This window comes from Prionailurus bengalensis, chromosome D2, assembly GCF_016509475.1.
Source record: "Prionailurus bengalensis isolate Pbe53 chromosome D2, Fcat_Pben_1.1_paternal_pri, whole genome shotgun sequence".
NCBI classification, from domain to species: domain Eukaryota; kingdom Metazoa; phylum Chordata; class Mammalia; order Carnivora; family Felidae; genus Prionailurus; species Prionailurus bengalensis.
This window is the reverse complement of record NC_057351.1, coordinates 74,738,365-74,882,543: the sequence shown is the minus strand read 5'-3', so window position 1 is coordinate 74,882,543 and position 144,179 is coordinate 74,738,365. Positions and strand designations below refer to the sequence as shown.

The following is a 144,179-nucleotide window of genomic DNA, read 5'->3' as shown; positions in this document are numbered from 1 at the left end:
CTTCATTTTCCCTGAGGCCCCCAAGCATAGAAGGGTAGGTCTGGGAGAGGGTGCCAAGCTCCAAGAATGAGCCCATGGCTCCACCTTCCCACCAAAGTCTTCCCAGGGCCGTCGGTGCTTCTGACAGCCACTCGTGCTGGGGGCAGGTGTATTCCTGCCAACTGAGCAGCATCTTGCTGATAAAACCCAGTGATCTGCATTTAACAACAACAAGGCCCTGCCATGTGTCTTTCCCCCGGGGCTGCCCATCTGTCGGCCCTGGGAGATACTCTTCGTGCAGCTGGAAGCTTCCCCACCATTGAATCAGGAGAGAGCTGAGGCCCCCAGAGCCAAGCCCAGCATACAGGCCAGCAAATCTCTGTGCTTAGCCTACGCCAGCTCCTGGCCACCTTCCAGGCTCTCCATGACATCGCCAGATGGTGGTTAACGAAGGGTGAAAAGCTCCTGGGGAAGGCCTGGGCACAGAGCAGTGTGGGAAGTCCAGCCAAACAGAAGGCACCCTGACCCTGGCCATGGGGAGGGCTCCAGGTGTGGCCTGCCTTGGGCCAACCAGCTTTTATTCCTGACCCCTTTCCAGCTGCCTTTCCTTTTCTTTCCTTGTCACTGTCTCCAGGGACCTGCCAGTTGGATGCTTATACGTTGCAAAGGACAAGCAAAGGCAAGGTGTTAGTGGGTGTGTGAGGTCTTATAGGCTCAGGCCAGCGTGTTCTGGGAGGGCAACTGCTTTGTGGCCTGCCTACCTGCAGATGTCCTAGCAGACTGAGCCCTTCCTTTTCCCTGGAGTGAAGGATTGGGCATCACACATCTGGGATCTCTGTGGTTCATCGTGCATCCCGCCGAGCTACAGGCTGGTCTGTTCAGGTGAAACAGTTTGACCTAACTATCAGAGCTGTGACTGATGTTCACTTCATCCCCTAATGTTCTCAAGCATCACTCTAGAGAGGCCAGTTCACTAGTTCTGTCCCCACCTGGGCCTCTGTCTTCTTCTCCCTTCTGGAACCCCCAGAGAGCCAAGTGGGTGAGGCCAGATGGGAGAACAGGGCTGGGTCAGGACAGATCCAGTTCCACATAATGGAGAGAATATTGTTATAAAATAATCCACGCTGACTCCACGATGCCTGTCTCCCTAGCGGGAGCATGTGGCATACTTCCTTCCCCTGGGTGTGAGGAGGGAATGTGGGACGGAGGAAGGAGGACACCGCAGGACATGGTGTGCTGTTATGACAATGTGCCATGGTGCATCTGCCAGGAGGTTCTGGACTATTTGTCGGTGGGAGCTGGAGAAAGCTGCGGTGCTGTGCACGATAAAGCAGTGGGTCTTTTTGAGGTTGCAGGGGAGCAGGTAATGAAGAAGATGCCCAAGCAGCCTGGTAGGCGCTGGCTGGTAAAATGGCTGAGGTTCTTGAGAGTAGGCATAGCCAAGATTTAATTTTAAGCTTGTTTCGCGGATCCAGGTGCCCTTCCTCTTTCCAAATCACCAGTGCAAACTGCTGCCTTCTCAAGGCCCGGGGTAGGTCTGTGCCCCGTGGTTGGACAGGGTCATGTGAACACAAAGAACCAGCCAGGGAACACAGAGCAAAACCCAGGAGTTCAGAGGAGGCAAGGGAGGAGAACTGGAGGGGTCAAGGGCATGTAGCGCTTTGGGGAGGGGTGTGAGAGGAGGTCTGAGGCAATGTGGTCTGGATCGTAGGGTACAGAGAGACCCCAGGGGACACCTATCCACTCTAGAAAAGTGCATTGAGCCCATGAGCCCAAGGTGGGTGGACGACAGCTCTGCTTGGCTGCACGTTGGCCCATTTTCCTGGCAGGTTACCAGCCAGTCCCGGTGTCTACATCTCCCTGGCTTTTAAAGCAAAGATGGGAGTCTGCAGCCCAGGTGTCGGTAAGGGGGGCAGAGCTTTAAAAGGGCACCAGTCATTCCTTTGAGCAAGGGAAAGAGCTGGGCATTGGAATGTTTCTCTTATTCCGTTTATTTTGTCTCAGCGATGGGGAGTGAATGGAATTAAAAACCTAAAGAAGCTTAGAACTTTAAGACAGTGGGGATAGGCCCAACCTGACCCAGGATCCCTGGGTCCTTGACCCAGAGGTGGAAATGGTTTTGGAGAAGGTCTTCCCCAGGCCTTCCCCTAGCCCTGCTTAGCCATGCTCAGGCAGAGGTGTGGTGGCAGGGAGGGACGCTGGCCCCAGAGGTTCTTACCTGCTGTGGGTTTGGTGTTTTCTGGCTGGTGAAGGTCTTGCTTGGCTAAAGAAGAGCTAGAGAAGGTGGAGCATGAAGCCCAGATGCGCCCTATTAGTTCTGGCTGGAGAGGGAGCCAGCCTGTTGGGGAGCCCAGAAGGCAGCAGTGTTTGTTGCCAGGCTCCCATCCGGGCCACTGGAGAGGCGGGCATTAGCACAAACCACACCGAGTGAGGCATGGAGCAGGTTGCATTCTACAAAGAGGGTTGCACCAACAGGCACCCCACCCCACGCTCTTCTTACAGTGTGGCATTGACCTCCATCATGCAGGGAAGCAGGTGTTCCCTGAAACTGGGAAGATACTGGTGACTGCCTCCACCAATGAAGTGTGGTAAGTGACTTACAAGGCCAGGTCATAAAGGGTAATCTAGCTTCTGCTGGGACATGCACTTGTGGGGCCCTGAGCCCCCAGCTAAGAGGTTTTAGTTACACCAAAGACCCCACGCTGGAGAGAGCATGTGGCGAGACCATATAGAGATAGAGAGCAGCTCAAGGAGCCCACGCTGCCACAGTAACCCCGTGGAGCATCAGACCTGAGAGGGAGTGAGCCTTCAGGTGACCCCAGCCCCATCATTCGTGTCTTCCCCACCGGACGCTGAATGGAGCACATGAACCCCCTGCTGAGCCCTGGTAACACTCCAGCTTCATGGGCAAAAGAAACACGTTGCTGTTTTAAGCCACAGAGTTTTAGGCTGGTTGTTATGCAGCCACAACTGACTGATACAGGGTGGAAGGAGGATATTACCACATATTAAGTGGCCATTTTGCCCAATATTTCACAGGCATGACTCAACTAATTCCTACAACAGAAAGGTAAACACCTCTGCTGGCCCTTCTTTAGAGATGCAGACACTGGGAATCGTAGAGATAACAGACGCTGGGAGTCATAGGCACTCAGTAGCTCCACCAGGGACACATGCCTGTGGGTGACAGGGTCAGGACTGGAACCCAGAGCTGACCTGGAGCCAATGCTGTTTCCCATGGTGACACCTCTCTGTTCTGGAATTCTTGCCCCAGCTCTGTTGTGAGCTGACTGACCAGCCTGGGACAAGCCCTGGCCCTCGTCTATGCCACAGCAGACTCCCCATCTTGTACCTGTGGCCTTACCCGACCTGTGCCTTTGGACACCTGAGGCTGGACCCTATGGACCTACAAACTTAGGCCTTTTGAGGCCAGTGGAGCTGGACACATAGACACAATGAGGGCTGGCTCCCCAGCAACAGTGGCAACAAGAGAAAAGTGTGCTCTGGAGCACAGAGCTTTTTGTAAAGGAGCTAAGAAATATTCTCTTTCTTTAAACATTTTTTTTTAACATTCATTTTTGAGAGACAGAGAGCACGAGTGGGGGAGGAGCAGAGAGAGAGAGAGAGGAAGACACAGAATCTGAAGCAGGCTCCTGGCTCTGAGCTGTCAGCACAGAGCCCAATGCAGGGCTTGAACCCATGAACTGCAAAATCATGACCTGAACCGAAGTTGTATACTGAGCCACCCAGGCGCCCCAGAAATATTCTCTTTCTATGCTTAGCATTTACCCTGTGCAGAGCACTGCTCCAAGGCTTTTTACAAGTAGTTACTCTTTAATCATCAGAGCAGTTCTATGAGGTGGGCACCTGGTTGTACAGATAAGGAAACTGAGACACAGGGAGGTTACTGAATTTGCCCAGAGTTACATGGCTCATGAAGGCTGGAACTGGCATTTGAACCTATCAGTTTGGCACAAGCATCCCATGTGGAGGGACATTAAAACAATTCTATTCTCAGACTGGTCCAAGCAGATTCTACATTGCGTTTTCTTTCTTCTTCACATCCATATTCCTTGATCTGAATCTCTTGGAGAGAGAAAACAGGAAGACACAGGCTGGCACTATGAAGGGGAAATGGGGAGCTCTGGGCTTCTCTCTGCCCCCCAGGATGCATTCAGTCAAGTAGTCTGCTCCTGCACAATGTGGAGACAGAGGTCTGAAATGTCCCTGAAGAGATACTCCCATCTGAGCAGGCTCAGAGTCTCCGCAGTGCCTGTTGCCATGGCAAACAGCCATATAGAGAGCCAGGCAGATCATTCCAGAACCCCCGCCCCACCGGTTACCCTCTGACCCAGCAAAGTGAATGGTCTATGCTTTGAAGATGCTGCATCTCTAACAGGAATCTGAGCTCAATGTTTGGCCTCACCTTGGAGGCCATGTTCCTGCTTTGGACCCGGAAGTAGCTTTCCTCCCACCCCACTGTTCTGGGGGGAATAAAGATAGTGCAGTGTTCCGATGCTCACAACCCCTCAGCCCTAGAAAAGCACAGTTACTCTCCACACTGATGAGACTGAATCCTTGCATTTAAGCTGTCACCGAATGCTGATCTTGAGCTAGGCCTTGCATGTCCCCATATCAAACACTCAGGAGCGATTCACTAGTCAGTGACTGAGGTTGGGTTATTGTTTAGTTGGGTTAAGTAGAATATCTCCCCTTTTTGGGCTCCTGGGTGGATAGAATGAGGTACAGTATATCAAGGACTTAGCACAGTGCCTGGCCCCAGAGAGAGGCAAAATGCATGCTTATTCCTGTTCCTTTTTCTGTCCTGTCCCCCTGCTACCCAGTACATCATCTTCTGTCCTCTCTTTCCCTGGAAAGTACACCAGAAACATGAAAGAAAGCCTAGAGGGCTTCCTGGAGGTGATATTCCTATACCCAAAACAGGATGTATATATGTTCTAATAAAATAATGGCCCCTATTTTTACAGTATCTACTGTGTGCCATGCACCGTCTATATGCTGTCTCACTTGGTTCTTATTGCAATCGTTTGAGGTTTCATTATCCCTACTTTTCAGATGAGGAAATTCAGATGAGATGCAGAGAAATTAAGTAACTTACCCAAGACCACACAGGTTATTTGAACCTGCGAAGTCTGGTACCAGAGTGTGGGTATTTAACCCCCACGCAATCCTTTCTTGTGTCATATTTGTGTTTGTATTTGCATCGGGACTCTTTCCAGCTGCCCTTCATACCCCTCTTCCTGCTCTGGCTCCTCTGAGCAGCTAGACCTACCTCCCTGAGGGATGGGGAATCTCTTGCCTCTGTCCCCTTTTGGATTCTCTATGCCTTCAGTAAGGCAATGACCATTTGTTCAACCACTGGACTGCACCTTCCAGTCCACTGAATGACTATGGAAAGAGAAGAAGCTCAAGTGTGAGACTGACTGGGGCCATAGCCATACTGGTTGGCAGGCTCATGGAAAAGGAAAAGGTCCCAGGAATGGGGCTAGAGTGGTCCTGGCAAGGCCAACTCAATGGTCACCATCCAGGGTCTAATGGCAAGCTCTGGGAAGTCTGGGAAGCAAGCTCCAGCTTTGAGAGACAGGGCTGGAAAATTCTGGCAGTGTTGGGTCTCCAACCTGAGCTCCCTCCAGACAGGGGAATCAGAGCTGGGCTCCTGGTCTGTGGGGCAACAAAGTGCTGGGCAGGGAAACTGAGGCAGGAACCTTATCCTCCATGTTGGGCCAGTCCAGGGGTTCACATGCAAGGTGCTGACTCCCAGTATGACCTGGCCATGCAACCTTAGGCCTGTGGGTAGTAGGACTCCATTCAAGCCCCATGGGATGGCATTACTAAGGCTGTTGAGACATTTGCTGCCTGTTAGGATGGTCCCAGACCTGAGTAGTGCTGGGTCTGCAAGTGGGCATGGGCATTCCAGCTCAAGGAGGTGGGAAGGAAAATCAGGTGAGTAGAGGTGAAGGTTGCACCTCTTAGCACCCCACCTCTCCTACCATAGGGTCCTGCATGCAGAGTGCTCAGAGTCCTCAGACCCTCAGAGTTTGCTCTCCAAGGGCCTTAGGATTGGTGTCACCTAGGGCTTAGGAGGGAAGGACATGACAATCTGATTATAGAATTTTATACTAAGGTGTTAATGACTACTTGTTTTTTTTAAAGGGTCTGAGGACCTCACAGAGGCCCCTTCTTAGTGTGATGTGGGGGTGGTGGTGTCGACTAAGCTAGGGGGATGCCATATATGCCAGTAGCCTGATTAAAGCCTACCTGTCTCCCCACACAGCCCCCTTCTCTGTTCTTTACAGATGTCCCAGGTCCTTGACTCTCCCCTCCTCACTCCCGTTTTGACCCCCCCATGTTCTCATTCTTTCCTTTCCTTCACTTAGCCACAGTGAGAACCAGTCCCCCATCTTGTCTCTGGCACCCTGCCTGGGAAGCGACTTCTGGCATTTGCCCTCTGCCCCAAGGACCAGTAAGAGATGTCTCATCTCTGGTCCATGGTACCAATCAGCTGCATCCAACATGTCCAGCCTCCCCTGCTGGACCTCTGTGGAATAGAGGGACAGAGCAGGAAGTGATAAAGACCGTGGGGTCCTTTGGGAGTCAGGAAGACTCCCCTTCCTCCCAACTGAACCCTCCTTCTGAGGGAAAGGCAGAGGCCCCTCTTGGTAGTACAGAGTGAGCCCCACGGGTAGGCCGCTCTGCTCCCTGAAGCCAGGAACCCGCATCATCTCCTTGGTGCTTGTCCTGGAGTCCTGGCAAATTCACACACTGTGCCCTGGCTTTCCCAAATGGAGAGGTCAGCCACAAAAAAAAAAAAAAAAAAGCCATGGGTGAGAGATCGGGGAGGCCATTCCTCTGGCTCCCACATATGGGTTTATTATTCCCAAACTGCAGCACTGGGGTCAGCCGTGCTGGCCTCTGCCTGCAGCTGTGGCCGCCTATCTCCACTCCAACAGCTTCCTTCCACCTAATGACTGCTGGCCACCTGCACAGGGAGATAGATGGCTGCTGTCACCCCAGCAGGTGTGCAATGCAGAGACACAGACGGTGGGCCACAAGGGCAAAGGTGGCCGTTGCAGATGGGTTGGGAGCTGGTTTGGGGCTTCGGGAAGGACGGAGGCTCCAGATTGCAGCCTTTTGTGAAAGGCAGTCACCATTCCGGCCTCCTTCCCTTTTTCCTCTTCCCCTCTGTCCTGGAAGCCAGCCACCTTTCCCTGTCAGGACCATCGAACTGGTGGTGCCTGGGCACCATGGGCTGTCCCTGCCTCCAGGGATGAGAGGGGAGGCTTCCCGGTGTCATGTGACCCAAGTGCTGGCTCTGGATTTCTGTCTTTATCCTGATGTCATCATTATGGCCTCCACACTGGCTGTTACCAGGAGAGGAGGAGGAAGAGGAAGAGAAAGAAGAGGGGGGGAGGAGGAGGAGGAGGAAAACGAAGAGGAGGAGGAGGAAAATGGGGGTGGGGTGGGAGTGGGAGGGGAAGGAGGAGGAAGAGGAAGAGGAGGAGGGGTCATTGACTCCCATGGGGCACTGTGGTGGGAGAAACTCCCTCTCACTGAGCTGTGGAACTTGAGTGACTTACCCGTTCAGCTTGTCTGGGACCAAGTGGGTTCTGGGGGGTGGGACTTTGAGTTTTAAAACTATGAAGTTCCTGGCAAGCTGAGATGAGTCAGGTACCCTGCGTGGAAAGCCATGGGTGGATGGGGCTGGAGGCAGTGCCCTGCTACCCTGGAAAGAAAGTGCCTGCTTTCCCTGCTCCCCCGACCCTCTCCAAGAATGCAGCTTTTCGGTCACCTGGCCATGTGAACTATGGCTTCCTGGGGGATGAGGTCTTGCCTTCATCTGCCTCCATACCTGTTGTGTCTCTGGCGAACTCCATTTTCTAAGAACTAGTGCACTGGGAACCTTGGCTGTGCCCTGAGAATGAGATTGGCCCGTTTCACTGGCACCTTCCTATCCCTGGGTGGTGGCCCAGAGCATGTCTCTGAGAACCTAAGGTTCAAACCAGAGAAGCAGTTGCATTGTCAAAGCCAAGGGTAAGGGTGGGAAGTGAGGGAGTCAAGAACTTCTGAGAACATGAGACAAAGCCAGGGTCAGGGCTGTGTTTGAGACACCTGTTGATGACTGTTTGTAAAAGTCACCATCACATCCCCAAAACATCAGAGTGTCTATGGCAGAGGTGCCAGTACGAAGGGAAGGGAGGAGCTGGGTGAGTGATGCCTCTGACCCTGACTTTGCAGAGGATGCAGCAGGGTGGCTGGGCTGGGCTCTGGGAGGTGGTCGGCTCGGGTGGCCTGACGTGGCCTTTGTCCCTAAGAATCAGCTTCCTGCACACCTGAAGCTGGAATGAAGATTTCCACCTCCCTGGCCTGGAACCCTTCTGCACTTGCCCTCTGCTGGCTGTTCTGGATGACTCAGCCCCTCTGCCCACCCCTGAATTAGCCTGCCTGGTCATTCCATCACAGGTAACACGGAGAAGAAAGCCCGAGACCTCAGGCGGAGATGTTACCAGGCACACAAATGAGCTTCAACTTTAGTCATTTAAAAAACAAAAAAACAAAAAAACAAAAACCAAAAGAGCGGATTTCCGGTTTGCCTCTGCAAAGAGGAAGTTCTCTTTAACTTCTCAAATCTTTCAGGCCCCAGTGCTGACTGTTCTTCCTCTTAGGCACCTGCAGCCTCAGCCCCGGCTGGAAGTGTCCCTTTATGCAGTCAGCACCAACCACGTTCAACTTCTTAATAGCTGATTCCAGCCAACCTTCTCCTCTCCCCATTTCCAACCCCAAGAATGTTGCAGAGATTAATTAGAAAGAAGCTATCTGCAAGAAGGCAACCGCATGACAAGTCTCTTGAGAATGGGGCCCCTGTCTAATTCAGCTACTCATTCTATAAATACATATTGAATGTGCCGGGCACTCTTCCAGGGAAGAGAGTAGAGCGGTTATGGGCACAAGGCTCTGGAGCAAGACTGCCTGGGTTCTTCCCTCGGCTCCACCAGTTACAAGTCGTATGACCTTGGACAAGTTAATTAACCTCCCCAAGTCCTAGGCGTAATAATATTGCCTACCTCATCAGGTTTTAAGGATTAAAAGATATATGCACATTTCTGAGAACAAGGGATGAAAACATATCTCTGCACAAAACTTGTACACAAATGTTCCTAACAGGCAAAAAGTAGAAACAACCTAAATGTCCATCAACCAATGAATGGATAGAATCTGGTACATCTGTACAGCAGATTATTCAATAAAAAGCAATGAAGTACTGACCCCTGCTCCAATGAGACTGAGCCTTGAGAACATTATGCTGAGTGACAGAAGCCAGTATTATATGGAAGCACCACATATTATAGGATTCCATTTATATGAAATGTTCAGAAAAGGGAAACCTATAGAGGCTGAGAGGAGATAAGCAGTCGCCTGGGCAGGAGGAGGAGGGGAGAATACAGAGTGATTGTTAGTGGGTACAGGGTTTTATTTTGGGGGTAATGGAAATGTTCTAAAATTGACCATGGTGATGGTTGCACAACTCTGTGAATATGCCAACAGCCACCGAATTGCATTTAAATGGGCGAATTGTGTGGTATGTGAGTCACATCTCCATGAAGCTGTTTTTCAAATGTCTTCGAACAATGGCTGGCACATATTAAGCACTATGCATTAGCTAGTGTTATCTGGCGCTAGGAAAATAGGAATGAAAAAGATGAGCAGATTCTCTGCTCCACCCAGCTTGTGCTCCTAGAACTCACTTCTCTAGCTCATGCATTGTCAAACGCAGGGCTGGCACACAACCGACGTTTGCTATCATTAGCCTGTGTGTGCCCTGTAAAGTGTGGCCATCTTGCTTTCTGTGAAGGTGTGACTTCTTTTTTTTTTTTTTAAGTTTGTTTCTTTATTTTGAGAGACAGAGAGAGAGAGCATCCATGGGGTAGGGGCAGAGAGAGAGTGGGAGGGAGAATTCCAAGCAGGCTCCACGCTGACATAGCACAGAGCCTGTCATGGGGCTCAAACTCAGGAACCACAATCATCACCACAACTGAAATCAAGAGTCAGATGCTTAACTGACTGAGCCACCCAGGCACCCCGAAGGTGTGACTTTTGATGTCTGGCTAGCGCTATCTGCCCATCCCTTCTTGTCCCTTAACAAAGCTCACCCTCTCATGGACCACAGGACTGACCCACCGGTTCTGCTTCTGAATTTTCTCAACTCCTGACCTGGCTTTGTCCTCTTCTGTAAAGCAAGCGGGAACTCAGTGTCTCCTACAGCCTTTGCTATTCAACATGTGGCTTCAGGGCCAGCGGTGTCTGCAACACTATGGAACTTGTAAGAAATGCACAAAATCCCGGGCACTGCCCCTGAACTACTGAATCAGAACCTGTGTTTTGACAGGATCCCCAAGTGATTCATTTATAAATTGAAAGGTTGAGAAGAAACCCTTAAGCCCCTTCTTGGCTGTAAAGCTTTAGGATTCTGTGGGAAGGCATCTAGTAACAACAGCCAGAATACGTGGAGCCCTTACTCTGTGCCAGGGCCTCACACAAGTCCATCTCATTATCCACACAAGCTCAAAACTGGGGTAATCATGATGCTATCTTCCAGGAGAGCGAGCTGAGGCTGCCTCAGAAAAGCTGGGCCTTTCCGCTCAGGTCACCTAGCTAATTGGGGACAGAGCTGGATCCCAAATCGGGTGGGCCTGACTTCAACCATGCCGCGTTGCCTCAGGGGTCCAGGCGATGCTTCAGAGAGGAGTTGACATTAGAATTTTACATTGCCAGATGATGAGGAGTTTGCCAGGCAGTGAGTGGGAGACAGACGTTCCAGGGGAAAAAAAGAGTGAGGGCGGTGGTCCAGGGCTGGGAGAAAGTTTGGCAAGTCTAGAGAATGGCCTGAAGTGTGGTTTTGATAAAATCAGTGATAATTTGGCAAGAGCTGGTTTCTGCTGAGCACAGCATGGGAGGAGGGGGAGATAGTCAGGTTACCTAAATTATCAGCAAGTTTAGATAAAAATCTAATGACATTTTAATGTGTTTTCTGAAGGTGCTATTTACTGAGGTGAAATGTATTATACTGAGCAAGCATATGTTGTTCATTGTGCTAGAGAAAGATCATTCCTGTGGATTGAATTTGCCTTTTATAATTTACCTGGCATTACTTTAAAAAGGGTCAGCTTTGCCGTAGCCATGTAAAGTATCTTGGGAGTTACGGACAGTTGGGAGTTATGGGAGTTACGAGTCTCTCCTCGGACAGAAGGACCATTACCAAGAAATGTTATACTTGCTAGAATTCTTCCCGCGTTTGTCGATCCACACATGGTTCTGAAGTTGTCCTCAAGGGGTCTCCACATCACTGGGCAAAGCATCACAGAGTCATAGCAGTGAGGCCACAAGTCATGTCCTAAGATTGTAGCCATGGTGAAAACCCTCAAAATCAAATCTCAGGAGCATTCATTGGAATGGACATTTTTAAGCTCATCTTTAAAGTTCTTGTTAGAGTCTATGCCCCAGTGACAAATCATTTGGTAAAAACAAAAGAAAGAAAAGGTAACACATTCTTCTCTTTAACTTGGATTTTCCTCTACTGAGGAAGTATCTAAATCAGTTAGGAAGTACTGAACTGCAAGGAACAGAAACCGCAAGGAAACATGGTCTAAATAGCAGAGATGTAGCAGGCGGCTCTGAGTTGGACAGCTCCAAAGGCTTGCTAAGAGATGGCTTCGCAATGATATCTTGGCCTTAGGCTCTTCCCTATACGTCTGTCTCAGAATATTGGTTTGTCCTCTTGTTGGCTTCCCTCACGATTCCAAGATGGTAACAGCAGTTCCAAAAATCTAGTAACATAAAAAAGGGAAGCATCACCTTATGGGTTTCTTTTAAAAAGGATTGAAGCCTTTCTAGAAAGCCCCTCACCAGACTTCTCACATTTCATTGGCCATAACTGTGTTATATGCTCTTTGCTATATCAATCACCAACAAACTACAGTTGGCTGAGATCAGTGGATATTTGTCCCCTGGGGGTGCAGAGGAGCACTTGTCTGGGCTGGGCAAGGGTGAAGTCCTGAGAAAGAAAGAAAGAAAGAAAGAAAGAAAGAAAGAAAGAAAGAAAGCTCCACCAGTAGGAAAGAATACCAGAAGGCATGGTTTGGGGTAGGTAATCATTAGGATTTTCTATTAATTTCTTATTCATGGCAATGGAAAACTCTTGAAATTCTGAAATCAGGGGGTGTGATAGTCAATTATTGGTACAAAAGTGCTGTTTAACAACCACCACAGAATTCTGGATGCCTCAAAAAATAATCAACTGGGCTGCTGTCTCATCTGGACTGTGCTTGGCTGGGGTAGCTTCTCTGTATCTGACCCTCACCCTCCTCCTGTGGCCAGCAGACTAGGCATGTTCTTCTCGTGGAGGTGGCAGGGGTATGAGAGTCCAAGCCCCAGTGAGTAAGCCTGTTCAAGCCTCTACTTACCTCCTGTCTGCTAATGCCCTATTGATCAAAGCAGGTCACAGGGCCAAGCTGGACCTCAAGGGGCTTGACCCATTTAGTGGGAGGTACTGCAGAATCAGACAGCTGAGGGCCTGGATACAGGAAGGGGACAAATGCAATCTATTATAGGGGGGACAAAATAGTAAGTCAAAATAAAAACAAAATATTAAGTCAAAAAGAAAACAAAGGGTGACTTTAACAGTATTTTTGCTTTTAAACTGCACTTTAAAAATTCAAAGACCTTTTTTTTTTCAGAACATAAAGGAATTTGGAAATGTTCAGGTCAATAGAAACATTAAAACATTGGGACCCTGGGTGGCTCAGTCGGTTAAGCATCCGACTGTTGATTTCAGCTCAGGTCATGATCTCACAGTTTGTGAGTTCCAGCCCTGCCTCTGGCTCTGCACTGACAGCCTGGAGCCTGCTTAGGATTCCCTCTCTCTCCCTCTCTCTCTGCCCCTCCCCTGCTTGCGCGCTCTCTCTCTCTCAAAATGAGTAAACTTTTAAAAAACATTAATAAGCTGTGTGTGTGTGTGTGTAGATTGCAAAGAGTTTCAAAAAGCAGATTTTTCTAGCTCTGAACACCACCGTATCTGTGGTTGTATTAACCCCATACATCAGAGTATTCATTTCCACTGGTAACTACACTCATTGCCCCATCCTTCTCTTAAAAAGCAATACCTATGGTCTATACTGAGGAAATAAGTGAAGACCATATAAGTGAGAAAAAACAAGGCTTTTACTGAGAGCAGAAACTCAAAAGCAGGCAGGGGAGTGGGGAAGGTTTATAGTGAGGGAAAAGGAGGATTTCAAGATTGTCCTGATGGGAGATTGTTGAGGAGGCTGGAGGTGGGTAACTGGAAATGGGACATTTTGTGTCATTGGTCCTGAGTTGGAAGCAGGGGCAAAAAATAGTGAAGCTGGCTGGCAGTGACAGTCCTAGCCTTTCTGATGGGACTGCTGCACAGGCAGGTTGCTGCAGAGGTTAAGGTCAGAGTTCTATCAGCCACGGTCTGGCCATTGTCTATTTGTGTATTAGTTTTCTAGGACTGATGAGACAGAAAGCCCCAGGGGCTCCTCAGCATGGTGGAAAGAGCCCTTCACTCTGGACTCCAAACTTTTCTGTCCCCCTCCAGACATCAGTGCCACCAGCACGCCCAGAGACACACACAGCTCTCACCTCACCAACCTGGCCACAGGGGCACCTCCACGGTCCCAGAATAGAGTGTGTGCCTCATGCCATGCCTGCTTTACATCTGTCCATCCAGGTCAGGCTCAAGAGTCCCACCCCTGCACCTCCCCATAGCTTTTCCCCTCTTTTCCCCCAGACAGAATGAATTGTTCCTGCCTTTGGGTCACGCAAACGATTTGAGTGAATATTTATTAAGATGAGGATTGATCACCTTGTGTGAAAAGGCATTTGTTACCAGTTTGTCTCCTCCCCTATGCTGTGAATACGTTGAAGGAAAGCTTTCAGCTTTCTCTGTGCCTAGTAAAGGGCTTTGCAGAGAGAAGGCTTACAACAAAGTCTTTTTGGGAAGACAACTGTCTTTTTGGGGGAGAGAAAAGGGCATAGTTCGAGTTGACAGATAAAAGGCAAGACAGTTAAATTTGAATTTCAGAGAAACAATAATTTTTTAAATATAAGTATGTTCCAAATATTGCCTTATAAGGAGATCCAGAAATAACGTATGAGACATACTTATACTAAAAACAAAAAAAAAACAAAAAAAACCCCTACTCATTGTCTGTCAGAAACACAAATTCAATTGTGCCTACTGCATTCTTGTTTGCTAAATATAGCAACCCAGACCACAGGGTAACGCCTAGTGAAACTGCAAAATGGTTTGACCCTGAGGCCAAGAGGAAATCTCCCCAGTCCACTCTTCCCTTCTCTGTGAGGCCAGAACTCTGCCCCTGGAGTTGAGGAGGCTTTGCTGCTATTGTACCCACTGATAAAACCCCAAATGGCTGGCTCCTTCCCCAAAGATCAGAAACCAGGCTGCTCATTTCCGGGAAAATGCTTCGAAGATTCCTAGAGGAGAAGCAATGCGTGGAAATGGTAGTGGAAAGACAGGAGGAAGGAGCCTTAATGGTCCTTAATGGACAAGAAGTTAATTTTTTGAGCCATAGTCATTTCCTTCGTGTTGGAAAACAGGAGTTAATTGTGAACACAGATGAGGAAGTGCTTCTTTGCATGGGGAAGTCTTCTGTGATGAAGCATGGTATCCAGAGGAGCTCTGCGTAGTCACGAGAGAGGAAAAGACAGATGCTGGTCCATGCTGTGCCCCAACTCTCCTTCTGGGCCCCACTTCATCCATAGAAATTGCAGGGAGGATGTGCGCGGCAGGTTGAGTGGTGACCCACAAAACCTGCCAGTGTGATCTTACTTGGCAAGGGGGTCTTTGCAGATGTAACTAAGGACTTTGAGATGAGAAGATCATCCTGAATTATCTGGGTAGGCCTCCAAATCCAGTGACAGATGTCCTGATAAAGAACACACAGAGGAGAAGAGAGACATACAGAGGAAAAGGCAAAGGCAGAGCCAGGTGACACGAACCCAGGAATGCTGACACCACCAGAAGGTAGGCAGAGTCACAGAGGATTCGCCCCGAGGCCTCCAGGGGCAGTGTGACCTTGATTTTGGACTTCTAGCCTCCAGAATTGTGAGAGACTAAGTGTCTGTTGTTTTAAGTCCTCAAGTTTGTGGTATTTGTTAAGATAGCTGCAGGAGTAGAGTCCTTAAAGCCCAGTGCCAGGCTGGGAGCGGGAGTTAAGGATGTCCCCCCAGGGGGCCACACATTGCCGCTAATACGAAGCCTCTCTTGGTTTCTTATGAGAAAATGGCCTACAATCCTACAGAGTTCCAATTTTATGTAAGACCAAGCCCTATTTACCAGATACTTTATACTAGCTACTCAGTTGTCATAAATATTGAGTATAAGGCAATGTTTTAAATTGGGAGTAGTATGTGGAAAATCTCACTTGCACATTTTTAACATCAAATTTAATTAATGTGTATATGGGGAATCCACAGAAACATGAGATTCTCCTCATGTTTGTTTTTGACAAAGAATATCAGTGGTCTCTAAGTAGAGGGGCTCAACACCATCCACTGAGTTGTAGGAAAAATAGTAGAACTTTAGGTCCAAAAAATAAGAAAGCAGTTTCCCAGTTTTCATATGTTGAAACCCTAACCCCAATGTGACTATATTTGGAGATAAGGCCTTTAAAGAGGTGATTAAGGTTAAATGAGGTCATGACATGGGGTCATAATCTAACAGAATTGGTGGTCTTATAAGAAGAGAGAGAGGGGTGCCGGGTAGCTCAGTTGGTTGAGCATCCAGGTCATGATTTCCCAGTTCGTGAGTTCGAGCCCCACCTCGGGATCACTGCTGTCATCAGCCTGTCAGCACAGAGCCCACTTCAGATCCTATATCCCCCTCTTTGCCCCTCCTTCACTTGTACTCTCCACCCCCCCCAAAAAAAAGATAAAAAAAAAAAAAGAAGATCAAGAGAGGGATCTCTTGTAAGCCCATATTGAGAAGGCGACCATGTGTAAGCCAGAAAGAGAGCTCTCACCAGAACCTGATCATGCTGGCACCCTGATGGCAGACTGCTGGCCTCTAGAACTTTAAGAAATAAATTTCTGTTGTTTAGGCCCCCAGTGTATGGTATTCTTACGGCAGTCTGAGGTGACTGATACAGGGATATGCTATCAAAAACATTTGGGGACCCCTGAAGTACATAATATCGTTTTTATATATTCCTTCTCTAATTCTTACCAAATTATTTTCCTGGAAAGTGCAAATGGCTCAGAGAGGTTGACTGTGGCAGCAGCGATGGCTCCAATTTGTCCTTGCTTTCCTGTGGGTGGTCTCCTCCTATACAGATTTTGGCCTTGGCCTTGTGACTTGCTTTGGCCAATACAATAATAGGTATTATATCATAAGCAGAGGCTTGGAAATTGCTTGTGAGTTGTAGGTTGCTCCCTCTCTTACTGTGTGACCTTCTAGCACTTAGTGAACAAAGCTACCATAGTCTCGAGTGGCTGAGAGACCATGAGGAGAGTGACTACAGACATCCCCTCTGAGGCCTGGGGCCTGTGTGTGGGACCACCCTGGACCACCAAGCTCTAACCAGCTGACCCTGAGTAGAAGAACTTCCCAGATAACCCACAGAGTCATGAAAAAGTTGAAAGGTTTGTCATTGGAAGTCTCTAAGTTTTGGGGTGGTTTGTTACATGGCAGAAGCCAAGTGATACATGGGGTAGGCAGATTATAGGGTCTTTCACCCAGTTTAGATGAGTTGCAGCCCAAAATATGGATGGTCACCATATGAGATGATTTTCTTTTTCTTTTTTAAAATCTTTATTTATTTTTGAGAGAGAGAGACAGCATGTGAGCAGGGGAGGAGCAGAGAGAGAGAGAGAGAGACAGAATGCAAAGTAGGCTCCAGGCTCTGAGCTGTCAGCACAGATGTGGGGCTCGAACTCACAAACTGTGAGATCATGACCTGAGCTGAAGTGGGACGCTCAACCCACTGAGCCACCCGGGTGCCCTGAGATGATTTTCAAAAGTCTTTCCAGCTTTGTTATTTGTCTTTGCACATATTAGCACATATCAGACGCTCAAAGACAGTTGTTGAGTGAAGAAGATGGGTCATAGCAAACACACATCAAACATTCCCTACATATGCTTACATGGATTATTTTGCTTAATCCTTCCCCCCAAATATGCAGTAGGTACTACGATTACCATGCCCATTTGAAGATGGAGCAACCAAGGCTTAGGGAGGTTAAGTAACTTGCCCAAGACCAGACAACTGAAGGCAGCCGAATTGGGATCTGATCTCCCGTATCTCTGCCTTCACAGTACCCACGTAGGTCCTAGGCGACACCACAAATTCTAAACTGCCCATCCTTCTGTACTGGATGAATTCCGACGGAAGCTGGAAACAGAATTATGTTGCATTTGGTACACACATCCTGCTTCTGCAGCCGTACAGTGGTGGATGGAGTCTGATCGTCTTAGTTCTCATGATGGTACTTCTGTGGGCCTGGTGGCCTGTGCCTGATTGAGAAGAGGTCACCCATGGAGGTTGTTAGGAGTAAGTGACATACAGCACAGGAGCTAGCAGCTTCTGGTGCCACTACCTGGGAGGAGAGCCAGGGTGCCCTTGCAGCTCGGGCTCACTGAGAACTAAGTGATGCCAACTGCCTTCCCTGGGACCCAGGTGGTGCCCATTATGCAGAGATAGAGCCAACTCCGTGGAAGGTCAGTGCCAGGCAGAAAGAACGGCTTTCTCTACTGGAGGTCTGTGTGAGGCCTTCGGTCTGTCCATCCTCCTGCCTTCATTCTTGGACAGAAAACCACAGATTGAGTCACCCTGGTCAGAGCTGTGTACAAGCTGCTGGTGGGGGTGCTTGGGCTTTGTTAGAGGCAGTTTTCCCTTTGAGGGGAGAGGGTCTGGCAGCTTCTGGGCAAGGGCTATAAGAGTATAAGAGTGGTGAGAGTTTTACATGAGGTTGTTCTTTTAGTCCTTAGAGGGGGTGCTTTCCTGGTTCCCTGTGCCTCTCCACCCTGTTATTCTCCATTATGGTAAACCGTTTACTGTGATTATTTTGTTTGCTTATTCACTTGCTTAAAATTTTTTTTTAATGTTTTATTTATTTTTGAGAGAGAGAGAGCGCGAGCAGGCCAGGAGCAGAGAGAGAGAGGGAGACACAGAATCTGAAGCAGGCTCCAGGCTCTGCGTTGTCAGCACAGAACCCTACGCAAGGCTTGAACTCATGAACTGTGAGATCATGAGCTGAGCCAAAGTTGGACGCTTAACCGACTGAGCCACCCAGGAGCCCCTTCACTTGCATTTTTCTCCTCTCTTCCCCATTGGACATGTATCTCCATGAAGGTAGAGACCTTGTCTTTTTCTTTATGGCATCCCCAGCATAATGTCATGTACATTTAGTTGCACAATAAAAATGTGTTTAGTGAACTCCGCAAGGCAGACATTATTAATCTTACGTAATAAAACAGAAAACTAAAGGTCAGAATTGTTGGGTAACTTGCTTAAGATAACACAAGTAGTGAATCATGGGAACCAAATTCTAACCTGGGTTCTACTGACTTTGAAGCCTGTGAAGTTTCTCTAAAACACGAGGCAGGTACCACAGGTGGTGAGAGACGATAGTGCACAAATGCATTTAAATAATATTGAATCATGATGCAAAAGTCATTTCCTTTCCACTTATCCTTCAGTCCTGATTATCTCAAAAAAATTATTTTTTCTAAAAAAAAAAGTAGGACTCAAGCTTAGAGCAAGACTGTCAGCATGAAGTTTGGCTGTGAGAGGTGGAAGGTTTGAAAAGATTGGATGAACAAGGTAAGGTATGTTTCTCTTTCATGTAAATGAAGCATAGGCAAATAGCCCAGAGTTGGAAAGGCAGTTCTGTGATAGTCAGGAACCCAGACTTCTTCCACTCTGTTGTTCTGGTACCTTGGTCATGTAGAGTATACTTTATAACCCAAGATAGTTGCTGCAGCCCCAGCCATTGTGTCCACCTTGTAGCCATCGGGAGAAAGGGAAGACCCTGCCACTTTCATTAAGGGCCACTTCCCAGAAGTCATGTGTAACAGTTCACTTTATATTCCTTGGCCCACCGGAGAATTTTATTTCCACTGCTGTGTTAGGAGCCTGGCTTTCACAAGGTTCGTGGGCTCATTGCATTTGGCAGAGCCTCCAAGACTGGAAGCTTTGATCAGAAAATCAAGAAGTGCTCGAATGTGGGACGGGCTGTAAAGTAGGACTTGCCTTATGGCTCTGGGCCCAAGGCTGATGAGGACAGGGAGTCAGTCTGCATGGGGCTGTGCGAGGGAGGGCTGTGCGAGGCAATTTCCTTTCCTCCCCAGGGTGCGGGGTGGAGGGAGGGAGGGGATGCTCCTTTGTGTTGCTCCTCTCATTGTCCTACTGAACCCAACAAAGGGGAAAGGTTGCGAAAGAATCCTTTCGCACTAGGGTGCCCGCAGGAGGGGGAGCCTGGCACTCCATCCTGATCAGATAGCTCTCAGGCCCTGGACATGCTGGTCTCCAGATGGGCCTCACTGAGCAGGGAAAGAGAGGGCTGGAGAGAGATGGAAGGGTGAAGGCGGACCCTACTGATGTGTGCTCTGAACACCCACGTGTGTGAGTTTCTCAGGAGTCCAGGGGACATGGTGGGAGGTGGCTGCCGCCGGGCAAAAGAACCCAAGCAGCAAGAGGCTGTGGGTATCAATGCCAGAGGGGGCAGCTTGAGGTGTGTGGTAGAGTGGAACCAGATTGCTCACTCGGGGAACAGGCGAGCGGAAGACACCTTGGAATCGGGAGAACTCCTGCCTGCACCCACACGTGCTAGTGTCTACAAGCCACCCCCAGGGAGGATCAGCCAGGCGAGTGGAGAGGACTGCAATGTGCCAGCCACATCAGGAGACCTCTGTCCTCTCCCCTGAGTTGCTGAGTCCCAGCCCCTAACCCCAGACAAGCTGGAGAAGGGAAGGATTTTCTCAAAGGCAAAGCAAGCCTCCCCTTCACTCCTAAGTATGAGGAGGAGGGAAAAGCAGACTGCCTTGTCCTCACTCTAGTCCCTAGACCCCGAGCCCAGTTGTGATGGGGAAGAGGTGACCTTGGAATCAGACAGGAAATTAGCATGCTAAACCAGACTGGGCTGTTTTAATAAGCTCTGCAATATGCCCAAGATCCTGGGGAAGGGTACTCCACAGAGGCTGATTGATTCTTTTACTCACCATACGCACTTACCACCCATTGACATTGTGCTAGCCACTGTCAGATGCATAGGTCCCTGCACTTGTTCAGTGGCGAGGGAGACAGATGATGGAAAATAAACTCATGCTTCCAGGGTGGGCTACAGAGGACTGGGAAGGAGATGGAGGGAGGTAGTTACCTTTCTGAGGAGGCGATCTTGAGCAAGGGCTCAAATGAGCAAGGGAGGGGCTTGTGGGACTGTGGGGGCTAAGATCTGAGTTTTCTCCCGATTTCCTACTGGAGGAGGCCTAGCCAGCCTGCTGGGGTCTCCCCGTGCGCCATGCATGTCAAAGCTGGTGATGATTAGGATCTCAGATTCCCAAATCCAACCCTGGGATTTTGATCCGGTTGTATGGGAGATGGGCCAGAACCTTTCCAAAGGTTTATCTGATTCTGATCATCTCAAGGTCTGAGAACCAGACAGCTCAATGATCCCATTTGCTACTCACCATGCACCTGCTGACTTGAAAAGGGAGCTGGAACCATTAAGAATTGAGAGCTTTCACTGTGTATCAGGAATGCTGCTAAGCACTTTGCATTATCTTTAATATGTATATATGTATAATATTTGCGAGACCACTGAAGTAGGTACTATTATTCTACCCATTTTGTAGATGAGGAAACTGAGGCTCAGAGATGTTAAGTCACTTGCTTGAGATCACAAGATGGCATGTGGGAGTGCGAGGTTCTGACCCTGGCATGAAACTATGGCTGTGCCTTCACCCTTCAGAGATGAGGTAAACACTCACCATGACAGCAACCAGCCACACAAGGCAGTAATTTCAAGTGACACATAGGAGTGGACCAAGCACAGCTTAAGATTTCGGAGGTGACAAAGAAGGCAGTGAGGTCTTGGGGCGCCTGGGTGACTCAGTTGGTTAAGCTGCCGACTTTGGCTCAGGTCATGATCTCATGGTTTGTGAATTCGAGCCCCATGTCGGGCTCTGGGCTGACAGCTCAGAGCCTGGAGCCTGCTTCCGTTTCTGTGTCTCACTCTCTCTCTGCCTCTCCCCTGTTCGAGCTCTCTCTCTGTCTCTCTCAAAAAAAAAATGAATAAACATTAAAAAAATTTAAAGAAGGCACTGAGGTCTGGATATTGAGGAATAAGGGCTTGGACAGTTTCCAGTGGGGGGCTAAGGCTTGGGAAGGAGGAACAAGCAGAAAGCGGTGCCTGCAATGCAGAGCGTGGACAGTCACCCAGAGAGAAGCAGAGATCAGACACCACATGGGCCCTGGATGGGAAAGTGGAGACAGTACTGGCCTTGGTTCCTTATGGCAATTTGGACCTTCATCCTAGCGCAGAGGGTGATAAATGGAGCCTGGGGGCTAGAGTTTGCCTGGAAACAAATCTCAAGCAGTGGAAAACTAGAGGTTTCATGGTCAACATATCTAAAAATAGTAACTCAGTGCAAAACTGAAATAGAAAAAGTTGTCTACCTGCGTCTCTGTGACTTTCCCACTGACTGGCACTCAGGAACCTGTGTCCCTCTGCCCTCCTCCCTTGCTGTGCCTCCCATTGTTTGCATGATGCTTGGATGTACTTTTTCTGTCTCCAGAATCCAGGAGATCTCAGTAGCCTCATGATAAATGCTTCTGTTGATTCAGATAGTTGAGTGGTTTTTGATCCCTGCAATCAACATATCCCTGTCTAGAATAGAAATGATGAACCTGATGTCTGGTACAGGCCAGTTGAGATATGGGTGTGGGATCATGCAGGGTGACCTCTGCTAGGAAGCTGGAAATTAAGAGATGGAATCTGAGCATATTGAAGATAATGCCAGCTGCTGTGACAGATAAACCCTGAGACCTTAGTGGCTTAGCACAGTAGTTTATTGCTTGTTGACACCATGGTGTGTGCATGTTCCTGATCAGACAACCTTTATCCGGGAACCTGGATCCCTCCATGTTGTGGCTCCTCCCTCCCATAATACTTCTCCTGTGCTCACCCATGACTGTGCTGAGCCTGTGGGGAAGCACCCCTGCCCACATGTGACAAAGATCCCTTCTACTCACTTGCCACCGAAGAGAATGAGTAGTCACTCACATGATCTCACCAAAATGCAAGGGGGCTGATGCTCTAGCAAACAGTATGGCAGTTCCTCAAAAAGTTAAACGTAGAGGGGTGCCTGGGTGGCTCAGTTGGTTAAGCTTCTGACTCTTGGTTTCAGCTAAGGTCATGATCTACTGGTTCATTAGTTCGAGCCCTGTGTCAGGCTCTGCATTGACAGTACAGAGCCTGCTTGAGATTCTCTCTCTCTCTCTCTCTCTCTCTCTCTCTCTCTCTGTGTGTGTCTCTCTCTCCTCTCTCTTCCCCTCATGCAGTCTCTCTCTCTCAAAAAATAAAAATAAAAAAATAATTAAATTGAAAAGTTAAACATAGAATTACCAAATGACCCAACAATCCTACCCCTAGGTATGTACCCAAAAGAACTGAAAACAGATGTTGAGATAAATACGTGTGCATGAGTGTTCTCAGCATTATTATTCACAAAAGCCAAAAAATGGAAACAGCCCAAATGTCCATCAACAGATGAATGGATAAGCAAATTGTATGGATATCCACACAGTAGAATATTCAGTCACAAAAAGGAACGAAGTGTTGTTATGTGCTGCAACATGGGTGAACCCAGAAAACTTATGCTAGGTGAAAGAAGGCAAATGCAAAAGGTCACATAATGAACAATTTCTTTTTTTATAAGACATATCCAGAGTAGGTAAATCTATGTTTGTTTTTGTTTTGTTCTTTTTTTTTTTTTTTTTTTTTGAGAGAGTTGTGGGGAGGGGCAGAGGGAGAGAGACAGAAAGAGACTGAGAATCTTAAGCAGGCTCCACACTCAGCATGGAGCCCGACAGGGCACTGGAACCCACCATCCTGGGATCAGGACCTGAACCAAAATTAAGAGTCGGATCCAACTGACTGAGCCACCCAGACACCCCAGAACAGGTAAATCTATAGAGATAGAAAACAAATTGGTGGTTACCAGAGGTTGAGGAGAGGGAAGAATGGGTAGTTATTGCTTAATAAGTATGGAATTTTCTTTGGGGATGATGAAATGTTTTGGAACTTGATATAGGGGTTGGCTGCACAACATTGTGAATGTATGAAGTGATGCTGAATGGTACATTCCAAAATGTTAATTTTATGTTGTGTGAATTTCACGTCAATAAAAAAAAATGCAAGGGGGCTGGGAAGTGTCATCCCTGGTAGGGCAGCGGCTGCTTCCTAGGGATAACTCCACACTCCTGAAGGGGGTCATGTGTCCTTGGTGACCAGCTAAGCATCTGTGTGCATCTTTCTTCATCCTCCCTCCAGAACACACTTATCTCCTCCCCAAGGGGAGATAATCCAAAGACCTCCCAGGACACTGTATCCAGCTTAAAGCTGAGGATGTCCTGTCCTCTGTTGATTTCAGACGTGGCTTCCCTTGCTCTGGTGACATACAAACTAGAAGGACAAGTTATCTGAATCCCTCACCTTCGCACCCAACACCCAGAGGTAGAGCAGAAACAGCACGACTACAATACAAACTTGTGTTCTGAAAGGGGAAGACAGGCAGACAGAGCAGCCGCTGGCCCCTGACAATTGTGAGCTCTGGCTGGGCAGGCACCGAGGAGGTGGGACCATGGGTGGAGAATTTCCCTTGTTAGACCCCATTCTAATTTCTGGGAGGAGTTCCCTGGCCCATTGTTCTTTATGGCCCTGACTCCATCCTCTGGGAGATTTTGCCTTGATCATTATCTCCTGGGCCACATCTAAAATGAATGTTGGAAGTTTGCTCTACTTAGCGACTGTGCAGCTTGCACAAACTGACTTCCTGCCTGTGCAATCTCAGGGCCCCAAGGGTTGTTTAATGCTTGAACAGTCAAAATATTTGCTAGTTTGGGTTTGTCATTTCTTTGGTAATAAAACACCTAAAAATGGGAGGCTTCTTACTAGACACACAAAAAAGTGCATTGTGTATGATTTTAGTTATATGATATTCAAGAACAAGCAAAATGAACCCATGATGCCCCTTGTTTTTGATCGGAATCCATGTACAAGAAGACTCAGAGAGGCTAATTGGCTTGCCTAAAGTCACACAGCCACACGAGCAGAGGCAGCGCTAGAACACAGGTCTCCAAATTTACAGCCCAGAAAGCTTGGCTTGGCTCTCACAGGGAGTGAACAGACACAACAGTTTCCAAATGTGGATTTTTCTTTTGGTACTTTTAATTAGCATATATGAAATACACTGCCAATCTAATTTAATTATAATTAGGTAACCAGAAGGCTGATTATGTTGTAAATTTAGATTAAAGAGCTGTTGTTTTCAATTAGGTTTGATTGTAAAGTGCTTTGACACTCTTCTTGGCCTCACGGAAAGTTCATTATATAACTTCCCAGTTTCTCACTTGGATTTTTCCCACAGGTCTGGGGTGGTAGTAACTGAACTAAAGTTCCCAGGACAACCCCAGTCTGGTGCAGATTTGGACCTGGTACCTACCCATTGGTGGCAAGGGCCGCCAGATGCTACTGGGCTGTTGGATCAGGGTACTTTCAGCTGCCTGTAATAAAGAATCCAACTGGAAAAGCCCAAACCTCAAGGGGACTTAAAGTCACACACAATAAGACACACGCAGGTATGCAGGCCCAGGGTTTGTTAATTTGCTTTCAAAACATCCTTAAGGACTCAACTCCTTAAGGATTTCATCTCCCTGCTCTACCAACTTAAACATGTTGGCTTCTGTTCTCAAGCTTGTTGCTAGATGCTTATGGGATGGTTGCTGCAGCCCCAAGCTTTCTTATGCCCCCAGAGGGGGACATTCCTTCCTTGTGTCCCTTGAGCCTCCAGCAGACTTCTCATGGCTCCTTGGTCAGGACTGCAGCACAGACCCGTTCCTAAGTCACCATCCCTAACGAGTCACCATGATTGACTTGAGCAAATCAAGTAGAGTCTTTCCAGGAGCCCGTGATTGCCTGATACCCACCAGCAAATTAGGAGAGGCCGTGGGGAAGGGCAGTGGCTGTTGGCTAGGCTACCAAAGGTCCTTGCCTGAGGCCAGTGTGGCCACACCCTACAGAAATGGCTAAGCTCAGCTCGGGTTCTTGACTCTCCAGCAGATACCTGCTCTCTCTATTCCTCGGGGCTAAGCTTTGGCATTGTTTGTAGATGGTGTTGGCCATATAAGGCATGGCTAAGCAAGAACAAGGATGAAAAAGAGAAGACATTTTAGAAGATCATGTAAGCCAACTAGAAGATGAGACAGAAGTGCACATAGCTGTGGGAGTGGCTAAACCACCCCAGTTGTCTCTGGGGAATATCGGGAGCTCTGCCTTGGAAAGAGGGTATCAGAGAGAATGGGTTTGACCCTCAGCACCTCAGGTAATGTTCCCAGCAGTCCTCTGAAGTATTATCTGACCCAGACTCAACTGTTCTCCCACACCAGGCTGCCTGGAGAAGTGACCATCCTCTTGCTGGCAGATCACCTGAGGCTCTGAATTCCCTCTGCTGCCATGCATGGCCCACCTATGGACAGTGGAGTGTGGTGGACATGTAGGTAGGTCCTGAGGTCAGACTCCTCATGTTCACACTCCAGCTCCTTTCACCTCCAACGCTGGGAGTTTTTTCAAGCTCTCTTAGCCTCAGCTTCTTCATCTGTAAAAACTCTACTTTATGGGGTTCTTGTGAGGATTGAATGAGATAATCCATAGAAAATTCTTAGCACAGAGTCTAGCAGATAGTCAACAGGCAATGGATATTTGCTATTGTTCTCACTACCATCTGTAATTCATGGTATTCTGGGCCAAGTGGAAGAGCTGGCTAATGCTCTGGCCATCACGACCCCCAAAATCCTTTTCAGCATTGGTTTGAAGGGTAGCTCTGAGCACAGAGCAGAAAAAGCAGCCCATGCTGGAAGCAAAAAGCCCCTGGTATGGACCTGGCACATAGTAGGTACACAATAACTATTAGTCACCCTCCCTGCCTTAAAATTATACAATCAGCTCAATGGCCTTCCTATTCTCTCCTGTCAAGCCTTTGGAGTGATGCTTAAACTGTCACCTTGGAGACAATGTGCTCCAGGAGACAGGTTTCCATTTTGAATCTCTGATGACTACACAGGCCGCCTTCATTTTTTAAAAAAACATCTTCAAAATGTTGGGGCAACTGAATGCCTGAAAGTTGAACAATGGATCCCCATAGTAATGACATTGCACTCTCAGAAAGCTAAATATATTATAAAGTCCTTGATCATAATTGTCCTTTTTGACAGTCCTTAACAGTGTTTTGTTACCTTTTGAAATGAATTTTGTTCTTTTATTTTGCAATTAAACACATGAGTAACTGGCTGAAGTCCAGTGAATGGCCGAAAGAGATTAGAGTCTCTGCAGCACTTGTAATGGTTTCCATCTGTGTCCAAACAGGATTAACTTTACAGCTTTTTAAAAATCACTGGTATCAGTTCATCCAGTTTTCCATTCTCCCGTTTTTATGAAACAATAAGGCAAAAACATGCAATTTTCAAAAACATATACTGTTGACCACATAATAAAAGGGAGCCTCCAAAACTGACCTGTTGGCTGGCAGGATGCATCACTGTTTCAAAGCTGGAAATGTTTGGGTTTAGAGGATGAAGGGCAATTTGGGGTGTGAAGTATGAAAGTGCTGATTAACGTGTGAAAAAAAATGGAGTTGAGACCCATTTATATCTGCCCCTTCTTAAATATGACAAGATAGATACTAACTCCTACCAGATGACCAATGTGGCCTCTGAAAGGTCCTGGCTTCTGCCCATGGCTAAGCCACTGAGAATGCTGGCCTCATGATCATGAAGCATCTTGGTCCAACCACCTGGAATGCCAGTGAGCATTGCCCAGATTGACTGGCCATGAAGAACCAGGTGTTTCGTGCTCACTGCTGCCAACCACAGACATGCCCATGGCACCTGCCGGTGCTGGCTGATGGCGAAGGGCCAGTCCTCAATTTCAACCACAGGAGGGGCCTCACTTGCAGGCCACAGCTGAACTGTGTTGGGCCCAGGTGTTGCCTTCCCCTAAGACTCCATTGGGATTGGACGCACTGGATCTTTCAAAGCTGTGTCATCACTCAACATGCAAACAATGACTTTTAATAAACTTCTGAATTCTCATCTCCAGAGTTCTCTGTAACTTTCTCCCCTGACACAGTCCTTCACCCCACTCCTCCTACACAACCCTTTCACTGCTGCATGATCAGCACATTCTTTCATGTATTTTTCCTTCAAATTTTTCCTCCAAGTCTTTGCTTTAACCCAAACTTAGCTGTTGTCTGAGCACAGCATCTTTGTGGCCTGTCTAGGAGACACATGTTTCTCATACCCTGAGGTATTTCTCTGATAGGGAGGTGGTGTTGGCATCCTCCTTGTTCCTTCCCTCCCCCTTGTAAGCTCCAATGAGGCATACACCATTGGAGTTTCCCACCCCATCCTCACAGAGCAACCATCTCCTGGTTATTAGCACCCCTCACTTTTGTTTCTGGATGACCCTTATCTCTACATCAATTCCTGCCATCATTCCCTTGAGGGAAACTTCAACATGCATGTGGGTGGTCCTTCCAGTCCTCTGAACTCTTCCATCCCTGGCTCTCCCATCAGGCCCAATTCTAATATTTGCAGCAGGAGCACAAATGGAGGCTCATCTGTATGTCCCAGTATTTAAATGTTACACATCCAGCTAACCAACTGTTAAATAACACATATCCTATTTCCTTTCCTTGATACAAAAAAAGGTACATGTAAAGTTATGGTAAAATATCAAGGATGATTGAATTGAACTACTTTTGTATATGTCTGCGCACTCTTTCCACGAGCCTATTATTTGGGTAAGTAATGAAATAAAGTCATACATAATTCATAAATTATATTTATTCCCTAAAAGTTAATTTTCTTGCCTTCATTTAAGTAAATTACTAATTATGTTGTTATAATCAAGACTTTCACATAATTTGTGTTCTATTGAGAGTAATGACTAATTAGACAACCTTCTGGGGACATTGTGGTTGTTAAGGTGTTTTTCATCGATTTCAAAGTGGAGAAACTATGTTTGGCTGAGGTTGAAGCAGCTGGGACTTGTCAATTAAATTCTTAAAGTAATACTTGGATTGGAAGGGAACCATGAGTTTCATATATCACATTCATATCATGATAGATCATGAGTTTAACATACAACATTTTGATGGGGTTAGGTTGTATATTATCAATTATATATCACATTATCACAGAAAATGGCATAAAATATATTAATTTCATTACATAAATTGCTAATCATCAATATCACAAATTTTTATTGTCTCTCGAAAGAAATATCAAGATCGATACAGTATTTTAAAGTGTTTTCCTTCCAAATTCTTCAATGTTGACAACAACATGTTATTAATTTGTTAAAATTTTTCTCCAGATTACATTTTGAGATGTAATGGCCCAAAATAGTCTCTATAGAAATTAGTTTGGGGAAATATTGTATGAATTTCCTTCATAGTCATGCAAAGTTTTTGTTTCCTTTAAAAATAAAAAAAAATGTTTTAAAAAATGAAGTAGACAAACTTAACTCTGGTTTTCTTTTGTCAGCCACAGTTCATACCAAATAGCTGTGGGATAGTGCAAGTACCCTTTCTTCTAAAGACTACACTCAGATCTGAGAATCTTCCATTGTCTCACTTAACTCTTCAAGTGCATCTCATCTATCTTGTCTAAATTATATCAAATTGCTTTAACACAGCAAGTAACTCCAAGACTGTGAATTAGAACATGAAAATGGACAGCTCGCACAAGTGGGAAATGTTACTTTGTTATGCAAGAATCTATTGCAAGTGGAAAGGATTTCAGAAGTTAATTAATTTGTCTTCCCTTTCAGTTAAGTGTTTCTGTCATTCAAATGGTCTCTGCATTTTGATATATCTCTGTCTCATGTGTAGGTGGTGGACACCACCCAAAAGCCTTCATGGCATCCAGGAGAGGTCACTTGTTTTGAGGACAGGGGGTACAGAGAATGTTTGCCAACTCAAACATTCTACCTTTGGGTTATGACCTATCCTGCTGGTTTCTTAATTAAAGACAGACATCCTTGTAATAGCTCTTCGACTTCATGGAGACTTCTCATTCATAAACAACTTTACCTTCTCTCTAGCCATCTGCCCCATCTGTCTTTATTTTCTTACCCAGCTTGGAGTCCGTAGCTGATTCATCATTTCCATTGCTCACCCAACTCTCCTTCCATTGCATGCATCTGATAAAACCCCAGTTATGGATGACCATGATCGTCTATCTAGGTCTGTGTCAGAGTGGCTGAGTTATCCTTAAAACCTTTCCTTCTCTCACTTTCCCGATTTAGTGCATCGAGTCCTGTCCAGCCTAACTCCAAAATCAATCTGCAGTCCACCACCTATTTCTACGCCCACTGCCATCCCCCTAGTCCAAGCCATCATCATCTCTTGCCCTAAGTATTGGTCTCTTTTTTTTTTTTTTACTCTTTCCTTTCCTAAAGGCCACTCACCTCAGGGCAGTTAGACATCCTTATAAAAACATAAAGCATACCACAGCACTTCCTCACTCCTTTTCCATTCAAGCAGATATACAATCCTCAACAGGACTTATAAGGACTTGTATAACCGGGCTATTTCCTACCTTTCCTCCAGGGATATTCCATATCCCTTTTCCTCTCCTTCACTCTACACGAGTCTCATTACTTTCTTTGGGTTCCTGGATTATGTCAAACACCTTTTCCCCTGCTGAATCTTCTGCCCAGAGTGTTCTCTCCCTAAATTGCTGATGGATGAACTTCTACCTTTCTCTCAACTTAGCAGAAATATGCTTTTTCAGAAAAATCCTCCTTGGTCACCCAAAGTAAAATACTTTTCTGTTGTGCCCTCTCACGGCATCTAGTATTTTCCTTCATGATGCCTTGTCATGCTTTGGCTTATGTGGTTAATTGTTTAATACTTGGCAGTGCAGTGGAATGGAAATACGAGAGGCAGAAACTCTTTTTGCCTGTTTACTCTCCGAGCCCCAGCATGTGCCTGGATACAGATACACTTGTGAGTGACTGAGTGAAAGGGATCGGCCTGCAATAAGGTGCTGATAGGAAGAACTTTTTTTCTACAGTCTCCTTCAGCCTAAAGTCATTTCCTTCAGCTTCTAAATTCACCACAGGGAGAATCTGCATCATTATCTGCTTCCCTGCTAGGATGGAATTTAGCATTCAGATGTTAAGATGTAAAAGGAAGGAACAAAATCCAACATGGAAAGAAATTTCGAATAAAGAATACTCCCCCGAGTGGCTACACATCTTCACATCAGCAGCAATCTCTGTGCAACGAATAAGGCTTGAGTTATTTATATGTCTCTAATCCTCTTGCCTTCTAATCAAGATCATTCCAGTAGCTTTGCATTTAGACTTCCAATTGCATTATACGTTTACAAGCCACTTCTCTGTCAAATGCTGTATTGATCCATTATAATCTCCTAGGATAAAAAAAAGTATTCATTCGGAGTGACTGGGTGGCTCAGTCAGTTAAGCGTCAGGTCACGATCTCAAGGCTCGGGAGTTTGAGCCCAGTGTTGGGCTCTGTGCTGACAGCTCAGAGCCTGGAACCTGTTTCAGATTCTGTGTTCCTCTCTCGCTCTGCCCTTCCGCCACTCATGCTCTGTCTCTCGCTTTCAAGAATAAACATTAAAAAAAAATTAAAACAAGACACAAAAAACAAAGTATTCATTCTTCTTTATCCTAATATAGTTTATCTCTATCAAAGTAATGTTTTTAAGTTTTCCATGCTAATGCCTTCATGAAATTAATAGTAAGTTTGAAATAAAACAGCAATTAAATCATTTATATGTTGTATGTTGTCTACAACATCTTCTCTGATTCAATTAGTTCTTACTTGACTGTTAGAAGATGCATGTACAGTCTGTGGATTTTTTCACATAACTTTTCTTGTCTTCTTTCCTTTTCTTGTTCACCTCTGAGCAATGTCATCCTTTACTAACAATGCAAGAACTAAGATAAAAAGATGTAAAAATGGCAATGATAAACTTTGCTTTCTCTTAGGGAAGAATGTATCTCACTATATAGATCATGTTTTAAGAGCTGATTAAAGGGAAAAGAACAGTTGATATGAATAAGCTTTCAGGCAGACTTCAGCTAGTCATGCATTTATGCATTCAAAAATATTGAACAATCACAACGAACTATTCCATGGGAAAGGTGACATGAAGTACTTAAAGACTGCGCCCACCCCCTCCAAGTTTTAACTATGTATTTTTTAGTTCTTTTTAAAATGTTTTAAAGGTTTATTTAGTCGAAAGAAAAAGGGAGAAAGAGAGAGAGAGAGACAGAGAGCAAGAGAGAGCAGGGGAGGGGCAGAGAGAGAGAGAGGGAGACACAGAATCCGAAGCAGGCTCCAGGCTCTGAGCTGTCAGCACAGAGCCTGATACAGGGCTCGAACTCATGGACTACAAGATCATGACCTGAGCTGCAGTCAGATGCTTAACCGACTGAGCCACCCAGGTGCCCCGAGTTTTAACTATTTTAGACAATTAGCCATATATTTATCTAATCCGTATATACACAATTTTGCATAAATATATTGATTAGGTAGGTGCTAATGAAGGGGAGGGAGTGGAGAGTTTGTGATGAAGTTATGTAACGGATAGGCTCGAGGAGATTAGGTACTTGTGCCTTTAAGGGGCACTGTTGCATAGCCAGCACTTATTTAAACCTCCCAACCCCAGGTTTTGTTCTTGTATCTATTCCTCACTTTTCAGCTGATGTACTGAAGGAGAAGCTGATACCACTCTGGGCTCCAGGGGTGGGCCTTATTTGCCAGGAATAAATCCATACCCTTTCCAGTAAATGGCTCTGGAATATGTGTAAATGTCATGTGAATCAGTTCAGGAACGAGCCAATGAGGCACTGAGAGGATGTTTGCCGAGGGCTTCTGGGGAAGGACCTGCTTGCTTATAATAGACAGCTATCAGAAGTTTCAGCCGCCTTCTTCTTGCCATTGGTGTCCATGTATACGAGGCCTGGGGCTGTGACAGCCATTATGCCAGCAGCCTGAGGATGAAGCTTGTGAAAGAGGAGATCAGGACAAGGAGCATGACAGAGAACAGAGCTGGAGCCGGTGCTGAACCACACCTCACTTTGCCCTGCTTCGACTTTGTCAGTTTGTTAGCCAATGAATAGCCTTCGTTTTTATGCAATTTTTACTGAGATTTGTGTTTCTGGGAGCCAAAATGAACATTTAGTGTATAGAATTCCAATTTATACTTTCTTCATGTTGTTTTGTTTATTTTTTAAAACTTGCAGGTTCGGAATTTTTTTCTGATTATAAAAATAATACACGCTCATTGTAGAGAATAGAAAACATTGAAGGTTAAAAGAAGATTAAATCCATCCATAAGCCTGTTATCCCTAGATAACTGCTATTAGTATTTTGAATTAGTCTTCTCTTTATGTGTACAAACTTATGATGCAGGCTGGCGGGTCCAAGGACCCAGAGCAGGTCCCACAAGACCAGCCAAGAGTGTCCCTGGCTTTGCACTGGATGGAATCAGATGCAAGCTGAGTGGAAGAGCAGAGTTTGTTGAGGACATAGAGAGACAGCAGATACAGACACGGCATCTAGGAGACACAGAAAGGAAAAGGAACATGAACCTCATCTTTGCTCAGGGGTTTGGAGTTTTTACTGAGGGCGGTGGTCTGGTGTACATGTCCCATCAGGCATCCAAGAACCTGTTTGAACAAGGACGAGTGCTCAGGTGTCCTCTGTAGTGACTTATGCCCTGGAGCCAGGGGCTTCGTGTCAAGGTGTTTGGAGTCAGTGGTCTTGGAGAATGTTCATGATGGCCCCGCTCAATCACTCTTCAGATATTATCTATTGTGTTGGAAGGATCCAAAGAAATCATCAACTCCTTGACCTTCACATGGAGAACATACATCAAAGCATGTGTAAGGCAGGGGTGCAGGTTCTAGCAAGAATAGAAACAGGAAAAGGAGCAAAGGAAAAAAATACATATATATACGTTTATCCTGATTTAATGAAACTCATAGCATAGTGGGAAATAGAAACAAACAAGCCAACCTAAAGATCAAACAATAGATTGATACCTGGAACTATGGAAGGTTGTAGTAATTATTAACCTGGGTTATAACTCTCCAGTGTCAGGTCAGTGGTTGCTAGTAATGCTATTCCCTATCTCCATATCCTAGAACAAATCATCTAAGATTTTAAGTTAATAACTATTAAAATATATGCTTTTAAGTGTAATATAATGATGTCTCAGAATATCCATAAAAAAAACCCAGTTGTCAACATGTCCATTTGGTTTCTCTTTGGTAGATGGTGTTTCTTTTTCTTTTTCTTTTTCTTTTTTAACGTTCACTTATTTTTCAAGAGAGAAAAAGAGAGCGTGTAGGAGCTAACACGGGAATGGGGGGGAGGGGCAGAGAGAGAATCCCAAGCAGGCTCTGTGCTGTCAGTGCAGAGCCTGATGTATGGCTCAATCTCACGAACTTGTGAGATCATGACTGGAGCTGAAACCAAGAATTGGATGCTTAACCGACTGAGTCAGCCAGGAGCCCCAGGTGGTGTTTCTTCTTCTTTTTTAATTAACAAAATTTTTTAATGATTATTTTGAGAGGAAGATTGAGAGAGAGAGAGAGAGAGAGAGAGAGAGAGAGAGAGAGAGAGAGAGAGAATGAGTCAGGGAGGAGCAGAGAGGGAGAGAGAGAACCCCAAGCCAAAATCAAGAGTCAGACACTTAACCAACTGAGCCACCCGGCCCCTGTTTCTTCTTATTTATATGGCAAGTTGCACCCTGTCAGTGATTGCTTTGGCCCAATCATCATTATAGTTTTCCATAATGGTGTATTTAATTGCAGCTAAAATGAATGTCTTATATCGACCATTTTGGCAGTACACACATGAAGAGTTCAGTGGCCATCAGTATGCTGGTAGGGCCTTGATAGAATGGAAGTTACATTGCTAAGAGAGTACCAATACCTTAAGTTCTAAATGTTTTCCAATTTCCGTTATGGTTTTCTCACCTGTGAGTTGATTGAACAGTAGAAGCCTGAGGGTTTACCAGCTGTCTGGTTATTGATTTCTAATTTAACTACATACTGGTTGAGAAGTTGTTGCTGTGATACCGATCCTTAGACATTGTAGAGAGACTTGCTTTATGACCTAGTACGTTCAATTTTTGTCAACTTTCTACATATTCTTGCTTATATTCATTCTGTAGTTGTTGAGTGCATTGTTCTACATGTATTCATTAAATTAAGCTTGCTAATTGTGTTAAGATCTTCTGGTTCCTTAAAGATTTTTTTTGTCCCCTTGATCTATGCATTAGTTTCCAGTGGTGCAGTAACAAATTATCACAAATAGTGTGGTAAACAACAGAAATGTATTCTCTTACAGTTCTGGAAGCTAGAAGTCTAAAATTAAGGCACCTGCAGGGCAGAATTCTCTGGAAGCTTTAGAGAATCCATTCTTTGCCTCCTCCAGATTTGGGTGGCTGTTGACATGTAAGTGGGAATGTGGCTCCATCACTCCAGTCTCTGCTTGTGTGGTCACATTACCTCCTGTCTGTTTTCTCTTCTCACATCTCCCTCTGTCTTTCTCTTAGGACGACACTGGTCATTGGTGTCATGGCCTACCTGACCAATCCAGAAAGATCTCATCTCAAGAACTTTAATTACATCTGTAAAGACCCTGTTAACAAATAAAGTAAGGTTTCAGGGATTAGGACATGGATGTATCTTTTTGGGGGCTACTATTCAACCCACTAAAGTCTATTAGAGAGAGATGGAAAAATCAGCTACTATGATGATAGAGTTCTCTTTCTTCTTGTACTTTTGTCAACTTTAGCTTCACATATTTTGTATATTAGAGATGTATTTATGATTTGTATCTTCCTTGTATATTGAATATTTTATTATGTGGAGACCTCTCTTTATCTCCAGTCACACATACCCCCCACCTAGAAAGTCTATTGATGAAAAACTACCAGTTGCTATTTGTCTGAAAAAGATGATTTGTTTTCCCTTTTCCATCATCTTTTTTGCTAGGCATAGAATTCTAAGGTTACATTTTTTTCCCCACCCTTAGGGTTTCACTCAATTATCTTTTACTTAAAAAAATATTTCCAGGGTGCTTCGGTGGCTCAGTTGGTTAAGCCTCTGACTCTTGATTTTGGCTCAGGTCATGATCTAACAGTTAGATCAAACTTCCCCCAACCTCCACCCTCCACCACCCATCTCTGGTTCTGCTTTGACAGTATGGAGCCTGCTTGGGATTCTCTCTCTGCCCCTTGCCCGTACATGTGTCCTCTCTCTCAAAACAAATAAACTAAAAAAGAAGTATTCCCCACACTTCCCAGGGCCAGATAATTAGCATAGTTCTAGGCCCAGGCAATTAAAAACATGCACTGCTTCAAAAACTATATGCCATTAATTCATATGTGAGAACACTGTCTGATTAAATCATTGTTAAGTGATTGGTAAACAGTTCCATTAAGTATAGTACAGAATATATGGGAAAACATAGGTAGAGGAGCCGAAATAAACGTGGACATTGAAGAACATCCGAGACAATTTCTCACTGGCTGAAGGGATTCTTTACACTAACTTCGTATCTGTGGAAATAAAGATTATCTGCTAGTTTAGTGTAGTAACGGTGTTTTCTCGACTTTACCACAAGTAGCTAGAATGTGCTCCACAATAAACAATTATAACATATATTCTCATATAATATACTGCTATTGCTATAATTGGAGAACGCAGAGGAATTAAAGAAATTATAATAGAGCTACATAACCTCTCCCCCTTGCCCCTCTGAACTCTCCCATATAATCTCAAATTTGTAGACAGATTTGTTAAACACTATAAAAAGCTTTGCATTTAATAATTTAAAATTCCTGGGGTGCCTGGGTGGCTCAGTTGGTTAAACGTGGGACATTGACTCAGGTCATGATCTCATGGCTCGGGAGTTCGAGCCCTGCGACCGGCTCTGTGCTGACAGCTCAGAGCCCGGATCCTGCCTCACATTCTGTGTCTTCTGCTCTCTCTGCCCCTCCCCACTCCTGCTCGCTCTCTCTCAAAATTAAATAAACATTAAAAAAAATAAAAATTAAAAATTCCTGGCCTCAGTGTATGGAGAAGTTAAGACACTTAAAAAGAAGAATCCATGAAGAGCTCACTCGCATTCTTTTTTAAGCCACCTTGCTACGTTTCGGTTTTTATTCTTGGTTTTGAAGGTTTCCGCAGTGTGGGCTGAGGCCCACGAGCAGACTCATCAAGGGCCACCCAGGATAGTCCCACCCATTTGTAACGTGCGAACCAGGGCCTCTCGTGGCTCCCTAGCTCTGTCGTCAACCAAAGGCCGGGGCTATGAAGTTCTGCGCGGTGCGGAGGCCCATTTAATCCGGAGGGCGTACGAAAAACACCACTGAAGCGGGGGCCCGGACCATAGCGAACGCCGAACGGTTTCGGGCGCATCTTCAAGGGCCAGCCAGATTCCGGTCGTCCCGGTAACCAGACAAAGAACGCGCTTGCGCAAACTCCTTGTCACGTGGGGCTGGGTCGGGGGCGGGACCGACGGCTGCTCCTTCGGACCCGCGGCCCCTCCCCTCTCAGCGCCGAGGCCAGCCGAGGCGGGGCAAACCTCTGCCCTTTTGCGTGGGGGTGACTCACAGCTCCTGCCTCTTTTCACTTTGGTCTCTCTTGGCTCGTTCCTCGCACCACGTGCCCTCCTGGCCGCGCCCCCAGCTGCCCTTTCCAACTGCCTGTTGGAAGTTGCTGTAAAATGTCGTGAGGGGCGCTGCCGCTTTACGGCTGCCTCTCCCAGGCTAGAGCCCGGGAGCGCCCACCGCCGTCAGCCCTGTCTCGAAGAGTCTGCTCGGCTGAGACGGAGAGACCCGCCGCGCCGCTCCCCGCCCCGCCGCGCCCGTGCCGGCCGCCGGCGATGTGAGCTCGAGGTGGCTGCGGTGCCCCCTGGCCCGGGGTTGAGACGGGCGGCAGGTGCCTGTGAGGCGGGAGGGTGCTGGGGGCCTGCAGGATGGAGGAAAGCATGGAAGAGGAGGAGTGGGGCAGCTACGTGGCGATGATGGACGACCAGAACCACAACAACTGGGAGGCCGCGGTGGACGGCTTCCGGCAGCCCCCGCCACCGCCGCCACCCCCCTCGTCGATCCCAGCCCCTGCGCGCGAGCCGCCAGGGGGGCAGCTGCTGGCGGTGCCCGCGGCCTCGGTGGACAGGAAAGGCCCCAAGGAGGGGCTCTCGATGGGGCCACCGCCACCGCCGGAGGCCAATGGGGTGATCATGATGTTGAAGAGCTGCGACACGGCCGCCGCCGTGGCCAAGGCGGCCCCCGCCCCCACTCCCAGCTCCACCATCAACATCAACACCTCCACCTCCAAGTTCTGTGAGTCCAGCCTCTTCCCTGCAGCCTTGGCTTTTCTCCTCCCCACCCGGACACCGAATCCACCCTTCTCGGCCAGCCCCGCTTCCTTTGTTTCAGGCCTGGGTCTCTCCTCCCCTCCCCGCCTCCCTCCCCCCTCGTTCGGTGTCTGCGGCCAGCGCCTTAGCGGCCCTGGCTTCTTGTGTTACCTGGCCTAGAGAAGCAGCCTGGTGCGCCCACAGCCCCAAGTTCTCCTGCAAATGCGATCCTTATCCCAGCTGGCTATCTCTCAACATTAAGAAGCCCTTTTCTTCTCCGTTGCCCCTGAAAAGTTTCGCCCTCAAACGTGAGGGGAAAATTAGGCCGTCTGAGTTTCGTTAAAGGATTCTTCTTTTTTTTTTTTTCTTTTTTGTAGTCAGAGAGAAATCTGGCAAGTTGTGTTCTTGTGCTTTTAGCCCGTCTGCGTTCGACAAGTCAGGAATTAGAAAGCTGACCAATAGTTACACCTCGTTCTTTCCCTTCACTAGCGTGCACTTTCTACGTCCTGATAGAGAACTGTAGCTGTTTTTAGAGTGACACCAATGCGGTGGGAGCGACATCCGTTTTGAAGCTAATAACGTATGAAATTACTTGTCAAAGCGTACACTCATAAGAATAAGCCATTTAGCATGTGTACAAGATAACGTTGAACTTTAGGTTAGTGGTCCGTGTTAATGCTCAATTGCAGGCGGAAAGATTTAAGACCAAAATCTGTTTTGTAATCTGAAACTGACCCTAAACCGACCCTAAACGTAATTTCTCTAGCTAGGAAAAAAGAGTGCTTTTGCTTTGAGTGGGGTGTTTTTGTTTTTTTTGTTTTTTTGGAGGTGGTGGTAGTGGTGAAAAGTGACCATGGCAGCCAGATTTTTCTCTCCTATTAATAACTGCAAGTTTTAAATGACATCTGGTAAAGCAACTGGAGATTTCATTTCTAGTTACTAATTTTATCAAGCAGTACCAGTAATTGTCCAATTAGCTGTGTAGAGAAAATACCTGCCTTGATTCAAATATATATTTAACAACCTTATGCTTTTATTTTTTTGGTGGGAACAGCCCATAATCTAATTTATTTGCCCTCAAGATACAGCTTTGGTCAAAGACATTCATATGTAGGTATGGTTGGTAAGATTTGGATATGATTTTTTTTTTTTTTTGTATCATGTGTATGTGAGAATAATATATAGTTTGTGTATTGAAGTCTAGTAGTGAAACCAGGCTTTGGACAGTGTGGCCTAGTGACTTATCTAAATGCTGCAGGATCTTGTTTTAGTGCTTAAACAGTTCATTTGAGAGTTCAGAAAACATCATCCAGTCAAGAGCAGAAACCAATGAAATTAGGAACAAAAGAAAGACTTGCTAAACCAAAAGATCGTTCTTTGAAGATCGATAAGCTAGATAGACCTCTCTCTGGTAAGACTGATCAAGTAAAATACATGAAAATATAATTAAGTGAAAAAAAATGGGAAGTAACTACAAGCATGAGATTTCAAAAAAGAATTTTACGAATTCCTGTAGGTTAATAAGATGAAAAGTATCAATTATTAGAAAAATACATATTGAAAGTTGGTATCAGAAGAAATGGATAGCTTGAACTAATAAATATTTAACAAAGTGGAAGGGTAAAGACCTCCCCTTTCAAAAACTGGACTGAGAAATGAATTGCATTGGACTCTTAAATAACAATTCCTTTTTACAAGTTCTAGAAACGGAAATAAAAAGATGCCTAATTTGTTTTATAAGGTTAGTGAAATCTTGATTTTAAAACTAGATAAGGACAATATGAGAAAATTATAGACCTGTTTCAGTTATTAGCATAGATATGAAAATCCTACACATCAAATCTAACAATGTGTTAAAAGAATCCTGATCTATGGAGTTTAAGAATGTAAATATGACTCAACATCTATTTACTGTTAATATAATTTATCTCATTAATAGACTAAAGGAGGAAAATCATGATTATCTTGATACCGTAAAAGCATTTGATAAGATCTAATAGCTATGTGATAAAAAACTCTTTTCCCACGATTGGGATATGAGATAACTAGATCGAGGTCATTACCAAAAACCTACAGCAAATAATAATACTTAGTAGAGAAATTTTAGATTCATTCACTTTAAGATAAGTAACAAGTTAAGGATGCCCTTTATCACTATTATTTGTTTAACATTCTAAGAAAAGTCCTGGCTAACACTACAAAGGGAAAAAATAAGTGTAAGGATAGGAAGGGAAGCAATAAAACCCATTATTTGCAGATAACATCACTTACCTAGAAGAACCATTAGAATTAAGAGAAACTATTAGAACTCGTAAGAGTTTAGCAAGGTTCCTGGATTCGAACCATAGGGCACCTGAGTAGCTCAGTTGGTTCAAGTGTCCAACTTCAGCTCAGGTCATGATCTCACAGCTCGTGAGTTCAAGCCCTGCATCAGGCTCTGTGCTGACAGCTCAGAGCCTGGTGCCTGCTTCAGATTTTGTGTCTTCCCCTCTCTCTCTACCCCTCCCCCCGCTCACACTCTGCTTCTGTCTCAAAAATAAACATTACAAAAAATAGGATCAAACCATAAAAATTAATAACACTTACTCACTAGCAATAAACAGCTAGTATAGGGAATCAGAAGTAAATATCATATACAATAAAAGCAACAAAACCATAAAGTCTGTAGAAAACTTTAAAACTTGAATAAGGAACCAGAAGAGAATCTAAATAAATCTTTCCATGCTCTTGAGATATGTTTGTTTATTATTATGAGGGTCAGTTTTGTCCATTTTAATCTATAAATTCGATTAAACTGCCATCAGAATTCCAGTTGGTTTGTCTAACAAACTCAGTAACCTAGATCTAAAACTCATATGGCAGATAGAATAAAGTTTACAAACAGCTAAAGCAGTCTTAAAGATTTGTTTTTGGTGGGATTTGCCTTATTGGAAATTAAGATACTATTTCAAGGCTGTAGTAATAAAAACTGTAGTGTAAGTGCACAAATGGAAAAATAGACTTGGGAACAAATTAGATAGTGGAGACTTACCCATATGTGTTCAGGAGCTTAAGAGAAATCATTGGAGAAAGGAGTCCTATTAGGAAGAGTGGCTCAGTATATGGAGAAAAAAAACAAACCCTATAGCACAGGCAGAATGGGTTATGGATAAATTAAAAAGACCTAGATGTGAGAGGAGAAATTATAAAATTAATGGAAGACATTGTTGAAGTTCTTTTCTTACGGACCAGGGACTCCTAATGCTTCAAAAATATGAAGGTGAAAAAGTAGTGATTTTGATTATATAAAAATTAAAGATTTTCATTCAGTGAAAGATGAAAGCATGAGAGAAGGTATTTGTAGTGCCCAGTATTGATAAGGGATTGATATATAGACTAGACAAGGAACTACACATCCCTAAGAAGAGGGCAGCAACCTTTGTAGAAAAATAGGCAAAGGATATTAATAGATAGCTTATGGAATAGCAAATCTTAACTTGCATAGAAAGAGATGTTTGGAATTAAGTAATCAAGAGACATTCAAATTGAAAGAGTAATAGTATCTTTTCCCACCTCTTAAGTTGGCAAAAAGTAGAAAGTGAGATGGCACCAAGTGTGGGTATGGATACAGGATTTGCTGGTTGCACTGACAGTGTAGTGGACCAGTGAGGTGTTGAGATGCCCAGAGTCTCTGTGGACCAAATAATGGAAGATAGCTGGAGTGTTGATGAAGCTCTGAGCTGTGACAGTGAAGGTGTGTTTCTGGACTGTAAGATGAAAACAGCTTCTGGCGGTCTGTATTTGGAATAGATAAAAAGCAAGCATTTGTTAGCTTGATAGATGCATACTAGGCGCCAGGGATTGTGTTGATCTGTCCCAGTAGAGACCATATCTGGAACAGCAACTACAACTGGAGTCACCACTTGATGATTTACCATAATCCACAGTCATTCTCCAAGATTCAGGTTCTCTGCACTGACCCAATAGGTTAGTGAAACAGAATGTCGTAACAGTTACCATCCCTGTGTCTTCTAGGTCTTTGAAGTTGGTTCTGTCCTCTCGTTTCCACAGAGGTGTGCTCTTGCTTTGGGTTTATTTTGTTAGAAAGGGGTACATCTAGGGGATTTTTTTTGGCCCTTCTTATGCTCATAACCCTTACTACATAGTGTAGGGAGCCTTTAACTGTGTGTTCAAGAACTGGGGAAATTACAGGGTGGGTCTGTGGATTCGCTGGGCCCATTGAGATGGATGGAAGCCAGAACACTCTTTCTCAATGTGACATCACAGCTCCTGATCTGACTGGTTTACCATAGTGACGTTCTGGTCCCTTAGGGTTAATATGGGCTTAGAGCCGGCGTTAAATAACCCCCCCAAAAGCCTGATTGATTCTGTTTCCCACATGCACTGTGTCCTTGATGAAAAACTGCATGTTCTATTTGGAAAAGGCTAGGAGAATGACTTTATGCGCTTGATGGAATTTTGTAGGGTCCTTCCTCAATGGAACCCATTCTCTCCTTTTTTCCAGGCGCTCTGTGTCTTTGAACAAGTTCAGCCTGCGTATTAGGTGATATGCCATAACTCTTCCATTGTGGCCACTTAAGTCAAGCCTCAGTTTGATATATCTAGAGTTTTTTTGTTTTCATTTTCTTTTTTTCTTCTCGTCAAGTAATACATTGGTATACTCCACATCTGTTTTTTTTATGGACACTATGGTTAGCCACCACCAGAGATCCAAGCCATTCTGATAACGGGTCTGGCCCTCCTGCCTGTTATAATAACCAGGCCTACTTTATATATGACGGTTAAGTGCTTCTACTTGTCCTTTATCACCTTGGAAATCCCACTATCCCATTGAAATCAGGGAGCTCCTTTTAGTGGCAGTATTACCCATCTTTAGCCCAGAACTAAAAAGGACAGCCACCACAGCAGTTTTCAAGGAAATCCGTGTATCCTTCACCAATGTATTTCTTAATTCCTTGATGAAGGGTCTTGGAGGACATTTAAGAGAGAGAGAGGTAGAGAGAGTTGAATATGATAAAAACACTCAAACAGTCTTGTCTTCATAAGTCTAGATTCATTCTTCTGCATACTAAGGAAATTTCTGGTGTTCCAAACTCACCTTCCCTCCCTCGTCCTCTTCATTCTCCTATTCTTCCTCTTTCTCCTCTTTGTCTATTTCCTTCTTTCTCATACACCTTTTCTCCTTCCCTCTCCATTTATATTCAGTAAATTGTACCCAGTTGAGGCATAAAGTTTTATCTAGGATTTGAGCCAGCTAGAAGCTAGCCTATTGCTACGAATGCTGGCAGAAGTCAGGAAACTCCTGGATCAGAGAAAGAAATGTTATTCGTGGCACCACAAATAGGGTGAGGATCAGCATATTTGCATAGGTTCCCCTTACCCCCCAAGTCTCCAGAGACAAGCACAGCACGGCCAAGGTGGATGCTCCCTCATTGGGCTTGTGTTGCAGCTGAAGAATATTGAACTTGGGGAATCTACTGCTTTTATAGAAAGCAGTAAGCAAGCTGCTTCTTTGTTCAGGGGAAGATAATACCTCACCTTTCAAGGTTACCAGCTGTAGAGTGGCTCAGGTTCAAGAGCAGTTGGTCTGGGTCTTGCAGTCTTAGCACACTCAGCAAGACATGTAGGAGTGCAAGAAGCCCAAGGAAGACTACCTCTCCAGAGGTAACCATGACTGCAGTTGAGAACATTTTCATCATTTAAATACTTTTTATGCCTCTTTGCTTTCAGTTCCCCACCCCCTAGCCCCACTGCTTTCTGTTACTAGGTTTTCATATACATGGTATCATATAATCTGTATTATTTCATGCTTGGTTTCTTTCCTTCACCCTGTATTTGAGATTCATTCATATTCTTGCATGTTACTGAGTTTAGGGCTGAGTTCTGTTTTGGCTGGGATACTACAAATTGTGTATCTGTTCATCTGTTGGTGATCATTTGGGTTGTCTCCAATTTGGGTTATTATGAATAAAGCTGTTATGAACCATCATGTGGATTTTGTGTAAATATAGGTTTCCTTTCTTCCTTTTTATTTTTTTATGCTTATTTGTTTATTTTGAGAGAGTGTGCATGTGCACAGGTGGGGCAGCAGCAGAGAGAAAGGGAGAGAGAGAATCCCAAGCAGCCTCCACACACCAGTGCAGAGCCCAATACGGAGCTTGAACCCACGAACTGTGAGATCATGACCTGAGCCGAAATTAAGAGTTGGACACTCAACTGACTGAGCCACCCAGGAGCCCCTAGACATAGGTTTTCATAAATATATCTGTAAATGGAATTGCTTGGTCATACATTAGTTACATGTTTAACTTTATGAGAAACTGCCAACCTGTTTTTTCAGAATGGCTGTGTCATTGTACATTCCCATTAGGAATGTGTAAAAGCTCCATTTGCTGCACATACTTATTTATACTAAGTATGCTTCACATTCTTGGAATTGTAAGGTTTTTTTTTGGTTTTGTATTTTGTTTTAATTTTAGCCTTTTTAGAGGGAGAGTAGTAATATCTCATTGTGGTTTTGTTTTGCATTTCTCTTTTACACATGCCATTGGCTTTTCATGTGCTTATTGCCCTTTAATGCAATTTTGTTTGTGAGAATCTTTGTGTTTCTTGGGTTGTCTTAAGAATTCAGCATTACTTTTAGATACATATTTTATGAGATAATATGTAGTATGAGTGCTATGTCTCTGGTTTGTCTTTTTATTCTTGACCATGTCCTGCAAAGAATAGATGTATTAAGTTTTGATGAAGTCTAACATCAGTTTTTTTCCTACAGCTGGTACTGTTTTTTTTTTTAATCTTAAGAAACATTTGCTTATCTCATAATCAGGGAGATTTTTTTTTCCTATATTTTATTTTAGAAATTTTATAGTTTTAGCTTTTATGTTTAGATCTGTGATCTAAGTTATGAGTTGATACTGGTGTGTAGTAAGAGATAAGGATTGAAGTTCTTTTTTTTTTTTTTTGAATGGATATCCAGTTGTTTCAACACCATTTATTTAAAAGATTATCCTGTTTTTACTGACTTGCTTTGGCGACTTGTTGAAAAATAGCTGACCATGTATTTGTGGGTCTAAATTCCATTAATCTGTTGTTGGGTGTATCATATCTAGGATTGTTAAATCTTCTTGTTGAATTGGTTGGTTGATCATTATGGAATTCTGTCTTTATCTTACTCTGAAGGATGCTTTTCTTGTTAGCTGTTCAGTTTTTTTTTTTTTCTTCAGAATTACTGTTAACACAATGTATCTTTTCCTATTATTTTATTGTAATCTGTATGTATTTAAAGTGCATTTCTTGGGGCGCCTGGGTGGCGCAGTCGGTTAAGCGTCCGACTTCAGCCAGGTCACGATCTCGCGGTCTGTGAGTTTGAGCCCCGCGTCGGGCTCTGGGCTGATGGCTCGGAGCCTGGAGCCTGTTTCCGATTCTGTGTCTCCCTCTCTCTCTGCCCCTCCCTCGTTCATGCTCTGTCTCTCTCTGTCCCAAAAATAAATAAACGTTAAAAAAAAAATTTTAAAGTGCATTTCTTGTATACAGCATGTGGTTTTGTTTTGCTTTTTAAAATCTAGTCTAACAACCTCTGCCTTTTAATTGGAACATTTAGACCATTTACACTTAATGTAATTAATGACATGGTAGGGTTTAAATCTACCATCTTCCAATTTATTTTCTCTTTGTCTCCTCTGTTCTTTTGTTTTTCTTAAATTTCCTCTTTACCTGTCTTTTCATTAATTATTTTTTATGATTCATTGTTTGTCTCCAGTTTGGCTTATTAGCATGCCTTTTTTTTTTTTTATATTTTAGTAAATTTAGTATTTACGATATGAAAACCAAACTTATCACAGTGTACCTTCAAGTATTAGACCACTTCACATATAGTATAATAATCATATCAGTATACTTTGTTTCTTCTTCCTGCCCTTTACGCTGTGTTGCCACTGCTATAATCTTCTACATATAACGTGTCAAATATAGAGTTGCTAACTCAGCTTAAAACAAACATTTATCTTGAAAAAAAATTGAGGTGAAATTTATGTAACATAATACTCACCATTTTAAAGTGAACCATTCAGTGGCATCTAGTGCATTCACAGTGTAGTGCAACTATCTCTTTATCTGGTTCCAGAACATTTTCATCACCCTAAAATAACGTGTCTTACCTGTTAAGCAGTTACTCCCCATTCCTCCCTCCCATCAGCCTCTGGCATCCATCAATCTGCCTTCTGTCTCTATGGGTACACCTATTCTGGATATTTCGTATGAATGGAATCATAATATATGAAACTTGTCTTAAATAATCAAAAATTGGAAAGTATTTTATATTTACTTAGTTATTGTTTCTATTACTCTTTATTCCTTTGCTTGGACCCAAGTTTTCACCACTTTTCTTCTGCCTTGAGAATTTCCATTAACATTTCTTATCGTGCAGTCCTTTTGGCCTTGAATTTATTCAGCTTTCGTTTGTCTGCACAAGTAGTTTACCTTTATTTTCTTTTTAAAATTTTCTTTTTTAATTTTATTTTTTCAATTTACATCCAAATTAGCGTATAGTACCACAGTGATTTCAGGAGTAGATTCCTTAATGCCCCTTACCCATTTAGCCCATCCCCCCTCCCACCACCCCTGCAGTAAGCCTCTGTTTGTTTTCCATATTTAAGAGTCCCTCATGTTTTGTCCCCCTCCCTGTTTTTATGTTATTTTTGCTTCCCTTCCCTTATGTTCATCTGTTCTGTGTCTTAAAGACCTCATATGAGTGAAGTCATAGGTTTGTCTTTCTCTGACTAATTTCGCTTAGCATAATACCCTCTAGTTCCATCCATGTAGTTGCAAATGGCAAGGTTTCATTCTTTTTGATTGCCGGGTAATACTCCATTGTATATACATACCACATCTTCTTTATCCATTCATCCATCGATGGACATTTGGGCCCTTTCCATACTTTGGCTATTGTTGATAGTGCTGCTATAAACATGGAGGTACACGTGTCCCTTCGAAACAGCATACCTGTATCCCTTGGATAAATACCTAGTAGTGCAATTGCTGGGTCGTAGGGTAGTTCTGTTTTTAATTTTTTGAGGAACCTCCATACTGTTTTCCAGAGTGGCTGCACCAGCTTGCGTTCCCACCAGTAGTGCAAAAGGGTTCCTTTTTCTCTGCATCCTTGCCAACACCTGTTTTTTCCTGAATTGTTCATTTTAGCCATTCTGACGGGTGTGAGGTGGTATCTCATTGTGGTTTTGATTTGTATTTCCCTGATGGTGAGTGATGTTGAGCATTTTTTCATGTGTCAGTTGGCCATCTGGATGTCTTCTTTGGAGAAGTGTCTATTCATGTCTTTTGCCCATTTCTTCACTGGATTATTTGTTTTTTGGGTGTTGAGTTGATAAGTTCTTTATAGATTTTAGATACTAACCCTCTATCTGATATGTTGTTTGCAAATATCTTCTCCCATTCTGTCGGTTTCCTTTTAGCTTTGCTGATTGTTTCCTTCACTGTGCAGAAGCTTTTTATTTTGATGAGTTCCCAATAGTTCATTTTTGCTTTTGTTTCCCTTGGCTCCAGAGGTGTGTTAAGTAAGAAGTTGCTGCGGCCAAGATCAAAAAGGTTTTTGCTTGCTTTCTCCTCAAGGATTTTGATGGCTTCCTGTCTTACATTTAGGTCTTTCATTCATTTTGAGTTTATTTTTGTGTACGGTGTAAGAAAGTAGGTCCAGGTTCATTCTTCTGCATGTTGCTGTCCAGTTTTCCCAGCACCACTTGCTGAAGAAACTGTCTTTATTCCATTGGATATTCTTTCCTGCTTTGTCAAAGATTAGTTGGCCATATGTTTGTGGGGGTCCATTTCTGCATTCTCTATTCTGTTCCATTGATTTGAGTGTCTGTTTTTGTGCCAACTTTACCTTTATTTTCTAAGGATATTTTTGTTGGATATAGAATTCTAGATGGGCAATTTGTGTTTTGTTGTGTTTTTCTTTGTCAACACTTTAAAGATGTTTTTCCTTGTCTTCTGGCCTGCCTTGTTTCTTATTTAATAAATGTCTGTATAGTCTTGTCTTTGTTACTCTCTCTAACGTGTCTTTTTTTTCTGGTTGCTCTTAGGATTTTCATTTATGCCTTAAGTTTTCAGCAGTTTAGTTGTTACATTCCTTGGGGTAGGGTTTTCTTTATGTTTATTCTTTTTATTCATTGAGATTCTTGGATTTGTAGGGTTTTAGAATTTGTCAAATTTGGGGTGCCTGGATGGCTCAGTTAGTTAAGCGTTCGACTTTGGCTTAGGTCATGATCTTATAGTTCGTGGATTTGAGCCCCACACCCTGCTTTGGGCTCTGTGCTGACAGCTCAGAGCCTGGAGCCTGCATCGGATTCTGTGTCTCCCTCTCTCTCTGCCCCTCATCTGCTCATGCTCTTTCTCTGTCTCTCAAAAGTAAATAAACATTAAAAAAAAAAAGAAAGAATTTGTCAAATTTGGAACATTATCGTTCATTTTATATGTATATGTGAATATATATACGTATTTAGATTTACCATTCCCCGTCAGTTACACATATTGTTAGAACACTTGTTATTGTGCCCTGAATCACCGAGATTCTGATCATTATCTCTTTTCGTTTTTTTTTTTCCCCTCCCTGTGCCTCAGTTCATATAGTTTCCATTGCTACGTCTTCCTTGGTATCTGATCTGCTGTTAATCCTGCTTTTATTCAGCAGGAGATCGAGCTGTTTATAATGTAGGCCATCACTGAGTCCAGGTTTGAGCCAGTTAACGGAGCAAACTGTGATAACCATATCTAGTTGCTTGAGGTAGTGCAATAAATAATCTTTAGTGAGTATATTCCTTTTGATAACTTAAGTGTTATCTAAAGTTATGTTTCCTTCTACTCAGTACCCGTAGACTCTGATCCCATGTGTATTCTCTAGGTTTTTGTTAACATAAAGTATTTTCTTTTTTTTAATTTTTAAATATTTATTTAAAATTTTTTTTAATGTTTATTTTATTTTTGAGAGGGAGCATGAGTGGGGAGGAGCAGAGAGAAAGGGAAACAGAATCTGAAGTAGGTTCCAGGCTCTGAGCTGTCAACACAGAGCCCGACTTGTGGCTTGAACCCACAAACCGTGAGGTCATGATCTGAGCTGAAGTTGGAGACTTAACCGACTGAGCCACCCAGGTGCCCCAATGTTTGTTTTTGAGAGAGAGAGTGTGAGCGGGCAAGGGGTACAGAGAGAGGGAGACACAGAATCTGAAGCAGGCTCCAGACTTCGAGGTGTCAGCACAGAGCCCAACGTAGGGCTCGAACTTACGAACCACGAGATCATGACCTGAGCTGAAGTTGGATGCTTAACTGACTGAGCCACCCAGGCACCCCTCCAACATAAGATATTAATGTCTTTGGACATCTTAGAGTCTTCCAAGAGTCTGTAGTGTTTTTTGGAATGTAAGCTGACTCCCACTGGTTTATATTTAGTACTTGTTCCCCTGGAGAATCTGATTTAGTTGGAGGTTTAGGGACAGCTTGTAGGTAAGGCGTGTGGAGATCTGCATTCCCTCGTAGGTTTCAGGTAATGTCATGACAGAGTCTTTAGTTAGGTAAAGACTAGCCTCATATTGTGGAGGACGGGTACTTCTTAGGCAGGGAAGGCTCAGTGACTTTTGTGAGATCAGAGTTCCCAGATTGATCAGAGTCCACCAGACTGGTTCCATTTCAAGTCTCAAGGTCGTACTGTTTCACAGTCAGTACCCTTTCACTTAAGAGATTTATCTAAGCTTTAAATTATTTTTGTATGGTTACTGTGTGTAACTTGCAGGATCATTCTATTTCTGATTTTTTAGCTATGTCAACCCTGTGCCTGTAAGAATTAAGAGATTCTTTTATGACAGTCACGGATGCTCTTTGGTCTTTGTTCATTGAGCTAATAATTTTCTTAAAGTTTTCACCTGTTACCAGAATCAGTTTACTCCACAGTCTGTGTTTCTCATTTCCATCATAACTGCCAGAACAGTCTGCCATGTCGTTTCCTCAAGAACTTTATTCTGGGTATCCATAGGTGATAATTTAACTCTTTACTGATGCCTGGCAGGTCCTGTTGTATTATGTTATCTGATGTTGGCACTGTCATCCTTTTCTAAATCCACCTAGATCGCAGGGTGCCTGGGTGGCTCAGTTGGTTGAGTGTCTGACTCGGTTTTATCTCAGGTCATGATCTCTTGGCCCATGAGTTCGAGCCCCATGTCAGACTCTGTGTTGCCAGCGCAGAGCCTGCTTGGGATTCTCTCCTTCTGTCTCTGCCGCTCCCCAGCTCACGTACTCTTTCTCTCTCTCTCTCTCTCTCTCTCTCTCTCTCTCTCTCTCTCTCAAAAGAAATAAACTTAAAAACAAAAAAAATCCAACTAGATGGGAAAACCAGAGCCAGCTTTCTAGCTTATGAGAGTGTGTCCTTAACTACTCCAGTACCAAATACTTTATCATTTATAGTTCAGTGCAAGCAATCACTAGGTATCCAAAGCAAGAAGAGATTTAATACTGGAATTAGGTCCTTGAAAAATTGTTGAAGAGGTTGGAGGTATAGAAGTCAGTGAGGCTGCTCCACTCGAGCTGAGGGCAGGCTCCTGCTGGTGCTGCGACACCATTATGCTTACGTCATCACACCTGCCTCCCTCATCCCTGAAGCTGGTCACCAGACCCTGGAACTTGGAGTTGGGATGCCACAAATTCTAACGTCTCTTGACTTGCCAGAATCGCCGGCAGCAATAATACATCCTTTGTCTCACTTTGGCCTTCCAGATTTCACTCAGATGTGTCTCATTGGTGGAATCCGATTGGGGAAGTGTAATTATTTAGTTCATCTTTACATTCTACATTGGTTAGCTTTCTGTGATAATAACTCCCCACATCTCAGGAGCTTATGGAACAGCGCAGGTTTATTCTTGCTCATGTTATATTTGTGGCTGGCAGTTGGCTGTGGCTTTTCACATGTCCTCTCATTTGCAAGAGCAGCTCTTTTCTGGGTCCTGTCACTCTTGGCAGAGGCAAACAGAGGAAAGTGGACAGAAGCACTAAATGGCTTTTAAAGCTTTTGCTCAGATGTAGCACGTCACATCTGCTCATACTGCAAATATATTAAATAGAGTGGAATGAATGGTTCCCTGTTGCAAAGTATTGGGGATGGAGGCAGGTGGGACTGGGGTTTGAGGGTAAAAGGCAGTGAGGGGATAAAGACGGATAAAGACAGGGACAGTGGGGGGGATCTTGCCTTGACTGACAATACTGTGCAGTGGTCTTAGGAAAGTGATTAACCTAGTGCACCAAATGTTTCTCTTCAGGTAAACAAAAGTTTCACGGTATTTTATTTTATTTTATTTTATTTTATTTTATTTTATTTTATTTTATTTTATTTTATTTTATTTTATTTTATTTTCCAACGTTTATTTATTTTTTTTTGGGGACAGAGAGAGACACAGCATGAACGGGGGAGGGGCAGAGAGAGAGGGAGACACAGAATCGGAAACAGGCTCCAGGCTCTGAGCCATCAGCCCAGAGCCCGACGCGGGGCTCGAACTCACGCACCGCGAAATCGTGACCTGGCTGAAGTCGGACGCTTAACCGACTGTGCCACCCAGGCGCCCCAGTTTCACGGTATTTTAAATTGAACTCCGTGAAATCACTGTTTTTTTTTTTTTAAATTAATGATTAAAAATGTGTTAAAATGGACTTTTGAATTGGATGAAAAGTGTTAACTGATTTTCGTAAATCCTACCCTTTGCATCTGCCAGTTTCCAGATTGGTTGATCCTTTGGCAAGCGTATCAGTTAATACATTCAGGTCTTAAAATATGCTCGGTTTATAGCATCTGTTGGTCGTTACTGGGTATTTTCTTACCTTTCAGTTTAGTGGAGTTGTGCCGCAGTAAGTGGCACTGTGATACTGATTGATTGGCCGGATTCCAGGATCTCATTGGGAGTCTTGTCTTGCCATTTTTGACATGTATTGCATAAAGTGACACTGATGAAACCTTAAGGGAAAGTCATTGTAATGTTTATATAAGGCCCAGTCCCAAATCCCTAAAGGAAATGAATGCTGCTTGCTTCCTCTTTATTATTTTTTTAATGTTTATTTATTTTGAGAGAGAGAGGGAGGGAGGAGGGAGGGAGAGAGGGAGAACAAACACAAAAACAGGGGAGGGACAGAGAATCCCAAGCAGGCTCCACACTGTAAGCACAGAGCCCCATGTGGGGCTCGATCTCATGAACTGTGAGATCATGACCTGAGCTGAAACCAAGAGTTGGGACGCTTAACAGACTGAGCTGCCCAGGTGCCGTGCTTACTTCCTCTTTAAACTGTAACCCTGTAAGCTGTAGACTGTATGTAATCACATGGTAAACTGTTAAATACCATATAAAAATTATTATTGATAGCCTTTTGTAACATGTCTTGGCAGGAGAAACTGGCCTTCCCTTTTTCTTTCTACTTTTGTAGTCATTAGGCTATTAACCTCTATGGGTAGAGTTATATATAGGTCCATACTCTGCAGTTGCAGTTGCTCTGACCAGACATCTGAATGGCATTTTATTCATCAAATATTTATTTAGGGTCTTCTGTATGCCAGGGTAATACTTTAGTCTCTGTTGATGAGATAGAGGTTAGTGTGGAAGATGATGACAGATAATTATGGTACGTTATGATTAAATGCTATAGTAAAGTTATATAAGTGCATGGTAGCATAGAGGAAAAAGAGAATCTTTATGAAAACCAATAAAAGTTTGTCAGGTGGATTGAGGAGGCAAGATTGGGCTCAAGGAGACTTCCTTTGCAGAGGGAGCAGCCTGTGCTTAAGACCCAGAGTTGAAATTGTTGGAACACAGGGTTTGAGGAGGGAGTGGTACAGATTAAACCTAAATGGATAGAAAGGTGTGTAGATGTGAGGGGCTTGCCATGTTAAAGATAGGATTTTCTCCTGTAGGAATAGGAGCCACAGAGGGTATTAAGGGAGTCAGCTTGGCAAAATTTGTCTTAGCGTGTTAATTTAGATTAGAAAGGAGAGAATGGAGGCCTTGAGACTAGCTAGGGGGCTGTAATTTGTTGTAGTCTAGACAAGAAATGATGATGTGAATGAATAAAGTATTGGAAGAGATCATTTTTCAGATTTTAGAAATATTTGGGGACTAGAGTCTATAAAATTTGGTGGTGAAGGAGGGAGGATATAGATGTGGGAAGAGTATAGGTAGGTAGAGGTGTGTGTGTGTGTGTGTGTGTGTGTTTCTGTGTGTGTGTGTGTCTTTTTTAAGGTCTATGGAATAGTCACATAGAAAGGTCTAGTGCGCAGTTGGTAAAATCTGAGCTTTCTCATTCCGTGTGCCTTAGAATATTGGAAATCCTGAAATACTGAAACAAAAATTTCTTTCCAGTACATTTGTTTTTCTGAGCATTTGAGATTCACCAAACTCATTGGCCTTAATACAAAACAGCACAAAACTTTGTTTTTATTAAGGTACAGGTTTATCATTTAAAAACTTAAACTATATGAAAACCTATGTAATGAAAATCAGTGGTTCCCTCCTCTTCCACTTTCCATTCCTAACCCTCTAACTCAGAGTCAACTTTTTGTTCATTTAGCTGTTTCTTCTAGTGTTTATCTACATACTTCAGTTGCTGTTATTGCTTAATTTTTCACTTTTATATGATCTGTTGGCTTCCTGTTATTAATATGAGGTTTTAGTTCTCTTAAACTTCTACCTACCTTACCCCTCAATTCTTTTAATACCACAATTTTTGGATCAATTAATAAGCCATCTTTACATTATGATTATGGCCAGGAATGCATTCGGATTACATTTTCCTACACATAGATCTTCGTTATTAGTTGCTTTGTTTACACTTACATAATGTGTCAAACTTATTTTTAAAACTCTTCAGTGGCTTCATCAGATTCACCATGTATCTGTCACTGGTATTTTAAAAATGTTCCATTAATCAGTATTTTCGTGTCTGCTTGTGAAACTGTTACTCTGTTTCTATTTATTCTTTAGGGCCACTGCCCAGTTGCTACTCAGGGGCTTCCCAGATAGTGTTTTCCGGTGTGTGTGTGTGTGTGTGTGTGTGTAGAACTTATCTTCTAGTAGCTTCCTGAGAAAATGTGTATATATAATAAAGTTTTGTCTTTCCATGTCTAAAAATTCTGCTTTCACACTTGATTGATGTTTTGACTGGGTATAGAATTATTAACTGAAAATAACTTTTCCTTGGAATTTAAAGCGTTGCTTCATTGAATTTAAGCTTGCAGTATTACACTGGAGACTTCGGGTGCCATTTTAATTCTTGTTCTTTTGAACTAACCAAACTCCACACCCGAAAAACAAATAATTCATTGAAGAAATAGGCAGAAGACATGAATAGACACTTTTCTAAAGAAGACATCCAGATGGCCAACAGGCACATGAAAAGATGCTCAATGTCACTCCTCATCAGGGAAATACAAATCAAAACCACACTGAGATACCACCTCACTCTGGTCAGAGTGGCTAAAATGAACAAATCAGGAGACTATAGATGCTAGAGAGGATGTGGAGAAATGGGAACCCTCTTGCACTATTGGTGGGAATGCAAACTGGTGCAGCCGCTCTGGAAAACAGTGTGGAGGTTCCTCAAAAAATTAATAGATCTACTCTATGACCCAGCAATAGCACTGCTAGGAATTTACCCAAGGGATACAGGAGTGCTGATGCAGAGGGGCACTCGTACCCCAATGTTTATAGCAGCACTTTTGACAATAGCCAAATTATGGAAAGAGCCAAAATGTCCATCAACTGATGAATGGATAAAGAAGATGTGGTTTATATATACAATGGAATACTCCTTGGCAATGCAAAAGAATGAAATCTGGCCATTTGTAGCAATGTGGATGGAACTGGAGAGTGTTATGCTAAGTGAAATAAGTCAGGCAGAGAAAGACAGATACCAGATGTTTTCACTCATATGTGGATCCTGAGAAACTCAACAGAAGACCAAGGGGGAGGAGAAGGGGGGGAAAAAGTTACAGAGAGGGAAGGAGGCAAACCATAAGAGACGCTTAAATGCTGAGAATAAACTGAGGGTTGATGGGGGGTGGGGGGTGGGGTAGGGAAAATGGGTGATGGGCATTGAGGAGGGCACCTGTTGGGATGAGCACTGGGTGTTGTACGGAAACCAGTTTGACAATAAATTTCATTAAAAAAAATAATTTTTGTCTTTTGTATGTGACCTTTTTTCCCCTTGAGAAAATTTCTGGGATGTTTTCTTATTTTCATGTGTCAATATTTTTTTCCCTTTATGTTTTTTCTATTCTTTCTTTTTTTCTGGAATTATTGGTAGTTATATGTTAAATTTCCTGTTTTTGTCTTCTGTTAACTACTTTTGCCATATTTAATCTTTTCCTCAATGTTTTGGGAGAATTTGATATTTTCTTCAGTTGGTTTTTTTTTTAACAGTTGCTATATTTTTACATTAAGATCATTTGGATTGCTTCTTTTTCATGGCAGTCTTTAGTTTTTATTTTACATCTCCAAGGATAGTAATTATATGGGTTTTTAAAGTTTTTAAAAAGTTCTCAGATCTTTCTTTTTATCTTTTCAATTTTTGTTTTGATTTCTCATGTCAACTTTCTGCAGATATGGGTGATCTGTAGTAGTCTGTTCATACTTAAAACTGAAAAAGGCTAATTGTGGTAGTTGCGTGTTTACAAGGGACCTTACCAAGTATAAGTGTTGGCCTTCATTTTAGGCTATTTAGATGCAGAGCTGCTATTTTGTTGGAGAACTGCCAAATATTAGTATGTGAATATCTTTTCTCTGGCACTGTTGAGTTTCTCTAGAGGGAGGATCTTCATTCTGGGAGAATGGTGGGGGAGAGGTAAGTGGAACAGGAAGTAAAGTACATTTTTCCTGGTCCATGGCATTCCCTAACTTACAAAAAGGAGCAGGATTAGATGTTTGAGCATTTCTTATGTTGACTTTTTAATCTTTTTATTTATTTTTTATTTTAGAGCGAGCAAGTGGGGGTGAGGGGTAGAGGGAGAAAGTGAGAAAGAGAGAGCGAGATGGAGGGAGAATCTCAAGCAGGCTCCACACTCAGTACGGAGCCTGATGCGGGGCTCAATCCCATGACCTTGGGATTATAACCTGAGCTGAAATCAAGAGTTGGATGCTCAACCAACTGAACCATCCAGATGCCCCTCTTCTGTTGACTTTTGGCTTTTACTTAAATCAGCCCTGTGCTTTGTACACACGTTTGTGCAGGTACCTCTTACCTCCTTAATGTATCTATGTCTCAGAGTCCCAGGCTTTTATCTTTCAGTTTTTGCACAGAATAACCCTTCTGTAGACATGCAACCAATCTTCCTTCCTTCCCACTGCCCATTCTCTGCTTCTAACCCATACTCCTTGTATCCTGTCTTCGAGCCCTGAACTTCTCAGGGTCCTGCAGGGCAAAATTAGCTCACTTTTTGATGAGTGAGCTTGCACCTCAGCACACACTGCCTTAGGCTACTACTTCAAAGTTAAACTTACCTGGTCTTAATGTCACGGAGAGATTGACTTGTTTAAGTCTTTGAAGAAATCAGCAGACTTCTAAAACTATGGCAGACTTGCACTTGGCATGGTTTACACCTGTGTATTCAGTTGAACAGATACTTTCTATATGAATATTAAGAGATTTGGGATTAGTTGGAATTAGAGCTATAATGATAGCCCTTGACCTTTTCATATATACTGTTATAACATGTTCGTTTTAGGATGTGTGTCACAGTCTCAAGTGTGATGTTGTAATTGTACAATAATGTGTAGTAATTCTTCTAGAGGTATGTAGATTTCATTGTTGCTGTTTGGCTGCTGTAGCTGGTTTTCTGATCAAGTAGTGATGAAGGACATTTGCGTCATTACATTTCATTACATTTTGTCAAATTGAGAAATGTGTGGATTTTTAAGCAGTAAAACAATAATGAAATGTTTTTCCTATACAAGTTTTACAGTGTTTTTAGGAAAGAAACATGTTATTTTAACCAAGGCAAAGCAGGTTATATATTTAGTTTCGTATAGTTAGTATGTAAAAAGTCTTTTGTGGATTCTGTTTGGGGAGGATAGGATAGGATGGGGTGGGAAGCACAGAACCTTTAAACAATATTAATAAGGACTTACAGAAATAAAAATAAGATAGTAGTGTTAATTTAATTGTTTATGTGAATGTAACTTCATTTTTACATGGAATGATTTCTTAATGATCACAGGAGACATTTTATATTGTCCATAGTATTTAATTGAATGAAACCACAAACTCTAAGTCTTAGAAACTTCCTAAACAAATACCTGAAGCATGGAACTTTTAAAAGGTTTTTGCCTGCTTTTTTTTTTTTTTAATGCTTACTTATTTATTTTTGAGAGAGAGAGAGAGAGAGAGAGAACGAGAACACGCATGTGAGGGGCAGAGAGAGAGGGAGACAGAGAATCTGAAGCAGATTCCATGTTGTCAGGGCAAAGCCTGATGCAGGACTTGAACCCATGAACTGTGAGATCATGCCCTGAGCCACAGTTGGACACTCACCCTACTGAGCCACCCAGGTGCCCCAGGTTTTTGCCTACTTAAGAAACAGTTGCTTCATTAGGACTTAACATTAACAGTTGCTTCATTAGGACTTAACATTAGCTGCCCTCCTCTATTGGCAAATCAGAATATACCTAACTTGTAGGGGTTTCTTTCTCCTAAGGGAAAGGATATTTAAAGTATTTGGTAACCCCTGTTACTATTTTTTTTTTTAAACCAGCTAGTTCTCTTATGAACAGCTAAGTATTAACGATCTCTTGTGTCAGTATCAAGTTATTTTCCTTTTGAGAGAAATAAATAATTGGAAATTTCTTTTTTTTAGTTAACACCCCATTTATTTATTAGAATACATTACTTTGTTCTGCTTCAGAGTCTCCTGTTTTATTCTATTCCTTTTCTTCATTCCCACGGACTTTCCCCCAATCCCCAGGCTTTGTTCTTGGCCTTCAGCTTCTCTCTGTCCATTACTTGAAGGTGTTCAGTCATCCCGTTGTGCTGGAGAGAGTAGAGCATTCTACCAGGTGGTAATGTTTTGGACAACACAGGTTTACTGGATTGTTACTGATGATGGATGGGCAGGCAGACTATGGCAATAAGAAGTCATACTTTTTTCCCCAAGATCACATACACTAGCCAGAGTTAAATAGAAAACCCAGAGCTTTTTGCCCTAGTCCATTCTGTCACCTTATCTAGTTGTCATTAATTATAGTTAATCTAAGAAGTCATTGCATTTGAGACATAATTTGGCCTATTAAATTTGGCTTAATCATTTAATTTGTAATTGCCTTTGTTGTATTTTTTTTTAAAGTTTGTTTATTTTTGAGGGTGAGACAGAGACAGAGCATGGGGGGTGGGCGGCGGGGCGGTGGGGAGGGGGTTGGGGCTGAGGCAGAGAGAAAGGGAGACACAGAATCCGAAACAGGCTGCAAGCTCTGAGCTGTCAGCACAGAGCCCGTCACGGGGCTTGAACTCACGAACTGTGAGATGGTGACCTGAGCCGAAGTCTGATGCTTAACCCACTGAGTCCCCCGGGCGCCCTGCCCTGCCTTTGCTGTATTCTTCAGGAGTCAATTCTGAATGAAGGCAGTGTTCTTGGTGGGAAGAAAAGAGACATAGAGGAATATATAAAGTTAAGGAATTTTTGATATGAAAACATCTCCTAGCTGTTGTTTCACCATTCTTCTTCGATACATTTACACCTTTATTTGACTCTACAAGTTGTTCGGAATACACCTGTGACCCTGGCTGTCCTGAGCTGCTGGAGTAGCATTAGGCTGTGGGTCTCATTCAGACTTGAGCAGGTGTAAGAATCACCTGGGGTGCTTGGTAAACAGATTCCTGTATTGTGAATCACTCCCGCTCCTCTCCAAGTTTCTGATTCAGTAGTTTTGGGCTAGGGCCTGGCAGTTGGCATTTACAACAAGTTTAGATGATACTGACACTGTTCTGAGTATCATGCTTGGAGAACCACTAATATAAGGTAATGAAAGGTCTTGCAGTAGACCAAGTATAAATTAATAATGTCTGATATTATTTCTGAATATATCTTCCCCTTCCTTACAAACAAATAACAAAGAAATTCAAAAGGAATAGTAGAACTTAACCTGGTTTGCTTCAGTCTGTGTGAAATAAAATATGCTTTAAACTTTGATTCCAGAACAACCACTAAGTGGTATGCCATCAACTGTTTTTATAGTAAGCATTTATTTTGGTTTTCGGTAAATTAATTCACGTGTTAGTGAGTACTTGTCATGTGCTAGGCACTCTTTGGCGGGAGTTGGGGCTGTAGTAGTAAATTCCTCCTCCAGGGGGCGAGTGTCTAGTTTGAGGGAGATGGACAGTATGTAATATGTCAAGTTTTGATGAATTACTTGGATAAATAAGTATGAGAATTGAACATATGTATTCCTGCCTCGTATGAATTATATATCTCTAATAGTTTATTATTTATTAATAACCTGCTAATATTCCCGAACCTTAGATTTCAACTATTCCATGTGTTTTAGACTTTATTTCACTTTATTTTAGTAAAGATCAACTAAGCAACTTTCTCAGTAGGACTTAGACTGCATGAACTTGCTATCTAATAAATACGTGTTTCTAGGTTTAAGTCTTGTGGCATGATGTTTTGAGGCTAACATTAGGGATTTTACATTTTTTGAACTGGACTGTCTCTAGAGAGCACTGCATTCTTCAGTTCATTGAAATGCTCATTGTTCTGATTTTTATACTAGGCCTGCTTTACTCATTTATATTACTGACCTGGGCCTTGTTGGGTTTTGAGTTTTAATACCTTTAAACTGCTTAAGGGGCGCCTGGGTGGCGCAGTCGGTTAAGCGTCCGACTTCAGCCAGGTCACGATCTCGCGGTCTGTGAGTTCGAGCCCTGCGTCGGGCTCTGGGCTGATGGCTCAGAGCCTGGAGCCTGTTTCCGATTCTGTGTCTCCCTCTCTCTCTGCCCCTCCCCCGTTCATGCTCTGTCTCTCTCTGTCCCAAAAATAAATAAAAAACGTTGAAAAAAAAAATTAAAAAAAAAACTGCTTAAAAAGTAGTGCATTATTTTCAAGCTGGAAAACACAACCTAGATAAAAAATTTAGAAATTTAATGGTAATTTTTGTTCAGTGTCCATGCTTTATATTTCTTTCGGTCAGTCTGAACTTCTTTGTGGACAAAGTTGAGAGTGATTGACTATGTTTCTCTAACAAGAGGATCTAGTTTTAAAATTCAAGGCTACATACTGCACACATACAAACACATGCTTTGTATGTATGTGTATATATTTTTTTAAATCAGGGATTAGGTTGAGATTAGCAAGGAAATAATAGATACCTTGAAGTTTCTTGGATTGTCATTTTAAGTGTTGATTGCAGATTGGCATGAAAAACCTTCCTAATCTTTGGCTAAGAGTTTACACCAACATGTGCTCATTCTTCATACTACCTCTGGTTCTCTTGATGTTTGCCTGTATTCTGTTCTTTTGCTACCATGGTGAAGATCAGCTGGTTTCCTAGAAGAAAGTGATGTTAGCTAGTGTCTTAATCCATTCAGCTGTTACAACAGTATCAGAGACTGCATGGCTTAAAAATCACAGAAACTTATTTCTTACGGTTCTGAAGGCTGGGAAGTCCAAGATGAAGGTGCTGGCGAATTCAGTCTGGCAAGGGCCCGCTTCCTGGTTCCTGTAGACTGTCTTCTTGCTGGCGACTTCTATTGCATAAGGAGTGAGGAATGTCTCTGGGGTGCTAATTCCATTTGTGAGGGCCTCACTCCCATGACCTAATTACCTTCCAGAGGCCCTTCCCAGTACCATCACATTGGAGGTTAGGATTTCACCATATGAATTTTGGGGGAAGAAACACAGATAGTCTGTAATAGCCAGCATTTAATAAAGGTCAGCCGAATTGGCTACTTATTTATTTATTTTCCAAGCAAAATATATGTAGAAATAGACGTATATTATATTTATAGATGGAAATGTAAAGTGGAAATAGATACGGCTTTTTTTGATGTGGAAATAGGCTTTAAGATTTTCTTCTGTGATCACGCCTTTTTCATTTTGGTTTTAAAGTCTCTTTTCAGAGATACTTAAAAGCAGAATATTAAAAAAAAAAATGCCACATGAAAGATACCTGAGAGGCATCAGCAATTACTGCTTCTGTAGTGGGACTCCATTCTGTACTTACAGCCGCAGGATTTACATTTTAGATTCTTTTTTCTCCTTTGTATCCTTGACTTGGTGATTTGCTGAAGTGTAAAGCCTGTGGTTGAGAAGTAGGAGTGCTTTCCAGTTGCAAGCAGAGGTGGAGATCATCGAACTCAGCAGTTGGGGTGCCATGGGATGATTATGTTAATTCTTGCCTTCTGTACTTGAAGTTTTCTTTCCGAGCATGTCACTTACCTTCGTTAAGCCTCACCTTTTGGTGTAGAGTGGGTATGTGATCTGGTTTAGGTGATACAGGAGATTCAGTAAACTAGAACCACATAGAAGAGAAAATCGCTTTCGGTAGATCGCTGACAGTGGCCTTTGTGTTTGTGGACAGAGTAAACGGGTGGGGCACCAACAATTTCTGCTGTATTCTCAGATATGCTGAGCTTCTCTTACATCCATTCTCATCTCAGTACACAGCAACCCCATCCTTTGGTGCTCAGGCCAGAAACTTTGGAGTCATTCTGGACCCTTCTGTCATATCTCACATCTAGACTGTCAGCAAATCTGGCTCAGTCTGTAAAATGTGTACAAAGTCTGACCTCTCTCACCCTCACTGCTACCACCTGGTTCAACCTCCATCATCTCACAGCCTCCTCACTTTGCTTACTCCCAACATAGCAGCTGGATGACCCATAGAAAACCCAAGTCAGAACACGTCACTTCTCCATTCAAAACTCTCCAGATGTCCCCATCTTACTTAGAGTAAAAGCCAGTCTTTAAAATGTCCTCTAAGGCCCTCTGTGATCTGGCTTCGTCCACCCTTTTGTGTGTGTCTGTGTGTGTGTGCATATACAGTTCCGTTTGGTTTTAGCCTTTTATGTAGCCAAAACTTTTCTTTCTTCATTCCCTTCAGTGCAGGAATTCATTGGTCAAGATTTTCATTCCATCTTTACTGCCCCATCCTGCTTGATTTTTGTTTTGTTTTTTTACATTTTCACATGGTAAATTTATTTATTGTATAAATTTCTGTTGGTTTTGGCAACTGCCTGGAGTGGCGTATCCACCCAGACGATTCTACACAAAACAGTTTGTTCTCCCATGTTACCCTTTGTAGACAGTCCTCCCCACCCTCCGGCCCCTGGCAACCACTAGTCTGTTTTCCTTTTTATAGTTTGACTTTACTGGCATCTTATATAAATGAGAATCTTATAATAGCCATTTTGGTCTGAGTCTCAACTGGCAAAATGCATTTAAGATTATTCCATGTCGTATGAATGTGTTCTTTAGAATACATATAAGCAAGAGGGGTGCCTGAGTGGCTCAGTCACTTGTGCATCTGACTCTTGATTTCAGCTCAGGTCATGATCTCAAGGTCGTGGGATTGAGCCCTACATTGGGCTCCACTCTGAGCATGGGGCCTGCTTGGGATTCTCTCTCTGCCTGTCTGCTCCTCCCCTGCTCACACATGTGCATGCACGCTTGCTCTCTCTCTCTCTCTCTCTCTCTCTCTAAAGATAAATAAATGAACATTTTTTAAAAAGAATAAATTTAAGCAAGAAAAAGTGAATTCATTTAAAGAAAATACTGAGCAACGATGACAGGTGGTACATACATATGAGAGACCTCTTGAAGCTGAATTTGGAAATCAGTAGGTAAAGGCTTTCTTTATCTGGTACTTCTGACAGTAATTAGCCATGTACTCTTAGGGAAGTCAACTCTGCTTCCCACTTGCTGGTAAAATGAGTAGTAAAATACTTGATGTAGTAGTTGTTACCTTCTGCCTCTTGAGATGGCGGTGGTTCTCTAAGACTCAGGGTATTTTAGGTTCTTTGGATAGCTCCTTTTTCCAGCGGGCGGGGGCAGAGTAGCTCTTTTTAACGTTGGCGTTTCATTGGTGTGAATCCCCTGTCACCCCGGATTTCAAAGTTGTTAGGACCAGCTGTTGTAAAAACTTTATGAAACCTTTAGTGAAGGAAGGAGAGCCAGACAGTAGGAATGAGGTCAGCCTCGATGTAAGTCTCCAGTTCGTTGATGTTTTTCTGTTGGGCTTATCAAGTGTAAGTTGGTAGAGTCTGAGTCCGAGCCTTAGTAATGTCCAGGAAGTGCTGGTGGTGCAAAAATGCCTGCGGGTTTCTAGCAACCTCTTTTGTCAGTGTAGCATTTGGACTTATAATATGGGGATAGTCCTATGTTACGTGAATTTTCTCGGGGGTGTCGCTGAAGATTGATTGTTGAGGTTCATAATTTTCCAGAACTTTGTTGTGGTTCATGGATAGGCTGCCTTGTCACATCACTGGCAACATGTATTTGAGGGTGACGTGTGTTTGAAAATGCTCCACCGATAACAGATACGAAAACCGGAAAAGGAAACCAAAGATACTTGCTTGTTTTGTTTTTATTTTTAAAGATGGATTCATGGTCATTCCTTTTTAAATCGTAATTAATGGCTTCTTTAAAATCCCTGGCAAAGTTGCTGTTTCCTTGTTTTTGAAATGGGATAATAATTGAGTTGTATTTAGGTGATTGAATGTCAAAGAAATTAGAATAAGTGAAAGGAATTTGAGAGCACAAAATTGCTTTGATTTGTGTTTACATGCGGTATGTAGTAATATTTATTTTACTTTTTACTTTTAGTAATGAATGTTATAACTATTGAAGATTATAAGAGCACTTACTGGCCAAAATTGGATGGTGCCATAGATCAGCTTTTAACCCAGAGTCCTGGTGACTATATCCCCATATCCTATGAACAGATATACAGGTAAGTCAAGATTTCATTTGCCTGGGTTTGAGAGGGTATGTTGAGATTCATGACACCTTGAATTACGGCAGTAGGTATGCATATAATACATGTATGGTGAGACTCTATAGGTGATTTGTATATTCCACACTTGGTGGTTGGAGGTTTGATTTTATACTTTCTGCTTCAGAATTGGCTTTTGAATCAAGGTAGAGTTAACCTCAACTCGATTAGACTTCCTCCCACCTCAGCCTGCTACCCCCACTATACATAATGAAGAAACTTTGGAGGTCAGTGAAAAAGACACGAATTACCAGTATCTGGTGCAAAAATAATGCATTTTTTGTTTCACAGGGAGACCCTTGCTCGATCTGTTGATGTTTATTGACACACAATTCTGTCTTTGGTTATTTTGTTCCCCGGGTCCTGGTAAATGGAAACAGCAAATTAGTGAGGACCTGGGGTAGGACATGAGATCAGCCCTGTCACAGAGGAGGAAGCGACAGTTGTGTTGTTCGACACAAGTGATGCACAAAGAGATTACATTGCAAACCTTTTGTGAGTTAGAAACTTGGTGCTAATTATCACTCTCTCTCCCTTATTTTGATATTCATTGAAACGAGAGACTGAGTGAGAAGCTAGTTTGTAGGTAGTTATAGTCAGATTCTCAGATTATCACCTGATACTGGATTATCTACTACTGGCAAAATGTGTAATGCATTACTCTGAAAGATTTGCAGCTGGTGGTAGTATCTCTTTCATCTGAGCACTGATTGGGGCAAGGTAAACGTCTATTTAAAAGTTGTGATTGGTCAGTTTTTTAGGCCTGAATCGATTATTTGACCGGTGTCCGTATATCCAAAGTATGCATTCATCTTAGGTGGAATGAAGTTCTTTGTTGTTAACTTGGTTTTTCTGTTTTGGTTTTCCCCCACAGTTGTGTGTATAAATGTGTCTGCCAGCAGCATTCAGAACAGATGTACAGTGATCTGATTAAAAAGATAACTAATCACCTAGAGAGAGTCTCGAAGGAGCTGCAGGTAAAGAACTGATCATACTGATTTTTGCTTCCTTGGGATTTTTGGACTGGTTGAAAGTAGTCTCTATGATATATATTTGGAGGCTTGTTAATTTGATTAAGGTACAATTTTATAAATATTTCCTAGATGAGTATTGACCAAATTACCTAACCTTTAGAGTAAAATGTTAGAAAATTAGATATAAATTGTGGAACTTTTTAGATTGAATATACTTCAGACTTTAACAGATTCCATTTATTATGTCAGTGTTGCTTTTATTTAAAACTTGATTGTTTCTGCTAACCTTAGTATTTGATGACTTTTATAATATAAATGTAGGTATATTTTAATTTTTTAACTGTAACTTTTTTGATATTATCTTTGAGGATTGGTGATGGCCTGCTAGTTTCTAATATTTGCTAATATAAACAAGTGAAATCACATTTTGTTGATAAACCCTCTGTAGATGAACATCATCCCAGCTGTAAAATTTGGGTAGGGCAGGTTGCAGAAAGTATTCTGTTGAAGGAAGCACTTGGCCTCTGATCCCTGTCCCTCCCTGCCTTAGTAAAGTTTCCAGTGCTTGAAGGTCAGGGACTATCTTTATGCCAGGGCCAGATCATATTTTAGTTCTGGTGCAGAAGTGACATGTATAGAAAAGTCACTCAGCAATAGATGTCCAGGATCCATACCACACTTAGGAAATGCTCCAGCAATTCTGGAATATCCACAGTTTCTAACATGCTTTGGCCTTGGATATTGTTCCTCACTTGCCTTCTGGTCTGAGGTATCTTGGTCTTGTTTACTGCAAACAGTTGCCCTAAGTAGCTTTTATTTATTTATTTTTTGCTTGTAGCCAGAGCTATGTTTATCATGGCCAAATACATAGTTTTCGTGTTGTTAGAGTGTAAATTGTTCTCTTAATCTTTTTGCCACCAAATATGAAATATTTACTCATTTAACAAACAAATTTATATATTAAAAAAAATTTTTTTTTAAGTTTTATTTATCTTGAGAGAGAGCAGGCCGGGGAGGGGCGGGGGGGGGGGGGGGGGGGAGAGACTCCCAAGCAGGCTCCACACCATCAGCATGGAGCCCAACATGGGGCTGGAACTCAAACTGAGATCATGACCTGAACTGAAACCCAGAGTAGGACACTTAACTGACTGAGCCACCCAGGCGCCCCTAACAAAAAAGTTTGGTACCTAAACATTATAAGTTGTGGATGAAACCCAGGATCTGTGCATGATAGCTTTGAGTTACTTGCTTACGAATTCTTGATTCTACGCTTGCCCTTACTTCTCACATCCAATTTACTACCAGATCTTGTTTGCTTCCTATTTCTCTCTTGGCTCCTGTCCACTTCTCTTCACTAGCCACTACCAACCCAGGCACTGAAACACTCATCTAAGCTGGTTACTCTGCCTCTAGTCTTCACATCTCTTGCTTTATTCTTCATTTCAGAGTGACTGTTTCTAAAGCATAAATCTGATTATCATTTTTCTACTAGATGGAAGTTCACACTTTTTCATATGACTTAGGAAACCTTTCATTATTTGATTCTGCTTATTTCTGTAGCCTGATATGTTATGTCTCTGCTCCTGTGTATTGAACTTACTTCAGTTCCTTGAACAGTTTATGTACTCTTCTTGGCTTTTGCCGTGTTAACTCGATGGCCTGGAAAATTCTTCCTTTTTCTCTGCCCTCTTATTTTTTTGGCTGGCGTGATCTTACTTTGGCTGCAGCTTGGACATCATTTGATTTGGGAAACATTCTCTGATACTTTGTTCCCCCAAGTCTGGGCCCCTCACCTGTGCCTTTGCAACACCTAGTATATTATTGTAGTTCATTCTGCGTATTATAACTTCTTGTTTAGCTGTGCCTTTCCCTCCACCTGCCCCCAATATTATTTTCTGGGAAGGCAGAGGAACATGTCTGCTTTCTTTGTTATTGTGTCTTTAGCACCTAGCCCAGTATCTGATATATCCTAGCTGTTTTTATTGTGTTGTCAGTACCTAGTCTAGTATCTGATACATACTAGGCATTACATGCCTATTGAATGCAATGTATATCAAATGTTTACTAATAAATAATTTACTGCTTGTTGAATAACCTTTTTCTAGTAGAAATCTGAATGTAATCATCTTTTTTAACATCAAGCATTAGGTGGTTTTGGGGTTCAGGAGTACCAGAGCTTTTATTAGAACAGCAAAGAACTCAGTATCCTCAAAAAGGATGATTTTATTAACACTGTTTTGCTGTTATTGAAATAATACTAATTAATCTTCTAAAAGAAAAAAAAGCAAACCATTTCAGTTCAATTATCAGGGCAAGATATGCTACTTGTCCTATTTATATCTATGAAATGTGGGTTGAAAATGTTATTATGTGTATTACACTTGGGCCCTGACTTCACATGTAGATCATTAATTTGACCAATAGAACTCTGATTTGCTAAATTCATTTGTTAAATTGGAGCTTCTGCTTGAGTAGATTTTTCTTGTATTCAGTCTTATTAAGCACTGTAAGACGTTTTTTCATTCTTACAGTTACAGTGTTATATTTTTAAAGTTAGAGGGCACAATAGTATTGTATTATTAAGCTCAATCAAATTGGTAGTTTTGGAAGGTCACTTGGTTACATCTTTGCCGTGTGTTTGCTTGACCAATTATCAATAATATGAAGGTAACCTGTTACTTGCCCAGGCTGTGCTGCCTGGGGTACCAGTCGGTACTCTGGAGTCACTAAGGTTTAGAGTCTAAGTTTCTGAGGTTTTGGAGAATGGTCCCTGTCAGTGTGCCTAGAGCCCCCTCATTCTTTATCATGAATGTCTGATTGTCCATTAACCTTACTTTATTGATGGACCTTCATTTATTTAACTGATTTTTGATTGATGAATATGTAGATTGCTTCCAGTCTTTGGGTGTTACTAACAGTGCTGCAGTGTTTACTACGTCCGTCCGTATTGCAGTTCACCAAAGTTGTACCAATGTACAGTCTAACCAGTTACGTATAGATCGGAGTGCCTGTTTTCCCCCACCCTTCCTTACTAATACAGCATATTAGAAGACTAAATTTTCACTTTAGGTAATGAAGTAATTTTTATTAAAAACGAAAACATAAGAGTGGTATCTTTTTTGATGTTAGTATTTTGGAAACCACATTGATAAATGTAAAGGTAATATATAAAACCAAGGGAATGTAGTTGATTTTTAGAATCACTACATGTTCTACTTAAGAGTTCAGCAATATGGCCTATAAAAATATTTTACTTCAGAATGATATCTTTTGTAAGATTCTAAAGTCCAACCATTATTAAATAGCCTGGTGAAGTGGGTCAAAACATGGGGACCCACTTTTGGTCTCAACTCTGCCACTCAGTAGTTGTGTGCCTCTTGACTAAACATGCTGGTATCTTGTAAATTTTCTCAACATGGAAATGAAGTGGCTTTACTGAAATATCTGGTTGCATTAAGCAAAGTAATAAGGTATTTTGTCTACTGCTTCCTGCTTGGCAAATGCTTCTTCGTTGTTTTCCCAGGCTCAAGCTTGTTAGTGTCCACCTGTGTGGAATGTTCTGGACTCCTTGCGCTCCCCTCAAAGCAAAACAGACCATTGGAATTTTTCCTTCTGGATACTTACAACACCTTGGCAATGACAACCCTGTTAGAGCAGTTGTTGTGTTATATTGTTTCTGCGTCCGTGTTTGGCCATCTCGCAGGTCCTCCTATGAGGGCACAGACTCTGTTGTGTTTGTCTTTTTATCCGTCACGTCTGGCACACTCCCAACACAGCAACTAAATTTGACCTATCCTATGGAAAGAGCAGCCTAATTAGATACATACAATCACTAATCTCTAGATGTTTAGGCATTTTATAAATTTATTCAGTGTTCAGTTGATTCTGTTTATTGATTTATTCATTGTTACAAATACGTGGCATAAGTTTTCATGTGGAACAGAACAAGACTATATGCCAGGCTCCATGAGCCAGAAAAGTTTAATTTGGGTGGAACGTTTTGTTTGCAACTCTGATTTTAGAAATGAAATACTGTTAAAATTTGCTAAAACAAAAGTGGGATGAGTTGCATTTGGCACATAATCAGAAATGTAGTGCTGGTGTTGATAAATCCATGAGTTAGACCTTCAGGGCATGGGCCTTTATCTTTCAGGGACATCTTAAAATAGCTGCAGGTTTGTATGGTTTATGTGTCAGAGTGACTTATTTATCTCCATCATAAGTCATATCCTGTTGGGGAGACTGAAGGGTGTATGAAATAATCTTCCATATTGCGCAGTTATTGACTTAAAAACTAGAGACTACTGTTTTCAGAGATTTCAAAAGATTTTAATTAGTTAAACCTAAATGTTTCTACGTAACTGTATACTCTAACGTGTTGACTCTTAAAAAAAAAAATCGGGGCACCTGGGTGGCTCAGTTGGTTGAGCGTCGACTCTTGATTTTGGCTCAAGTCATGATCCCAGGGTCATCGGATTGAGCTCTGTGTCTGGCTCCACGCGGAGTGTGGAACCTGCTTAAGATTCTCTCCTCCTTGGACCCTCTCCCCTGCTCGCACTCACTCTTAAAAAAAGGAAATCCTAGTTCTTTTATTTTGGAAACAATGACTTTTCTACCACTTAAGTAACTTTAAAAGGCTTTTTTGTTGTTTAGCTTATTAAGTTTCAAAAATCACTTAAATAGCTAACCCTACTCCGTATTCTGCTTACATTATACTACACAGCATGTATATCTGTACTTTTTTACCTACTACTAGATTGTTTGAGCTGTGATAGTGTTTTGCATTAGGTTTTTTTTTCTTCCAAGTTTTTATTTATATTCCAGTTAGTTAATATATAGTGTAATATTAGTTTCATGAGTAGAATTTAGTGATTCATCACTTACATGTAACACTCCGTGATCATCACAACAAATGACCTCCTTAATACCCATCATCCATTTAGCCCATCCCCCTGCCCACTCCCTCTGCCTCAGGTTTGTTTTTTTTTTTTTTAAAGGACTATTCTTTTTTTTTTTTTTAATGTTACTTTTTTTTTTTTTTTAATTTTTTTAAACGTTTTATTTATTTTTGAGACAGGGAGAGACAGAGCATGAACAGGGGAGGGGCAGAGAGAGGGAGACACAGAATCTGAAACAGGCTCCAGGCTCTGAGCTGTCAGCACAGAGCCCGACGCGGGGCTTGAACTCACGGACTGTGAGATCATGACCTGAGCCGAAGTTGGCCGCTTAACCAACTGAGCCACCCAGGCACCCCTGCCTCAGGTTTTTTTTAAAGCCATTCTGGTCACTTGCATTTAACTCCTCTCTTTAAATAAATTCTCTATTAATATATTTTCCTTTTTCTGTATCTCCAAAGCCTCAAATGTGAATTTCTAGTTCTGATTTTTTAATATACCAGTGAATGGAAATAGGTAACAGGTTTATTAGTTTAGTAAACGATATTCTGGTTAGTTGTGGAAAATTCTGTTGAAACTCTTAGCAGTCCCCATACTTTTGATGAGGGCTCAGACCAGGTTCTCCAAATGTCTGTTGACCATTTCAACTGGGATTTCTTCTTGTGGATACCTCATATTCGTGTCTAAATCTAAATTCCTCTTCACCCAAATAATTTTCACTCTCAGACTTGAGATTTCATGTTCATCTTTGACTCCTTTTTTCTCCTTCACCCCTTGTTTCCAGGTGATTGTCAAGGTTGATAGAACACTATCATTTCCCTTGCTTCTGTCATCTTTCAGTCTAATTGCTGTTGTTCTTCTCCATGTCAGTATTGGCTCATGTCTGCAGCATTCTCCCAATTGGTTTTTCTATACTCTTTGGTTAAGTAATCTTCTGAAAACACTAATATGATGGGCACACTTTCTTGTCAGAAACCTTAGACTCCCTATTGCCTTTCTCAGTCACAGTCAATTTTTGGGTTAGTATAAAAAACTGAGCTGGTTGATTGGTTATGGGGGTTCCTAGTGGGAAACCTGATGTAGCCAGTGCCTTCCATCCAAGTATATAAGGTAGTCTATTAGGTATAACAGCAGATAAATGATTGATAAGGCTAGATAATTTGGACCAACACTTTACTGATTACAATGTAAAAAATGGACAAGGTTGCTAATAAAAAGTGTAAGGAATTATAGGATCACAATCGGAGAGAAGGAAACCCAGAGAGGGGAGTCTAGCACTTGAGCCATTTCTCCACTAGGGGCCCCTGTTTATTCTGGAAAAGAAAGTTAATTGGCTGAGAATTTAATAGAGTTTTGATGGGCTTGTGGGGGTAGGGTGATACAAATTGGGAGATTAGAGTCCATCAAACGTGAAGGATCCCATCCCAACAGTAGCAAAAATAGTAAGTTACCGACTGTTATAACTGGAGCCTGATTCCTGACTGCATTAAGGTGGTGTGGATTTGCTAGTGCCTCTAGTTGCTTACCAGAAGCAAAAGTAAATTGTCTCTGAGAAAGATAACATTATCTGAGGCATCAGATGGTTCTCTGATTTTTCATAAACAGTATCTGGTACTCCATCAGAAGTAACTAGTCATGTTAGGAGGTGAGCATAAAAGTAAAAGAAATGGTAAAATCCATTTCTGGACAAGAATTGAGAGAATCCATCATCAGTAGTCTCTCACCTTAAAGAAGTAATGAAGAGTGTTGTTCAAATAGAAAGAATATGTTCCTAGATGAAAACTTGGAGAATCAGGTAGAAATGAAGAACAACAGAAGATAAATATGTGAGTGTAGAATAATAATAATGATAATGTCTTATAGAGTGTAAAAATCTACGTAATCAAAACACATGACAATTACATGTAAGGTGGAAGGGAGTACCTGGGTGTAAAATGTTCTAAGGCCCTTGCATTGTGTAGAAAGAGGTAAAATACTAAGTTAGACTGATAACAAGGATGCAGTCTGTAATTTTAGGGTAACCACTAAAAGAATGGTAAAAGAAAGTATAATTAACAGGTAATAGAGGAAGAGAATGGAATAACTTAAAAATAATCAAGGAAATCAAGAAAGGATTAAAAAAAAAAAGGACAGAGAACAGATGGAACACATAGAAAACAAATAGGAAGGTAATAAATTTAAACTTCAGCATATCAAGCAAGGGCCACCTGGGAGGCTCAGTCGGTTAAGCATCCGATTCTTGGTTTTGGCTCAGGTTATGACCTCACCGTTTGGGAGTTTGAGCCCGATGTTGGGCCCTGCGCTGCCAGGGTGGAGCCTGCTTTGGATTTTCTCTCTCCCTCTCTCTGCCCCTGCCCTATTTGCGCTCCCCCTCAAAATAAATGAACTTAAAAAAATTTTTTTAATTAAAAAAATCATTTAAAAATAAACTTCTGTGTATCAATTATTATGTGAAATGTTAAGACTACCGTATTTAAAAAAGTAAGCAGATTATCAAACTGAATGCAATTCTGCAACCTTATGAAATGCTGCTAATATGAGGCAGCATATTTAGCATAATTTTAGACAGAAGGATTGAAAATAAATGATGGAAAAAGGTATACCATACAAACATAAGCCTGAAAGAAAGATGATATAGCTACATTGATATCATAAAAAGTAGACTCAGAGCAAGAGGTATTATTGTATATAAAGAGAACTTGTTTTAGGTTTATTTATTTTTGAGAGAGAGAGTGCACATGTGCAAGTTGGGGAGGGATAGAAAGAGGGAGAGAGAATCCCAAGCAGGCTCTGTGCTACCAGCATAGAGCCCGATGCAGGGCTCGAACCCACGAACCGTGCAATCATGACCTGAGCTGAAATCAAGAGTCGGACACTTAACCGACTGAGCCAGCCATCCAGTTGCCCTTAAAGAGAACTTTTTATAATAAAAAGTTCCAGTTCCAGGAAGGTATGTAACATTTCTAAAATGTGTATGCACCCAATAACATAACCCCTAAAAGGATAAACAGACAAATCCATAATCATAGTGAGAAGTTAACACATCAGTGATGTTAGCAGCATTTATCTCAAGAAATTAGAAAAAGAATACAGATGAAACCCAGAGAAAGAATTAAGTCACAATCTTTGCTAGTAGACCGTTGAAATGATCAGAAGTATTCAGGAAACTGTGGTACAAAACAGAGTAAGAAAAGTGCCATGACAGACTAACAGTGTAATAGTCACAGCCAGATGGAGTAGAGAGGAGGCAGCATTAAAAATGATACGTCATGAAGAATGGGTAGATGTTTGGGGAGGGAGCATTTTTGGGCTAAGAAAGCTTCATAAGCAAAGGCAGTTTCTGGGGAGGTTTGGGTAGCAAAGAGAGGACCTGTGAAGATAGATGTGGTGTTTGAGGGAAAGTGGGAGGAGACCAGGCTGAAAAAAGGCAGATTGGAACCAAACTGTAGAAGCCCTTACATACCAGGAGTTGCATCTTAGATCAATGTAGAATACCAAAGATTATATAAATATAAATTGGTTGCAGTAGACCAGGTGAACTGCAGGTCCACAGTTCCTTATCTGAAATTCTAAAATCCAAAAAAAAGCTTTGAAAGTGTATTTTTCTTTTTGTAAGTTTGGTGTCAAAACTCATGTAGTAAAACTTGATTTAAACTCGTGAGGAACTTGGTGGGAACATTTACATATTTTTTTTCTCAGAAATATCCGTGTGTTACGAATTTCTCCCAAAAGATCAGTGTGTTGATATTCCCAATCTCTACTGCATATTCCCAATCTCTACACATAATATATTGTGTAGATACCATGATACCTTCTGAATCTGAAAAGTTCTGAATTAATGGCACACCTCTAGCCCCAGGAATCTTGGACAAGAAATTGTGGACTTGTTGGTAAGGAGAAGGGAGAAAGCAGCATCTAGAATGTGTTGCAGGGATCAGAGAAACAGAATAGCTAAAACCATGACCAGTTGGAAGAGAGGCAGGGTGAGTGGATTGAGAGATCGATATGGTTTCCATAGAGATGTTGGCAGTTGCTAAAGGGGACTTGAGAGATAGGGAAGGAAGATAATGGTTTGAGAACATTCAGGTCTGCAAACATTGAGTGTCCATGTGTGAGCAAATGTGCTAGATGCTAAGGCTGCAGGGGTAATTAAGATGCAGGTTTATTCTTCAGTACTGTTTAGGGGAAAGTTGTAATGATCATTTTAATATATTAGAATGTGATGAGTAATAGGATAGAGGTAGGAAATGAGTCACAAGTCTTGCTAATTTTCCCCCATGTAAAGTGTCTCAGATTGATCCCATGCCATGTCCCTAGTTTAGGTCCTCATTGGGACTTGGCTGAAAAATAGAAAAAGATTTTAATTTGTATCTTGGCCATGCAGCTTGCCTTAGTCCGTTTTGTTTATTTTTCAGACTTATCATCTATTCTCTTAACCTTTTGACTCTCTATTTACCTAAAGAGCAAAGACCATACTCCTTAACAATTAGGATTTCAAGGCTCTTCACACTGTGAACTCAGCAAGATAGTGTAACATTATTTTGCTATTAAAGTTTAAATGGGCTGTGTGTTTTCATCCTTATGTGTTTTCTCATTTGGTTACTTTTGCCACTATGAACAATGACCCTTGAACAATGGGGGGGGGGGTTGGTGCCCCATACAGTTGAAAATCTGAATGTAACTTTTCACTTCCCCCAAACTTAACCACTAGTAGCCTATTGTTGACTGGAAGTCTTACTGATAACATAAGCAGTTGATTAACACATATTTTGTATATTATATGTGTTATATATTGTATTCTTACAATAAAGTGAGCTAGAGAAAAAATGTCAAGAAAATCATAAGAGAAAATATATTTACAGTACTGTACTGTATGGAAAAAATCTGTGAATAAGTGGACCCATGCAATTCAAACCCGTGTTGTTTGAGGATCATCTCCCCCCTTTCTGGAAAGGGGCGTTCTACTTGTCTGTTAGGGTTTGCTGAGCTTTTAATTTTAACTCCATTGTTCCCAAGAGGCTTAATTAATCACTTTCTCTTCTTTGCTTCTGTAGCATTTTATTTGTATTGCTACTGTCGTCCTTAGTTGAGCACTTGACGTCTATTTAGTTACCAAGGAGGATGCCATCTGTGCAGCCTGTGAGCTCCTTGAGGGCAAGAATCCTGACGTACTAGCGTTGGTTTCTTTTGGCCTGTTGTAGTCTTGAGCTCAGTTAAGTACTTACTAGATAAATATTCTAGTCATAATGCCATTAATCGAATGTTTGCATTTCTCTTCCTTATGGGATGCACGGTAGGAGTATATGTCTCTATCTCATAGACGTTAGACTTGGCTAAGTGACTTGCTTTGGCCTGTGAATTGTGAAAGAAAGTGAAGTGTGTATGGTGAAGTGTGTACCCAAAGATCTGAAGCCCTTAAGATCAGCTGTCCGATTTTCTGAATTTCCCTTTGCCTGCTAAGTGTTTCAGATGGTGGAGGCTTTCTTATCCCGGGTCCCTGGGTAAGTATGACATGGAACAGACTTTCAAGATGGGCCTGTAGCCTGAGGAAGAAAGCTTTGCTATGTATTTTTTTCCCAGTTTGAACTCATTGAAAAAATGTACAAACTTGGTTTTAGTGTAGTCATGAAGTGGTGCAACCATCACTGCTAATTTATTTATTTGTTTGTTTTTTTATGTTTATTTGTTTCTGAGACAGAGACAGAGCATGAGTGGGGGAGGGGCAGAGAGAGAGGGAGACACAGAATTCGAAGCGGGCTGCAGGCTCTGAGCTGGCAGCACAGAGCCCGACGCAGGGCTCGAACTCACAAACTGTGAGATCATGACCTGAGCCGAAGCCGGTCGCTCAACCGACGGAACCACCCAGGCGCCCCACATCACTGCTAATTTAAAGAACACTGTAGGTACCCTAGTAAGAAAACCGCTAGTCCCCGGCAGTACTTTCCCACCCTCCCCTTCTCTCAGCCACTGGCAACCACTAATCTGCTTTAAGGTTCATTCCTGTTTATATCATGATTAATACTTCATTTCTTTTTATGGCTGAATAACATTGCATTGTATGGTTATAGTACATTTTATTTTTTTTTAAGCTTATTTATTTATTTTGAGAGAGAGACAGAGTGTGCACAAGTGGGGGGTGGGCAGAGAGAGAGGGAGAGAATCCCAAGCTGACTCCACACTATCAGCATAGAGCCCAACTTGGGGATCAAACCCACAAACCATGAGATCACGACTTGAGCCGAAATCCAGAGTCAAACGCTCAAACCGACTGAGCCACCCAGGCACCCCTATAGTACATTTTATTTATCCAGACTTTGTTATTTTAAGTCACTGAGATAAGTATTTGAGTTGACAGTATTTAGAATATCCTATTTGCCCCAACATTTGGATAATTGAATTTAATGGATAGAACATTCTATACTCTTAAAACTGTCTTAAATGACACTTCCATACTTTGATTATTTTTGTGTACATCTGAATCCAGAATCCATTAGGGCAATCATGAGGCATTTTTCCCCGTGTAATGTTGATAAATTTATTGTATACATTAATGCACTTTATTCTTTTGAGAGTATATTTTCACTTTCACAACAACTATTGATGTTTTGATCTATTAGCTTTATAGCCAGTAACCTGTTCACAAGTGTGTTCCTTCCAGCAGTTGGTCAGTGATCTGGAGCTTGCGCTGTACATCGTGTACACGAATATTGTGTTTAAACAGATTTGGTTCTCAGGCCAGGACGATAACATTGACGTGTTAGGAATGGTACTGGTAATACTAACCTGAGTTCAGGGTTCTGAGGAGGAGAGGCCACAGAAACAGACATGGGGAAGAAAGATGTTGCAGTTTTTATTCCCCAGTAGGGCTGAATTTGGAACGGTTAGATGAGTATTTGTCAAGTAATTGTGTTTAAATCATTTATTTTGCTAAGATTGGAGTAGTTTTAATGTCTCATGAGCTGAATATATCTTGGTTGAGGTCAATATAATTTAACTCTAGACCTATTTGTAATAATGGAAATTAATAGAAACTAAACCATAATTAGTCAACATTACTTAACTTTGTGTCGCTCTTCAGAGACACCAGATTACAAATAAAAGCTTTACTGCCAAACCGCCAACAAACTGAGCCAAATTGTCTTGGTGTTTGAAGTCAGAGCAAGGGTTGCTTTGCTGTTTGTGTTTTGTCCAGTGGGTGGCAGCATAACTCAACTGGTTGTCTTGGTGGCCAATTTGAAATTTTACGTGTTTTTTAGAGGCTAGAATTTCTGTACTCTGTTTAACTACAGAGTGTGTTTTGAAAAAACTTTCATCCCCCGGATATGCTATTTAATCCTTACTGAGTATGATATTTTTTAAACTTTCTTTTAATGTTTATTTATTTTTTAGAGAGACAGAGTGCAAGCGGGGGAGGGAGAAAGAGGGAGACACAGAATCCGAAGCAGGCTCCAGGCTCTGAGCTGTCAGCACAGAGCCCATCATGAGGCTTGAACTCACCAACCGCGAGATCATGACCTGAGCTGAAGTTGGATGCTTAATCGACTGAGCCACCCGGGAGCCCCAGGATGATTTTAGATAATAAGAAAATTGCCTATTGTCTCTACATAGATTTCAAGTAAAATAATTATCATTGCCAACTGGTAGGCAGCTCTTCGTATGTGTATTTCACTGAATTTTTTTTGAAAAAGTTATTTTGAGATCTATTTTTTTATCCAAACTGAAACTTAAAGCACTTGTTGTAGCAAAGTTGTTCTTGTCTCACTGAATTTGCCAGTGAGATACTTCAACCCTCTGCAGAGCATAATTCTAATAAGTTCACTGTCAGTTTTTCAAGATAGGGACTGTGTTTTCTTTTTATATGCCCTCATGGGGCTTAACATAGTGTCAGACTCAGAGAGAGATCCAATAAAATACTTGTTGATAAAAAGCATGTGCTTGCTTTACAGCTGAGATTACTAGAACCATCTACTTGTTACTTAAAACAGCATCCTGAAGATGGAATTTGTGATTAGCAAGAGAGTCAAATCACTCCAGTAATGAATAGATGTTTGTAGTTATTTATGATCACAGTGTATATAGAGTACAAATATGAGTTGTATTCTTTTTATTTATTTTTTAAATATTCATTTATTTATTTTGAGAGAGAGAGAATGAGGGAGGGGCAGAGAGAGAATCCCAAGCAGGCTAATGTGGGGCTTGATCTCACAAATTGTAAGGTCATGAACTGAGCGAAAGTCAAGAGTCCCCAGTTATATTCTTTTTAAAATAAACTTTTTGTTTTGAGACAGAGTCATATATTTAAATTGGAAAAGATAAGGGAAAAAGTTTTCTTTAAAAAATAAGCAAATAGGGATAAGTGGTAATTTTTGTTAAGTATTAAAAGAGGTGAGGTGTGTAGAAAGTGGGAAGTCATCCTAGTCCATCTGACTTCTTTAGATATTTTCCTGTGTTAAGTAATCCTTGAACCTTTTGTAACTGCCATGTCACCTAGCTTAGTCACTGTTAATGTGGGTAAGCTATAGGAATCAGGGTCACAGAGGCTGGACTTTTAATTCAGTTTACTCTCAAAGACTCAGTGGAAACTTACATAAAGGAACTGGAATGGGGTGCTTGGGTGGTTCATTTGGATGAGGATTCGACTCTTGATTTCAGCGCAGGTCATGATTTCACGGTTCCTGGGATTGAGCCTCGAATTTGGCTCTGGGCTTCAGCACAGAGCCTACTTGGGATTCTCTTTCTCTCCCTCTCTGTCTGCCCCTCCCCAACTCACTCTCTGTCAAAATAAATAAATAAACTTAAAAAAAAAGGAACTGGAGAATAGGTGTGGACTATCCTTGTGTTGGGGCTCACTGGGATTCTGAACTGTTAGTTATACGTGGCCTTTAATGATTTGTTACCGTTTCTGTTGTTTTCTTACCAGCCTTTGTGGCTGCCATCACTGATGGAGAAACTGTTCGTGTGTCCATTCTTTCCTTAGACGAGCTGGTCACTTTTTATTTTTATTATTTTTAAAAGATTTTATTTTGGGGAGGCACCTGGTGGCTCTGTCAGTTAAGCATCTGGTTCTTGATTTTGGCTCAGGTCATGATCTCACCATTCATGGGTTCGAGCCTGTGTCAGGCTCCATGCTGACCGTGGAAACTGCTTGGGATTCTCTTTCTCTCCCTCTCTTTCTGTCCCTCCCCTGCGTGCGACCTACATGCTTGCCCTCTCTCAAAATAAATAAACTTTAAAAAATATATATATCTGATTTTTTTTTTAAAGTAATCTCTACCTTCAACGTGGGGCTCAAACTCACGACCCCAAGACCAAGAGTCATTTGCTCTACCAATTGAGCCAGGCAGGCACTACGGAGCTGGTCACTCTTTAGAATTCATTTCACCTAGCTGGACAGTGCAGCTGTAAAATACAGAGACCTCAGATCCCTGATGAGTTTGGAAAACTGATTATGTATTTTAACTAGTTTTTTTGTTATCATGAGGGTGGGACGGATGTTTTCTAGCAGCTTTCTGCATTCTGAGTGGATGTGGAACTTCCATTACTTTTTAATAACTTTATAATCACTGAATTTGACAACAGTCAAGAAGCTGTTACATTTAAAATAAAAATTTAGGTAGAGTTTATCACTAATGTTAAAATGTTAGGGTATCATTTTTTACTAATTTGAGTATAGTTTGCAGCTAAATTGTTCCTGTTGTCATGCAGTAAATGCCTTGTGTTGCATGGGTGATTACTGCTCAACCCTCTCTTGAATCCTCTGGGCTTCCTTCCCATAAAACTGCTTTTCCTTCACAGTGGTCTACGCTTGACTTTTCTAAATATTTAGTGGCCGCTGACCAGCTGTTTAAAGAATCCCCTGAAATTCTCAGGAAAAATATACACTTCTGGAGGGGCACCTGGGTGGCTCAGTCGGTTAAGGGTCCGACTTCAGCTCAGGTCATGATCTCACAGTTCGAGCCCCACGTCAGGCTCTGTGTTCACAGTGCAGAGCCTGGAGCTTGCTTTGAGTCCTGTGTCTCCCTCTCTCTCTGCCCCTTCCCCGCTCATGCTTTGTCTGTCTGTCTTTCTCTCTGTCTCTCAAAATAAATAAATATTTTAAAAATATATATCTATACACTTCTGGAAAGTTTCGGAGTTAGGACTTTGTAGTGTGGCTCAGGAATCTGCATCATTAACAAGCCCTTCGGGTGATGTGGAGAACAACATTCTTTGAGACTCGCTGGCCTGGAGAAATGCAGCACTGTTGCTGAACCTGGTCTCTCTTAAGCAAGGAGTGGTGTCATCTTGTTTAAATAGAAGACTGTGTTATGGCTGAAGCCACTCAACACATTTGCACCACTGAAGTTCTAGTCTGGGTTAGAGAAGTATCCATGCAGACCGGATAATATAAACAGTAAAGCATAGTTTAAGTGTCTCATGAAGAGGGACAGGTAAAATAGACAATGGTGTGTCCAGATGGTCATTATGTGGTAGAAATGTATTTGACCTAGGAGATGTTGCTGTATAGCTGAGTGATAAAAGTAGATTACAAAATAATGTAATTCCATGATTGTTAAAACATGCACACACATACAAGAACAGATGGAAATGTTAATGGTAGTTATCTACCAATGTTGGTAGTGGTGGTTTTTCTATAATTGCGTTTTTAATCTTTTACAATTTTAGTAAACATGTATTACTTCTGTAAAGATACATGTTAGTAGCCTTATGTGTTTTAGACTCTTCTCTCCCATCCTTTCTTCTTCCCTATTTCATTTTAACATGCAAAAGTCATTTCTTTATTTGAAGACAATGTTATTATGAACATAAAAGCACATATTCTTTTTTTTTTTTTAGGTTAATTTTTTATTTATTTTGAGAGAGAAGGGGAAAGAGAGAGAATCCCAAGCAGGCTCTGCACTATTAGCACAGAGCTTGATGTGGGGCTTGAACTCATGAACTGTGAGACATGACCTGAGCTGAAATCCTGAGTTGGTTGCCTAACTGACAGCAACACCCAGGTGCTCCAAAGCACATATTCTAAAAATTTTTTTCATGTTTCATTTTGGTGAGATGGGGTTGGGGGCAGAGGCAGAAGAGGAGGGATATAAATAGGAAATTGTGGAACTTGTTTGTATCTTACATTTGTGTCCATTTTGATAGCCACTAGCCATGTGCATCTCTTCAATGAAAATGGAATAAAAACTCAGTTCCTTAGTTTCATTAAATACATTTCAAGTGCTCAGTAGCCCTACATGGCTAGTGCAGGTATAGGACTTTTCCATCATCGCAGAAAGTCCTGTTGGCAGTACTGACCTCGATCATAAGTATTTTTAAGTCTATTGTCTAGTAAAATTCTTGAAATAAATCATGTTGCTATAAAATTAATATACATCCCTTTAGAATAACTGACCACACTTTTTTATCTAGCTTTCAAAACTAAAGATAAACTTTTGTTTTCCTTCCCTTCTATGAAGGCTTGGTATGGTATGTCAAATCCAGCTCTTCCCTCCTTGCTCTAAGGAATATTCTTAATGAATAATATATGTATATTATTTATATATATTATTTATATGTTTATATATATTATATATAAATAATATGTATATTATATATGTATAATATAATACAGTATTATTATATATATTGTATGTATAATATAATATTATATGTATGTGTATGTATATATGTATATATACATACATGTGTGTATATATATAAAATGTTAGTGATTCTTAGCAGGTTGGGTCTTCAAAACTAGGTGCTGCCAAAGTTCTTTTGGTTCCTATACCATAATCCATAAGACTATCATCTAGTTCTTTTTTTTTTTTAACTTAAAAATTTTTTAAAAAGTGTTGTATATAAAATAACATCTATTTGAAGTTATTAATTGCAACATTGCAGTAACAAAAGATTGAAAACAAGCTGTCAATATGGAGATTAACTAGTACATTCAGATATTGTACTTAGAACAGGTTTCTTAAAGTGTGGTTTGGAACTTACTAGTTTCCCTGAAATCCTTTCAGGGGGTCTGCAAAATTGAAACTGTCTCTAGTACTACTAAGATGTTTTTTGCCCTTTTCTGTGTTGATACTTGTTCTGGTGGTGCACAAGCAGTGGTGCAAACTGTTGGTGCCTTTGCACAAATCTTCACTTTCACATGCTGCAGTAGAAAACGAAAGCATTTCACTTAAGAATATCCTAGACGAAGCAGTGAAAATTATTAACTTTATGGTAACTTTGGGTACTTTAAAAAATATCCTGGGGGCGCCTGGGTGGCTCATTCGGTGAAGCGTCCTATTTCCCGCTGAGGTCATGACCTCGTAGTTTGTGGGTTTGAGCCCCACGTCAGGCTCTGTGCTGACAGCTGGAGCCTGCTTCAGATTCTGTGTCTCCTCTGTCTATTCCCCTCCTGTGCTTGTGCTTGCCCTTTCTCTTTCAAAAATAAATAAACATTAAAAAAATTTTTTAAAAAAATATTCTGTGCGGGGCACCTGGCTGGTTCGGTTGGAAGAACATGTGACTCTTGATCTTGGGGTTGGGAGTTCGAGCCCTATGTTGGGTATAGAGATTACTAAAAACAAAAAAATAAACTTAAAAAATCCTGTGTGAAGAAATGGGAAACTACATACCAAAGTACAGTGATTGTTTTAAGAAAAAGCACTTGTGTGTGGTTGTATAAATTTTGAGCTAAACTAGCTGGGTTTTGTTTTCCTGTAGATACTATTTTTATTTGAAAGAATGACAACAAACTGTGGTTGTTTAGACTTTGGTATATTTGACATTTTCTCAAATCAAGTGTGTCACTTCAAGGAAAGCAACTGACAGTATTTGTTGGCAATGATAAAATTCGAGCTTTGAAGTAAAAATTAGAATTTTGGAAAACCCGCATGGTCTACCACCATGACCTTGATAGCTTTCTAGGACTTTTAAAAAGACTCTTCTGATGAGATAGGTGGTGATAGTAACAAATGTAATTTTTTCTTTTTCATGTATAGTGAAACGTGTCAACGTGTGGAAGATCTGCATAACTCAGTCAGTATTTTATAAATGACCAATTTATGATGATATAAAATGTATGTGGTAAAAGATCCATTCATAGTACAAGATAGACCAGTGGGTTTTAATGTAATAGAGTACAAAGAATTCATGATAGTTTCAGCTTTCCTGTTGCAACTAACCTTTAAGAAACTACCACTTGTCAAGTTTCAAAGAAAAATATCCACAATTACCTGAAAAGGATATTAACAATGCCTTCCTTATCTGCCTACATATCTGTGTGAGGCTAGATTTTCTTCATTTACTTCAACCCAAACAACATACCATGACTGATTCCATACCACAGCAGGTATGAGAATCTAGCAGTTAAGCTAGATTCTGTTAAGCCAGGTGCTAAAGAGGCTTGCAAAAATGTAAAAACAATGTCATTTTTCTTACCTTTTTTGGGAAAATAGTTATTTACATACAACTAGTTTGTAATCTAAAGTATATACTATAACATTAAAGTGTTAAAATGAAATAACTTTATTATTGTCATTTTGGAATAAATATGAATACATATTTTTAAAACCAAAGTTTAATTTCTAGTATGGTAATTATTGATAGATACAATCCATATAATACAAGCTTTTTGGAAGCTTTAATAATTTTTAGGAGTGTCAAGTGTTTCTGAGACCAAAACGTTTGAGAGCCACTAGAATAAAAGTCTCCAAGATAATGTTGTTAGGAAAGGTACAGATTGTTTTGGTTTTATATTAGCATTTGGGTGGAAAGGGATATAAATGGGACAGTTATTTTCTTGTATGTATGTAAAATTCTTCTGGAAGGATATAAAGGAATTAAGTGTTGGTTGGTCCAGCGAGGAAGGAGTAAAGGTAAACTCTTTACTTCCTTTTGAATGCATTTGAATTTTAAACCAGATGAATGTATTACCCATTTAAAAACAGAAGAGATTGAAACATTCCTACCAGCTGTGTTATGAATTTCAGGGAATCTAGGTCTGTTAATGAAAAGTTGGAGCAAGTTTGGAGCAATGGTCATTTTTCTGGCACCTTGCTTTTTCTTGTTTTTCTTTTCTTTTTTTTTAAGAAGAAAAATGAACCTTGCTTATTTTAGGGATAAAAAATTGCATTTAATGTCCAAGCCAAATACATTCATATTTAAATGATGTAAATCAAATAGGTAGCAATTTCCCCAGTGGGGCCGAAGGTATACTGAACTTAAGTTTTAAGGAGGAACAATCTGTTATTTTTTTTAATAGCAGTTATTTCTAGTTCCTAGTAAAGAGATTGGATTTATTTTAGAAGACTGCTATAATTTATAGTCCTGTCATTTAAAAGGTTTTGAATAAGTGCTGCATGAAATGTGGAACTAAAAAAGCTAAGTAAATGTTCTGACATTTGATTTAGTGCAAAAAGTGCTTTTTAATACTCATAACCTTTGAGGCTTTGGGAATTCTTGAAAAGAATAACTAAGGAATTCAATTTTATTTATTCTGTCTGCTATTAAGTGTGCCTTTTGATCAGTGTTCATACTTTTAACTTCTGAATAGATAAAGTGTCCTTTTATGAAAAGGGAAAATTATTTTAATGCAAAAACTCTTCAGATTTTCTTTTTCTCATATAATACCTCTAAAATTTATTTCTTTGGATGCTGAAATATCATTTCCAGAGCTCTTTGCAGCAGTTTAGAAAAAGATATTACATGTGATTTTGTCCATTAGTTATAGTTAAAAGTATGCTTATAATGTGGAACCATTTCCCCCAACTTCTTTAGTTAACAAAAGACTGCCTTTCATAATGTTAATAGGTTTTTCTGAAGTATTAGACAAATAGGTGGTTAACTCTGAAAGTTTACTTATCCTCACTAGTTGCATATGCATTTGTAATGTTGGACATTTTTCAAAGCATATTCATATTGTTTTCTTTGATTGTTGGCATATCTTAGAAGTAGCACAATTAGTATTCTTCCTATTTCATATTTATGGAAATTGAAATTCAGAAGGCTAAATGAATTGCCTAAGGTCATACAGTCTTGTCAGATAATAAAAAAGCAGTTTAGATAAAAACAAGGCTAGATTAGATTAGATTTAGATACATTTAGAGAAATTTAGATTTAAGGAAGACTGTCCTTGGCATTTATCTCTGCGTGCTGTGTTCCAGGTTCTGTGGTCAGCTGCGGAGGCATAAAGAAAAGACACAGGTCTTGCCCTCCGGGGACTTGAAGTTTAGTGGCAAAGACCAGCTAGCGGAGAAGTGAAGAAGAGGGATGGTGCCCTGTTGGACGGCCTGTATCTCAGATAGTTTTGAGAAAGGGACACAAATCTTGAAGGGTGAATAGAAGTTAGCCCAGGGTGAGTCTCATCAGGGCCTAGTGATAGAGACGTTCAGGAAGAGGGGTCAAGGAGGTCTCAAACAGCACACCGACGTTGTTTGGGAACTGTTTAGGAGTGCCTTGTGAGTGCTGTGCCCGGCCGTGTACAAGAAGGAGCGAGATGTGAAGCAGAGAGGCAGATGGTGTGCCCTGAATTGTTCTAAAGGTTACAGGGTGCCAAACAAGGAGGGTGCATACATGGAAGGACTCAGATTGACCAGGGTTTGAGTCCTAGTTCTTGGGCTCACTGGCTGTGGGGCTGTAGACAAGTGACTCCTTCTGAGCCCTTAGTTGCCTCATACGTAGAATGGACATAACATTCAATTTGCAGGTAATTAGGAGGACCAAGAAAAATAAATGTGAAAAAAGGACCTAGTTTGTGCCAACCCTCTATTCAATAATGAGAGATGAATTAGAAGTAAGGACAGTTCACTACACATACTCTAACGTCTAAGTAGAACTGAAAAAAGTATAAATTAAGTCTTACTTTAAAAATAGTGTTAGAACATTGGGACATTTCTAAAACAGTATAGCTGAAATGGTTTTATAATTTCATTGCTTAAATTTAGCACTTAGGAATCTTTTCAGCATAGCATTTCCTTATACCTTGTTTGAAAGCAAGACCTTCTGTGCAGGTTATGGTTGTCAGGTAGTGAGACCTCGCCGGGTTGGAACCACCTGTTTGCATGGCAGGTTGTGCCATGCCCATCCCCCTAACTCTCTAGCTCTGGAATGAATTCGTAGCTGGGAGACCTGGGTCTATCCTATTTACTCTCTAATTTTAGACAAATGACTTGCCCATTTGTGCGTTTCTTCAATATTAAAATGGCACCTAATTAATTTACCTTTAGAGAATAAAATGCAACGGTAGATGGATGTACTTTCATAAAACACAGTGCCTTAGTCTGCTTGGGCTGCCGTAACAAAATACCGCAGACTCTGGTTGGTTTAAACAACAGAAATTTATTTCTCACTGTTCTCGAGGCTGGGGAGTCCAAGATTAATGTAGCCTCTGATTTGGTTTCTGATGAGAGCTCTTTTTCTGGCTTGTAGACAGCTATGGGCTTGCTGGGTGCTCACATGGCCTTTCCTCTGAGTGTGTTGGTGGGGGGTAGATAGGTGGAGGAGGGAGATAGAAAGAGAGAGGGAGGAAGGTTGAGCCCCCGGTATCTTTTCTCATGACACTAATCCTAAAGGATCAGGGCTCCACTCTTATGATCTCATTTAGCCTTAATTGCTTCCTTAGTCCAAATATAGGCACAGTAGTTCAGGCTTCAACACAGGAATTTGGGGAGGGGGACACATAATTCAGTCCATAACCCGCAGTAAAATTGGAAGTGTTTCTTTCGATGGCTTTATGACCTGGTATTTTGGTAACAATGAGTTAAAAGCCAGGCATGTATTATGTTTATTTTGTTGCTCTCCAGAGCTGCAGATGTATATGAACCATTTAAGTCTCTGCTTTCTAACTAATTGGTTAGCTATAGAAGTGGTATAGAACTCGGAATATTACTGTGCCTAAGGTAATTATAAAAATTCAGCAAACTTTTTTTTTTTTAATTTTATTTATTTATTTTGAGAGAGAGAGGGCAGAGAGAGAATCCCAAGCAGGCTCTGCACTGTCAGCGTGGATCCTGATGTGGGGCTCCAGCTCACCAAGCGTGAGATCATGATCTGAGCTGAAACCAAGAGTTTAACCAGCTAAGCCACCCAAGCGCCCCCAACAGCCATTCTCATAGTGTATTAAGCCTGTACCATTTCCTTGAGTTGTTGTTTTTTTTTTTTTTTTTTTCCTTATTCTAGGTCCAAATACAGCCTGGTTCCTATCAGAAATGTACACATAGTTTAGTGATAATTTTAAAAATCATTTATCTTAATAAATACAACTTGTGAATTCAACTTTTTACTCATTAACCGAGCAAGCCTTTTAGCTAGCATGGTAAAGTTACACAGTTTGTAAAGACAGCAAAACCAAACTTCAGTTTTGCGTAGCAGATTTTGAAACAAAGAAGTCTAAACTAAACTTCAGGATATACACCTTCTCCTTTTCTTTATTGGGAATTTCATTATGAATTTTGACTTGGACTTCTGAGTGTATTTGCATTTTAGATTTGTATTGGAAGGTCTTTATACTTGGTTTCCCATAATGATCACATTTATGTTCTTTCTCACAGGCCAGCCCTCCAGATCTCTATATTGAAAGATTTAATATAGCCCTTGGACAATATATGGGAGCATTGCAGAGCATTGTGCCTCTTTTCATATATATGGTAAGTTAGAGCTGTTTTCCCTTTCCAAAGTATCTCAGTTTATTGGCCTAAATACAGATAGATACAGAATTAAGCATGTTCTCTTTCTCTTTTACTATGTATTATGTTAGAAATGGAAATTAATCTACCTCAGTAATGTTTGATTGTGTTGACATAGACTTGTTTACCCTTTTACTGTTTAAAAACTCCATAAATAACACTGCTGAATAGACAATTAGGCATTAATAATCAGCAGTCACTGTGTTAGCATTTATTTTATTTCTGCCATATGGAAGATCCTGTGCTTGGGAAATAAAGATATATAAGAAAGATTTCTTGTCCTCGGAAAGTAGAGAGTTAAGCAATATATTTAAAAACATGATGTGTGATAATGTCAAGTAAGTCACCCCATAAAAAAAGTAGAATAATAAAATTTTCTTCCACTATGATCTCTTTCATTTGGAGAATTATGCCATGAGTATAGTTTGTAGTCTGTTGACTTTGTTGATTTGCCTCCCTCTCTCTCCTAAATATATAAAGCCATAGAATTTTTTTTTTTAATCTTTATTTATTTTAGAGAGAGAGAGTGTGTGCAAGTGGGGAAGGGGCAGAGAGAGAGAAGGAGACACAGAATCTGAAGCAGGCTCCAGGCTCTTAGCTGTCAGCACAGAGCCCGATATGGGGTTGGAACCCACGAACCGTGAGATCATGACCTGAGCCGAAGTTGGACAGTCAACCGGCTAAGCCACCCAGGTGCCCAAGCCATAGAACCCTGATGTTGGTGTTCTTACTGAAGGCAGGGGCCCTTAAGAACCATTTTTGCAATTCCTCTTTGTTTTTTAGATTAGGAAATGGGATGTTTGGGTTGATCTGTATTCTGTAGCATAAAGATTGCTATCTGTGAAATACTAATCTCCAAAATGATTTATTCTCCATAAAATATACCTTGCTGAAAAAACAAAACAGAACACTGGGAGAAATCTGTATTATCAGCAGGGGACTATTACTTAAATAACTTGTGGGAGATACTTACAGTAGAAAAGTAAGCAGTTAAAGGTAATAACATGTATGTACATTTAGAGAGAAATCTCCAGATACATTAGGTAAAAAAAAGCAACATGCAAAGCAGTATGTAATATTTCTTTATAGCAAGTGTTTTCTCTTTATTATGGAAAATAAAGCATATTCATATATATGCAAGCAGCATTTTAGAAAGAATATACAAAAGTTTCCGCAGTAGAATGGGGCCTTTGGGAATGCGACAGAGGGTCTGTTGTGCGAGACTTATTTTTGTTGCATGGTTTTATTTTGTCACCATGTACGTATTATTATGATTTTTATAATCTTCTAAGAATTAAGAGAATCAGAGAGCAACTTGCTAATGTTCTTCCTTGTGTTTCCCACATCTGTCCATGGAGTTGACATTTAAATATGAACAAGTTCAATCTTGTTTGACTTGCCAGTCATTCTCATCAGGATGCTTTTGGCTACAAAAAACAGAACACCTGATTCAAAGTGATTTAAGCAAATTAGGAAAAGTATTAATCCCTTGGAATAAAACTCTGCAAATAAGGCTGTCTCTAGGGTTGGTTGAATCCATGGTTCAGTAGTGTTACCAAGGATTCAGGTTCTTTTTTGTCTCTTCACTGTACACAGCATCTGTTTCATCTTATTCTCACGGTTGTAAAGTGACTATAAGATGCTTGGCACCAAAGCCTAGGTTTCCCTCAGTCTGATTGTTCTATGTTGGGTCATGTGTCTGCCTTTGAATCAAAAACCATTCCTAAGAAATGCCACAGGTGAATAACTTAGACTAATGATTACAATGGATTGTATGTTGGGGAGTCAACCAGTGCCTGCTCAGCCTAGATCGTTGGTAAAGGGGGTACCTTTCCCTAATGTTTCCTGTTGTTGCCTTTCAATGATGGAGTGTTTCTAAAGGGCATGTTATGTGCCTCTCCCGCAGTGTGGTCCATGTGTCTCTATATCTGTTTAGTTAATGTTGAGTATCTTCCCGTGTTCTTTTGGAGTGTGTGTGTGGTTCATAGCATTTTATCTTTATGTACTTTAACCCCTTGCCAGAAAGACATATAACTAATAGTAGCAGGGCTTTTGTTTTCTGATATTGGGGTTTAATGTTTTAATTGATGCCCTTATAAATTGTTTCCTAAAATAATTTATTTTTTAGTACTTCAGTTCATTAGACAGATCATTTCCCCCTAATCGATACACTAAACATAATGTATTTTCTCTTTCAGAATAAGTTTTACATCGAAACCAAGCTTAACAGAGACCTAAAAGATGACCTTATAAAGCTGTTTACGGAACATGTTGCAGAAAAGCACATTTACAGCCTAATGCGTAAGTGTTTTCAACTTATAGGGATGAGTTAACACTAACAAGGTTTTTTTTGTTTTTGTTTTTAACTTTATTTATTTTGAGAGAGAGCGAGAGCATGAGCAAGGGAGGAGCATAGCGAGAGGAGAAAGAGGATCCCAAGCAGGCTCTGTGCTGTTGGTGCAAAGCCCAACGCAGGGCTCGACCTCACGAACTGACCTCACAAACTGTGAGATCACCATCCGAGCTGAAATCAAGAGTCGTACTCCTAACCGACTGAGCCACCTAGGCACCCCAGTGATCTTTTTGATTTTTGATTAGAGAGCATCGGCATATAAAGCCCAGTGTTGACATCTTCTGAATCATAGCAAGAAGTGTTGGAAGTTCAGTTCTGTAGAGAGAGACCCAAAGGAATTGAAAATGTGATTTGAAGCCCCCTGGAGAGCTGGGGGCACTTAGCCAGGTTATTGGGCAGTGAGTGCCTTTATTATCTGGCCTGACACTTCCTCTTCCCCCGCATCCCTCTGCCAACAATGGGGGAAGTTAACCCCTAACTTTGTTACTGGTAATTCTAGAAGGAGCACAATACTGTATCTTTGAAATGGAAGCACAGAATCCTCTCTGATTTTTTTACCCTTTGGTATAAAAATCTCTTCTCAAAAAAAAAAAAAAAAAATCTCTAGTCTGGCTCTGTCACTTATTAACTATATGTTAGGCAAGCTTCTCAGCCTCTGGTCCTGAGTTTTTCTTCTATTAGTTGGGACTTGTAAAATGTTTACTGTAATGGCAACATAGTTAGCAAGTAAGCAGATCAAAGTGCCAAGTTCAGTTAGTTTTTCTCTCCCCCTATTCCCTGGCCCCATCCCAGTAGGTGGCATCTTATCCTACCTTTCCTGAAAGAGTATACCTCTCTACGTGGAGTTAGGAAGTCCCTACAACCTAATGTCTCAGCATCTTTTAAAAGCTCCTATTTTATGCAGTATATTATTGAAGTCGTTTTTTAGAATTTGGCAGATATTTGGATTTGTAGTATGTATTTTTTGCTTTCCTAATAGTCATAAATAGTCTGTACCACAGCAAACTTTTATTAGTATTTACAGAAGAATTATTCTAAGCTTGACCATAAACTCTTTCTAATTTTTGAGTTTAAATTAAGAGAAGGAACTGTTAAACATTGGGCTGGTTTATTTTAGAAAAGCAGAATTTTCAAATAATATGCTAGATGAAGGTAATATTTGTTTCATTATTATGTTCCCAGCAGATTCTAGAATCAGAATAGAGACTGATATCTTGGGAGTACGACTTTTGAAAAAACTGGACATATGTTTATAAACATCTTTAAACGTAATCTCATGAGATATTGCAGCTGTTACAACCACTTAAATATTATCTCTGATGTTGACATTGTCTTTGCCTTCATTGTAAATTAGAACAGAGTATTTTGAAGTCTTTCCTTTTAAAATTCTTTGAGAAACGCTGCCATTTGGTAGAAAAGCTTATTTGATTACTCTATGTTTTTATATTTGTCATTAATTTGGAAATCAATTTTATTAGGCAAAAACAAAGAAAATATTCAAAGAGAATATAGTAGTCCAGATCTGGTGAGACAACTCTGTCTTCAGTCCATGTAAGCCTTCCATAAATTCATGATATTTTATAAGATCAGACCACATAAAGACATAAAATCCGGAAAAAAATGAATTTTTTTTTCCTTTTAAACCTTTAATTAATTTGTACTTTATTTTTCAAAAAAAAGTAATTATCATCTTGTTTATTATAGAATCTGATTTTCAACCAAAATTATATTTAAAGGTAGACAGGCTTTTCTTTTCCAAGTAAACTGTAAAGTTCCTTAAGCTTTTGTAAATTGGATAAACCTGAGCTTATCAGTTATCTGTTGAGCAGTTACCAGGCATTGTGCTTAGAGTAAGGGATTCACACAGTGATCACTGGCCTAGTTTGGGCTCTGTAACAACAAGAGACACTCTAAGTGTTTAATAATGTTATGTTTAAAAAAAAAGATTTTTTAAAAATAAACACATACAGTGCTTACTATGTAGTAGGACCTATTCTAGGTACTTTAGGACAGTCATTACCTCCATTTTACAGATGGAGAAAATAAGGCATAGAAAGGCTAATATTAATTAAATCAGAAAAACACAGCTATTAAGAATTGATTTCTTGGCCCTAGTTGACATTTTCCTATACTTATCCCCTCCAGCAAAAACAGCTACATTCCATGTGTATAATTTTCTGAATTCTGATCAGTAATTTCCTTTTTGTGGCTTTAGATACATTTGAAAATGCTAGTGTTTATTATTACCATGTAACATATCACCTCAACACATAATTTTTTTTTTTTAATTTTTTTTTTTTTTTCAACATTTATTTATTTTTGGGACAGAGAGAGACAGAGCATGAACAGGGGAGGGGCAGAGAGAGAGGGAGACACAGAATCGGAAACAAGCTCCAGGCTCTGAGCCATCAGCCCAGAGCCTGACGCGGGGCTCGAACTCACGGACCGCGAGATCGTGACCTGGCTGAAGTCGGATGCCCAACCGACTGCGCCACCCAGGCGCCCCAACACATAATCTTTTATAAAGTCATTTATTTTGCTCACATCTGCAATTTGGGCAGGGCTTTGCGGGGCACTTTATCTCTTTTGTACTCAGCATCGGCTGATGCGACTCACCCAGGGGTCGGGGACTTTGAAGATGGGTCACTCATATGACTGGCAAGTTGTGGTGGCTGTAGTTTTCTCTCTTGTGTTCCCTCTAAGAGTGAGTGTCCCAAGATCTAGGAAATGGAAACTGCCAGTTTCTTAAGTCCTGGGCCTAGAAACTGGCACAGTGTCACTTTTGCTGTCTTCTGTTGAGCAGGCAGTTATAGAACCCAGATTCCAGGGGACTGGACAGGGACACCTCTCAGTGGGAGACCTGTTGAAACAATTTAGGGGCCATGTTTTACAGCAGAGCAAAATGAACACCCTCTCTGCTAATGAATAATTGGTATTCGAATGCCCTGGTTTTTAAAAATTTGTGTATTATTTTTTAAAAGCAGGCTTTTTTTTTTTTTAAGTTTATTTTGAGAGAGACAGACAGAGATAGGAGGGGTTGAGAGAGAGGGAGAGAGAGAATCCCAAACAGGCCTGTCTGCCCTGCCAGTGTGGAGCCAGATAGAGGACTCACACCCACAAACCACGAGATCATGACCTGAGCTGAACCAGGTGTCCCTTTAATGCCCTAATGACCACCTAGGTGTCCCTTTAATGCCCTATTTTAACAATTGTTTCATGAATGAAGATAGGGACTTCTCATTGCAAATAAAGGTAGTTTTGTTTTTTTTTTTAACTTTTATTTTTTTTTTAATGTCTATTTTTGAGAGAGAGAACATGAGCCGGAGAGGAACAGAGAGAGAGAGAGGGAGACACAGAATCTGAGGCAGGCTCCAAACTCTGAGCTGTCAGCACAGAGCCCGATGTGGGGCTTGAACTTGTGAAGCACGAGATCATGACCTGAGCTGAAGTTGGACACTCAAGTGACTGAGCCACCTGGGCACCCCAAAAAATATTTTTAATTTCAGTTTTGATTTTAAGAATTACTTCTCATATTAAAAGAGGAGAGAAGCCCTGGGGTCAGCTTGTAGCTCTGAGGAATAATTGGATGAGTAGAGGAGCTTCGTTCTGGTTCCAGGTCAACTGTTAAGCTGTGTGACTCTCAGGATGGCACTTAATCTCTCTGGACTTTAATATCATAGACTGTAAAGAAAGAGGTGAGAGCATTAGAAGTTCACTAAAGTCCAATTCTAGTTTCCATCAGTGGGATTGTTGGAGAATCCTTGTTTTGTCTTTTAAACCATATAATTTGGGGGGGGGGGGACTGTTAACTAAGGGTTTAGTTAACAGTGGCTTTAGTACTAGTTAGTACTTTATTAGTACCTGTTACATGTAAGATCTGTATTTCAACGGTGGCATGGTGAATTAGAATGCAAATTTAGAGTGAAACATAGGTTCTCAGCCCTCTTCTGCTGCCTGCTAGCTCTGTGACTTTGGATGCGTTTTTCATTGTGTTTTATATTGTTTTGTTCTTAGCCTCTGTTTCCCTATCTGTTAAAAAAAAAAAGATGATAATTAAGCTTGTGAGAAAGTAAATTGTAAGTAAAGTTTATGAGAAACCTGTAAAGTACCTAGCACCTGTTAAATACTCAAGAAATATTTTCTTCCCAGTCTCAAGCTGCTGCCTCCCCAGATTCTCTTCCTTTTTCTTAAAAGAGGAGATCAACTACAAGTCTTCTAAACACTGATCTCCTAAAAATAATTTAGGTGGAGAGGATTTTAGTGAACTGTTAACACCTTCTCAACTTTGTAATTGTTTGTTATTGAATATAATTTTCATTTAATTCACCCCAAATTAATTTTTATATATTTTATGTATAATTTAATTTGTGAATGTATCATTTCTTCATTTGTAAATGTATATATTTGATTACATAATTAACATGTGACTGAACATGAAGATTTAGTGGGATCAAGATTTACGAAGGCCAAAATGATTGGTCAAAAGGTAGGAAATGATTTGAGATAGAGTCTGCATGTGGGACATATGTTGAGATTAGAGATAACCTTGAGTTGAAGAGACTCCTAGGGTCTAAAATTTAGAATTGCAATTTTTAGGGGCACCTGGGTGATCAGTCGGTTAAGCATCCAGCTTTGGCTGAGGTCATGATCTCACAGTTCGTGTGTTCGAGCCCTGTATCGAGTTCTCTGCTGTCACCGCAGAGCCCGCTTCGGGTCCTATGTCTTTGTCTCTCTCTGCCCCTCCCTGCTCAAGCCCTCCCTCTCTCTCAAATATAAATAATTATTTAAAAAATAAAAATAAAATAAAAATAAATAATAAAAAAATAATTGCATTCTAAAACATTTTCTGCAGTGCTTTTGTCATCCTTAAAATGTATCTATCTGTGCCATTCAGAGTTAGCAGCTCTCTCCTGACCATAGAAGCAGAAGGATCACCTTGAACAGTATACCTCTTACTGTCATCACATAAGTTCAGATGTAACTCACATTGCGTGTTTGAAAACTATAAAATCATTGCTGGCCAAGTGAGGTGGTGTTTTCATTTTTGAAAAGGCATAGCTTATATATGACTTTACAAGCTTGGCTTAGAGTAAAATTATGCCAAGTTTTATGGGATTGGGGGTAGTCAATTGTAGGTCTTTGAGAGATAAATTAAAAATTAACTTCTGAGTCAGTGGTGTCTGTTGTATCTACGAAATGATGGAATATGTTGATATCTGTTAATGATGTTGTTTGGAGGAATTATTTCTATTTATTTAAAAATGTTTTAATAAAATTTTCATTGGAGAAGATAACCTAAAAGAAAACTGACTCTCTTGTCACTGTCGGTCGGAGTCCTGTGGTTGTGAGAGTCAGGAAAGTGAGGATGAGCCAGGCAGTGTCTTGTCTTTACTTTTAGTAAGAAAAAAGTACATGTGGTTGTAGCATTTGGAAAAGTGACTTTCTGACTGATTGCATTTCCTAAAATTACGAATGAAGTATCCAGGAGCCTCAAATATGGCGATTTGGGGAAAGAGAAATGATTCAAGGGGGTTAGAGACCATTTTATTTTCCAAATGTAAACCTCCTGACTCATGAACTTAGTGGGAGGTACTCTCAGCTCACTTGCTAAGTACCGTGAATACTATTGCTTTTGGAAAGCTTATTTTCAGAACCTCCATGAATTGAATCATCTCCCTTAGTGTTTTAACAGACCTGCACGTGTTTACTTATTAGATTGAGCTCTAGTGCATTGGATTTTTAAAACTCTTTGGAGTATAAACTTGGTTTGTCCTCTGAGGCTGTTCTTTTCTTGTGCTCGTTTGCTCTTTAGTCTTTGGGAAAAATAGTAACAGAAACCTTGACAATAAGTGTTCTATCATTTTTATAACCCATTTTCTCTTCTTTCAGCTTTACTCTTAGAAGCCCAGTCAACACCATTTCAGGTCACACCTTCAACTATGGCAAATATTGTGAAAGGCCTATACACTCTCAGACCAGGTAAATAGTGGTCATTTCTTTTGGGGTTGGGCTTGTTTATCTGTTTATGGTAGCTCCAGCTTATCCAAGAGGACAGTGTTTGTCTATCTGTTTCTTGAGGCTTAATGGTATTTGGATTTGTTATAGCAAAAAAAACCAGAAAACGTTGAGTAGATACTACACTCATCATTATGAAATGTAAACTCAGGACTCGCTTGAAATTCTTTCCCCACTAGTGAAAACCAACTCGGTTAGGAAATACAAGGAATGAATTTGTAGCAGACGTTTTGGATGAAATTGAATCTCATATCCAGTATTAATCTCTTTTTTTGTTATGGAGTTTCTCCTTTGCTTGTACCCCACACTGCAAGTATATGTAGACATACACACCCACAACTTCATGTTCTCAGGCCTATTTTATAAATTGCAAGGAATCTAGAAGTGTTGGTAAATGTACAGTCATTTCATAAGTATATTGTGAGGAGAGAGAGAGTCAGAATAGCAGAACCAAAAATCAGAGATCACTGTATTCAAAGGCCTGGCTTGTAAATTGTCTTAATGTATCTATCTTAGAATTAAAAAAAAAAACAAACATTATGAGGGGCGCCTGGTTGACTCAGTCGGTTGAGCGTCCGGCTTCGGCTCAGTCATGATCTCCCGGTTTGTGGGTTCAAGCCCTGCGTCAGGCTCTGTGCAGACAGCTCAGAGCCTGGAGCCTGCCTCAGATTGTGTCTCTCCCCCTCTCTCTGCCCCTCCCATGCCTATGCCCTGTCCTTCTCTGTCTCTCAATAATAAATAAATGTAAAAAAAAAAAATTAAAAAAAAATTATGAATATAACGGAACCCCAAGATGTTTTTGTATTTATCTTCCTATTTATAAGCCAGAACCTCAATCTTGTCATACAGTTGTCCAGCGAATTACAAAATGCCTATAGTAAGAGAGATTGCAAAAGCTCTCAGGGTAGGGGCACCTGGGTGGCTCAGTCAGTTAAGTGTTCGACTTCGGCTCAGGTCATGATCTTGCGGTTTGTGGGTTTGAGACCCATGTTGGGCTCTGTGCTGACAGCCCAGAGCCTGGAGCCTGTTTCGGATTCTGTCCCGTCCCCCCCACCTCCCACCCCTCCCCTGCTCTTGCTCTTTCTCTCTCTCTCTCAAAAATAAATGAATATTAAAACAAAACAAAAAAAAAGATCTCAGGGTAGAACATTGTCCTACAATCTAGAAACCTTAAGGGATGCTTTTTTGACAGTGCTTTTTTGTGGAATTCTTTATGTCATTTAAGGATTAAATGAAATAAAACATGATCTAAAGAGCTTAACATGGTACCTGATAATAAGCATGGCTGATATTAGCTGTTTTGATTACTCTCCAGTTGGGTCCAGTGGTTATTTTATTTTCATTAATTGACGGCTTGATTGTTTGCTTAATTAATTTGAAAGACATGTGAGAATTTAGCTTGCTGAAATTAAAAACTGTGGTACCAGTAGTAGACTGTGATGTCAGAAGTACCTTCTTTCCCAGGTTACTTTGTAAATGATTAGTGTCTGCTAGAATATTCAGATGTAATGTTACTTAAATTTGGATCAGGCCTTGCTCTACTCTTGATAACTGTAAACAAGTTATTCTTATAAAGTAATTAATTACTTACATAAAGTAGCAAAAATATTTTATTACATATGTCCAGTAAACTGATGTTTTCTAGTTTCTCAGAATTTTGTATTCATTTTATTAAATGATGAAAATGGCTCATGAAGTTTTCTTTTAGTGCTATAGGTTATGAATGTTTTTTTTTTTTTTTTTTCTTTAATTTTGGAAGGCATCCAAATGCAGTATGACAAATTTCTAAATTCTGCCTCCCAAGTAGGCAGCTTTATCAGCTCTGGCTTTTATCATCTATAGCAAAATTGCATAATAAAACTAATCACTAAGGGTAGGAAAACTTACAGATATGTATTTATCCAAATGCTGTTTTATCCATGTTCGAGCTCTTATAATAGGATTCATACTACTTGTGAGGAGAATTTTGTATTTGAGAGTTGTCCTTTTGAAAAGGCGAATTTTATCACAGACTAACCGTTTGCTGCCCTAGGCATTTTCTGAGATACTATTAAACATATTTTGACATTTACCTGTCTTGCCAGTGCCTGTTGTGCTCCTGGTTTGTTAAAGTAGTTTTAGTCACTGGACAGATTAAGGTTAAAATACTTTAAAAGTTGAATTTTAAATGTGGAAGTTTCTTTCATTGCAGTGGTTCTCAAGCACTGATCTTTGTATAATGAGAGTCACCCAAGAAAGTTTTTTAAACTAATTCCTAGACCCTAATCCTTGGAGATTCTTATGACTGTTACAATTTTTGGTGTGTTTCCATCCGATCTTTAGAAGCTTAGTTGAGACACAGTGCCAGCTGTCCCAGCCGGCCCTTCTTCATTTAATACACACACTTTTCTTTGATTCCTTCATCTTGTATTTTAATGATTGCCTGGAGTTCCTGAAAATGGCATATCGGTCTGACTCCTGCCATCTCTGACTGATGGCTAGTGGCTCTCCCGGGCACCGTGTGGAGACCGTAAAGCCATATTTGAGTTGAGCTGACAGGAGGGACACTATTGAGAACATTTTTGCCATGAGTTTATACAGTGGGTGAGCGGCTTGGCCCTGGTGGTGTTTTTGTGGTATTTGTTTTTGTTGTTGTTGTTGTTTTGTTCTGGTCGTGTTTAACTTAACTATCCTCCTGTTGGGCATTTTTTACTTACCAGTGACCCAGCATCACACAGCATTAAACATATTTGTTTGTTTGTGTTTGTTTCAGATTTAGAATTATTTACTCAAATTACAATTTTTAAAGCGAGCTCACTGGATTAAATACAGCATTGACATTTTATGGTTTTTGATATGTACATTAAGATGTTTTCCAAAAGGGAAAATTTGAAAGGACAAGACTAAAAGAATCTAAAAGGGGTAACAGTGCTAAATTAAGACCACCAACAGGGTAGGGGAATGCTAGTTTTAGCATTTCCTTGATACAGGTGGATGTTAGTTGTATTTAGCGTTCACAAAATAAGAGGAAGAGAGTGTTTATTTTAGCTTGAGTTTTTTGAATATTAACAAGGCTGTCATTGTGTTTATTTTTTTCTTGTAAATTATAAGTCTTGTATATTATTAGTCCTGTCTTTCATTCATTTATTTGGTCTTACTGATATATAAAAATGTTTTATAAATAAGGATACTGATTCACCTTTATCATGTCTGATGCAAATGTTTGCCTTTTCTGTTTTGATAGATGAATGCTTATTTTTCTATAGAGTATTCTCTTTATCTTTTATCTCTTTCTTAATAATTTGATACCCATGTTAATTCTCTTTTCTTTCAATACTGCATACATTTAATTTGCTATAATTTAGTTTGGGCCAAATAGGTTTTTATTTCAAAAGTACTTACTCTAGTTATCTTCAGCCTACTTCCTAAATGTTTAGACCTCTCTCCCCCATTTTTGTGGTACTTTTGTATGCTTCCTTATTATCTGTACTAGTCTCTATTCTTGGGCCAGTATGTATGTATGTGTGTATGTACATATGTGGTGTGCTTGTTTAATTTTTTTTGGTATTGAAGCATAGGTGGCATGCAACATTATGTCGGTTTCAGGTATAGAACATTGGTTCGACACTTCCGTCTGTACATTACTCAGTGCTCACCACCATCAGCGTAGCCGCCGTCTGTCACCAATTGTTACAATATTTTTTACTATGTTTTCTGTGCTGTACTTTCATCTCTGTGACTTTGTTAGTATAACTGGAAATGTATACTTTTTAAATCCCCTTTATGTGTTTTGCTCATACCTCTGTGCATCTCCCATCTGGACCATGCTCTAAGAGTCTGTTTTGCTTGCTTGTTTGTTTGTTTGTTTTGTTTAATTAATGCTTATAGGGGTTAGTATTTCCACCAAACCCTCGCTTTTAAGTCCCTTCCACTTGGAATTCTTTGCCTGTCTCACTCATTTTTCCCCCATATTAATTACAATTTTTGATAGGTCCATTCACAGATTCTCTAGAGATTTTCATTAAATTTTGTTGAAACAGCAAAATGGAAAAATATCTGCTTTCTTTGACTATAAATTCATTTTAGAAAGGAAATTTAACCTGGTTGTATATTTTTTATCAGAATAGGATTACACTAATTTTCCCCCCATTTTGAGTTTGGTTTAATATATATTCTTTCTTTGAACAAAAGAAAACTTTACATTTTTCATTTAATTTGTCTGATTTCCTTAATGAATCTTTTCCTTTCCTCACAGAGTGGGTTCAGATGGCTCCAACTCTGTTTTCTAAATTTATTCCAAACATTCTCCCTCCGGCGGTGGAGTCTGAACTTTCTGAATATGCTGCTGAAGATCAGAAACTTCAAAGAGAACTTATACAGAATGGTTTTACGAGGCAAGTTTTTTTCCCCCCTTTTGACAAAATATGTCCATTTCCTTAGGCCAGTTTGGCTTGGCAGGGGAGGGAGGCCAGAGTTCTTAGAGTGGGAAATAACTGCTGAATGGTCAAGGTGACACTGCGGGGAGAGGCCGTTGGCTCCCTGTCTGTGCACAGAGATGGGACAGCTGGGGTCTGATTCCATGGAAGCCGCCTGTCACTAAAAATGGATTTGAAGACAGGATTTCTCAGTGGGTGAGTAGTTAGACTGGGAAGCCTCTAAGTGCTCTTCTAGTTTTGATCCTCTACGTTAGTTCTCAACACCTGGGAAAACAGAGAAATTTTTATGTTTAGTTACAAGGTACTTTAGTTACAAGGTACAAGCAAATGACTTCGTTTTACGACTAAACCAGTAAAGAGGCTTTTAGATTCTGTTTTTCATATTTTCACTTTTGTCCTAAATTCTACTTGTTTCTTCTTAAAAATTAGAGTATATCCTTACATGTGTCCAGAAAATTTGCCTTCCTTGGTTTTGATACATACACTTGGCTAATTTTTCTAAAATTTGCAGTTCAATATCGTAGCTATATCCCAGAAAGTCTTGCAAAGTGCATTTTTTCAACTGAAATAGATTATACTATGGGAAAATACCCTGTTGTGTCACCAAATCATTGAAAGGTGCAGTCAGGCCTTATATTTTCATAATCCCTACTCTCAGCACTCTTACATACCTTCTCTTGTTTCAATTCCTGACATTAAAGGAAGAAAGTTACGGAAAGTTAGGCATAGTTGTGAACACAATGGTAGGTTGAATATTGATTGACTTTATCTAAGGCTAGGCTGGGGATGGACCTTCTCTTTCACTGGTTCTGAAGCCAAGCTAAGTTTCGGAACACCAGTCTTGACCAAGATCACTGTTACTGTCTCTAGTCTCAGCACAGGTTAGGAAAGAAAGCAGAAAGTCTGTTCTTTGTAGCCTCACGGGTTGGTATTTATTCCCCTTTTGCCCTTGTGCTATCTATATTCATGTGGTAATGGGGGCACTGAGTAATCCACTCATCATTTGCCCCCTTGCTGGCAGCTCTCACAGGAAAGGCCCACGGAAGCTGTGTAGATAGGTCTGGTAATCTTGACTTTCTTGGATCAAGTTAAGGGAAGGCCATAGGAATGCTGGAATGTTAGGCTAATTTTTCTCCCTGATGTCCAGTGGCCAGGTGTTTCCTGACATTAATTGCAGTATTTCTAATAATGGTATTATTTTCATACACAGAATGAAGCCATTTAATGGCATAGCATTTTACTTAGTCATATTTGAAGAGCTGTTCTGTTCATACGGTTCAAAAGTCAAGATGATATAAAAAGCATACATTGAGAAGTTTTGCTCCTTCTTGTCTTCCAATCTGTTCCTACCTCGTTAGGTGACCATTTTATGAGCTGCTGATGATTCCTTTCGGTGTGCCTTTTAATATACCGATGCAAGCAAACACGATATGTGTTCTCATTTTTATTCCTTTCTTACACATGCTGTTGTGTAGCTAGAACTTGTTTAGCCACTCCCCTGTGGATGGCAACTTGAATTATTTCCAGTCTTGCTGTCACACATGTGCTACAATGAATACCCTTGTACATGCATAATTTTGTACCTGTTGTAGGTGGATCTGGAGAGTAAATTCCCATCAGTGGGATTGCTGAGCCGAAAATAAAAGGCAGGTGTAATTTTGATCAGTATCACCAGTTTTCCCTTCACAGGGGATTGTGCAGTTTTGCATATCCACCAGCAAATTTTGAAAGTACCTCTTCTTTATGGTCTGGCCGGTAGAGTATGTCGTTACACTTTTGGATTTTCTCTGGTCTGGCAGGTGAAAAATAATTACTCAGAGTTGGTTTCATTTGCATTTCTCTTATGAGTGAGGCTGAGAATATGAACATGTTATATTTCTTTTTTGGTAAACTGCCTGCTTATGACCTTTGCTTACTTTTCTGTTTGTTAGTCTTTTTTTTTCTTGAATTCTAGGGGCTCTCTGTGTGGTGCAGAGATTGTTTGCCCAAGATAAGACCGTTAGTTTTCTCAGTTTGTCTATGACTTTACTCATGGTGGCTTTTTTGTTTTAAGTCATGCAGCAGTTTTTTATTTTTGTGTGATTATCGGGTTTTTTCTTTATGGCGTATGGGTTTTGAATCGCAGTTGAAAGTTTTTTCTTAAATGTTTTTAAGGGAATGGAAAATAATCTGAGTATACCTTTTATGGTTTTCTTTAATTTAGGCTTACCATAATAGTGAAGTCTTTATGCTTTTATTCATGTTTTTATTTGAATGTTTGCTTTTAATTTTAGAGGTGAGTTTATTGATGCCTTTAAAAACTAAACAGCCTTCTGAAAACCTTTATTTCTGTGAAGCACTGTGTGAAGATAGCTCTTGTGGATTTCTCTGAACACCTTGAATTCACCTTCCAGAACAGTGTCTGGAACTATGTAAACACATCAGATATTTTCCTAAGCCTGATTTTGGAACTGGAAGACGAGGACAGGGTGCAGGACTGCTTAGTGTGCAGCAGCTCTTAAAATTTGCTCGGGATGAAAGAGGAACTGACTCCATAAATAGTCTAGTGTGACGTTGCCTTTGTTCATGAAGGACTAATACGGCGCTGCTCTGCCAAGGCCAAGTGGGCTGTAGTCAGGAAAGGTCCCTTGGATTTTTGGTGTGTATTAGAATTTTTGTTTCTCTTAGTGGAATTCTTTCATACAACTTCTGCCTGAAATTTAAATGTTAGTATTTCAAGAGGTGATATGATTAAAATGTTTTATTTTACAAACCAGATTGGGCCCCTTCTGGGATTAAATTAACAACTTCTGCATTACTGTGAGGACTAAAGTCTGCCTCACAGGTTATGCTGAAGGGTGCTTTGCACAGAGTAGGCTCTGTCTAAGCTGACATTCTTGGACTCACTCCACTCCACTGCTGAGCCGCCCCGCCCCCCATGGAAAGGTGTGCGCACATCATACACTCAACAGCTGAGAGAAAGGCTGCCCGTGCTTCCGTGAATCTCTTGTATGTGGGTCTTCTGCAGTCTGCCCTGCCAGACCTGATGCTGCCTTTGTTCATTATCTGGCTAGGATTGTTTTGGAAGAAATGATGTCCTTCGATGCAGAAAACCTTGAGAATATAGTACAGACTGTCTGACCAGAATTCTGTTGCTGGCTGTCCTGATGGAGCAGTCATTTTATGATTTATGTCTAACCAGTTACACGATTCCTGCTCAGCTTCACAATTTCTTCATTTAAGATCGTGTTCCATTTACGTGGTGTAGTCCTGAATAGGCATCACACAGCTTTGATGTGGATGGCACAGAGTGTCTTTGAAATGAGGTGTGGATGTTGTCAAATATATCCTCGATTGCAGTTAATGGGCATTTCTCATCGGAGCTGGAGTTCATGTGCAGCATCTTTATGTACATGGAAATACACGTACTAGACTTAACATATGAGAGCAGAATTTTGTCTTTATCTGTTACCTGCATGATTAAATTGATTATTGGAGGGTGGGGGAGGGCAGGTTGGTATCAAAGATGACATTATGTAATCTTGTTTGGGAACTTCTAACATGAGTGCCCTTAGACGGAACGTTCTCTTTCAAACCAGACTATGGGTCTCTTCAGAGCTTGTGCCGAATAGCTTTTAAAAGCAGGTATCTTGCAGAGTACTTGTTACTTGGATTTCTGCAACAAAAATAGAACCTTGCAGGGATCTTGTTGATCTTTTAGTTGAGAGGGTCACTCTAGAATTGGCACTTTTTTATTTAGTAGCAGGGGTCTGGTTTTGAGGGCAGCCATACCTTGCCAGACTTGGGGCATTAGATAATATCTTTGGCCACATAGATATTTGGCCACATACTCAGCCTCTCGCATATATCACATTCACATATCCCATTCACATCCCTTTGTGCCTTCTGTGGTTTGCACATCTGTATTATTCTCCTCTTATTTTTACGTGTTCAGCTTTTATTTAACCCTTTGGGAGTGGGAATGAAGGTTGTGTATACAAGTTGAGGCTCTGGATATAAAATCCTGTGTCTACCTTTTTGATCAGCATTAACCTACTTGCTACAGAATATTTGGTGAATGCTTAACTGTGATGATACAGCTGGCTTTGGCCAGGGGTAGTGTTAACAGCAGAGGTGTTAAGAAAGTGGCATTAGGGCAGATTTGTTGAGGGTTCTTCAGGCTGCCTAAGGCTCGTTGATGCTAGTTCATGCTATGTGTGCTGCATGTTTTTCTCTACATGCCCAGCCTAGAGAAAAAACCTTCAGAGGCCATTTGGTATCTTCTCTTCCTGCTGGTAATCGAGACTCCTCGCCTTGTCCAGCAAGAGGTTTCTGTCCTGGTCTTGAGCACAGCCAGGGAAGGAGGGTGGGAAACTCTGCTAATCTAGAAGATGACTCAAAAGCATGAAATAATTACTTGAGCTAGCATTTTCATAATCCATCTGTAGAGGCCATTTATGAATTGTTCACTGATTTGTTATTTCAGCAGATATTTATTTTCTGCCCATGTGCTAGACACTATTCTAAGTATTGGGTAAAAATGAGGCCCAGTTTTTATGGAGCTTGTGCTCTAATGTTGGGAGATAAGTAACGAACATGTACGCAAATTATTTCACATAATAAAACATGCTGTGAACAAACCGAGACAGCATGGGATAAAGAGTGAGTGACCAGAGCACATGTGAAGGGCTGGTCCAGCCAACTTGAACATGAAACGCCTTCCAAGGAGGAGACGTTCCAGTGAGGACCTGGGTGGTAAGGAGACAGCCACGTGGCTAACTAGCGGGAAGAGTGCTGCAGGCAGAGACAAAGGAAAGTACCAAAGTGCTGGCGTGTCCCAGCGCAGAAGGAAAGCCAACATGGCTGGAGTGTAGTGAACAGAGGTAGAAGATGAGGGTAGGGAGGTAGGCAAGAGCCATGTCGCACAGGACTGGGAAAATGAGTTTGAATTGATTTTTAACTGTGATGGAAAGCCACCGAAGGGCTTTAATCAGAGGCATGAAATAATCTTACTTATGCTTTTATGTAAGATGGCTCTGGCTGTGGTCTGGACTAATAATAAGAGTCTTGCAGCTGTGTTGGGGGAGAGATGATGGTGGCTTGAATTGGGAGTGGAGCCATGAAGATGATGGGGAGTGGTTGAGTTTGGATTATGTTTTGCGACAGTATGCTCCAGAGCAAGAGAAAGAAAGAAATCAAGAATGAGCCAGGGTTTTGATCTGAGTAATTGGGCGGATGGTGGTGCCATTTATTGAGGAAAGCTGAAGAAGGAGTGGGGGTGGCGTGGAGTCAGACTGCATTCTGGCCATCCTGAACTGCCAGCAGTCCTGACTCACCCAGTTAGATGAGGGGAGACAGCTGGACCTCCTATCTGCAGCATAGGGAAGGAATCAGAGCTGGAGACAAACCTGGGAGTCATTGGTATATGGATAGTATTTCAAGTCTTTGCACTGGTATGTATGATCACCATCCTGGCCTACGGAGAATATATACATGGGAAAGAGAAAGCGGCCAAGGACTATGCTGGGTGGAGCCAAAAGTGTTTAAGGAAGGAAAAGATGGGACAAGGTATGTGCTGCTAAGTGACCGAGCAAGGAAAAGCTAGCAAATTGGTTGTTATTACTCATTATAGTTATTTGTCTGGGTTATAGTCTGAGAAACTGGAGAGACAAAGGTAGGATTTACGGGTAGCATTAGGACCTAATCAGAATCTCTTATCTGTAAAGTGGAACTAGAATCTTCTCTAGGTGTCTAAGATGGAACTGGTTAATATTTATGAAGGCTCATGTTCTTCCACTTGTAGGAAGGGTTTTCATGTACATTAAGATTCTGAGATTTTTCTAAAGCCTTAAGCAGTTTTTGGTTTTATAATAAGGCTTTTTTGGGGGGAAGACTTTGAATTATCCTCTATTTCATATTTGAAATGTGCCCTAGTATATGGCGGTCGCTGTGGGTGTTGGTAGCAGAACCCAGGTTTATCTTCAAACACATTTTTAGTCTGAACCTATTTCTAGAACCCAGTGTAAGCCATTTTTCTAGATAATCCTTCCTTCATTTAATAGCGTTTTATATTTAAAAGACAACACCTTTTAGCTAAGAATATTCAGGTTATAAATGACTGTACCGCTGTTTAAGTTTAATGCCTATTTTAAGATAGGTTGTTAGAATTGAAGTACTTGCTTTCCTTGTATTACCAGTTATGTCAATTCACTTCTCCCATTTGGATGTATGAAGATGTCTGTGTAATCTGGTTGATTCCCTCTTCTTTCCTTATCCCCAGAGGTGACCAGTCCCGGAAAAGAGCTGGGGATGAGTTGGCTTATAGTAAGTAATGATGTTCCTTACCATTTCTGATGGTTCTATTATGTAAGGCAGCTGCTGGTGGTGACCGTACGGTGAGTGTAATCGTGTCCACAGTGCTCTTGATGGTGGCTGTGTGATCAAGTTCACGCTGATCCGTGTGATCAAGGCTGTCCGTGTGATCAAGTTCACGCTGTTTTGCAAGCTGTGACGGCTCCGAAGTCCAGTTGGGGGCGGTGGTTCTCAAGCAGCTGTCAAGGGCCACTTGGATTCTTTAGTCTCTGCTAGAGTGTGATAGTGATCCAGTCTCCTTTCTGACCATGTAGCCTCCTTTCACTTCGCTCACCTTTTTTTTTTTTTTTAAACTCCTTTTGAGGGATCAGGAGAGGGGTGAGAACTATGTATTAAATAAACAGATTCTTACCATTATCAAATGCCATCTGCTGTTCATACCTTTTCCTGTCGCAATGTTTTTTGTTTTTCCAGACAGCTCATCAGCGTGTGCAAGTTCCAGAGGGTACAGATAGTGAATGTATTGAATGTACTTTCCTTCCCGAAAAGAGGACACACTGGAGCTGCAGAGACTGTATTGGGAGCACAGCGGGGGTCCTGCAGACACTCAGGAGCTCTGTCACAAAGTTGTTCTTGGAAGAGGATGTTGGACTTCTTACTTTGGTTTGTAATTTTAAAAAACAAATAACTAACAAAAACAAAAAACAGTCAGTTGCTGCTAGACTTGGGGATGATTTTGAAAGGGGACAATCTTTTAATGAGTTTATCTACAGATTCCGTGAGGAACAGGCGTCTTGAAAAGCGACCATTGCTAAGGGAAATCCAGCAGCGACCGTCAGCAGCTTCCTCCAAAAGTATAAGAGCAGAAGAATTTTTTTTTTTTTTTTTTAAAGCACTTGTTTTGTTCATTTGTGGATGTGGCACTTCAGCACATTGGCTTTTACACATCGAGATCTCTTTTGCTTTGAAATCGAGCAGATCATTACAATACAGTGTTTTTTACCCATAACTAAAACAAACCCCGTTTAAAAGAGTTGGTCTTTGTTTAGCGTTAGAAAGTCTTGTTCAAGGAAAATGCTAATAACTCTGCTTCTGCTATAACATCTCCCCTCACCAGTTCACAACTGTTTTCTACTCTGTGCCTTGAGCTTTGTGCACTTTGCAACTCCGTGACCAGTTGTTCGACTCCCGGATGCTTTCTGAAAAAGCTTGTGGTGTCACAGACTAACCCACTGAGGTGGCAGGTGTGACTTTAGCAGGATACTAATAAGTAAGTGGGAAGATAGAAACACGTTGCTCATTGGTCAGATTCCCCCCTGCCTCACCTGTGGCATATTCATGCTGATGTTGGGGACCAACTCTTTACAGAACACATCCATTCCCTCCATCACTTCCATGATCTCACCAGCTGCTGTAGCGTTGGCATGATGCTAGCGTAGGATGGGCTGTCCTCTAGCACCAAAACTCCCTTTTTTAGGACAGTGGAGACTTATCAGAGGGTGACAGCTAGTTACTAGGATACTCCGGGGAGCAGATATGGTTATTAAATCCAGATACAATCAGTGGTGTGGCATTCCTGATCCATTTCATTTTAAATGGGTGAGACAGGTACTTCAAAAAAAATGTCTGCAGTCTGCATCTTTTGTAGCATTATATTCGAGTATAACAGAGGAGAAGTAACACTGCTGTTTTGAAGCTTCGTTCCAGCTGTGACACAGCTCTTTTTTTTTTTTTTTTTTTCTACACCCACAGTGCTATTTAGTTTCTTATAAAAGACTCTAAAGCTTATTCTAGTCGTTTTGGGAAGGCAAAGAAAAATAGATGTGGCAGGTGAAAATACTTTTCTCCTCAATTTTGCTTGAATCTAAATCGAGCATATGCTTGACTGTATTTGGCCACGTGACACTAATATTTAGCTCTTCGGAGAACTTGGGGCAAAACCAGATGGATCAGGGATACTGCCACACTTCGGATTGTCGGGTTTTTCATAGAGTGGCCTCTGCCAATTCACTCTGTCCTTTTTTGGGGAGCAGGCCGGGTGGGGGAGTTAGAAGTGTGGTAGTAGGAGCAAGTAAGTGCTCTAGTTGAAGTCCTCTATTTGTAAAATTATTATTCCGAGAAGTAAACGTAAAAGTTGGCAGATTTATTTTTTAAGTACTTCTCAACCAGAGCTGGATTTTTGTGGAGGACTTTGAATTGGACTCCTTTAACCCTGTGAGCATCTTGGGTTGTATTGATACACACCGAATTACTGGAAGAATATATACAGGTTCTCACTGTGCCCTATACAGTTTGATTCGCTACCCCAGTAGCATTCTGGTATCGGGGAAGAACTCCACTCTGTCATGAAGTCCAAAGTTTACTTTCTCAGTGGAACGCTTGCTGCAGGCTTATAAATAACACCTGCAACTAAAGTCTCCCCTGAGTGGTTTCAGGAATATTTCTGAAAGGAATAAAATTGGGATGCTTCTTTAAATGTGGGATGAATTCTTCATTATCCTAATAATGTACCCGAATGCTTTTTCTGGGAGAGTGTTTCTTTGGCTAACAGGGGAACTTCTCTACAAAAGCATTGTATTATGATGTGAATTGGTGTTAAAATCTTTGGATGCTTTTGCATTATTAAGTTAATGGAGAAACATTTTATGTTGTCTTCTTTTTCTTATTATATATGTGTTAACAAAAAGTGGACAAAGTTTGCAAAATTCAGCTTCTCTAAATATTTGCACAGCGACTGCAGCTAGCTATGGGCCAGGGCGTGGTGCTGCGAGGCCGTGAGTGGAAGGCCCTATAGAAAGAAGATACACGTTCTCCTAGTGCATGTGACGTGGTTGTTACCTGTTGGCCCCTTGAGGTACCTTGCAGTATGGAAAACCTATTTCTTCGTTTTTGGGTAGAAATTGACCTTGCTTCTTTAATTGGGTTTCTTAACAGAATTCTTAGTTTGCAACACAAGGGGAAATCAGAGTTGCCCTCCGTTTTGTATTGACAAAGCACCGTTTACCAGAAAGTGTTTTCTTCTCATGTTTACTTGTATTCTTCTTTGCCAGTACAGTATCTAGTTTCTCCACCCCAGTTGAATCCTGGCTTTTGTGGGGCCCAAATCATTGAGGACAGAAAACTGTCCGCCGATTGTCTTGTTAATCGGCACGTAGTTGCTTCAGCAAGCCTGACCGCCAAGCATGTGCAGCCTGAAACCAGGCTGTCCAAAAGAAAGCAGTTCAGTCACCTCGAAATAATGCCATGTCCAAGTCATTGGTAATTGTAATTGAGAGACGGTACTTACTTTCAGAGTTGGCCTCATGCTTCAGTAACAGTGTCATCTCCTGGTCCCCGTTGTCACAGCTGCACCCTAACCCGACAGGATCTACTTGTTTTCTGTGGAGCAGAAAGCAAAACCTGGTATAGCGCCTCTGAACAGTTCTTAGGTAGACTTAGAAGAAACACAAACCCGGAGGCAGGAGTTGGGCATTGGTCAGGTTTGTGGGAAAGTCACTTTTTTTTTCCCTGTCCCTTTTACAAATTTGAGGCAGTTCCTCTCTCCCTTTCTTTGAGGCGTGGGGTGAACACTGACCTGTGAGTGAGATCGCAGGGGAACAGGTGCCCGTGGCCGTTCGTGCTGCGTGTGCGTCTCGAGTGCGCCAGCCCCGTAAAGCTGCCACTTCCCTCGCTATAAATGCCACGCTTTCTGTCAGGTTGCAGATTTGCACACGTGAAGAATTCCTCAGGAAGAGTTTGCACATGCATCGCCTCGCAATATTCTGTACTGACCGAACAAGGGATTTGAAAGTTTTTCAGCACAAAAGGAGAACTTCAGAGTGGTGGTCTGTGCACCCGTTCTAGCAAAGGTAATGGTGATCTAGCAAACACGATCGGTTTCTGCAGTTATAAAGTGAGCAGGGGCACTTGTATCATAGTATTTAAATAAGCCTGTTTAATCTCCAGAGTAGCCCTTCCAGATTTTATCTTCTTTTCTTATCGAGACTAGTTATATTTTCGTCTATGTTTTCTCTGTTTTAGGGCAGTTAATATTTTCCACGGTAATTACAGAGGCATTGCCCTTGAGCTAAAATTCAGTTGTTTAATAAGCAGCTATTATTAAAATAACTGAACCTTGTTTTATGAATAGACACTAATCTGCGATAGTAAAAAAAATTTAAAAAGCTGCATTAGGTATCCAGTCAGTTTGGATGTTATGAGTTGATTTTTTTTATGGTGTCTCATTGCGCTTCAGAGTATTATGTTTACTTTACCCCAGGTCTAGGCCTCTTAAGGACTTTAAAATTTAAGATCAGAATGTGAATCCCTTGACTAGCATAGGTTTATAGGACCTTTTCAGTTGTGATTGCAGTTTTCAATAAGCTTGCCTAAGATGAAGTTCATGTTTATCAGAAGTTAAGATAGAAGTTATAGGAGTTCTTGGAGAAATGGCTTTCTTGTTACTTTCATTACCTTGTTGCAATTTGCCCCAGTTGCTGGCCACCAGAATCGATGAAAGGACCCCTGTTCTTTTTCAAGGGTAGTGATTCCTGTTTTGTCCCCACTGGTGATTAACTAAGTCACTGACGCTTTGCCTCCTCCCCTGGCCAGGACCCTATTTTGAACTTCTTTCCAGAGCCGAGTGGCACAAGTCCATACACTGATTCTGCTGACGGTGGTGGTGTGGCTGTGGGAGAATTAGAATCCTCATCAGAGGTACATTCTTGACCTCAGTACATACTGTACCCCTGCTGGTGGGAAATTTATCTTCATTTCTGGTTGGATTGCATTGTTTAGAAAAATGTTAATGGTTTATAATTCTAGGAAATTTATAGAGTGGCTCTGGGGTAAATTTTGTGGTTTGAAAAAAAATTTTTGTATTGATTTTAACATGTCATTTCAATGTGGTGACGATGTACTAAATGCAATAGGACTGTGGATATTCTCTTAGAAGGGTATGTTTTGTTAAACAGATGGCAATTTAATTGCTCTCATTAGCCCTGTTTGTCAATATTACAGCCATGCAATTCAGGAGAAATTAATTCAGATGTGACGTTGTGGGGAACTGTGGCTGGAAACAGGAATGTTTGTGAATAAATGGGAGTCAAAGACAGACAAGAGGCTCTTGCCAGCCACCTGCACAGCCAGAGCAAGGAGGAAGCAATGAAGTCTAATCCCTGGTGGTGCTTCTTTGTTGGAAAGCATGGTGGAGCTTAGAACAGGGTGTTCTGTACATCAGTTCTTCTGTTAATCTAAGAACAACAAAATTGTGAATGAAACTCTTTTTGATTGGGGATTAAAGCCACTGACTTTGGCTCTGACCTTTAACTCTGGATGGATTTGGAATCACTCCTTCTGTATTAGGGTGTATAACCGTCACTCTAAAACATTGTGGTTAATGAAATAAATCTTGTACAGATGTCCTTGGCTTGTTATGTTGATACTTGGTTCATTGGAACTTTGTTATGGCACAGAACATAGGATTTTGCTTATGGTGTATTCACAATTCCCTCTTAAACGATAAGCACACTCAGCACATGTCTGTTCTGTCGTGGATAATCAGTGGCATGGTGAGTGTCCATCTTGACCTCTGTACCAGCGATAAGAGAAACGGGGTGTGTGTATTTATATACATTTAGTACATAGTCTGCATACATATGTAGTATCTATACCTATGTACATATATTTGTCGTTTTCTTCTTTAAACACTGGCACATTGTAGACGTTTAATCAGAACTTTTGACTTGTGGTTGTTTGCACTGATGACACCATGCTTTAAAAAAATAACCCCCCTGTGTTTTCTTGCTGTGATATTAGTATTATCCCCTAGGGTGTCGTGCTCCCTCTTGCCAGTTTTAGTTCCTCTCACTTTCTCTATACAAGTGTTCTTCCTAACAGTGTGCTCAGAATGCCGGTTTTCAACTTTCGTCCTCCATTTGTTTAAAACCCAAGCTGTGTTGTAGTGACACCCACTCTTAGATTACCATACCCAGCGGGGTTCTGTGACTGTCTTTTCTTTTTCTCTGCATTTAAGTCACCTGACAGTTGCCTTCTTCAGCTTTTTCTTTTTTTTCCCCAGCCAGGTAGGGAGTTGTTTAAATCCTCTCCCCTCTCTTACAGCAGATTTTGTTTTTTACGGAGTATAAAACTTTTCTACTAGAGTCAGTTCTTTATGTGTGCTTATGTGTGTTTATTTCCTCTATTGGCATGTGTCTTTAACAATCTAGAATTCCAGAACATTTTGCATTTCAAAGAACGTGTTTTGGTAGAAGGAGTATCCTACATGTAATCTGAGAGCAAATGTTTGTCTCAGCTTAATGGAGTTGTGTGTTCTTGGGTAAGGTTATTTTTCTGAACTTCAGTGTCCCCATATTAAGCCCATTTCCCTCCCCAAATTACTCACGATGGAGAGCCTCTGCATAGTGCAATGGGCTTAATTGGCCAGAAGGATATAACAGTTTTAAATTCAGTTACGCCCCTAAGTGACTAATAATATACCTCAAAATATGTATTTTTAAAAATGGCCATAACTACAAAGAGAAATACATTAATCTACCAATATAATAGGTGTTTTAAACATACCTCCCTCATGAGTTAATAAATCATGAAGAAGACAAAAATCATAATGATGAAGGGCATAGAAGATTTAAATAGCACAGCTAATAAATTAGACCTGATGGAGAGATCTAAAATCACCTTGCACCTTCCAATAAGACAATAAGCATTTTTTACAAATTAAATCTAACATTGTATTTAGAGTATAACAAATGATGACCACAATGGATTTACCTGAGGAAGCAAGTTGGTTAATATTAGAAGATCACAATCAGTGTAACTCATCTGTTAACAGATTAACATATGATCAGATTGTGAAAATCCAAAGAGTCTGCAAGGCAGATGAGAAGACTTAAGAGTTCATCAAGTTCACTGGAACAAAATCAACATGTGAATGTCAATTACATTCCCATGCATCAAGCAACAGTCTATAACGTCTTAAGATTTTAATTTTAATTAAGAAAATTTACAGTAGGAACAAAACAGTATAAAGTATAGAAGAATAAATCTTAAGAGCTATATAAGCCTTTTAATGAGAAAACGATGATGGAAAAAACCCCCAGCACCTTGATTGACCTAAATAAGTGGGAGATATGGATAAGAAGATCATCTAGGTCGCAGCTCTTTGTTCAAATTGATTAGTAAGTTAATGCAATCCCAACAAAAAATCCCAATGGTTTTCACTGTGGTACTTGACAAGCTGATCCCATAATGTGAATGCAAGAGCAAAGGGCCAAGGATATTCAAAACATTACTAAAAAACAATGAAGTGTGAAGGGAACTAGCACTACCAGATTTAAAAGCTTACTCTAAAATGAAAAACAAAACCAGAAGCCATTTACTCAGACGTCTGAAGAAACAACAACAAAAAACTTACATCAAATGTAGTCATTAAAACAATGCGGGATTGGTACAGAGATTACAAGTAGAGGAACAGACAAGGTTGAAGAGCTCAGAAACTGACCCACTTAGTACGGGAACTTAATTTTTAAAAGGAGGTCAGTGCAGACCAGGCGGGGGGCGGAGCGGAGAATGGATTATTTAATAAACAGTGCTTGAATAACTTTTCACAAAGGAAAAAAGTGAGTTGGACCCCCCTTTACCTTGCACCAGCTGCAAAAAGCAATCCCAGGCGCATTCAAGATTCACTTAAGAAAGTTAAAACTATGAAACTTTTAGAAGACAATAAATACAGAAGGATATTTTTATGGGGCACCTGGGTGGCTCATTCAGTTAAACATCCAACTCTTGGTTTCGGCTCAGTCATGATCTCCCAGTTTGTGATTCGAGCCCCACGTTGGGATCTGCGCTGACATTGCAGAGCCTGTTTTGGATTCTCTCTCTCCCTGTCTTTTGCTCCTCCCCAGCTTGGTCTCTCTTTTTCTCTCTCAAAAATAAATAAACTTAAAAAAAGAAAAGGATATTTTTACGACTTTGCAGAAGGGCAGGATTTTGTAAACAAAAGAGGAAGTGCAAACCATTGAAAGATGAATAATTTGGCTATAAAGTTCAGAAACTGGAAAAACTTAGTACATTGTTTAGGGTAGGGATTCATGAGTAGTAAAACTAAAGAAAACAAAGATTAACATCTAAGATCATAGTTTCTTGGGGGTGGGGTGGAAGGAAAGCAGAGAGGAACACAGGCTGATAAACCCTTGATAGAGGTTGATAGAGGGGCGTTTTGACCGTTGTAAATAGATCAGTTCTTGAGTTAACATGTATATTCGGTGCAAAGCCAATCCAAATGCCAAAGAGTATTTATTTTTAATACAAATTAAAAATTCACATGGAAGTATAAACAGATGATAATAGGATCTTCATTGAAAGGGGAGAAAAAAGGGAACTTGCTCTACCAAAAAAATTGTTTTTAAGTGCAATTAAATTTTACACTCATATAAAAATAGACAAAGTCAATGGAAAAGAGTTTAAAAAATAGACTCCAATGCTTTTAAGAATTTAGAGTACTCTAAAGGTGGCTTCTTGAAATAATTCTGACCATGATGGATTATTCAGTAAAAGGTGCTGGTTTAAGTAGAGAAAATTAAATTTATTCCCATCATACCATTCACCAAAAGAAATTCCATTTGGACTAAAAATTTTAAAAGGGTAAGTTACAAAAACTTGAAAACAATATAGTTAGTATTTGGGAGGATTGGAGAAGTTTCTTCTAAGGATGTAAGCAATAGCATGAAACATTGCTGTCCAAACCAGTCACCTGTGTGCACGTAAAACACCACCCCCAGCATGTGTATATAGACCTGTATATTTTTAAATTAATGTTTATGTACTATACTAAGACACATAGGCAAAAAAAAAAAAAAAAAGAAAGAAAGAAATAGAAAAAGTGAAAATGTTTTAAAATATCTTTTGTGTGTATTGTAAAAAAATACCTTTTGCTCTTTCTAAAAATTTTTTTTTCTTTTAGAGCTATATGATTAAAAATGCTTCATTTTTCAAACTTCTAATTTTAACATTTTGTGATAAAAAATAATTTCTGGTTTTAAGGTAAGTTTATTTTAATGCTGGGTTTTAATGGCTATTGTAGCTAAAAAAGCCACTTGATTAAGATCTGAGTATCCAAATGACTGCTTACTGAAAAACAATGCTCATTTTCAATTCCATCTACTAGTCTTAAAAAGTGTTTGTTGAAATCTTTATAATAAATTTCCATCTTTCTCACTGTCAGTAACTTGTTCTTGCTCAATTGCAAGTGTGGCATTTTTATTGTTGGTATATATTAAAAAAAAAACAAACAAACAAAAAAAAAAAAACGGGCTCAAAACCTACTGAAACCCCTGTTTGGATTTCATATCCCAAGCTTTCAGTGTGCACTTATGAGAGTTTATAGGTGACAGTTTTTGGCAACACAGTTTGGTAAAGTTGAAGTATGTCTGACCATTTTGAAAGTGCTTTTAACATGAATTCTTTTGGAAAAAAATAGCTACTTAATGTTAGAATGTCATCTTTACCTTGAAGGATCAGATAAAGTGGTGGTTGTTTTTTTTAATACCTTCCACATTCCATATTACAGACAGGCACTGGTCCATAATAAAGTATTGCAAGGGTGCCCTTATGTCAGATAACATCCATGAGACCACTTGCTCTGTGGGGACATACAAAATAAGTATTCTGCAAGATGGCGCCATTGTCAATGGCTGCACTTTGTGGAGCTCAAACTGCTTCTTGAAGCACGTACCTCACGTTTTCTGCGTGCTACCTGGCCACTTACATAGACACTGTGTTAATGAAGTTTGGGCAAAGCTTCTTTACTCTTTTTTTTTTTATTTTTAAAAAATGTTTGTTTATTTTTGAGAGAGGAGACAGAGCACAAGAAGGGGAGGGGCAGAGAGAGAGGGAGACACAGAATCGGAAGCAGGCTCCAGGCTCCAAGCTGTCAGCACAGAGCCCAACTCGAGGCTCGAACCCACAAACTGTGAGATCATGACCTGAGCCGAAGTTGGACGCTCAAGCGACTGAGCCACCCAGGCGCCCCTCTTCTTTACTTTTAAAAACATAATTGGCTCCTGATTTCTTCCTCTGTGGATCATCTTGTTTACTTCAGAGGCCACTAGCTTAAATATTAAGGGAGGTGAATTACCTCACAGAAATTGCAAGATTGGGCAGTTCCAGGATCAATAAATGTGACAGCTCATGGATGTCATCAAGGACCCAGATTCCTTCCGGCTTTCTGCTCTGCCAGCCTCCATATGTGAGCTTCGTTCTGGAATTGCTTCCCGCAGGGTCTTGACTCGCACAGTTGCCAGACATGAGGCCAACCACTTGAGAAGAAGACCTTGTTTCCCAGCTTTTGTTTTTTTTTTTTTTTAAGAGCAAAGAAACTTGCTCGTGAGCCCACCTGCATGGTTCCTCTCACTTTTCACTAGGGAAGTTGGGGTACATAAACATGCCCAAACTAATAACCGGGAAAGAGATTGGGGCCACCGTGGCAGACTTAAATAAGTCTCACCTCTTGGGGCTTCGGTTGGGCTCAGCTTCCCACTGGCCTCATGAGGAGGATGTGCTAGAACTGAGCCATGTCTCTGTTAGGAAGACGGAAGAGAAAATGGCTGTTGGCAACTATCGGTTTGCTTGAATCTACCGCACGGGGGAATGACTACTGCTACTTAGGAGCCTCAGGGAGATGCCAAAAACAACCCCTCTGATTCTACATCAGCTTTGTTTTCCACACATGTACACAAAAACCAACTCTTACCAATTCTCATTCAGAATGAACTGATGTACTCTTGTTTGAAAGTCATGGTAGTCCAGGTCTAGAATCCATAAACAACAAGGATATAGGCACACCCCTGACTGGAATAGCCAGGGAACTGTAAAGAACCCAAAGCTGGGAAGAGCTTGAGCTACCTGAACACAGGCCCAAGAAAACCCAAGTCCCTGGCTGGGAAAATTTCTCTCTTGGGTATGACTAGTTTCACCTATAACAAAAATAAGACCATGTTGTTGAGCTAGTGCTTGGTAAACACATCCTCTGTCAATGAAAAAGGATGGCTCAAATAGCATAAGAGAGGGAAAGGAAATAGATGTGAACTAAGCACCTACTTTATGGTAGTGCCTGCTGTTTACTGGCCGTCTGCCTGTGTGGCAGGTGCTGTATGCAAATTTTAAGAGCATTTGAGCAAGGCAATTAGTGCTACTCTCCTGAAGTGTAGGCAGCTTCTAGCTGCCTCGGTGTCCTCGGTGATCCCCGCCTCCTGGTATTTATTCACCCTTGAGAGTGAGCTGGACCTAATGACTTTTCTCATGAATACAGCAAAAGTGATGGGTGTCACTTCTGTAATTAGACTACAGAAGACTGACATCCGCCTTGCTGGTGTATACTCTGGCTCTTCTTACTTGCTTACTTGAATGTAAAGGCCCACCTGGCAAGGAACCGAGTGTAGCATGGGGCCAACAGCCAGCAAGGAACTGAGACCTTCAGTACCAGCCCATGAGGCACTGAATTCTACCAACAGCTGCTGAGCGAACTTAGAAGTGGATCTTGCCCCACTTGAACACAACGAGGATTTCTGCCCTGGCTGACACCTTGATCATAGCCTTGTGAGAGATGGTGAGCCAAAGAACTTAGCCAAGCTGTGCCCAGATTCCTGCTCCAAGGAAACTATGAGGTAATATATACATGGTGTTTTGAGCCACTACATTTTGGAGTGATTTGTTACAGAGCAATAGATAACAATTATGAGATAGTCAAGATGTCAGAGATTTAAAAACTCGTCCAAAGTTACATAGCAGCGGCAGATTTGAGCCTTCATCTGCCAGAATGCTTTTGTCTCTACCACCTGATCATCCTGACAGCCTCCGGTGGAAGTAAGCTCTGTCCCAGTATAATTCTTAAGACCCACTAATCATACCTCCCTAGCCGAAGCTGTTCAACCATGTCTATAATAACCTTAGGAGAGAACCTTCTCCACTGAGGTTCCATGACAGAAGCCCTAGAGAAAATGGTTTGACAGTTTTGTTTTTGTTTTTTTCACTTTTCCCAAGGCTGGTACATGGCTTCTAGATAGATGCACAGAGAGAAGTTCCATATACTGGGTGCCTTTAGGGCATAAGGGATTAATTCTCTCAGAAACCCTGGTTGAGAAGGGCTAGTGGGGAGAGAGAAGCAGAGCAGGAGAAAATCATGAGGTGTGCTCTGGGGAGAAAAATGCCCTGAGTATCCCCTGGAAGAGATTTTCCTCATGAAGCAGCCTCAAAAGCTACTAGTGAAGCCAGGAACTAGACACACACACACACACACACACACACACACACACACACACACACACACACACACGAGTCCTCTAGGGCCAGTGCTCAAGGCCAGTCTGTGGCTTTCCTCTGGTGATAATAGGGTGAGGCCTTAGCTGGATGGGGTACTTGAGTCCCACTTGCACTGTTTCCTGCATTTTCCAGGGACATCCGGAGGTGGGAGGAGCCACAGGAAAGGCCTGTCCTCTCAGGCAGCACTATCTGTTGGTATGAAGTCCAATGGAGCTCTTGGGAAGCGAGAGATTTCAGGTAGTGTTTTTCAGCCAGATGGGCTCTTTTATGGACTGTCATGTCCCTATGCCTGAAAACACCTCTTGGAATACTGCTTGAGTACGTTATTCTCCCCCAGCTATTTGTTCATGTGTCATCTGATATCCTGTACCCCTTTAGGTATCCTGTACCCCCCGATAGGATGTACTGAGGAGGATACTTCACCTCTGTGGTATTTTCTCCAAAATCCATAACCTCAGTCTACACACAAGAAAACGTCCGACACATCCAAAGTGAGGGACTTTCTACGGGACACCTGACTGCTCCCTCGTCAGAGGTGTCAAGGTCGTGAAAAATGAGGAAAGACCAAAATCTGCCTCGGATTAAGGTGACTGTGGAGACAGGGAGACTTAAGTGCAGCGTGGGATCCTGGGATTGAGAAAAGATATTTGTGGAAAAGCTGGAGGAATTGGAATAAACTTCGTGGCTTAGTTAATAGGCTGTACCAGTGATGATTCCCTAGTTTTGATAAATGTACCAAACGTAAGGTTTTAACACTCAGGGATAACGGGGGAAGAATTTATAGAAACCCTCTGTACGATCTTTGCAACTCTTCCATAAATCTAAAACTGTTTCCCAAAAGAGTTTTTGAAAAATTCCATGGGTTTCTCACGGTTATAAAGTGGTGTGAAATAACAGTCCTCAAGGAATCTGAGCTTCTGATTCCTCTTTCAGAAGCCGCACAGGGAGCCATAATAATTCCAATGTGCACGTGGCTGTTGGGTGTCGTGGCTGTTGGGTGTCGTGGCTGTTGGGTGTCGTGGCCGATCGCCAAGCTCTGTCATAAAAAAAATCCATGTTGAGATGACGTAAGTGTTTATCTTCAAATCTGAAAGTCTGAGCTTAACAAGCTGTGTTTTATTCCTACTGTCCTCTTGCTGGTGTTGACAGTACATTTTTGGCTTTCCAATCAGGGATTGGAGAATCGGATGGACATTGGTATTACCAGCCTAGCTTTAGGTAAAATGACATCGTAACCCATCAACCCATCAGAGGCAGCTTCGAAAGAGAGGCAGTTGAAGTCCGTGGCACTTGGGTCTCCTGTAACTGGGAGGTCTTCCCCAGGCACTCGGGGGGCCCCTCCCTCCTGGGTTACTTGTACCCTCTGCTCTCAGGCTTTCCAAGGATAGTCTGGGTCTAGTGGGTACCCACCGGTTCCCAAGACCTGGAATTCTCAAGCTGATTGAAAATCCTGCTGAATCAAGCTAATCCAAGGTGGCAGTGTGAAGTGTGACCCATCGGGGCCTGGAGACACGGCAGGGTGGGGGAGTGGCCATGAGACTCAGGCCAGGGGAGCGAGTGGCAGAGCTGGGATGTAGACCAGAACCTCTGAGAGGCAGCGTGGTGCAGTTGAAAGAACATACGCTTCAGACTCAGAGATGCTTTGGGTCAGCTAACTCCTGGTGTATGAGCTGCGTGTCCCTGTGCAAGTACTTCAGCTCTCTGAGCCTGTTTCTCCTGCTATGAAGCCAGAGTGGCCAGGCTTTCACTTTCCCGTGGTTCAGGTGCTTCTCATCCTTCAGTGAGAATAACAACCGCCACCATGGTTACTCTCCCACTGTTCTGTCGCTGAGTGTTGGCTGTGTGCCTGGCACTGTGCAAGGCACTCTGTCCACTATCTCAATGATGCTCATTTTCCAGTGACAAAGCCGGAGCCCACGGATGTGAAGTGTCCAAGGTCACCCGCTGGTGACCTAGTAACCAGTCCTTAATGATCGCACACTGTCGGGTGGATGTAAGGGCTACAAGATGTAACCAGAACACAGCCTGGCAAGGGCTGGTGCCCAGGAAGTGCTCACTTTGCTTCCTTGGGGTGGCCCCAGGTGTCTGGATGGCAGAGGACAGTGTCCACGGGGCACCAACTCAGCCTCCTGTCATTGATGCTCAGCCCTCAGCCTGCGTGCTGTCTCGTGTCAGCAGCATTCTCTGCTGGGCAGTGCCTGCCAAGCTCCGGGTGGCTGCTCGGCCTGCAAACAGAGCCCCATCTGAGCCCATCTGAGCCCCAGCCTCAGGGAAGACCAGACTTTCAGGACACATAGAAGAAGAGGTGCCCAACAGGTCTGTCAAGAGTCCGCTCTCAGCAGAGCCAAAGACACCCCGAGTTAAAATGACTGCCCTGCCAGCCCAACCAGAAATCACAATCGAGTGGCTAATTATTGCTTGCTGGTTGGAGGGAGAGGGATCTAAGCCGCGGTCAAACATACTTAGAGGAGACTGAGCCGTGTTGCAGGGAGAGCTCAGCTTAGAATCTGGATCAGACTGGGAATTTTGGCTCCATCATTAATTCACCCGGAAAGTCACTGAACCACTCTGACCTCCAGTCTCCTCATCTATAAAACAAAAAAATTGGCCCATGGTGGTGATCATCGTTGTTTGGGTTTTCTGACCGTCCTTTTCTCTTCATATAGTTTTGTTTGGGGAATTACTCCTCCTCTTCACTACAGTCTCGGGGGCACTGCTGGGGGAGCTGTCCCTCCTCCGTTAGCGCTGGGTGGGCAGGTAACCTGAGTTATCAGGCTTCCTTCCCTGGAGCTGGGATGACATATGGGGCAATCTGAAGTCTGAAAAGGGCAGGAGTCAGCCCTTCCCCAGAATGGACACGCCAGGGACTGGGTGGGGTTCCTGTCACTGAGATCCCTGGCCCTGCCAGGTGTGGGGGCTCCAAAGCCTGGCTCTCCGCACTGTTCCCAACTGGTGACCACTGTCCCTTTGTCCACCACGGCCTTACCACTGCCTTAGAGGGTCATGGCCAGTGACTGGTGTTTGCAGCCCAAGTGCCCTGGCCAAGACCCCCAGAAGATCTCTTGGGCGGGATCCCTTCTCCATAGCAGGAACTTTGTTATCCACTTCGGAGCTCTTCTGAGACAATGTGCGGGGCAGAAAAATTAATATATTTAAAATATGGAGACGATGATTTCTTCCTCCTCTGCATTTTCCCTCTGGAAAGAAAAGGGAGATGTCACAGTGGATCCAGAATGGAGTAACCAGGTGTGCGGTCCCTGGGAGCCCCCGTCCTTGAGCGCTCCCTGCGGAGAAATCAAGGTGTCCGCTCACCCCAGCCCTCCGTCAGGGGCAGCCAAGCCTCCGGTCACGTGAGCGATGCCCCTGCATGGCTGCTGGGACGTCTCTCAACGCCCCGGTCACCACGGCTTAACAAACCGCAAAACGCTTCCAGCTCTTCTCTCCTCCTGCTATTTGTAAATCGCGTTTGCCCCAGTGCCTGACAGAGTGAAAAATGCATTTCTAATCTTCAGGCAGCAGTAAGTGTATTTCTGCCACCGTGGGAGCTGGCGGGGAGGACCCTGCAACCCGGGGCCCTGGTCCTCAGCACTGGGTCTCTGGGGCATCGAGGGAACTGGTGACCTTCTGGGACAGTGGGAGCCAGGTCAGCCTGGAGGGAGGGGGTGGCCCTTGGGCACCTTTTGGGGACACAGTGGAATCTAAGAGTTGGGGGTGGGCAGGGGCGAGGGCGGCCCCCTCATTACCCACCCTGTGATATCTGGAAAGAGCACTATGAGAACTGCAGGCCTCAGTTTCTGTCTCTAAATGAGGTCATTTAGGAAGAACAGCGCCACGGAGTGAGTCCTCTTTGTTCCAAGCACTGTGCTGAGCATCGTCACTCTTGTGTCATGTGTCCTCACTCAGCCCTGTGAGGCAGGCACCGTTGTTAGCCACCCCATTTTCCACGTTGTTAGCCACCCCATTTTCCTGGGGCCCAAGCAGGGCTGTCTGAGTCCAGAGGGACTTTTGCTACACTGTGGTCCCAGGGAGCCAGCTGGCGATAAATCCAGGTCTCCCCCTCCCCCACCCAGGGCCATCGCCTCTCCAACAACGCTCCATCCATGCACCTGTGCCTGGCACAGTGGCTCCTGGGGGGGCACCTACTTGGGTAGAGGTGATGTTGCAGGGCTGCGTGGAGCCTCGGGTGTGTACCCTGCCACCTGGTGAGACTGATGTGTGAGAGCTGGTGCTGTGTTAGCCGTCATGGGGTTTTCTCCCTGACTTTGGGTACAGGGTGCTAGTTGGCAGCTCGGTTCTTTGGAAGCAGGCAGATCCCAGCGCTGCCACTTAGAGCCGTGTGGCTGTGGCCTGCATTTCCCCCACCGTCTCAGGGGGGCTTGTACTGGAGGTGGGGCTAGTGAAGGTCCCTGGAAAACGAGAGCGGCTCTGATCACAGTGAGTGTGAATGACTTCTTTCCTTTAAGGAACACCATTATCACATGCCAGAGAATGACAGCAGAACCATCATACTGTCTAGTCAAAGCCCACTATTCAAATTGCCTTGTAACTTTTCTTTGGGCTAAAATTAGATGCCTGTTTCTTTTAACTCAATAAACAGCCACTGAGCGGCCCCCACGGATTGGATTAGGTGGTCTCCATGGTAATCCAACACATCTACACATCTTATTAGATTCATACCTAGACTGCGGTCCCAGAATGGAAGTCCTTGGGTAAAAACAGTAGCTTTCAATCACTGAGTGTACCTGTTGTCAGGCTGTGAGCTAAGCACTTTGTATACACAATGGCATTTAATCCCCAAAATAGTTCTATGAGGGAACTAATAACATTTTCAGCTCCGTTTTACAGAGGGGTAAGTGGGCTTCAGAGAAATTCAGTAACCGATCTTAGTCCCTCAGCTACCACGGGCTAGAGCTCTGGTCCAACTTGGGTCTGTCCCCAAAGGCTGTGCTTCTGGTCCTGGGCCACAGTGAAGACCCCGGAGCGGGAATGGGGCTCTGAGCCACCTCAGCATTTCAGGACACTTAATAGGAACCGATCGTTTACCCACAAAATGCTGCTCGGGCTGGCTCACTCTGCAGCTGAAATGCTGTTAACTCTTCATGGTCAACATGGGAGTCTAATTTCAGTCGAATTGGCCCTGATGGGCAGTGAAAGATGTGATCGATGAGATAGGGTGAGTTCGCCCTTAACTGCACTGTGGGCAGGCAGCCTGGAGCCTGATGGGGCTGGGAACCTTAGGTCTGGGAGCTCCTGTTTCACCCTCCTCCCCCTGGTCTGCTCAGAAACAGGGAGGGATGAGAGTGGGCAGCAGGGAACCAGAAAGGTTCTGAAAGGCAGATACAACTGAGCAACCTGCACCAACAGCTCGAGTCCGCCAACAGGTACCCCAGGAAGTGGAAACTCTCCCTATTCCTGGTTTCCAGACAAGGAGCTGAGGCTCAGAGAGGTACCCAGGTGGCAGAGCCGAGATGGCCAGACCCAAATCAGAGCCCCACAGAAACTATTCCCTACGCTGTCCTCTCTGCTGCCCGCCTGTCACCGTGTGGCAGTGGACCCCAGGCCAGTCACTGTGCATCACCCCAAAGACCCCACTGGGCTGAGTCTGCCTGCCTGGCTTGCTTCTACTTCACTGGCTAGAAGAGCTGCCAGATCCCGGGTCCCCTCATGTGCAGCTGGGATCCATCTTGCTGCAAAAGCCCAAAGCCTTACGTCTACTTGCCCCCCGCGACACATTGAGGTCTGGCACCACCCGTCTCCCTCCCTCCCCCCCCCCCAATCTCAGCAGTGGCGGCATGGGTTGCAGGCCTTCTCCCGACATTACCTGGCAAAGGGTCCTTGGCCAACCTGCTGCCCGTCGGTCTTGTCACTGGCAAGAAGAGGGGGTTCCTGAGCTTCGGTGCGCGGGGCTAGCAGCCGAGAGGCTTGTTACTCCCCTAACCTCCACCCCACTAGGATTCTAATTCTATAGGTCTGGACCAGGGCCCAGACACATGCATTTCGGCCTCAAACTCCAGGGGCCTTGGATGCACATGGGGCCCACCACAGAGGGGAAGGGGACACACACTCAATCTGGTCTAAGGTGTGAATTTCTATGTGGTCTGACAGTTAATTCTTAGTCACCTTTCCACTTTTCTCATCCAGGGCTAAAATTAGAATCCCAAATTTAGTTGACCTTTTCATTCACCTGTCACCATGCTCTGAGCACCCATTCTGGTGCCAGGACCTGGGGTGGGGGTGCTGACAGGGACACACCGTGGCCCTGTCCCCCTGCTATAGTTTCTCTTAACAGAGCCCTTGGCAACAGCTAGAAGGAGCTGAACACTCCAAATGGGGGCCCAGCATGCTGGGTGTGTGGGTCCTGTTTTCTGGAGTTCGTGATGCTTTTCTCCCCGAGCAAAGCCCCTGAGGGGCTTGGCGGGGGCTCCCTCCTCTCCTGGAAACCCTGTGAGCCCCGTTGTAGCTCAGCGAGCACATAGCATATTCTGCTGGCCGCTCGGTCCCTGGAAGCCTGTTGCCTGACAGCCCATTTACGGTGGTGTGACAATCCAGCTAGCTGGGGAGACGATGGGATCAGGGGGCGCTCCAGATTGGAGTTCCCCAGAGCCCTCTGCAGTCGAGGGCTGTATTAATATAGATTAATGGGCATAAACAAGATTCTTGATTTCCTCAAATAAATGGATTTTGAATGGTTACTCTGGCAACCAAGCCTGGCTCCATTCATTATCCAGCGGAAGGAGATTGAGCTTGTAGGATCTCCGTTCTTGTCCTTATATTTCACAATGTCTGAGTCTGGGGTGGGGAGAGCATGGGCGGCATGAGGAGGGGTGTCATTCGAGGGCTCCACTGGCCTCTCGGTATGAGGCCGGGCCCTGGGGGAAATAGAGCAGGTCTTGTGTGGACTCTTGGGCCCCTGAGTCCTGGGCCAGTGGACCCATCACCAGGGGCCAGGAGCACTGGCGGCTGTGGTGCTGACATTCAAGGACACGTGGAGCTTGTCTGTGGAGCCCTGATTCAGGACGCATCCTGCCAAGAAGATTCTTGGCCACCTGGCACCGAGGGAGGGCTCCGGCTGGGAGTCAGGGTGCTCTTTGCAGAGGGTCTCCCCGTGCTACCCTCCACCTCCCTACTCTTGGGGCCTCCTACTGTGAGGCTCTCCAGAGGCAAGAAGGGCAGGAGCTGGGGAATACAGACTGCACTCTGCAGATGCGCCGGGCAGGATCCCGGGAGCACTGGGAAGGGGACCTCCGGCAAGCGGAGCCGGGTCGGCACCAGGCCACACTCCCAGGCGCTCAGAGTTCTCTCTGCAGACACAACGCTGACCCGGCGTGGGCAGTGAGACCAGACTGATGCCGGAGGCCCGGCAGGTGGAAATCAGTCTTCCGGGGGCAGGTAGACTTCTCACCCTCACCGTAGCAGCCCCCCTTTCTTGAGCGCTCCCTAATGCTCTGACTCTGCCTGCACGATCTTTTTCTGCCTCCCGGGAGTCACATGAGGCCCAGAGAGGTTAGGTGCCGGTGCGAGACGGCACAGCCGGCAGGCACGGCACAAACCCGTATGGTCTGGCTCCACGACCCACACCCATTCGTTCGTCGTTCATCCAGCAGTTCTTTGTTGAGCGTGTTTTGTTGAGCTGCGTCCTGAAATCCGCGAGGGCCCTAGAGCTCCTGAGCATGTGTCTGGGACTCCAGGGTCAGTCCCGTCCCACCCCTCTGACCCGGGGCCCCGGGGAGGTTGACGGGGTCCCTCTGTCAGTGTCATGCACCTGCCGTGCAGAGGCTTATGGGACACGGCGGATGGATGGTCTCCAGGAGCCTCCCGTCAGGCTCCGATGGGGAAGTGGCAAGGGAAGAGCCAGCCGCCTCCCCGGCCGCCCTCTGAGGCAGGCCTTCACACAGTCAGGAGAGCCCGCAGAGGCAGGGCTGGCCCGGGCAGAGGAGGGCGGATGGGCTTCTCGCCTGTCCTGGTGGAGATTCCAAGTCTCTCCCAGGCAGTATTTGGGCTCGGCGAGTGTGGCTCTTAAGGGCTCTCGTGGTCTCAGACTGGCTCTTGCCGGACCCTCCCCAGGACAGCCTCTCCCCTTGCCCAGCGAGCAAGGAGCTGCAGAAATGCCTGAGCTGAGAGGCCCTGCAGGGGGGCAGCCCTCCCGGCAGCCGGCAGACTGTTGTGTGGACTCCTGCCCCTCCTTCCCTCCGCCCTTCCTTCCGTCCCTCCTTCCCTTCACCCTCTCCCCCATTTTCTCCCTCCCTCCCCCCTTCCTGCCCTTTCTTTAACTTGACCATCGTTTCAGGAATTCTGCGTGAAGTGCCTCACACCCTCTACCTCATTAAGTGGGGCAGCGGCTCATACTGAGCACGGTTTAAATTTGGCTTCTCGAGGGGCGCCTGGGTGGCTTGGTCGGTTAAGCATCTGACTTCGGCTCAGGTTATGATCTTACGGTCCGTGAGTTCAAGCCCCGCATCGGGCTCTGTGCTGACAGCTCAGAGCCTGGAGCCTGTTTCAGATTCTGTGTCTCCCTCTCTCTCTCTGCCCCTCCCCTGTTCATGCTCTGTCTCTCTCTGTCTCAAAAATAAATAAAAACGTTAAAAAAATTTTTTAATTTGGCTTCTCGATTCCCAGCTGCCATTCAGAACAGAAATGATTACAGACCAGAGGACCAGGTGCCCTGAGGGCAGTGCTGTTCGACACAGCAGCCACTGGGCACATGTAGCTCTTCAATTAAAATTAGGGGTGCCTGGGTGGCTCAGTCGGGGGAGCATCCGCGACTCCCAATTTCGGCTCAGGTCATGACCCCAGGGTCGTGGGATCGAGTCCCCCCCCAACCCCCGTCGGGCTCTGTGCTGACAGCGTGGAGCCTGCTTGGGATCCTCTCTCTTCCTCTACCCCTCCAAAACTTAATTGAAACATTCAGTTCCTCAGTTGCACCGGCCGCATTTCGAGCAGTCGATAGCCACGCGTGGCAGCTCGGTGGCTTCCACCCTTGCGGGAAGGTCTCTTGGGCGGCGCGGCTGTGACTGCCGGGTGGAGAAGACGACGGAGGGCCTGGGGGCCGAGGGAAGCCGAGGGTGCCAAGCTTCAGGGGACGGGAGGCCGGTGGCCCAGGCGTGGCTGCCGAGCCTCGGCGTGTGCTTGGAGCCTCGGGGGTTTTGAGGCCAGGCGGGCCCACGGGAGCCGCCTACCTCCCGGGGTTGTCGGGAGGATCACAGGTGCCAGCACGTGTCACCCACCTCTCGGCACCTCTCCCCGTGCCTTCCGGGGCTGGGCGCCCGTGAGGGCAAGAGTGCCCCTCTCTTCTCTTTCTCTTCCTCTGGAACACCTGTGCCCAGAATTGCCTCACCTTTCCCTTTGCTCCCTGACAACCAACCACGTTAATTAGCTTCATTGCATACTAACCGTATGCAACCCTAAGCACCTACGAGCGTGTATTCGAATTCATCCCCCTCGGGACCCTCCCCTCCACCTTGCTCGGACATCTCTTCCCTGCAGGTCAGAGGCCGTGTCCTCATTCCCTCCCACAGCTGCGTGGTATTGCAGTGCATCGAGGTATTTGGCTAGCCCCTCATCCACAAACATTTGGGTGGCTTCCAAGCTTTGCCTAATATACACAGGCTGCAATGAAAATCCCGCATCTCTGCCACTTGGGCCCTGAACGAGCTTACCTCTACGACTGATTTCCAGAAGTGGGATCGCTGAATAAAATAGCATGTGCGTTTCAATTCTGGCTTGCTCTTGCCAACTCGCCCCCCCTTAGGAGGGATAACAGTCAATGTAGACCCCTGCTGGTGTAACTGACGCAGCCTGTCTTCCCGCGGCCCCGCCTACAGGGGGCGCTACTAGTGTTCAGGATTATTCTCAGTCAGATAGGCAAACTATGGTCTCCCAGTACAGTGAAATTTGTATTTTTCTACCATTGATTGATCCGAGCATCCTGCCACGTGTTCAGGAGCATTGATGTTCGCCTCATTCAATCAGCATTGCCTTCTTCCTAATAATGGACCAAGGCCCTCTTTTTTTCTCCTTATTTGGAAAAAAAATTTAAAAAATAGGGGACAGTACAGAGAACAATTAGATCAAAGCTCTAGAGCAGTGCTGTCCAACAGAACTTTATGGGGAGATGGGAATGTTCTAGACCTGCACCCTCCAATATGGTAGCCTCCAGCTGTGTGTGTCTGTTGAGCCCCTGAAATGGGGTTAGTGCAACTGAAGAACTGAATTTTAAATTTTATTTCATTTTAGTGGATTTACACTTAACTCTTAATAGCCACGTGTGGCTCTTGGCTACTATACTGGGCATCGCAGCTCTAGAAGCATTGATTACTGATAACTGGACACTCTCATGCTCCTGGAGACTGAGCCATTCTCAGTATTTCAAGATCCTGCTGGCCACAATTTGTTTGTATCCAGTAAGGCTGCACAGGCTGAGGTCACATCAGTTCAATGACTTTGGACAGAATGTCGGGAGGGCAATAGAGTCTGTAACCTGGATTTGAATCTAGGTCCCGCTGCTTCCTAGCTGTGTAGCCTTGAACATATTACTTGGCCTCTCTGAGCAGCCTAATCTGTGACTTGGCGGGCCGTGGGGAGTATTATTAGCATCAGCTTTTAAGTGTTTGAAGATTAAAAGAGATAATTTGGTGAAGTGCACTTGAACCCTGGCAGGAGCCAGGCCCACAGGAGGCAGACACACTTCTCCAGGTTCGTCCTCACGACAGCTCAGTTCATGAGAGCCAAGAAGAGTCCCGGAGCTCCAGATACCTGATAGATACTTTCGTACTTGTTCTTACCCACAACCCTAAGCATAGCTACTGTCCTTGACTCCACTTGGCAGGTAGGCCCAAAGGGAAATCGACACAGAGAGGTTAAGTGACTTGCCTCAGGTCACACAGCCAGGAAGATGTGGCAGGCCTGGGCTTCAGACTCAGGTCTGGTTGACTCCTGAGACCGCTCCACCAACCACCATGCGGAAGAGTCTGTAGTCGAGGGGCTGCTTCGAAATATATCCTCAAAGGCAGCGGCTCTCAAATTGTAGTCCCTGGACCAGCAGAATCAGCATCATCTCAAAAGGTGTTAGAAATGCAAATTCTTGGAGTGCCTGGGTGGCTCAGTTGGTTGATTTTGGCTTAGGTCATGATCTCATGGTTCGTGGGTTCGAGCCCCGTGTCAGGCTCTGCACTGACACCATGGAGCCTGCTTGGGAGTCTCTCTCTCTCTCTCTCTCTCTCTCTCTCTTTCTCTCTCTCTCTCTCTCTTTCTCCTCTCTGCCCCTTCCCCACTGTCTCTCTCTCTCTCTCAAAATAAATAAATAAACTTAGAACAAAAGAAATGCAAATTCTTGGGCTTCATCCTAGAACAACAGAAATCAGAAACTCTGGGGAAGGGCCAGCAGCCTGTGTTTTAAGAAGCCTCCCGGGTGATTCTTGGGCACTAGAGCCTGAGACACATAGCTTGTGGGGCCTTCAGAATATTGGTCTTGAGTTCCACTGAGGTCCACAGCTTCTGCTGTCTCTACTGGCCCCATACAACTCCCTCCCCAACCCAGCGTCTCCCTCTTGCCCCCTGACTCCCCTCTGATCCACGTGGCTACAGGGCCCCCCCTCCAGACCTGCTTACAGACATGAGAGAAGGCGGAAAGGTGGGTGGTCAGTGAGGGCTGGCCCTGCCTCTGTCCCCTTTGCTGCTGGCCCAGCTCCTGGTTGGGGACCACGAACTGCGGTCTGCAGGGCTGGCTTTTCAGACTGTTATCTGCCTGGTAATTAGTCCCGTGGAGGGCGATGTGGACAGGGATGCTACTGCTTGGTCGTTTGCAAAAGGAGGTGTCTCACTGGCTGATGGCTCAGTGTGACCGACTGTCAGCCTCCAATGACAGAAATCAGTCCCTGGTGAGAACCCCTGCCACAGCTTGGAGCTCCCTGACCCTCAGGAGAACAGAAGGTGGGAGGGCAGATGGAGAAACACAGGTCCTAGACGGGCTGTGCAGGTGACGGCGCAGTCACTCAGGCCCTCATCAGCATTGTCTGGGGAGCTCATAAACCAGGAGCCCAGACCTCACCCCAGGCTACGAACTCAGACCTTCTGGGACCGACACCTGGGTGCTGGTTGTTTATAAAACCTCAGGTGATTTGTTTTTCCCTTCCATCTTTGTTGAGATCCAACTGACATATAACACTGCATCCGTTTAAGGTGTGCAGGGTGATGATGTGATCCACCTGTATATCGTGAAGTGATGACCACGATAAGGTTAGTTAACACACCCGTCACCCCAGTTACTACTTTTCGTTGTAGTGGCGACAACATTTAGGATCTACTCTTGTAGCAACTTACAAGTATACAATGGTCACCATGCTGTGCACTAGATTCCTGGATTCTACCCATCTTATGGCTGGAAGTTTGTAGCCTTTGATTAACATCTCCTTCTTGTCCCCACCCCCCAGCCCCTGGCACCCATCAATCTACACCCTGGGTTTCTATGAGCTCGGCTTTCTTGGGTTCTACATCTTAGTATCATACAATATTTGTATTTCTCTGTCCAACTTATTTTACTTAGTATAATGCCTTCCAGGTCCATCCATGTTGTAGCAAATGGCAGGATTTCCTGCTTTTTTATAGATATCTGTATCTATACAGATTTGATATATAGATCTATAGATCTCTGTATAGATCTATAGATCTATACGGATCTATACATCTCTATATAGATCTATAGATCTATACGGATCTGTACATTTTCTTTAGCCTTTGATCCACTGATGGATACGTAGGTTGTTCTCATGTCTTGGCTATTGTGAATAATGCCACAACGAACATGGGGATGCAGATAACTTTTTAAGAGAGTGATTTCATGGGGCGTCTGGGTGGTTCGGTCGGTTGAGCGTCTGACTTCAGCTCAGGTCATGATCTCTCATTTTGTCTGTGCTGCCAGCTCAGAGCCTGGAGCCTGCTTCGGATTCTGTGTCTCCCTCTCTCTCTGTCCCTCCCCTGCTTGTGCGTTATCTCTCTCTCTCTCTCTCTCTCTCTCTCTCTCTCTCTCAAAAATAAGCATTAAAAAAAAAATTAAAAAAAAAAAAGAGTGATTTCATGATTCTAATGTGTAGCCAAGGCTGGAAACCATTGCTGTAAATGAGCACTTCTCAAATTTAAAAAGCAGCTGGAATATCCTGGGGATTCTTTATTTTTTTTTAAGTTTATTTACTTATTTTGAGAGAGAAAGAGAGAGAGCAAAGGAGCGAGCACAAGCTGGGGAGGGGCAGAGAGAGGGAGAGACAGAATCCCAAGCAGACTCCATACCATCAGCACAGAGCCCGATGTGGGGCTCAAACTCACAAACTGTGAGATCGTGACCTGAGCTGAGCTCAAGAGATGGATGCTTAACTGACTGTGCCACCCAGGCCCCCCGACCCCCACCCCGGGAGACCCTGTTTGAAATGCAGATCCTGATTCAGTGAGTCTGGACTGGGGCCCCAGAATCTGCATGCTGAGAAAACTCACTCATCAGTTTGCCAAATGACCAACTGGTCTTCACAACCAGATTTCCTATTTGATTGATAAATGCAATATATGGTAGCTTATTAAAGGCAAGTTCATTTTTGCTGAGGATGTTTCATCAGCAGAAAGTCCATTACCAGCGTTTCATTAGAGAAGTGTAGCACTTATGCTAATTTTCCACGTAAGATATTTTTAATTCATTTGCATGATTTGATATTTGGCCAACTGATTCTCGGTGCATGGGCCGTTTCCGTGTCCACAAAAAAGTCTTTGGCCAGCCCTGGGGAGAGAAACCACACAGGTAGGTCTTTGGGTGAGCCCCTGACTGTCCCAGAACAACACCCCCCAATTTATCAGGCATGGCCTTCACTTCTTTTACATTTGGGGAATCTGCTGCTAAATGTGTTGGAAAGCTACATCTTAAAAAAAAAATTTATTTAATTTTGAGAGAGAGAGAGAGTGTGAGCAGGGGAGGGGCAGAGGAGAGAGGGAGACACAGAATCTGAAGCAGGCTCCAGGCTCTGAGCTGCCAGCCCAGAGCCTGATGTGGGGCTGGAACTCACCCCGCAGGGGTGGGGGCTGGGAGGAGTTTGGACCCAGCACTCTCGCTCTCCTAGTCCCCTAGCAGCATGACTGTCTCCCTCCATGTCAGTGCCGAGAAAGGGTCCAAAGCCACTTCTTGAGACCCACTGAGGCATCAGGAGGCCGGAGAATAGCTAGATGCCTGTGCCTGCCCTTCCTCTGCTGCCTTGTTCCCAAAGCAGGAGGATCTTCCAAAGCGGCAGTGATGCAGCAAAGCCGCAATAAGGCCGAGCAGAGAACCACTGACCCCTGTGAGGCTGGGCTGCCCCACCTCCACCTGGCGGAAGCCTGGGTAGCTGGGGAGGGCTGGGCTGGGCTCAAACACCCACCGGAAACCAGGAGGAGATCAGATCCTGCGGCCTTCAAGGGGCACCTGAAGGTCCCTGGTGTTATTGTGACCTGGTGGGGAGGGTACCTGACCCCAGGATCAGCCCATCAGAGAGTGGGGGAGCCGGCCACACCTTTAGGAAGCCCTCTGGTCCGGGCCTCTGCTTCCAGCCAGTAGGTCACTTTCGTGTCCCTTGCCGAGACGAGGCAGCTGAGCCCTAGAAGTTAGTCCGGATTGGAGGGAGGCGGGTCTGAATCTGGTCTCCTGCCTCCTTGTCTGGGGTGGAGGGCTGAGGCTGGGCTAGTGTTCCCAGGTGTCCTTCACCTCTTGCCATTCCTTCCTTTCCCCGGTCTCCAGTGGACAGTGAGGAACAGGCAGGACAGAGCAAGCGTCAAAAGTTAAAAAACCCAGCAAACTGGCATGGAAAAGACCGGGAGCCTTCTGTGGGGGTTTTGGGGACAGAGCAGCTGCTGGGGCATTGGTGCTGGGCCTGTACCCCAGTGGCTGAGCTCTGACCCACAGGGTTGGAAGTTTCCTCAAGATTGTGACCCCCAGGGGCACGTGGGTGGCTCAGTCGGTTAAGTGTTCGACTTCAGCTCAGGTCATGATCTCACAGTCTATGGGTTCGAGTCCCGCATCGGGCTCTGTGCTGCCAGCTCAGAGCCTGGAGCCTGTTTCAGATTCTGTGTCTCCCTCTCTCTCCGCCCCTCCCCCACTTGTGCTCTGTCTCTCTCTGTCTCTCAAACATAAATAAATGTAAAATTAAAAAATATTTGGGGCGCCTGGGTGGCGCAGTCGGTTAAGCGTCCGACTTCAGCCAGGTCACGATCTCGCGGTCCGTGAGTTCGAGCCCCACGTCGGGCTCTGGGCTGATGGCTCAGAGCCTGGAGCCTGTTTCCGATTCTGTGACTCCCTCTCTCTCTGCCCCTCCCCCGTTCATGCTCTGTCTCTCTCTGTCCCAAAAATAAATAAACGTTGAAAAAAAATAAAATAAAAAAAATTAAAAAATATATATATTTAAAAAAATAAAAAAGATCGTGACTCCCAGCCTCCTCCTGGGGAGGGGACAGGGCCAGGCACGGTGCCAGTACAGCTGCAGGAGGCCGGAACTTCTCTGGCAGGTGCTCCATCTGGGCACAAGGACTCACATGGGTGTATAAAGACCCACACCAGGCAAGTCTGCCCCATGCCCTGTGTCCTCGGAGAGCTGGCCGGTGTGGGGACCCCTCCCTCCTGTGACCACTGACCCAATCAAAGCATTAGATGCGGGTGACATCAGAGCATCATCCAATGGAGGTGCTACTCATTCCCACCCCAGTGAGATGCCCATGACCCTAACTTGGGACCTTCTCCACCCGTCCAGGCTCTCACCACATCACCCTTGAGAACAGGTGCATGCCGTGTACAAAGCCCACCACGACCCCCTTACCAAGCAATTTCCTTAAGCTCTCTGTATCTCCTCTCCTATCTGTGGAGGGGATAGTATTAGGTCCCATCGGTCAGAGACAGATTGAGGATTCAGTGAGATGGTCTGTGTCAAAGGTTCAGGACGATGCCTGGCACACAGGAGCTGTTCAGGAAGCCGTTCTTTGCCATCATGCTGTCTTTGGGGGAGGGAGGGGTGCCTAGAGGCCGCCCTGGGGAGGAGAGGGGTTGGGGGCTGCTGTCTCAGCTATATCCTGAGGACCGAGGGGCTGCGCAGGAGGGGGAGGGAGCACAGTATCCAGCATGGGGCCAGCCCTGACCAGTCTTGGGGCTCCACTCTGGAGGTTTCAGGATCTTTTTTCCCAGCCCAAGCCAGGTGCGGCAGGCACCAAGGGTTTAAAAGTGGGTGGGCTAGGGGCACCTGGGTGGCTCAGTCAGTTGAGCATCTGACTTCGGCTCAGGTCAAGATCTTGCAGTTTGTGAGTTTGAGCCCCGCGTCGGGCTCTGTGCTAAGGGCTCAGAGCCCGGAGCCTGTTTCAGATTTTGTGTCTCCCTCTCTCTGTCCCTTTCCCGCTCATGTTCTGTCTCTCTCTGCCTCTCAAAAATGAATAAACGTTAAATAAAAAAAAAATTTTAGGGGCGCCTGGGTGGCGCAGTCGGTTAAGCGTCCGACTTCAGCCAGGTCACGATCTCGCGGTCCGTGAGTTCGAGCCCCGCGTCAGGCTCTGGGCTGATGGCTCGGAGCCTGGAGCCTGTTTCAGATTCTGTGTCTCCCTCTCTCTGCCCCTCCCCCGTTCATGCTGTGTCTCTCTCTGTCCCAAAAATAAATAAACGTTGAAAAAAAAATTAAAAAAAAATAATTTTAAAAATGGGTGGGCTGGAGGCTCGGTGGTCCTGCCTCGGCATCCTGCCGGCTTGTATCAACAGCCCTGATATTGGGAGCTGGGCCTCTCATGCCCTCTAATTAGAAGTGGGATTTTTCTATTTCTGGGCGGCCTGTGCTACAGAAGAGGCAGCTGCAGCGGGTGGGGGGGGGGAGGGGAGTGGCGCTGCGAGCAGCCAGCCTGGGTGGTGGTGGGGGGCAGCACACTCTCCCAGCCCTAATTTCAAAAATCGAGCTGAAAAACAGTCAGACCTCCCTTGTGACTCAGCGCCATTATCCCTAATCACGTTGAGAACGCACTAACCTCTGCCTGGCAAGTTCCTATGGCAGCGCTTCCAGAAGGATCCAGTGTTGAGGGGAGGGGGGGAGACAGGGGTTCGCAGCAGCACCGCTTGGTCCAGAGCAACCAGAGAAGGAGGCTCCTGCCCTGGGAAGGGGGCCCTGGAGAGGAGTTCTGGTCCTGGGGGCTTGGGGGGGGAGGTGCTGGAACATTCAGCAGGTGCCCTCACTTCTCTGCCCAGCGCTGTGGGGGTGGTGGGCTCTGTGGTGTGGGCTGGTCCTCCCAGCTGGATCCAGTCCTGGTCTCACCTCAACAGGCTCAAGATATTGCTCTCGGGGAGTCCCTGCTCCAAGGCAGGAGGCATTGCTTTGACACACAAAAAGCCTCCATTTCAAGAATATTCAGTATAAGCTGAATGTAGGCATTAAAAATGATGAGGTAGCCCTTACAGGGAAGGACCCTAAAAGATACACTATTCAGTGGAAAAGGCAGTTTATAAAATGGGTGTATGGTCTTAGCCTGCTCAGGCTGCCATCACAGAACCCCATGGGCGGGGAGGGCTTAAACAACATTTATTTTCCCACAGTTCTGGAGGCTGCGATTCCCAGATCAAGGTGCTGGCCAGGATGGTTCCCGTGAAGATTGTTCCTGGCTTGAGAAGGGCTGACTACTGCTTTGTCCTCACGTGGCCTTTCCTGGGCAAGCATTTTGGGGTGGAGAGACAGTATTTCCAGGTGTTTCTTCTTATAAGGGCACCAATCCGGTCAGAGCAGCATCCCCCCAGGGGCTCATTTGACCTTAATTTCCTCTTTAGAGACCCAGTCTCCAAGCACAGCCACACTGAGGGCTAGGAATTCAGCACACGACTTTCGAGGGACGGGTGCAAACATCCGGTCCACAATGAGGAGCAGGACCCTGGGCTCCAACCAGCGTCTCGGTCGACACGTGGCGTCACTTGGGTGGAGCGACGTGACTTCTCTGAGGTCCTCAGTTTCCCCACCGGTACTCTTGGGGAGATTGTACCTCTGCCTCCCACCTTCCGGAACTGTTACGAAGATGAAGATGGCAGTGAAACCGAGAGAGAGCCTTGTAAGCAGTCAGAGACCCCGAAATGAGAGGTGGTCTTATGAGAAAGGATTGCTGGGAGCCCTGGGGGACCCGCACCTGTCAGGCTCCCCTGCGGTAGGGAGGGGGCGTTGACAGGGTCACCCAGTGCTCTTCAGGTACAGCACAAACCCAGGTGCATGAAGCCTGGGTTGACCCCCTCAGTGGGTGGGTGGGGGGAGAGGTGGGGAGGGAAAGAAGGTGGGAGAAGGTGGGAGGTTGCCAGGGCGACAGGGCACCTGGAGTAGGCCCCACTGTGCTCCAGCCAGAGAAATCAGCTATTTTCTGGACTTTCTGAATTATCAGGACAAGAAGGGAGTTTGACTTCTCTGCTGGTAGGTAGCTGATTAAAGCCTTTAAAACACTAGCAAACCAAACCTAAACGAAACCTACCCAAATTGGCCTGCAGCCCAGCAGTTCCTGACCTCGGATGTCAGAGCTGCTGCTGAGATGGGTGGGGTCAGGCTTGGAAAGGACGAAGGAGCTGAAGACAGAGGGGCCTGGGGTGCCCCCGGGGTCTAGAGGGCAGAAGCCTGCGGTAGCTGCTAAAAGTCCTCCAGTGCATGGGACAGCCCCGCCAACAAAGAAATAACTGACCCCAAATGTCAGTAGTGCTGAGGCTGAGAAAGCCTGATACATGTTGGGGTGCGTGATTCTCGTTCGGAGCTGTTCTGTGCATTGTGGGATACACACACACACATGCGTGTGCACATGCACTCTTAACTCAGAGCTGGGCAATAGGGGATTATCCCTCAAAACCATCCTAGCCACAGTAGGAGAGAAGCACAGCCTAAATCATGGTCATTATCATGGTGACAAGATTACTGGGAGATTGTATCTAAAATGTTCTATCCCAAATATGATCAGCCGGGTTCTTCAAGAGGGAAAGCAGCTCATTTCACGCATTTGGAAAGCTTCCCATTTGGAACCCAGTTCTCTCCCCATCCCATCCCCCTAGAATGACACTGCCTTCTCACTCAGAGCGGGGAGGGTGTAAAGGCAGGTGCGCAGTCCCTGCGGTCTTGGGCTTAGAGTCCTTAACAGCTTCCAGGGCTACTTCTCCATGAACCAGCAATCTCAGGAGTGTGTCTGCCATTTATTATTTGATTAGTCTCTCCAAGGGCATCTTAATTTGTCCTTCCCAGGCACGTACTCTAGCCAGACGGTTTGAGAAATTACGTCTCTGGGTCTGCTATAATAAGGCAATTATTCTAGCAGCATCCCACACCATGGCAATAAGTCCTGAGCTTGGTCATGGCCTTAATTTCCATCTGGGATGAGAATGCACGGAAATTTTGAGAAGTCATAGCTTTCAGAAGGCCAGTGTACAGAGGGAAAACTCAGACGGGACAGTACTTGTGGGGTGATGTTTATTCCCTTGGCCAGCTCATGTTCTTTGGGGACCTGGGAATAGGGTGTGGGAAATACATGGGCTTTGGAATACAAAAATTAGAGCTGGAATCCCAGTTGTGCTCTAAGTGTGTGGTTTTGGGAAAATTATTTAACTTCTCTGGGCCTCAGCTTTCTCATCTATAAAATGGGTGTGTGTCCCAGGGTCCCTGGCTGTTAACTGGCCATTCAACATCTCTTTTCCATCCTTCGGTAACAGCTTCTCGATTTTCTTTTTTAAAAAATGTTTATTTATTTTTGAGAGAGAGAGAGAGAGAGAGGGCCTGAGCAGGGAAGGGGCAGAGAGAGAGGGAGACAGAATTTGAAGCAGGCTCCAGGCTCCACGCTGTCAGCACAGAGCCCAAAGCAGGGCTCGAACCCACAGACCATGAGATCATGACCTGAGCTGAAGCCGGACGCTCAACTGACTGAGACACCCAGGTGCCCTAGTTCCTTGATTTTCGTTTGGACAATTACCATCCCCACCATGTGCAAGATCAGAGGGGCGTGAACCAGGGTGTCCTGTCCTCCCCCCGGCCAGAGTGATCATGTGACCGAAGTGGGCCAATCAAAGCACCTTTAGGTAGGGACACCCTCAGAATGACAGGTGCTCCTCAACTGGCAGCCAAGCCCCAATAAGACCACTGAGAGGGTCCCACTGCTCTTTAGACCCCTGGATGTGCCCGGGTCGCAGGCTCTCTTTTGATCCTGTTTCTCTAGCTTTCTTGTCACTTCCATGAGGTAACCAGTCTCCTTCCGATAGATTCCTTCCTGCTTGCCTTCTCTGAGGTCAGTTTCTCTTGCTTGTGACCAGAGAGCCCTAAGCCAGCCTCAGGTTTGTTGGGAGATGGGAGAGTGGCAATCTCCCAGGAAAATTAAGCGTCTGCTTCAGATCCTGGTGTACATGGTCCCTTAGCCGATGGGCTCTCTCCCGGTCTCTGCTCCGGAGAGCAGAATTTATTGACGTGGAGGAGATAAGCTGAGACGAGCATCCAACATGAGGGGGGCGGGGAGCGGGGAGCGGGTTATCCACCTGCTTTGAGGACTCTCCACGTCACGGCCTTGGTTTGTCTGTTCTTCTCGGATCCTATTCTCACGCCCTTCTTCCTCCCTTCGGACTCCTCAAGAAAGCTCAGGGAGGGGACCCTGGGTCCTGAGGTATCTGTCGCTTCCTCCAGCTCTGGAAGGGGGGCAGCAGGCTGGGGGGGTTGTGGCCCGTCCACCTCCCCCCTCTAGGCTGCTGAGCCTGCCCGCCTGCCCCACGACCACCCTGGGGAGAGACTCCAGGCCAGGAGCAAGAAGCTGTGCGGATTTAAAATCTCATATGCCGAGAGGAGCTGCCTGAAGCCCCATCAATTTGCCTAAACCTCGGGAGAGGCAGGATATGCTGGGCCCCTCTGGGCAGCAATCATCGGATCCACACGTGACAGCAAGAAACAAATGGTCATTGCCTTGCGTAAATGTGCGAAACCACTTCAGAATCACTCATGTCCATTTCTTGAAAACAAAAATTTATTTTGTGAGAAGTGAAATACCACAGTAAAGGAAGCACAAAAAGCATATAACCAATACCCATATTGTCACCACTTAGTAGTTGTTAACGTATTATCCTATTTTCTTTTTTTTTTATAGTTTATTTTGAGAGAGAGAGAACGTGCGCACGCGTGTGCACTCAAGAACAGGGGGAGGGACAGAGAGAGAGAGAGAGAGAGAGAGCCCAAGCAGGCTCAGAACTATCAGCGCAGATCTCCATGTGGGGCTCCAACTCATAAATGCAAGATTGTGACCTGGGCCGAAGTCAGACACTTAACCGACTGAGCCACCCAGGTACCCTATTATCCTATTTTCGTATATGCTTTTAAAACACAAATAGTGGGGCGCCTGGGTGGCTCAGTCAGTTAAGCATCCGACTTCAGCTCAGGTCACGATCTCGCGGTCCGTGAGTTCGAGCCCCGCGTCGGGCTCTGGGCTGATGGCTCAGAGCCTGGAGCCTGTTTCCGATTCTGTGTCTCCCTCTCTCTCTGCCCCTCCCCCGTTCATGCTCTGTCTCTCTCTGTCTCAAAAATAAATAAACATTAAAAAAAATTTAAAAACAAATAGTAAACATAAAAGAAAGCAAAAGTAAACATTAACAATGGAGCGGAAGGTTTTTCAACCGGCTTCCCCGCTCTTGTCTCTCTCCTCCACGACCTCGCGGTCACTTCCTGCAAGGCTGCTATAGCCCCTTCCGCACTGTGATGGGCACACACCCCTGTGTCCACAGCAGGATTAGTACTCTTTAAAAAATGACATAAAATAGGGGTGCCTGGGTGGCTTAGTGTCCAACTTCGGCTTGGGTCATGACCTCACAGTTTGTGGGTTCGAGCCCCGCGTCGGGCTCTGTGCTGACAGCTTGGAGCCTGGAGCCTGGAGCCTGGAGCCTGCTTCAGGTTCTGTGTCTCCCTCTCTCTCTGCCCATCCCTCCCTGGTGCTCTGTATCTGTCTCTCAAAAATAAATAAAAAATCACATTAAAAAAATTAAAAGCGATGACATAAAATTGTTCTCTACGTGTCATTTGTCCGCATGCTTGTCTCATCCAACATTTTGTTTTTGAAATCTGTGTTAGGGGTATGATACAGATAACACACACACTTCTTTCTGACGTCTGAATTCACTGTATGAATAGACCGCTTTCTGCTGGTGTGATTTCCCCCAATTCCACGGGCCTCTGCGTGCACCTGTCTCCCTGAGCATGCACGTGAGTTCCTGTCACAAAGGTTCAGGTGTGCATTTCCCAGCTTTACCAGATCCTGCCAAATGCCACCACTGTGTTATTCCCTCCCTGCTCTCCCTCCCCGGTCCCTCCTCCAGGCTCACCAGGGTGTCCTCTGGTCAAACCCAGGGTGCAGCTGACCAGCCTCATCTTCTCTAATGATGACCCGCCACGTCCGCCTTCCTGGTTCCTCTCCCTTTTGCTTTGCTTTTTCTGCTTCCCTTCCAGGCATCTCCTCTCCCCTGCTCCCTACTCAGGCTCAGCCACTCTTCTTCTCTGCCAGGACTTTCCACTCACAGAAAGAGGCAGATGTGGCCAGCACAATGTTCTTGAAATGTTTAGCATGTGAACCTCCAGCCCCCAGGCACCCCGATTTCTTACACCAACCAGACTGAGGTTACCAGCCAGGTGTCTGTGGTGGATCCTGTTTCAGCCTCCTTCTAGGGTAACTCCCGTCACAGCAGAGGCTGAAAAGCTAAGATCTCTGTTTTCCAAGGTCCCTGCAGTTGTGGCTCCAGAAGCGATTCAGATTCACTAACCGGATGTGCTTTCTTGGACCCGGAGCTCAGAACTGAGTTAAGTGCGAGACTCGTGGCAGTGTTTCCATCAGGCACAGTGCAGCTCTGGAGCTGGCCCTTCTAGGGGCAGCTTCTTGACCCCGGACCACCAGCGGTGTAGACCTGGAGCCAGCGGTCGCTTCCTGAGTCCACGGCTTCCTGGTTACAGCAGAAGTAGCGACTCCTTCTCCTGGGTGAACCAGTTCTGTGAAGTTCTTTTGGAGTCTCTTCTTAGCCTAGAGGTTATTTATTCCTCCGTCCCTAACAATGACACGGTAAGCACTCGATTCTGGGAATTAAATTCACGTCTGCTTAAACTAACCAGGGTGGTTATCGTTATATGCAACTGAACCCTGACTAATAAGATACGCTGAAGGAGCAAGGTTTTTGACCCCTGATTTATTCCTTTACTTTCTCTGAGAGCACATTCTGACTTTGGCGTTACTCATTTAGTTACTGAACCATCCAGTAATACATACTAAGCATCTACTGGGTGCTTAGGACTGTGCTGAACATGGGGGTTGCAATACTGAAATAACGTGGGACCAACCAACACCCCTACCCCAGTCTTTGGAAATGCCATTCTCCTGTCTTCTAAACCAGAAACCACACATATGCCTTTGACTCATCTTTTTTTTTTTTTTACAACACACACACACACATCCCCATGGCCCCTCTGTAAGTTCTGGCTTCATAATGAGCTTCAATAAATTGTTGATTTGCTTTCAAAGGACCCTAAGGCCCCATTGTATCCCAGAGTGTCTCTGTGCGGATGAAATGACAGACAAGCCACAAGGAAGGAGGTTGTTACCAGGGAAGGTCACCTGTGTTTCTGACTTTTCCAAAGGGCAGCATTAGCATCTGTCCCCCAACCCCAGTGATTTGGGTCTAAGAGAGCTGATAAATTTCTGCTTTTTCCCAAGACAAAGGTATTATCAGCCCAGCTGACAGAAATAGCTTCTCTTGCAGCCAAGTTGCAGTCACATCTGGAAAGGTTTAAACCAATCAAAACATTTCTTTTTGCATAAATGGATGTTCTAAATGTTGAGATATGTCATGTTCCAAAAAAGGGAGTGAAAAAAACCCCATTGAATATCTCTGACTTTAAATGAGTCAAGGCTGCTGCAGGGACATACATACTTTCTTAACTTTTTCTTTTTTAGAGTCAGAAGGGAGCTTATTATTTAATCTAGACTTCAAGATAAATATTGCCAAGGATAAAGAGAGATCCTTCTTAATAATGGAAAAGGCCAATTCATCAGAAGACATAACAATCCTAAGTGTATATGCACCCAATGACAGAGCTTCAAAATACAAGAAGCAAAAGCGATAGAACTAAAGGGAAAAACAGATAAATCTACTATCCTAGTAGGAAATTTTATTACCCTCTCTGAGTAGCTGACGGAGCAAGTAGACAAAATATATGGACAATCTGAACAAAACTATCAACCTGCTTCACCTAGTTGACATTTATAGAACCTCTGCCCCACAACAGGAAAACACATGTTCTTTTCCCCTGCAAATGGAAGATTCTCCAAGGTAGACTATATGCTGGACCACAAAACAAGTCTCAATAAATTTCAAAAAGTTAAACTAATATAAATGATGTTCTCTGACCAAAATGGAATTACACTTGAAATAAAAAATATCTAGGAAATCTCCAAATATTTTGGAAATGAAGCAACACACTTTTAGACAATCCAATGGTCGAAGAAGAAATCACAAGGAGAATATGAAAGTATCACAAATTGAATGGATGGATACTCAGGTTCCTTTTCACCCTCAAAAGTAGAGTGACCAAAGGTCCTGGTCTGCCCAGGGTTGTTCCAGTTTTGTTACTGGAAGTTTCATGTTCCAAGAAACTCCCAGTCCTGGGTAAACCAAGACATTTGGTCACCCAATAAAATGTTTGCTCCCAGGATATAAATTATGTGGTCACCTTAGGTAGAGGGCTTTTCTCCCTCTCTCTCTTTTACCCAGCTGTACTGAGGTATAATTGACAAACAATTGTATAAATTTAAGGTATATGACTTTGATGCTTTGAAAATGTGTACATTGCGAAATAATCACCACAATCAAGCTAATTAACCTACCCATCACCTCACACACTTACCTTTACTTTTTTCTGTAGTGAGAACACTTGAGATTGGCCTCATTTTCTCTATCCATTCATCTGTTGATGGACAGATTTAGGTTGTTTCCCTCCCTTGGCTATTGTCAGTAATGCTACAATGAACATGGCGTGCACGTGCACATATCTCCTTGAGATCCTGATTTCATTTCCTTTGGATGTATACCCAGAAGTGGGAAACTGGATCATTAAGAAGTTCTATTTTTAATTTTTGGAGGAACTGTACGTTGTTTTTCATAATGGCTGTACAAATTAAATTCCCACCGACATTGTACAAGCTTCCCTTCTCTCCACATGCTTAACAACACTTGTTGTCTTGTCTCTTTGCTAATAGCCATTCTGACACGTGTGAGGTAATATCTCGTGGTTTGGATTTGCATTTCCCTGATAATAGTGACGTAGAACATCTTTTCATATACCTGTTGGCCATTTGTATGTCTTCTTTTGACAAATGTCTATTCAGGTCATTTGCCCATGTTTTAAATTGGGTTATTTGGGGTGTTTTTTTTGGCTAAGGAATTGTATGAACATTTTTTATATTAACCCATTATCAGATATATGGTTTGCAAATATCTCCTCCCATTCCACTGATTGTCTTTTGCTCTTTTAATG

General features: G+C 43.1%; 1 protein-coding gene across 1 annotated transcript; it reads left to right on the top strand.

The window, feature by feature from the left end:
• The first annotated feature begins 36,910 nt into the window (after window positions 1-36,910).
• Window positions 36,911-115,560, top strand: CACUL1 (CDK2 associated cullin domain 1). Its single transcript, XM_043597677.1, has 9 exons — window positions 36,911-37,709; window positions 63,570-63,696; window positions 64,613-64,715; window positions 87,133-87,228; window positions 89,466-89,568; window positions 95,510-95,599; window positions 99,870-100,008; window positions 106,310-106,353; window positions 106,816-115,560. Exons 1-9 carry the CDS (start codon window positions 37,343-37,345, stop codon window positions 106,854-106,856), a joined length of 1,110 nt encoding a protein of 369 aa, XP_043453612.1. The 5' UTR covers window positions 36,911-37,342; the 3' UTR covers window positions 106,857-115,560.
• Window positions 115,561-144,179: the final 28,619 nt, after the last annotated feature.

Coding starts and splice junctions, on each gene's coding strand:
- CACUL1 (XM_043597677.1), top strand. CDS start 37,343: ATGGAGGAAAGCATGGAAGAGGAGGAGTGGGGCAGCTACGTGGCGATG. Junction 37,710..63,569: donor CACCTCCACCTCCAAGTTCT/GTGAGTCCAGCC, acceptor TTTTACTTTTAG/TAATGAATGTTATAACTATT. Junction 89,569..95,509: donor GCACATTTACAGCCTAATGC/GTAAGTGTTTTC, acceptor CTCTTCTTTCAG/CTTTACTCTTAGAAGCCCAG.